The following is a 135,519-nucleotide window of genomic DNA, read 5'->3' as shown; positions in this document are numbered from 1 at the left end:
TCTATGAACGAGAGGCGCGGGGGGGGGGGGGGGGGGGTGAGGCACAGCCTAAGACACGCCAGCCCCCGCTCTCCCGAGGCCGGGCCGGGCTCTGCGGGACCGCGCCGCCGCCACTGAAGCGGTACCCGGACAGGGGGCAGGGTCTGGGTATCACCGCCCCACCCCGCCAGCACCCCACAGCGCCGGCACCGGGGCTACGCGCGGCCGCAGCGGCCAACTGCCATGAGGCAGTCCCCCTCCTCCTCCGGGCCGCACCCGGCCGGGCCGGGGCAGGTGCGGCGGGCGAGGCAGCTGCTGCGGCGGTTTGATCCCCGCCACAGGCGAGGGCTCCCCGGGTTGGGCTGCGCCGGCGGGGCCTGGCACGGCAGCGAGGGGAGAGGCGGGGGCGAGGAGAACCCCGGAGAGCCTCTGCCGGGCGCTGCGCTCTGCCTTGCCCTGCCCCACCCCCCGCCGCCAAGGAACGGCTGCCAACGCGACGCTGGCCCTTTAAATATCACGTCGCCTCCCTCCTCCCGTCGCCCCCTCTCCCTCCCCCTCCTCCTTCTCCTCCCCCCCCCCACCCCCGGCCGCCGTGTCCCCTCCGCGCGGCGCCGAGCAGCGGCCCGCGCTCCCTCTCGCCCCGTTTCCCCTCCCCGCGCGCGCGCGTGGCGCCTGCGCGCCCCCGCCGGCGCGCGCCCACAAGAGACAACGGTTACACGGCGGCCGTTCCAGAATTTTCCTCGCTCTCCCCCCTCCCCCCCCGCCCTCCCCTCCCCGCGCCTGCCCGCCACCGCCCCTAACCCCCCCTCTGGGCGAGTTGCGGAGTGCGGGTGCCCCCTTCCCGCTGTTCCGCGTGCAGGGTTCGCCGCTTCCCCCCTCCTTCCCCAACCACCCCCCCGGTCTGGTGGTACGCCTGGGCCCGGCCGGCGGCGGCGGCGGCGGGCGCGCCGTGATGGATGGCTGGCTGGCTGGCTGGGAGCGGGTTTGAGTGACAGCGCTTACCTGGGTGCCAATCTTCGTCACACTGACAAGCGGCTGCAGCAATCGGGACCCGCACCGCCGCGACACGCGTCACCGCGCACACACGCACCCGACCAATCGCCGGCCGCGCCGCCCGAGACGACACCACGCCGCGCATCACGCCTCATCAATATTCACCATGGGGGCGGGGCACGCCCCGGCGTAGGGAGGTGGCGCGCGGCCGCCCCGCCTCGCCGCCACAGCCGCCACAGCGGCGAGGCGGGGCGGCCGCGCGCCACCTCCCTACGCTTGGTGCCTCCCGGCTCGCGCTCATGAATATGGACGATGGGGGCGGGGAAACCCAAACGGACCCGGCTACGCCTCTCCCCCGGGTCGGAGATGGGGGAGGTGAAACCACTTCCTCGGGGGAGGGGGGGAGGAGGGAGATACCAAGTGGGGCGAGGGCGGCAGCCGTGAGGCGGAGGCCGGCCCGGGCCGCCTATTGGCGCTCCGCTTCAGGCGCGGCCGGTTGCTCTTCTTGGGGCGCCTCCTTGCCGCAGAGGGCTGCGGGTGCTGGCCCGCCTGGCACGTCCCGGGGAGGGAGGAGCTGAGGGTCGGGGGGGAGTCCGCTGCCCCGGCCGCCTGCCCCCGGCTGCGCATCGCCCCGCCTCGTCAGGTGCCCTCGGGGAAGCAGCCGGGGGGTCTCACTAAGAGGCCTCCGCGAAGGCGGTACAGGCTCGTGTCCCCGAAACTCGCGGGAACTTCTCCGCGCTGTGTGTGGTGCAACTGCCTGGCAAAACTGCTCGGCAGATCCTTTGCCTTGCTGTGACCCTTCCTCCCCAAACCTAACCCCGTCTTCCTCCAAACCCCGCTCCTACTGCAGCCTCCGAGTGAGGGGGCACCCTGCACTGCAACCAGAACGTCCCCAGGGCCTCAGGATCCCGCTCTCGGGTCCTGCCGTGATCCGAAATTAAGGTGCTGCGTACGGATGGCTTGCTTTTACTGAAACTCCGCTTCCTTTCTCCGCTGGGAAGAAAACAGCACTCTATCGCAGCTCTCCTCTCCTGTTTCACCATTGTTAAATATGCTCCGTTTTCCTAAACTGTTCTTAAGTAAGGAGCAGGAGAATCTGGGAAATGCAGTTTCTGACAGACGCGTGCCTTTGTGGCTTAGCCATTTTGCTGTTGGGACATCTAAATAGTTTTTTTCTCTTGTAGATTCTCTGTTGTGCAAAAGGGCTTGAATGTATGCCTTTCAATCAGGTCACTGAGGTATCTCTGATCTATACCTTGCTCATTTTTAAGACATCTGAAAGCTCAGCTGAGCAACCCCTCCCTCTTTGAGGGCAGAAGTTCTCAAAGCGAGGGAAAAAGCCGATACATAGAGAGCAAATCTCATCTTGGGAAGCTCAGCTCAAAACCAAAGCAGGTTTAGTTTCATGTTTTGTAGTCCCTTTGCAGAATAGCAGCTGGGAATCTACTTGATTATCCTGTAGCCCTGTAAACTGGGAATGCCCTACAGTTTTTCAAGGTTCATGCCACTCTTCCTGTTGGTTTAACAGTAGCGAGCCGCCTAGTTTGTTTTGTATCACACTTTCCTGGGCCAGGCCACTTAAAGCAGATCTGGCTGATAGACTGGCAATAGAAATGGCTACGTAAATGATCCTGCAAGCCAGGTCTGCCTTCAGTCCTCTGAGCATAATTGCTGTGTCAAGATCCTGCTCAGCCAACACAGTTGCTCTCGGTCTTCAGGAACCTAGTCACTCTGTGCACACTGCCACCATTTGTCCACTAACAAAACAGTCGTTTCATCCTCTCTAGACCGCCTGGAGCCTTTACAGGAGTTCATTTTTCAAGCCATTTTCCCCCGTACAGTCAGAACCACGTGGATGTGAACAGAGAAAGAACTTGTACACATAACAGTGAGAGTGGGAAAGAAAACGAACTATGCTAATCCAGAGTGCTCAGATGTGTGAATCAGATCTCAAAGTTCATGTGAATGACTTATCTAAACAAGATTTAAAAAAAAAAACAACTCTCAGTTTGTCTTACTCACAAGAGCCTCTTTCTCTATTTCTGCTCTTGTACCAGGTAACAAAATCTCTAATAGAGTTCCTGTGGCCAGGCTGGCTTCTTCTACCACAAGTTTCACCTCTCATTATCCCTGACACATTCATTAGTGACACATTCACTAAACAGTGCTTAAAGTTAACTGGTTCCCATGCCCAGACCTGCCTCTTCTTAAAATGTTACTCTCCCTGCCTTTGTTCTCCTTCTGCCTTTCCTGCACTTCTTTGGATAGGAGTTCACCGATTTCTTCTGAGAAAGTACAGATTAAATTCAAACTAATTTAGTTTCTGTTTAATCTCTTCTCCCAGTGATCTTCAAAGCCTTTCTTGATGCCTTTCCCAACTTGAATTTTCCTTTCTCCTCCGGCTTCCCTTTGCTTTTTTTTTTTTCCTTCAGGTTGCCCAGAGAGGTGGTAGATGCCCCATGCCTGGTAACATTCAAGGTCAGGTTGGTCGGGGGTCTGGGCAACCTTATCTAGTTGAAGATGTCCCTACTCATTGCAGGGGGGTTGGACTAGATGGCCTTTAAAGGTCTCTTCCAACCCAGACAATGCTATGGTTCTATGATTCTATGACTCTGATTCTACTCCATCTTTTACTCTCCTCAGCCTCTGATGCTTTTCATGATATCAATAAATGTTCTAACTCCCTTGATCTTAAAGCATGTGACTCCCCAAGCACCAGAATTGAGAAAGCCTGGTTCCCCACATGTTTGTGTGTCATGGTTTGTTAACTTTAGGATCTAAGGTGCAAGCTTTAACTAAAATCTCTTCCAAAGTTGTGGTGTACATAAGGTCTTTCTTTAGCCAGTGGAGGCTGTTGCCTAAAAGCTCCCTCTGCAGACTTTCCATCATTCAGGGAGTATAGGATACATCTCCCTGGCTCCACAACTTATTTTCATGAAAGTTACTGGAACTAAATTATTCTGACAGCTTTAATCCTATCTGGAGTAAGTCACTAGGTTCAAATGTTATTAAATGACATGGATACACACCCAAATATACCTGTACCTACATGACATGACTATATAAACCTCGTTCCCATAAGAAACTAACCAAAAAATTACACTTGATCTAACTTGTGCCTTCCAGCTGCCCATCTCTAAATTCCCTAAATGCACCATTCCCAACCACTGTCAAGAAGTCCCTGCTTTTCATTTCATCTTCAGTTCTCTCTGGTACAGACTCTGCAGGCTCAAAACCTAAGCTTAATTTTTAAAATATCACAGCTGAAGATTTAAGAGAAGCACTAGAGATTACAAGGCTTTTGAGAGAAGCCTGCAATGTTTGGAAAATAGAAGGAGCTGGGAGGAGAGGAGCAGCAGGGGAAAAGAATGAAGAAGTAACGGAGATGAGTGATTCAAAGGCAAACAAAACCAAAACCAAACAAAAAGGGAAAGGATAGGTACCCTTTTTGTTTTGGTTTCTAATTGTCCAAACAGACTGTGTTGTCCCCTGTCAGTTCTGCAAAAGGACGAGGGTCCAATCCGTAGAACGGAAGACAGCAGTGGAAATGAGGAAATTCTCCGTACTACACATTTTATAAGGATTATTACACAACTGATGTAGTTTTATTCTATGAACTTCCATTGGTATGGGTGCACTCACTTAAATGCAATGGTGAGAGTGCTGCTTTTTTCCTAAAAAGCAAAAGCTACATGCCAGGGTGAATGAAATGCCATTTTAATACTTCGTAATTGCAAATTACAAGTACGTAAAAATGAGGTTCTGTAATATTTAGGCTTACAACTGCAAATAACAGAATACTCAGATTTTAAAACTTCTGTTACTTCACATTGTATGTGTTAAATACACTCACTAAGTACAACTCATTACTTAAAGCATGTGCAGATATGTTTGTAGGGTCAGGACCTTACTTGGTTACTGAGAACAGTCCCGGATATATAAGAGCATTCCTCACAGTTGGACCAAATATTTGCAAACACTAAGCTATGAAGGTCCCGTCTTACCAAATGAGAAAAGCACTCTCCCGGACCTATTATCTGAAACACACTTTCAGTTGCAATTTAGTGATAGTAGGATTGTGTAAATGTATTGGAGGGCAAAACTAGATCCTACATCCAGTTGCTAGATGAATTGGGCTTATTCTGACATCCCTTAGTAATTTCCAAGTTCTAAATATTACAACCGTGTATATAACATTAATACACATTTAACCTATTCAGAAAAAGGAGACTTCTCATGGCATTGCTCTTGATTGTCTACTTTGCAACTCTTTCATAATTAAGCTTTCAAAGGAAACATTTACATAGAGGTGAAGGGATGGGCTTCCATGCAGGTGGCAGTAATCTGTACTCATAACTTATTGAATAAAGACTGTAATTGCAGTGGTAAGACTGGAATAATCTAAACAGAGCAGGCTTTTCCACAGATTTCCATAAAAATCAGGTGAGTTTTTACATGCTGATCTCTCAACAATGGGAGGCCTCTGCAGCAAACCAGTTTCTTCTTTCGTCACTCCAAGGGAAAAAAGGATGTAATAAGGCATGTCAACCACTTAGATGTCCTCTGGCTGTTTGGAGAGCGTTCCAAAAAGCAATCTCTGTGCGCCCTGTTTGCAGGCACAGCACATTTACATCTGCAGCCACAACTTTACGTGGTATAGGAGGAGCCTGGGAAAAATGTGTGACTTATTTTATAATGGATATTGCTTTTAAGATTTTAAAGTTGAAATTAATGAGTTAACTCAGTCTAAAGAAATGTCAAACTTTGCTTGAACTAGATCACGGAGATCTGTGTAACTCAGCTGGGAGCAGTCTCTCTGGAGAAATTGAGAGCTCCATGTCCCACAGCAGGACTTGGGCTCGAACCAAGAGCTGGCACTGCAGTGCAGTACTGCTGCAAGAAGTTTCTGTGTAGGGATCAAGATGCCATCCTTTTGATGAGCTATTATTGTCTTGTGTGTTTCTACCCTCTCTGTTCAGTAGAAAAGCCAACGTACTCAAAGCCTCCTTCAAAAAAGGAAAAATTATAAATGTCTTATTCAACATTTCTTTTCTTGTTTAATCAAATTTGAATTTCCAGAGCTGTACATTAGCTGAATCACTGGCTGCATACTACTCACTCCATCTGTTTATATGGTTGAGTCACTGCATTACCAATATCTTAACACATTACTTGGAAAGAATTTTAGGCAATCTGGAGGATAAAACCCCAAAGCTCTATAAGATAATGTTGCCTTCTGTATGTTCTGTAGTACCACACTCTACATCGCTCTCTTTCTGCTATCAGAGATGTTAATTTGAACAAACTGCTATTTTAGGAAAAAGAGCTTATCATAAAAGCACAGCTTCCACTTAAAAGCTGAAGACTGAGCTGTGATGTAGAAATCCACTGTCACCTCCCCACGTGCAGCGCCTTGCCCTGGGAATTGCGCGAGGACTTCCATGGTGATGGAACAAACATGTTTCACAACCCAACGTATCTTTTTTCCACTTGAGATACTATAAACAGATTACCTTCTGAGGGCAAACTGTCTGCTTTTAATGATGCCAAAAGTTGAGAGTATCTTGTTGTCTGACCGCAAAGTTTCTTCAAAAATGTGTTATACTTAAAAAGACATTTTCATTTACCCCATTGTGGAAGGAGGGGGGCAAAAAACAGGGCAGAGGGGCAGAAAAGCAGAGTTAGAAGGACAGAGGTGGAATTGCTAATACACACCTTGATTTTTATTTTATGAAAAACATAGAGAATATTTGGTATGAATCTCACCATGGAGAACTATGAATGAATTCATGTTATTCTGGGAGTTGGGAAGCAGAAAGTGAAACCAACTGAAATAAAAGAAAACCAGTGAGACTAGTTTCACCTTCCAGACCAGGGGCTAGATCCAACTCTCACAGAAGTCAGTGGAACAATTCCCACCAGCTTGAGCGGGATTTGGATTCAGCAAAGTGAAATGCAGAAAAAATAACCAGGAAGCATTAATGAGAGGTTCTCAAACACTGGTCTACAGAGCACTTTCTTCAGTCCATAGAGACGTGTCTTTCCTCTCCATTACTCATTTGCTTCCAGCTGCTTTTATGGGTTTCTGCATTTTGGAGCCTAGAAGAACTGAGAGGTGTTGGTAACAAGGAATGAGAACGGCCGGCCAGCCAGCCTGCTCCCGACACTGTTTTGCAAATGGAAGAGGAAAGAATTCAATTTCTGAGCAAATAGAGAAAAAATAAAGAAGGGACTATCTGAAGGAGTAGAAGGCCATTAAGCTGAGAGGATTAGGTGGCCTTCAGTGAGGATTAGTGCTTTGCTGCCTAAAGCAACTGTCTAGTCAGGCACCTGAGCTCCTAGCACAAAGCAAAAGAAAAGCTGAGCTCCACACAGATGTCTGCACTGAGCTAAAAGCAAATAGGAAAAGCCAAAGGCAGAAGTGTTCCACAAACATTCCCCTTCTCATCTCCGCCAAGTCGGGATTTGTGGAAACTACCATGCACACCCACCCCTGGGCTGAAAGTAGGCAAGCCCGTCTCTGATGGTCCACATTGCAGTACTTACACCATATCCTCCAGGCCCACATCCACATTGTTATTCCAGATGTGACACACATTCCTACCACCGCATCTAGCTGAAGGCCTTCCTCTTTGGAGCAGTCAGGCATCTGAACCAGGGTCTGGATCAGCTGATGCTTGATGTTTGGGGCAGCATTCCCATTAACGCTTTCAGGCTCTTCCTCAACATGAAGTGCTGTTGTCATCTGAGTATAAGGCTAACACATGCATGCATGACAGCCTGGATGGACGCAGCTGGCATCCAGTTCTTAAATACAGGGCAATCCTTTCTTCCACATGTACATGTAGGTCAAACTACCTTGAGTCCAACAGTGGCCAGTAGTAAGTGCTTGGTGAAAGAGTGTGAGAAACATGAAAACAACTGGGTCAGCCTTCCTCTGGTGTATCTGAAGAGCTCCTGGGGTCGATAGTTTAGCACCTTTCTGAATCAGAAGTTGCAATCAGACCATCATATTCAATGGCCACTGACAGACTTCTCCTCTGTTAATTCCTCTATTCCCTTTTTGAACCCATTTACAGATTGCAATTCTATAATGTCCTTTTGCCCGCCAGTATCTCCTGGAGTTGGACTACCTAAGTTAGCCCTTCCTTACAAGAAAGAAGAGATACAGGAGGCTTTCTGGACATTTTCTCTAAGATTTATTGATGGGAAAACATTCTAGGAAAGAAATGATATGTCAACAGCTTGCAGAGCAATAGGGTACAGAGATCCCTATACTGGTTCTGCATGAAATAGCTTGGGATCTAGAAGCAGTAGAAGTAGTAACAACCTCATGCTGTGCCCAGGTTAGTTGGTGGGCTGAGAGGCAAGGTGAATTTGCTTTAGACTGAACACTATGCTAGCGAGGCAATATTGCTTCTGGGATCCAAGCTTGTATCTCTGCTGAGGTCTGCTCCTTCCTCTGAGAGCGGCTGGCCCACTCAGACCTGCGTTGGGGATCTGGAGCACGGAGATGCATTGTGCCACGTCGGCACATCCCAAGACGCATGGTCCCAAATCTTTGCAATGCCTGAGGACACAGACCCACCTCCCCCATGGGCCATCTAACCTGGAAGCTGCAGGGCAGTGACTTTTCAGCTCTTTTCAGTTTGCAACGTCCTGTTTATTTCCCAGAGCGGGTGCAGATTCCCAGGGAGAGACTTAAGCCTCCTCTCATAGAAGGGGTGCATGAAATCCCACAGATCTGCAGACCACATGCCTCATACCATTGGTACAGGGCCTCCTGGGACAGGAGCTGCACCCATCCATTACAGAGATTCTTCCTTGTTGCATACAACATTTATTGACCAGCCCAGACAACGATGGAACGATGCTCTGTAGGATTATTAAGCACATCTGATCCAGAACCAGAGCAGAACTAAAATTTGCCCTGTACCATGCCCTGATTGCTTTCATCTCCCATGTCCAAGCCAAGTCACGTCCTGCATCCATCAGAAAGCCGCATACTTCACATCAAGCTCTTAGGAAGGAGCTGAAGTGCAGCCCCTGAGCCAGGGTGAATTGCTTGGTGTGCCCAGCAGCCCGCTGCTGTTACACACCGCTTCCCGCTGGTGGGGCCTTGGTAAAGTTCTCCAGCAGACCTTGGTCTGCAGACCAAGACTCATCCAGACTAAACAAGTAACCCGGGTCTAGTGAGCAGCACACTTACCAGGGAGAGGGGAGACCTAGATGCCAGCTCACAGCCCCTGGCTGGCTTTTTTTCTCTTACCCAAGGAATTTTGAGCCCCGGAGGAAAGAGCTGTTAGCAACTCATTCCCTTTTACTCATGTAAGGCGTAAGTCACATCAGTAAGGGTTGGAATTTTTGTTTTTTAAAATCTAATAAGTGAAGTTCATGTAGATTGCGTCTCTTTTCTAATAATATGTATATCTTGGTAGCTTTACTTCCATAAATATGGCATTGAACAGGGTCAGAAAGAACACACTGGAATCGGCAAAGGCCTTTCAAAAAGTGCCAGAAACAACACTGCTTATGGCTTTGTAACTGTTCATAGGAAGCAACAGTCAGCATTGCAGTCCATTTCATAACTAGCACATATACTCCATAAGTAGTTTAAAGCATCAGGAAAGGCAGCAACAAAATCCGCTCTTCACTGAGGGGTGACTCTTGTTATGCTCTCTCACCGGTTCAGAGATTTACAGTTCAGCTGTCTCTAGGGTTTGCTTCCCTCAGGCCTATTTTCTGAGTATTATCGCCAAAGCCTGCCAAAACTTTGCTTTTGTTTTGCACTGCCTTCTCCAATTCTCTTCTAAAAATGATCATGCCTCTGCTTTTCCAGTCGCAGAGGAATCAAAAAGCTGTATCAAACACAGCATGTTTATCTCAGTGTGGCATCCCACGTATAAAATGTGTGCCTATTTCAGATGTCAATCTTCATTATTTTCTTTACTTCAGTCAGACCTAGGAAAACAATCACAAAACATGCAGGGGATTTTTTTTTTCTTGCTCAGTACTATTTCAGAGTACTGTATGCATCCATAGGATGATGGCATTCCGTTGACTGCTAAGTAAGCATATTCCCCGACTGTACGGTCTCTAAAGGCAGAAAGTAGCCGAGCTCCCATGCTGCACAGTTTGTGCGACAGACTGCGTTTGCACAGTGAGATTCAATTCTATCTGCTTGTAGGGACTGCAGCTTGCTTTTTCTTTTTAAAACTTGGGAGCAAAGTTTTACATTATCAAAGATTTGGTGTTTTGTGTTTTTTGTCCCCAGTTAGCGTAACATAAGCTGCATGTAGCCAGAATCTCTGGTGACTCTAAATTCCAGCTGCTCCCCTAGTAGACCACGTAGTGGTAGGATGCTACCGATCTAATTAAACATCAAACAAACGAAAGCTTTCAGAACCCCCATTTTCCTGTCGCACCTAGACCCAGCCTTGCCCCTTTCTCATACTCCAGTTCGGTTTTGTATCACCACCTCCACTGCTGACAATACTTTTTTCAATGGGAATATCACAGCCGTAGCCACTGCCAGAATCTCTTGGCAAATGAGCTGCTTTCTGAGTCAGAGCCTAATGCCATTACAAGGTCTGCAACAGCTGCAGCAGTCATACATCTGCAAGTCATTTGAACATTTTATGATGAATAAAAACTATCCATTACATAGACCTATACATTATATATTAACCCTAATACTTATTCAGTTACACTAACAATAACCTTTTCCCTCTGCATGCTGTAAACTTCTTTGGCTACAGCATGTGTTAACAGAGATACTTAGAGCTGCGGTCCATGGTGGAGCAGTCCCCGTGTACATATTACCTAACTTATTCTACCTATTTAAACACAAAATGAGATGATGGAAAGAAAGAAAGAAAGAAAGAAAGTGAAGCTATAAAAATTCATACCATGCATAAGGAAACCATTTTTTTGTAATTGCATGAAACTGCATACACTCATACAAATAGGATACAAAACAATGAGAAATGCAGAGGAACAATGAAAACATGGACTCAAAATATTACTTAAGAGATTTGATTACGATCTGCACAGATCTCAAACCCATCCAGATGTCCCCAGCCAGCAACCTGATCCTCAACACCATAGCCAAGATTTGAAATCTAAAAAATCAGAATATTTTAGATGGGGTAGCAGGGCTTATGGAAAAAGAAACGGGAGTTGTGAGTAGTTAAAAACCTTTAAAATAATAATGATAATAAAGAAACATAAATGCGGTTTCATGAAGGAAATATATACACAGCCGCAAATTATGAAGTCAGCCCTTCAGGACATTACATTCCTCATGCAAGTTGCTGAGCCTGCTCAACATAAATAGGTGTAAAATACACTCACCAGCTTAGTGACTTCAAGGGTAGAGTCCCGTATGTGATTCCCTACCAGTGAGTCTTCTACATATGTATACTTTTACAACAGTAAATGCAAACTGGGCAAGACATACCTCCCTGTGAGTTTCACCATAAGAGTTTTAAAGAGACAAGGCGAAAGTCTGGCATGACAGAAATCCATAATTTTTCCATGAGATTCATCCAGAGCCAGAATTTTACTAGCAACCCATATGCATGTAAATACTATTTCATGATCGTTCATTATCTATCATTTGCAAACTCTTTTTGGATTCTCAGAAATACATCTCTATTGCTTCCCATTCACTTTTACTTTGTATTTCATGCAGCAGTTTAGTGCCCTTCATAATATCAGTATCGCTTTGGAAGCAGAATGTCAATTAACTTGCAATTCCACGCTGAGTTAAATGTGTGGATTAGTAAGCTACAAAATAGTGCTGGTTTTAAATAAGAAGCAGCTATTAGAATAGTCTTATGGTTAGAGAGGTGACTTTAGGAAATGCTTTCTTGACTTGATCTGCTTCCTCTGTGCAGTCAGAGGCCAAACTGTTTATTTTACTGGCAATCCATCTTTATTGCTTGTGCTGGCTTTAATATTTCCATTCAAACAACCCACGTATTGAAAACGAAACAGAAAATCCTAACAAGGTTACAAACAGTTCATTTAAAGGGGACTCGAGAGGCATCCAGCAGAGATTTTTTTTTTAAGGGTCAGAAAATGACTACGTTTGAGGGCTGAAATCCACCTTGCCACTGATGAACGGGACGCTTTACTCGACATGGCCGAATCCCCGTGGTCAATTTGTGCAGCACCTACCTCCCGCTTAAAAAAGGGGGAAAATCCTGGCCCTTCTGGTTGCAAAGATAACTTACCAAGCATAGCGTGACGCAATGATGTCTTTCTAAGTCAGCAGCCAGCCAGCTGTCTCTTTGCTGCTGCTCCTACTTTTCCCATGCTCCGGCAGAGCGGAGCTGAGCAGCCAGGCCAGTTGCACAGCCGCTATCGAGTCAAAGGGCAAGAGCGAAGCTTAGAATAAACACGTTGTTTTCACTCAGTTGCTTGAAGTGCTGCCAAATCTCTTAACATTAGTGCACATAAATCGGTGAGTATCGTGAAGCCCAAGGCCCGAGCAGCTGGAATCTTGTAGTTGTCACCTGAAATCTTAACATGCAAAAAAATAGCTTCCCCATTCCCCGAGGCTATGTGGAAAATCTCAAAAAACACAATCATAAAAGCACCACTAACATCAAGGAAAAGAACTCCCAATTATTTTTTTCTTTAGTTCTCTTTTTTTATAGTCTTCTCAAATTTGTGGGGGTGGGGGGAATGGTCTGTCTTTCCCAAGATTTTCAAACATGCTGGTTTCCCAGCACTGTGCCGAAGAAAGCACTCATTGATTCAAGAGGTAAATCCTAAAGTTATTCAGAGGGGAGGAAGACTATGAAGATAAGCAGCTCAGGGCCCAGCAGTAAACAACCATACAGCAGGAGCTAAGCAGCTGGAGGAAGGGTGGACTGGTCGATTTTTCTCTGCCCAACAACAACCTTCAGGAGGCAAGAGTCAGGTAGAGTAGTGATGTACCTTCCCCGGACAACAGCTTTGAAATGGTTCTTCAGCAAGGACTTGAGAGAAAAAGCTCCTTCTCCTCATCCAGCCGCCAAGAGAAAAGGAGTTGAAAAATACCGAATCCTTACGGCTAATGGGGAGGGTGATATAAAAGATGGAGGCCATTGACTGGTGTCCAGAGACAACAACCTGGTATGAATTCCAGCACCATTCCACTTCCCAGCAGCTGGATTTCTCACCAGGGTGGGTTGCTGGTTTTGGACACCTCCCCATTTTTTCCCGTCTGTTAACAGTCTTCCACTAGTAAGTATTTGGAACAGTTGTAAAGCTTTTTTTGTATCTAAACGGCCTTGCCATTGCTTGAATGCAATTTCAAAATCGCTGGCATTTCTGCGCAGACTATCTGAAGTGTATTTTTGTCATGCTGTTAATAAGCGTTGCGTCTCCTGGGGGAACCTCAGCTAGCTCAGAGTTTCTAAACAAAGTGCACACTCAACAGAGAACACATAAGAAAAATATCTTTCCCCTTTTTTACTAGTTTTTCTTCTGAGTTGCTCAGTAAATAGATGTGATGTACAAAGAGGAAGTTGGGACCACTTACTCCTCATCTATAAAGTGAGGATGAGAACCCAAGAAATTATGCAACTTGCCAACAGTTATGCAGAAAGCCAGAGGTCTCAAAAATTAATCCAGAGCCAGTCCAATACCTGAGTCATAAGCACCATCCTTGCTCTCAGTTCCTACATTATCCTTCTGCTTTCTATATTCTGAACTTCTTTCCAGCTCCCCTCACATTTCTCCCAGTCCTCAAACAATAGAATATAGCTCCCTTTTACGGATATCCCAGCAGAGTTTGGGAAACATCACTGCAGCTTAGATCTGGCATGATTTTAAACTAAATTAAGCATAGGAGATGCTTTTTGGAAAAGGAGTGCAGGAAAATAACACATGAAAGCGTGAAGGGGTGGTTCTTTCAAGTCCCTTTCCAAGCCTCCAGGGAAAAGCAGCTATTGCCCCCTTCTTTGATACAGGACCTGAACGTTTGCCTAGTACAAAGTGTGTTGTGGCTTGCTCCAGTGCTAGATAGATGCTGTCACAGATTTTAGGAATGAAGTGTTTCTCCAGTGTGCAAACAGCCAGACAGAATACCAAGAGCACCTCATAACCATGGGGAGACGTAGGACAGAAGCAGAAAATGAATCAAAACCTCAGCCAACAGAAAAAGAAAACATCAATAATCTTAAATAGCTCATTTTTTTTACATTACTGGATATTAACTGCTTTAGGAAATGTCTATCCAGACTTGATAAAACACTCAGATTTGAAAAGAGCTACTGCCATTTGAAGCACATGTCAGACTGGAGAAACAAAGACGACTGCTGCTAAGAATTTTAGGCATTAATGTTAACTAATGAATTAAGTAATTTTAACTAACATGGCGTAGGTTCTGTGAGTATTAGAAGTTAACACGCATAATGGCTGTATTCTGTGAGGCCACAGATTTATAGAACCATGTCCCTGTTAATCTATTTTGCAGTTAAAAATTTGTTGAGAGCACAGGGGACCCCAGAAGACATTTTGAGCACTAACCCACTGACTCCATACACTGACACAAAGTTTGTGGGATACTTTATTATCATAAACACACACATGCTTAAGCTTATGTCCCCAACTATGCATTAACACTATCTTTTCTATCCCAAAGCTGCCACATATCCTAAGATTTTCAGAGGTGAGTATGAATTTCCAAAAGTAATTGAATGTGTACAGGCAAAAAAAAAAAGGGGGGGAGATCAAAAATATGTGCAGATAGTATTGGGAGTGGTATCATCCTGTGATTAACAATAAGGATAATACGCAAGCACCAAAACCATAGAATCATAAAGACAAATAAGTATTTACAAAGCCATGAAATAGAACCACATGGGAGAATAACGATCTGGAAACTTGATGGGATATTTTGTTTAGAGTCTTAAGTTTAATTAAAATCATCCAGAGTTTGGAGGAGTTTCTGTCAAAGGATAAAACTAAAACAAATAAACAAACAAAACCACGGTGCAAGAACACCACGGTTGTAAAGTCAATCACTCAAACATTCAAAAGACCTGTACTAAAGTGCCTATGTTACCCTTACTGTGTTAGCTCCTTTGGTCTAACTCTGTATGCAAACAGCAGCATACAATATGGAATAGCATAGGAAGGTTGTAAATCACAGGCAGATAGCAAATACTTGGGCCAAGAATGCTTCCAAGATTTTTTTGTTTGTTTTTACAGCAGGACACAGTGGGGACCTGAACCTGCCCCGCACTACTGTCGCTGCGTAGCATCCTGAGGAACAGGCGTCTCCCAGTCCCATCCCATTCGCTGCGGAAGATTCCACACTAAAAATTAGGAAAATTAACATAAGCCCCCTTCTAACATGTTATTCCTTGAAGCGTAAGCTATGGGGAGGAAGACAGTCAGAGACCAGTTAGGCAACCTGCGTTGCTACAGAAGACAGAGGATGTGCCGAGGGTGCACAGTGACCACAAAATGGTGCAGATGGGCCTGGAGTATGTTGCACACGATGAACCTGAAGGAACGGCGGTTATCTGGTCTGAAGAAGACAGTATAGGGAACCTTATTACTACCTTCAACTACCTCCTTGGAGGGTATAGAAAAGACAAAGCCAGGCTTGTCAGAGGCGTGCAGTAAGGATCAGTGTCAGAAAATGAAAAATTAAATTAGATTATAGGTAAAGTTTTGCTTGCTGGGGTTTTTGTTTGTTTTTTTAAATCGTGAGGGTGTTAAAATGCTGGAGAAGGTGACCAGAGAGATTGTAGGATCTTCATCCTTGAAGATATTCAGAACTCAGCTGGACAAGGTCTGGGACAACCTGATCTAATTGCACCTGCTACAGAGCAGAGGACTGACCATCTCAAGACTTCCCTTCCAACCCTAGTTTGCATGATTCTGATGTTACAATGCTACAAGATACTGTGAGCATGCCTTCTACTCACTCACTGCACAACAGTCATTGATTAGATCTACCAGGAATTAAAACTGTTTGGAACAGACAAGCGGCTGCTCTCACCAGCTTCTCCTACTCTTCCTCCCAAATGCCACAAGATCACAAAATCTCACCAAAGCACTTTATGAGCTGTGGGATTCTGATCAGCATAAAGCTGCAAAGTCCTGCTCTTCTGCGGATCTTCTGCAGACTTGGGCAGTCTGGTCACTCTTCTTAGCTCATGTTCTCATTACCATGAGTAGCTGAAGAAAGAACTGCATACCATCCCAAGATAGCCTTAAAACTCCTCACCATTTTTTCATCACATGTTAAGAGCAGACTCAACATAATTGTACAAGTAGCTTAGATGATGGCATCTCTTGTGCTGGGAGAAAAGACTAAGGGCAGGTGTTTATGGCTTAGGAGTTTACAGGAAACCAGAGAGTGAGATGAACTGAATGTGTTTTGATCGTTGAAAGTTGGCGACATACTGTGGAAGATCTGTAAGTGCACCCAGTTAAAAGTCTCATTTCCCAAATCTAAAATAATTCTTGAAGACAGCCTTGTAGATTGCAGTGCTTATCATGACTGGATACCAAAGGAAGCACCAGGAGGACCAAAAAAATCCTGACCTTGTAATAACTGATCACCACAAACTCTGCTTCCATTACTACTTCTCGACCTTGGATTAGTTGGTTTTTGACTGCTGTCCAGAACCTTTCTGGGCTCGTAAGTTACTTTTGAAGGATCTAAGTGGCAGGAAATTATGAAAAGCAATTTTATTAGCAGTTTGCTACACTAAAAAAAATTTCAAAGTACCTAAAGTTTGAAAACCGCTCCCTTTGACAAGGAAAGTAGTTGCTTCATCTTTTCAATGAGAAGTTAGTGAATTCCACTTTCCAGATTTTTATGTACTCCCACAGTAACACACTATTTACATTGAAAATCCCACTTCTGAAGTTTGTGCTGGTTCTGAAGAGCTGGTTTTCACAAAAATTGAGTTTCTTTCACATTTGAGGTTTTCCAGGAATTATGTTAATATCCTGGACTATACATTCTTTAAAACAAGGTCCCTGACTGTATCTGACAAGTGCCTAGCACAGCAAGACAAAGTTGCTAACATTACAGAATTTGAGCATATTGTATTGCATCCTGCTTGAAATTTGAATGCTAGCATATGACTCAATCACAGTAACATCCGATAATAGCTAAGTACAAAAAAATGAAGCCTTGTTCACGAAGTCCAGGAAAACACAACAGTGGGAAAAAGGCTTGCTGCCCTTCCTCACATTATCTGCCCTTCCCGGAGCAGACTGGTTCACTGAACAGAACAAAAGTACGTTCCAGAAGAGTTATGAAGTTATTTGATTTCCAGCTTGATTTCAGAGGTGCAGAAAAGATCACCGGAAGACACTGAGACACAGGTAGGAAGGGCACGCACCATTAATTTTTGCTGTGATCGTGAAACAAAGGTAGCAGAATGCCTAGCCCAAACACAGATTAGAATCTCTTTAGCTAGAAATGCCGCTAAAGAGCGCGAAGGAGTTGACTGAAAGCAAGGCACACTTCTGTTTCAACCCACTCCTCCGTAGCTGATCAAGTCAGTGCTTATAACACCAACCCTCCTTAGAAATAAAAAGGGCATGAGGTGGACAAGTCTGACTCCAAACAGCTACGGTCACAGCTACCGTGGGAAGATTTAGTAACTACACAAGCGTATTAGCGGACTACATTTAACTTTTACTCTTTAGATTCTATCCGACAACTTGCAGCCTCCTTCCGTAGTCACAAAAACAAATAGTGAGGAAGGCAGCGTGGCACCAACGCAGGGCGAAGCTACAGGGTTCAGGTTACCACACGGAGTCTCAGTTAATAACACCACACAGCAGCTTTACTGGGGCCCTGGGGTGGGCCCTTAATAAAGGGAGAGCCTTTTTCCTTATTCTTTCATGTTTTTAATGTTAACGGCAAACTTCTTTGCCTTTTACAAGTACAGTGTACGTGGTACCACTGGTGTCTCTAAGTGACTTTCTGCTCTTTATGCCTAAGCATGTGGATTTATACATTTGCCAATTTTTAAATTTCATAGTTAGAGTCAGTAATACGCTTTTTAGTTTTTACAGGACAATAAAATTGCTTGCCAGAGGTTTCTGACTCAAAATTCTACACAGCAGATTGATGTAGGCCTCTTGATCCTTCTTACCACATTTTTGCCAAGTTAGAGTATAAAATATCTTTTCTGCTAATTGCACCCAGGGCTTTGCATCCAATATCCAGCTAGATTCCTAAAGCTGACTCTTGTTTTCCCTTTGATCTTGCGTATTCTGTTGCTTGAAAGAATACAGACAGGTGATGGAAAATGCTGGAGCTATTGCAAGTACAACTGCTCCAAGACCAATTAACTCCAAAAACCCCAAATGAACAAGAAGCCAAAATGGAACTAAACCCACAACAGCTGGTGGTCATCAAGGCACTTTTCCCAGAGGGTGGAAGACTGTTACTAATAGGATGGAAATACAAAATTTACTGAGACCAACTGTTAACTGCTGATAACATATATGGAGAAGTGCCTCATTTCTCACATTTTCTGCCAAGCAAAAGTAAAGCTGGACAGCAATCGTAACTTGGGGGGGGGGGGAGAGAAAGCAGGAACTGAAACATAGTCCCACAGAACAATTAGTACCAGGACCTGCTTTTACTATAAACCTATTTTTATCACATTTAAAAATAACATTCAAGTGATTCTACCCATAGAAATACATTACTTCTCAGAGTTTAATCAATGTAGTACAGTTCATTAGGAACTGCCCACCAAGATTCTCTTGCATTTTAAATTATTTCAATTACTGCAGAACATGGATGCTAGAACCCCCAACAGAAGAGTAAAGTTGTATGTTCTCCCTTTACAACAGCAGAGGTTTTGAGATGTTTCAATCACATTACATAAACTTACATTCCTCTACTAACACAAAACATACACTCTTGCCACAGGAGACATACTTCTTATGCTCTTTCCAGCCAATGATTTTAACTTCAAATCCAGAGTAAACATAACCTCTTCAGGGCTGGGAACATGTTTGTGTGCAAGGAGAACAGCTTGCTGCCATACAGCGATAACAACACCTATTAAAATTATGGCACATACTGAACAGGCACATGCACAAAGGGCCATTACGTTCTTTGACACAGTACTGATGGTCAGTTTCAAAAGTCTGGAGACACTGAAAAGTCAGGACTTTCTTTACATTATCAGTGAATAATGCATACTGAGAGGTAGAAAAGCTTTTTTATTCAGTGATGATTCATTTGCAGCTCATTCATAAAAGTCAAGAAGTGAAGCACTCCAAGAACCAAGAACTGTTCAAAAACACAAGCAGAAGTTATCATGCATTTATTTATTATTTACTATCTGATTTATAATACAGATGAAGCAACAGTGCTAAATAGAACAATTTATCATTCTGCCTGGGCATTTGTTTTAAATGTGGTTCTTTCAGTGCCTTGGTGATGGTCTTCCAGAAGATGGCTGAGGCTGCCTGAATTTTGAGAGAACCGCAACAGAATCAACAAAGGTATAAATGTTATATTCATGATGCTGAAGGTTCTTGTAGGTAGAATTATCGAATTCTTCTGGAGCAGGCTCAGCAGCTGCTGTGGTCTCTGTGAAAAAAAACCAGTAACTGGTGACTATAAGGATGCCACAGCAGAGGGCAATATTCTTAATTACAGAGCCAGCCTTCATATACTGTCAGATACCTCATCCAGTCAACATTAAAAAAAAAAAAAGTCAGCAACTATAACAAAAGGGTAAGTTTACTAAGTTCTGCTGGTACCTTGTCTGGTCCTAAAGCAGCACATTCGTATATAGTTGGGGAACAGGAATCAGTATAAATTATCTAATATGGTGCAGGTTTTAAAATCCAAACTACCACCTAATGCTGGGGATGGATAGGGCAGAACATTTAATTTACATTTTGCAGACATATGTCTGCATTTCCTGGCTTTTTCATAGTTGCCTTGATTTTCACCCCAGCCAGAACAGTAGGCGACATTCTTAGCAAGTCAGGAGAGGCAAAGCAGCAGTACAAATGATGTATCATGTCAGACCACGCGATACAGCTATTAGAACTACTTTACAGACTGGGGAGAAGTGACGGAATTATTGAGATCTCCACAGTTTAATTTCAAATGTGGTTAAACTGAACAGGAAAGTATCAAGAGCCCTTAATGTAAATTTCCGTTCTTCTAAATATAATCTTCTAGACTTTGTATCAGCTCTTCTTCCTAAAAGAATAACCTAATAAAAGTTATTCAGAACTTCTTGCTTCATGTTAAAGCCAACATTAATTTAAATTCTTACACTTCTTAAATATTATGCAAATTTAGGCAGTACCATTTGATTTTACAACCACAGAAATTACAAGAAATAAAACTTCACTTCCAGTATTAATTTATTCTCAAATACCCAGAGTTTTAACAACAGGAAAGACATAGCATAATCTAGTGAAAAGCTTCGTCAAATAGATTTGTATGTAGTGGTTTAGGTTAGACAGTATTACGCTTTGTTTTGTAATACAACTGTCTACAATAAAAATACAAGAACTCAAGCAACTGTACACCAGAATTTCCCTTTAATTATGACATAATTATTGCAGTGTAATACTATCAGTTGAAGAGCATGTAACTGTAACATTTAGCAAGACTTGCTTATAAAACTCCATGTATTAAGCCATGGTTTCAGCAAAACAACACACACAATCTATGAAAGGAAATACCCCTGTGCCTACTGCTCAATTCCTACTCAGACGGCTCATAGCAGACAACATTACAGATATAAAAGCCAGATGATATGGTCTTTGCTGCAAATAGCCCCAAGAACAGGGAAGCATAGGCAAGTGTACATTCAACCTGCAAGAGACAGTTGTTCCAAATTAAGAGACAGATGCTCAGGAAGAAAAGCAGATGGAGTCTCATTTTTCCTGCCCAAATACACTGTACTTGGCTCCTCAAAGGAAAAATTTATCCCTGAGTTCATCCTCCCCATACTTCAGACTTCGTCTACGCTTTTTCTCTTAAAGAGCAAGCATTTCACAGGATATTCTTCCAAAATGAATCAGAGGTATATTTCTGAGTTACCATGCTAGTATTTTGCTACTTACTTAGCAGTTAAAGTCGGCAATTTTTGCTGACTGCTTAGCACACCTGCTCTACGACGTGGATGACATCACCTTAACATCCGGGTTTGTAATAGGAAGAATTGCTTTTACACCTTCAGTATGCCTGCTGCAGAGTTTGCAGATGAACAAAAGAACACAGGAACAGGACAGAACAGATTACAGAAGATGTAATTTACTGTGAACGTTAAACATGGAAAAACAGTAGTTGTTCTCAAAGGAAGCCTCAAAAGGAAGAGAGAACAAGAGGCGCCTGGAGATACCAGTGATGCTGTTGACCACGGTGTAGCTAGGTTTGACTCTCTGTTACCCTCTGGCACCCAAAGACATCACAGCAGCAGCAAAGCGGTGCGAACTTGCTGTACTAACCCCCACCTCTCTTACAGCCACTGCAGCAGAGTCCTCTCTAGCACGTACCCAACAGAAACCTTCCTGTTGTCACAGCCTCCGATGAGCAAGAGAAACTCAACAGCAAAAGTGCTGTTTTCAGCAAATCGAGATCCTACCCAAAAGGGGTTTGCTGGTGTGGCTATGATGATGATGGGTCTGAGGCACAGTGGTACTACTGCCCCATCGATACAGATCTGCAGGAAAAGTTTGTAACATGGGCTTAACCTTATTCTGAGTTTACAGCATCAGAGTAGAGGAGGCTGTTTCATAAATCTTCAATGTGTCATAATCTTCACTTTGAATCATTAGCACATTTTAAGACCAAGTTCTCCCTCTTATACTTGAAGTTACCTCATTTTTTGGGTCTTCACATCAGCTTCAATGTGGGAAAAAAAATAATGCTTGAGCATCTAGAACTCCACCGTGGATCAACAGGGAGAAAAAGCATCATGTGTAGATAAGTACAAATAGACTTTCCCAATTTTCATTTTTTTTTTAAAAGAAAGCTTCTGCTGCTGACTGCAAGGAGGAACAAGTAAATGAAAATGTCACTTGCAAACAGTGCTGCATTTTACCATTTGAGCTGCAGTCAGGGAAGAAGGTAAGCTTAGCTGCCAACTCTTAAAACAGATCGAATTATGAGCCGACTAACCCTTTAAAACAGAAAGCAGGTCTTTTACTCAGCACTGTATCCTGACCACCAAGGTGCAAAAGCAATTATTTGTCACTCACCCTGGTTAAGATACTTCACAGAGTCACAGAATGACTGAGGTTGGAAGACACCTCTGAAGCTCATATGGTCCAACCCCTCTGCTCAAGCAGGGCCACCTACAGCCAACTGCCCAGGACCATATCCAGGCAGCTTTTGAATGTCTCCAAGCACGGAGACTCCACCACCTCTCTGGGCAACCTGTGCCAATGCTCACAGTAAAAAAAAAAAAAAAAAACCCACGCGTTTCTTGATGCTCAGGCAAAACCCTGTGTTTCAGGTTGTACCGACTGCCTCTTGTCCTGTCGCTGGGTACTACTGAAAAGAGTCTTAATTCTGTTGTCTTTTTACTCTCCCTTCAGGTATTTACATGCATTGATGATATCCCCCCTGAGCCTTCCCTTCTCCCAGCTCCTCACCCTTTCCTCACAGGAGAGATGCTCCAGTCGCTTCATCATCTTAGTGGCACTTCGCTGGACTCTCCCAGTAGCTCCACACCTCTCTTGTACTGGGGAGCCCAGAACTGAACACAGCACTCGAGATGCCTCTCACCAGGGAAGGAAGGATCACCTCCCTCAGCCTGCTCCCAACACACCTCCGAAAGCGGCCCAGGTGACCACTGGTGGTCTTTGCTGCAAGGTCACATTGCTGGCTCATGTTCAACTTGCTGTCGACCTGGACCCCCATGGCCTTTTTTTGCAAGGATATAACTTGAAGGATGATATCCAAGCAGCTTTACAATTATGCTGCTTTTACTTCCAAGTAGGTAAATAATTCAAAGCAGCAACCAAAGGGGTGCAGGGGATGTCTTAGAATGGTATGCTGCCTAAACTGAAAGGCAAGAATGGCAAGCCACCACAGAGGACAGAGGGGCATTTGGTATTGAAAAAACACAGAATGAGATCAGTAGTTAACAGGACTGGTACTAAATAAGAAGGGTAAGTTAGAGAGGGAAGTAGAGCTAAGGAGATGATTATATAATGCACGATGCTCTCTCCTAAAACTTATCACTGTCTCCTCCCCAACTCGCTACAAAAACTGGGCTGTAAGGTCAACTCTGTGCACTTCAACATGACTCACTTACAACCTACCAATCTCAGAATCAACATCTGTTTCTGGCATTACACTGATTTCTTGAAGTCTACTGAAATCTGAAACACTGCAAGGTTTTTAAAGAAAAAAAGAAAGAGAAAGACAGCAGGATTTAAGCAAAAATCAGAGGGCATCAAACTTGGCTCAGGAGAAAGGCGGCTACCCAATCCTTCCGAAAAAAGAAAAGAGGGAAAACAAGTTTTGTCATATAAAACTCATGATTTTGCTCACAGTGGAAACAAGCTTGTTTTCATTTTATAACTGGTTTATGAAACTATAAATACAGTGAAACAAAGACCACTTCCTTTCACAGCATAACTGGAAATTGAGTAGTACTGAGCACTTATAACAATTAGCAATGAATAAGAATTTATCTTCCAGAAAGTCACCGCTACACAGATAACTTCAGTATAAAGATCAGAGAATCATGAACAGAGAAGAATTGGAAACCCTTTAAAAAAAGTTAAACCCTAGCCCAGCTGAATCAATACAGTTCAAACAATTTAAAGTTGTACCCTCTATTGTGATTCTTTCTCCAGTCTGGACTCCTGCTTCCTGAATGGTCTCCTCCTTTGCTGTGGTGCCCATCACCAACCTTGTGCTTTCAAAAGTCCGTTCTTCTAGTTTAGGAGCAGTTACTTCTTCTGCTTCTAACTCCTGTGCCTCCTTCACCTTTTTTTCTTCTCCTCTGGATACCAGTTTTTGCTTTTTGTCTTCCTGAGTCACTGATGAAGCTTTCAGATGAATAGCTGCTACTTGGGTTCCAATGGACTTTTCCTCCAAATGATCAGATTTATAAGTGACATCAGTCAGGCTTTCAACCATGTGTTGTTCTAAGACCAGCTTCTGCTGATCTGCTTCTTTTGGAGTTGATTTTACTTTGGGGTCTTTTGCTTTGGATTTTGATGTTTCATGGCTGACTGATGTTTTAGAAAATAAGACCTGCTTGATAGGAGACACATCAGTTTCTGTTTTGCGTGGCTGCTTCTTAGCTACATATTCTTTGTGGGATTTCTGGGACAAGTTCTCTTTTGCTAGCATTGATGCCTTTACCGCTATGTTCTCAGAAAAGATGGAATCTTGTCTAGGAAACTCAACTTTGGTTTTAATGGCAACTTCTGAATCATCATCATTTTCTTCCTCAGAATCTGAGCTAGAATCTGAATCTGAGCTGGATGAAGATGAAGTTTCTTCCTCAGCTAACTCTTTCCTCAAGTCTCCTTCTGTTGCAGCTGTAGTGAGGTCTTCTTCCTCAAGGGAAGAAACAACTATCCGCTGAGGAAATGCGACCACAGTTTTTCTTGACATGAACATCCTCATGTCTTCAGCAGAAGGTTTTGAAGCTTCCTGGAGGTTAGTACTAGATATGCTCTCACCTTTGTTTGCAGATACTAGGAGAGAGCTAGAAGACAACATTTTAGGAAATTCAAATGGTGCTTTGATGGCTAGCAGCTTGGTGCTTCCCTGTGGTGCCACTACATCTAGGAAACGGCATAAAGAGGATTATCATCATTATATCCGACACTGGCGTTAATTAACGATCTTGGTCATACAATTTTAACTTTCTGAGATAATCTGGTACACAAAGCAAATTGAAAGAAGTCATTATGCTAAATACAGCCATTATGACGCAGAAAGTTTTAAGACATTTTAAGTTAAAGAAACCAGAGTTCTAGTTAGCACTTAACAGTTTTTGCTGCTGCGATGCTGAAACTCATGAGATAATGTCTTTTTGCCCCTGGCTTTGCCAGACTCCTCGCAAGAACTGTGCTTAAATTCTGCATCACTGAAAATGGTTTACAGAGACCTTCCTACCTCAGATGAACATTAAGATAGCTGGTTAGCTGAGCTCTTCAAACATGCTGCTACAGAGACACTATTTGTCTACAAACAAGCCAGCAAAGCAGAAGGCTTAGTAAACAGACATAGCAATAGCCAGCCTCGTGCAATAGTTATCATTAAAGCAGTAGGGAGGGATGACTCCCAAGAGACAAAGTAGCTGAATAAGAGATACCTGAGGCCATACATGAAAGTATTACTCATTCACATGTCTACGCGACCTATCAACTGAACTGTGTCTAACACAGTTTAACATTACTTCCCCAAGACCTTATCTCCTCCAGTCTTCACTGCCTCCACTTCCTATTTTTAATTTGAGACCTCTTTGTAAAAACAGTCTTAGAAGATCTCCTAATGCTTCGAGTTAGCCTGCCTTTATTTCTTCTCCCTCATGGATACTTTCATTAAGCTAAATTCTTCAGACAAGGAGCCAACAGTTGAAGAGAAACCAGTAACTTTCAGGCCCTTTCAGAAGGCACCAAATACCCCTTAGATGTTTGTGCCAATGATATCCTCAAGAGGCTGATCAACAGCAAATACCGTTGTGGTTACAGAAAACAGAAGGACAAAGAGGACTGGGAGGACATTAAGAAGATACACCACCACTGAAATTTGCTATAATGGCTTGCAACTCCATAATGGGTTCCAACCCTTCCACTTCCAACTAGCAGTGTAATTCAAATGATTTCCAGTCTATTGTGCAGATTTATCTGCACAGTTTGGAAACCCAGATCTACTTTACAAGACCATAAACTAGATGCAGTTTTCCCCCTTACTAGTATTTTACAGTAATACCTTGTATGATCCAAGGAGTTACTATAACTAGTGCTGAATAGAAGCACGTCTTAGCAATGTCCAAATGAAAACATCACAGAAGAGACAGACATATGAAATGAAAAGCAAAGTATTTAAGAAAGAAAAACAGAGTTCTTAACATAAGCATGAATGAAAAAATATATCAGTTTACTATGCAGGTAATACTTTTCAATAATTTCAGACACATACTTCTCTCTGCCAGATGGAAGGTGCAGGGCGGGAAGGGAGGGCAGGGGGAAGCAGGAGGATGGGCAGCCACCTTTGAAAGAAGCACAGACTGACACAGCCAAACAGCAGCCTGTAGAAACCAATACGTGAGGAAACATCACTCAGGATTGAAGAATTCTTCAAAGCAGTGTACAGGAAGGTCAAACTAACACAAGAAAGCCCAAAGGGATGACAGACAAGTGAAAGCTGAGCAAAAGTTGAAAAAGTATTAATGTTAAGACATCCTAGAAAACCAAGAATGCAAGTAAACATTCAACTTGACCATTAACAGTAGGTGCTAATGAGGAAAAAAAACCCCACAGTAATATTTGGATATGTGAAAAAGAGACATTTCAGCTTTTGATCATAAAGTCTAATACAACGGGTATAGACCCTTTAATTAGTGTACTTCAAACTTTGTCCTACCTCATCTGTATTTGCATCGCTTTGCGAAAAGAACAATACATAGGAGTCGCTAACAAGAATATTGTTGCCAGATGCATTCTTACTGATGCTTGTAACATCAGTATTATGATCGTAACGTGTTTAAAATATGTTTGCACTCAGAAAGGTCGCATGCAGAAATTACAGGTCTATTCCCCACCACTGACTTCTTAAGTAAACATGACCACTTTATCAAAGCAAAGAAAATTGGCACACCCTGCTCCAGCCACAATCTGAAAAAGACAGCTGCACCCTATAGACGTTAACTAACCTTAACCACTTTCAGGGGAAGCAGCTAGCTGAAAGAGGCGGCCTACAAGGCCTCCTGACACCTTCTGAAATCAGAGATGCAGGACAATGGATCTAGAAACTGATGCGAAAGCACATCTCAAATACGCTTAAAATAATGCAAAAAAAAAATTACAATAAAAAGCAGTTTGTTCAATCTGTGCAGCAAAGGCTGTCTTAATGGAATAACCAAGCTTTTATTTGCCTTGGCATTTAAGAAGCTAACACTAGAAGCCAGAAGACTGCATTCAACTATGCTTTCAGTGATCTTTTCAACAGCTGTCAACAAGTCTGATGGCTCCTATATATGGCCCCATGGACCTTTACTGTTTAAAGCACCTGAATCTCTAATTTGGGATGGGAATCCTACTCACTTAATCAGTAAGCCTCTATTTACAAACAGCATTTTGCACAGGATATCCATCTTTGAATTTTATATTCATGTTTTGACTTTAGTCAGGGACAGAAGGGGTTCAAATACTTCTGAATGTCGAATGCACTGCAGCATCCAAACCCAGGTCCATGTATTGGACATCAAGGCCACGGCAGTTTTCTGCAGCTTCCCGACACTGTTGCCTGGAGCAGATACTCAGATCTTGCAAGTCCTTCCTTCTGTAAAATGGGATGCTTTTTGACCCTCGTAATCCAAACATTTCAAAATACAAGGGGGAACATCTGAAGTTCAAAAATAGATTTTGCACCTCATTAAAAAAAAAAAAAGTAACTTGTTACACTCATTTCCATCAAATTTCAGGCAACTTGCAAAGCTTCTTTATATTAAGACAAATGTAACGACAGCTCTCCTTAAGTCTGGTCAAGCATCACAGCAGCTAACATATTAAGGCAAAGGTAAACGGGAAAAAAGTGTCAAGCTCACAGCACGGTCTATGAATATAAACATAGGCCATGCAGACCCATTCCTACCAGACCTTTACTTTTACTTGTCTTACTATGCAGTATGTTTGAAGAGAAATCCTTGTTTACATGGTGATGACCTTTCACTTTCTTGGCTTACGTAGCAGCTCTTCAGAGACATGGCCATCGAGCATTTCTGAGCTCTTCTTGTCTACTGAATGACAACCAGACGGACTTGAACTTCAGACAGGCAGAAAAAACTTTTCTGGTCTGGGCACCATCACAGGGCACAGAAACCTCCTGAGGCGGCAGGGGAAGGTGGCGCTCCGTCTGAGCGCCAGGAAAAGTGCTTGAACACACGTCAGCATCTACTTACACCCCACCACAGCTCAGGACGAAACAAGCATCTTACTCGTTAATGGCGGCGGAGGAGTCCCGGAGCCCACCGGCCTGGTGCAGAGCGCCGCGGAGGGAGCGGTCCCTCGCAGCCCCCGGGCCTCCAGCCGCAACACCTGCAAGGCACCGTATAATACAAATGAACGAAGCGAAGGACAAGAGGCTATCTCCAGGGTACAGAGCCCCGAGGGGGGGGACGAGACCGCGTACCAATCCCTGTCCGGACACCCGCCCCCGCCGCCATCACGGCGACGCCTACGGCGCATGCGCAACGTCCCCTTCCCCCGGGCCCGTCGCGCAGATGCCGGGAGGTGCTGAGGGGAGGTGACCAGGCCGGGTACGTGCCACCGAGAGAAGCCGAGCAACCGGCGGGAGTACGGGCTGCCCGAAGAACTCCTTCTTGCTTCTCAACCCCGCTGCCCGGCGCTCACTCTACCGCTTACCTTGCAGGTCGCCGCCCGGCCGCAACCTAGCAGCGAGGGAGCAGCCATCTCGACGTGGGCCCTGACGGTCGTTGCGCGAACGCGGGGGCGGTGCCGGACCCTCCCGGTGGGCGGGGCCTAAGCGATGAGGCTCCGCCCCCAGCGTGGTGGCAGTCGCCGCTACGGGGACGCAGTTGGGAGCGTCACTGGGGTTGGAAGTTAACGGTCTGGCCGGGACTTGTGAGTTACGACTTCAAACGCTTAGGGTACAAAAAACAAGTTGCTTTAAAACAGAATGCCTGTTTTTAAGTTAAAAGCGGTCATCTATATTGTCCGTTGTCTGCAGTTACACACCGAGTAATAATGCGCAGTGCAGCGCTGGATAACCTAGCCCCGGCGCGCACGGGACGGCGTGTGGCCCCCCGCAGCCCGGTACGCGCCCAAGGGAGGGCTGCACCGCCCATGCCCCTCGGCAGCCCTCCGGCCTCGGGGAAAGCCGCCGCCTCCGCACGGGCGCGCTGCGTGGGGAGAGAAGGAACCGTTCGGAGGCGGGTGGTGGTGGTGGTTGGAAGAGTCCCCGGCCGGTGACCCGCCTCAGGACTGACGCTCCCGCGCCGCGCAAGCGCGACACAGTTGCGCGTCATCGCCTCGTGCGGTGACGCGTGTAACCTGCACCCGCCGCGCCGCGCACGTGGCGGTGTTGACGCATGGAGGGGGATGGCGGCGGTGGCGGCAGCGGGGGGGGACGTAGCCCCGGTCCCGGGCCGGCGCTGGCGCTCCGCGGGGCGCTGATGGCCGCCGGCGGCGGCAGCCGGCTCCTGGCGGCGCGGTACAGGGAGCCCGGGTCAGTGCCGGTGGGGCGGTTGCGGGATGGGGCCTGCCCCGCCGGCGAGCCGGGCCTCGCCGGGCCGCGGATCCGAGGGGTGGAGGCCGCCCCGCCGCTCGCTGCCGGGGGCTGCCTCGCGGGCGTTCGCCGGGCTCGCCGCTTGTCCCCTGCGGCTTCCGCAGCGAGCGGCGGGGCCTGCCTGCCCGGGCTGCGCGGCTGGCGGCCGCGGGGAGGCGGTGGGAGCGTGGAGGAGGCTCTGCCTGTCGGAGGGCCCTGCAGAGCTGAGAGCGGACCTTTGGGGGTTCCTTGCGTGCCTTCTCAGTGACCGAAATACCACTTTAAAGCTTTTTCGTCTTGACGGTTTTCTGGCACGCTTATGCACCTCCAGATGCACGTCACTGGCATGTGAACAACGTGATAAATGCTAGTGACAAATATGTCAAGCCTGACAAAAGTCAAATATAACGGTTGCTTTGCCAACAGATGACAACTTCTTTTTTTGACATGTGTGTGCAGTCCAAGGTTGTGAGCTTCTGCCACATCTGTAGCATTTTAGGGAGCCCATTTCTCAGGGGTGGTTCCTTGAGATAAGGGGTTGGTTGTGCAAATAGCTGCGAAATAATACCGTGTTACAAAAGAGTGGATGCTCTTCATACTTAAGCTCATGGTTGTTCTAGTTCCTGTGTTTTCACTATGCTGGTTTTTATTTGCAGTGATGATAGTCTCTTCATGTATGATTGCATCAATGCGGAGAAGAAGACCTTGGGAAACAAAGGGTGAGAAAATCTGCTTAGGCAGTCTGCTGTTTTCTTAGATGGTGCATGCTCCTGAGGTTATGTGGCAGTGAAGATAATGAAGGAAAGTCATGGGATGACCCTGATGGATATATATGTATGATTTTTTTTTTTGTTTCTGTTTCATCCCAGAGGGAAGACTGTACACCTTTAATTTTTTAGAGAAACACTGATAGTATAATCAATGATTCTGTATGACTCTTCTCAGTCAAAACATTTATGGGAAAATGCTGCATTTTTGTTAGACCATCTAAGACAGCTGGAAAAAAACCACAAACCAGTTACATAACTCCTCTGTCAGGTCTGTTCTCTAAGTCATGAGATTTCAAAGTCTTTTTCTTAGTTTAAATTCAACCACTGGGCATTGTTTTACCTGTAGCCAATTTTACTGTTTTCCCCTAAATTTTTATTAAGATCTTCTAGCACAAACCCTAGTGGGTTTTTTTTCAGGCAGGTAATGATACAGGCTTAGAGCTTATATCAGTTTCCTTTTTCTTGGCTTTTTTCTTTGTATTAATGTTCAAGCTGGCTCAGCGTTTTAAACATAAATAACGCTCTTAGCGTTATACTTTGTTCTCCATGCTCCTTCTTGGTGGTGTGAAAACAACCTTCTCTTAAGGGTTTCAGTAACTCTCAGATTGTGAACTGTTGTTCCTCTTCTCTCTATTAGGCAGGATGGAAAACCGACAGGTAAAGGAAGTGATGACATCCTAGCTTTTGCCTTCTCCCCATCAGGAGATTATTTTGCCTTGACAGATGACAGCAAACGTCTGGTTCTGTTCCATACAAAGCCTTCCTGGGAATGTGTTAGCGTCAGGTAAGGGAGCAGGATGTTGCATGTCACTTTGTTATGGAGTTATGGCTGATTCATAAAATAGTTATAAAATAGTAGTACTTGGAATGCTGCTATTTGTTATCACTAAGCTTCCTCTTTCTTTTTTACCTTACACTTGCTCAAACAAATTTAATGTTCTTGGGAATTCAAAGATACTTGTCAAGAAGTGATGCGTGGTATGCCCCACACCAAGAATGGGAGTGCAGATGTTTATGTGATTGGCCAAGGAAAGCATAATCTCTTCTTATTTCAAAAGACAGTATTTGCATCTTTAAGAACTGAAACTTTACCCGCTCCTAGTGAACACTTAATGTTGGGCCTGTAAGAGCGATACTGAGCAGTTTAGTGAGTGCACTGTCCATTTCTGTTGATTTGGAGAAGGTGTGTTGGGGAGTTTGTGAACTCTCTTAAAAGCATATCTTTAGAAATGCTGCCAACTGTTTCCCTTCTGTAGTATGATCCTCCTGAGAAAACAGTCTGTAGCTGTCCACCAGAGGTCCTGCAGTTACAAGTTTTCTGCTGCTGCTTGTGACAATTATCTGTAAAAAAGAGACCCATGAAGGACTTCCTGAGAAAGTCCCCCAGCGTGTAATGGTCTCTGCTTCTGGTGGTCTGACAAATGTGAGGCCCAGGTTGTAAAACAAAATGGAGTCTCTGTCAGCTTGGCTGTGTGTGTAGGGTACATGATGAACCTTTGGTGGGTTAACCAATGTTGTAGTGAGTAAGTAATCGCTTCACAAAACCAGAAATGGCAAATCCTGTTCATTCTGCCTTCTGTCTTCCCTGCTGCCCTGCCATGTATGTCTTGCCCATACTATGCTGTTGGATAATTGTTTGATGTATCAGTTTTCTGCCAAAAGAAACCTGAACTAGGACCACAGCTGGATTTTCTGGGAACGTCACTACCTCCTATTAGGAAACTGAGAAAACAGACAAAAGGGTCTCATGACCCTTGCATGAAAAAAATTAAAGCCAAAGTTGAGCTATGTAACTTGTGTTGGTGTTTTGTGGCAAGCTGTATAAAAGGTTTCACATGGTGCTAGCTTTTGTAGTCAGCTCATTGCAGACAAAGGGAACTTTTTGACTCTTTGTGTTTAAGATCAAAGGCAGTACAATGAACTTGGAGCGAGACTTGTTCTTGTTGGCAAGGTAACCTATTTTGAAACTGCTGCTTGAGCCTGTAATGTATTGGTAGGCACTCTTGTCCTATATATTTTCCTATTGTTACGGTGTTCCCTTAAAGTCACTAAAAAGTACTTGAATTTCTGTCTTCCTACCTAAAGTACAGTATATTGTCCTTTTGTCTCCAGACGGTCACCAAAGTTCAGAGTAGGTGATGTTCCCTATGAACACCAGTGTCCACAGTCCTATGTTAACACACAGAACATGGAGGGGTTTGGAAAAGAGATGTTATGAAACCGTTGTTAAGATGCACAAACATTCTCCAGACTAAGTGATTTAAACCTTTTTTAAAACTTGTTTTCTGACATATATGGTCCTTACACTTATCTGAAAAGTTGTAAGAAAACTGTTACCTGCTGCACTGGCAACTGCAACTATAGGATACTGGCAAATAATAAGGGAAAGTCAGAGTTCAAGTTTAGGGCTTTGCCTGGACAAGGTACCGTGACACTGTGTGTCTCTGACTCTGGATGCAAGGAGGAAAAGCCCTTGAGGCTCATAAGGAAGGACTTCCTTTTACAATACAAAGTGGCAACTGGAAAAATAGTTTCAACACAGTTTGAGACATGTTGCTGCAAAGGACTTTTACTAGGAGAACTCTTACCTTGTCTTCTCTTTTCCATGTGTTTAACTTGTATTTTTATTATGGTGAGTGCAAGAAAGTCTACTACTTTAGAGTACTGGCAGGCTGCCTGGGCAAAATGCTCAGTTGAGAAAGTACCTGAGCAAAATGCTGGCATTTTGGTGTTTCTTTCTTTTTAATGGTCTCTCCTTTTTTCCTCCCACCTCCCCAGGTGCTTGCTATTACATAGGTTAGTCATTTAGCAGGTCTCAGAAGTGCTGTTTTGGCCCCATAGCCTCCCTTAACATTATTCTCATTGCTACCATTTCAGGAATGTTGCATCTGAGAGCTTTTTGTCCAGTCTCTTGGTCTGTTTAACTGGGTCTGAATTCAGACTTGCTGAAGCTGGCATCCAGAGCTGTTCAAACTGTGACATTTTTATTTCAGGTCTGTGAACAGGAGATGCCTTTCCCTGATTATTACAACTGCAGAGGATAAGATTCTGGTTGCAGATAAGTCTGGTGATGTCTATTCTTACTCAATAACAGAACCCCAAGCAGAAGGAAAACTTGAGCTGGGTCACTTGTCTCTGCTATTAGATGTGGTAAGTATGTGCCTCTGTATAGTTAGTGTACAAACTTGCATTCCTGCCTGTGTTTGAGTCTTTCACTGTTGCTCTTGTCCCACATTTGGGCATTCTTTTTTATATAAATGAAGTATGTGGTCTGGATTTCTTCCTGCTGAGTTTGTGTCTGCTGAGTTTGTGTCTGCAGAGTTTGGTGAGGAAATGAGTTTACCAAAGGGTTATCTATTCTGGGAGTGTGAGCGGTCACAAAGTCTTCATGTTACAGTCACAGAAGACTTGGAGATGGAACATATATGGGAATTCATCCAGTCTGTCATGTCAGTTGAGCTCTTCAATGTGATGTTTCTTTCTTTTTAAGGTGCAGTGGGACTTCTGTTGTACTGTTGGAGCTCAGCAGCTTTCACTGGACGCAGTAGTTGCTTGTCTTAATGAGCAGGAAAGTTACTGTCATAAAGATTTATGCTTCCATTATTGGTGGAAAAGCATGACTTAATGCTTGCACCTGCCAGTCAGAGTCAGGAGAAACAGATAGTTTACTGCTTATCTTTTTTTGATCCTGGTTAGGAAGAATTACATTAAAGGAAACATTGAAGTACTGGGCACTAAAACTCTCCCTTTACCAACAGGCACTGAGTCCTGATGACCAGTATATCCTAACTGCAGACAGAGATGAAAAGATCAGAGTCAGCTTGGCAAAGGCTCCTCATAATATTGTATCCTACTGTCTGGGACACAAAGAGTAAGTTTACCATGTGCAAAAGTCGTTGTGTGCAGCTCTTCACTGTGCCTTGATGGATGAACTGATTGTCTCCTCAAATCATGTTAAACAACACCTAGGTCTATGTTTAGAATCATAGAATCATGGAATGGTTTGGATTGGAAGGGACCTTTAAAATTCATCTAGTCCAACCCCCGTGCAATGAGCAGGGACACCTTCAGCTAGATCGGGTTGCTCAGAGCCTCATCTAACCTGACCTGGAATGTTTCCAGGGATGGGGCATCTACCACCTCTCTGGGCTATCCTTTCTTGTCCCATCCCGTCCCTCCTGAAGTGAAGGTTCTTCTGGTTACAGTGATCTGTAGAGTGGGAGGCAGCAGAGCAACCTGCCATCTATATTGATGTGATTTGGATATGCTCTGACTTAACAGAAGACCAGCAGTTCCTTTGGTATAGGGATGGGGGTTGTCTTCTAGGCAATTTATCAGGACTTCCTTTTTCAGCCTACGCGAGGGACTGTACTTTCCCTTTTCTCAGTAGTTCTTTGCCATGAAGAAGACTCAAACCACAAATAGACTTTTAAAAGACTTTTCCCTGTACATTTTGCTGCCTAAAATGTCTGCCAGTTGTGGTATTTTCAGAGTCTCTTGAGTTTGCCTCCCATCTTACATGGTTTTGTGGGCTTTTGAAGGTTTTTTGTTAGGATTTTTGAGTAGGGTAGGGGGGGTAGTTGTGCAAGTTTTTTTGTGTGACTGCTACATTTTTAAGTTCACAGTGACAAGGTAGCAGAAAAGGCATGACCCTGTGTAGGGCAGAGAACGCATGTAATTCTGCTTGCCTGGCCACTGAGTTGCTTGGGGGTAACAACACCCTTCCAGGCATGGTCTTCCATGAGATGATGCAACGTGGTGCAGTCAGCTCACTATATCAGAAAGAAAGACTGTGTGACTGGGGAACTTGAGATGTGGGTAGCAACTTCTCTAAACTTACCCACCAAGGTGTTTTAATAGAGCATTTAGGACACAGATTAATTTGGAGTGTCAGTCTGATTTTAATAACATAATTTGGTAGTCTAACCTGTGTAGAATTGGCATAGTATAAAAGCAAGAGACTACTCATGTTAAAGATCTAAGTAGTCTTTGATCAGGTCAGTTTCTGTAGCATATTTACAGACCCATGTCTGATGTTTCCACCTACTGTGTATACAGTTGTACTTTCTAATGAACAGAACTTGATGGTCAGAAAGACACTTAAATGGGGGCTGTTGTGACTGCACAAAGAGTTAATTAGTGGCTGCAGAGGGGAAAGCCACTTAGTGTAAATTGATTGAAATATATTTAAAAATTCAATATTTAAATTAGGAACGGATAAGCAAAGGATTACATAAAGCAGCTATAATTGTCTTGTTTCAGGCTCCTGGATTTTCTTCTTTCAGTGGCATGCATGGCGATTCTTGCTATTACGCCTGCATGCACCTGCCATTACTACTTTGTCATGAAAGTTTGCATTACAGTAACTAGATCTCTTCCTTCTATTTTTTTTTTCCAGTTTCTTTTTTTAATGGCCTTAAAATTATGCCCATTTTCAAAAGCAAGACTGTCCCACTCTGCTCAGGTCACTACATTTTAAGTTGCTGAGGTCTAAGATAATTACAAACTCCAAAAGTTCAGGTCCTCGTTACTCAGCAAAGACAAGTGATAGTAGACATAGCAGTATTAAATACTTCTGAAAAACAAGTTTTCTGGCTGAGTGTAGATATGGATGGTAAATTGCCACATGCTCGTTTTAAAATTTTGTAAAGATTGCTTTTGAATGATCTCCCAGCTGTGGTAGGCGAGATGTGGTACTCTGAAAGCTGAGTCATCACTATTGTTGTGGTTTAAAAGCATCTGTTGATCCATGTTTTTAATGTGCATCATGAATTGAAAAGCAGAACATGCTACCCGAGTAAGTCTGTCTCCGTTGGCGTTTTTTGGTCTGAATGGCAATGTTCTGTCAGGAGGAAGTCAGTAGAATTCCTTGAGTGCAGGTGGGGAAATTTTTTTTCTATTAAGTAGAAGGTCAGTACTTTGTGTAGTATATATATTATATTAAATATTGTAGGCATGTTTTTTCTTCCTCCTAATGGGCTTGATGTGGAGAATCTGTTTGTTTATTATAAGATTCTCTTTAAAATTAGTGTTTTCTCTTTGTGTGTTTAAAGACTGGAGTGTCATGCAAGAGAGTTCAAATTTTCACTACTTTCCCTTTAGGTTTGTAAGCAAAATACTTGTAATACCCAACTATCCTCATCTGCTTTTGTCAGCTTCTGGGGTATGTATTGCAATTTCTTCAAAAAAGTATTTTTCTTGAAAATTTAGACTTCAAAACCATTGTTTGCTTGTGTTTCCCCCAAGTTCCTTGGTATACTTGGAATAGTCTTATGGTTTCCGGCATGCCCCCTCTCTTCCTCCTTTCCCCTTTTCTCAGCTTTCTGTTCAGTGTTCAGCCATTCTATCACTAGATCATTTAAGAGCCATTTACTGTGTTTATAGCAAGGCTAGCTTGTTATTAAGATCTTTGGGATGGCGAAATCACGAAGTCCTCAGTATTTCTTCATCACTGAGTCTTGCTTTGGAGCACAGACAAACTTTAATCATTGGACTATTAAAAGAACTTTGAAGCAAGTGGATGTTAAGCCAGCCTGCCATGATGATTAGTGTCTTGACAATGAGTGGCCTTAGAATCACAGATTTTTTTAGAGCTTTTAACACGAGAAAATTGTCCCCTGTACACCCTTCCACTTGCTTTCCCCTGTGAGACTTGCTCTGAATTATGTCCTTGTCTGCATGTCCTTATAGTACGTCCCGTGCATGTTGTGTAGAGATTGCAGTGCAGTGCTACACAGTGCTTGGATGAGGACTGATGAAGTGTTCCCTCCTTTCCCTCCCGCTAGCCCTTTTCTTAAATCTCTGGCATCCTTCTGTTATGCCAGATCTGTACAGAGTGAGTAGATGGACTTGGTCTAAAAGAAGGGAAACAATATCCTTTGTTTCCCAGACTACCAAAACTGCATAGGAAACAAATAATGTTTTGAAGATCATAGTAATTATTAACATTTGGTTTCAGATCCTCTCGTGCTTCCCTAAGGCTCTCGTGTCTCTTGTGCCTCTAATTTTTAAGCAGCTCTACAGTTAGTGCTGCGTGCGGCTGTATTTCATTCTTAGCAAATGCTCTTTGATGACTCTCTTTTTCCAGAGAGGTGTTTAGCTTCTCTCCAGGTGGTTACTAAATCAAATGAGAATTCGGGTGATAACAAGAGTAGGGGCAACCTGGAAAGAATTGCCATTAAAATGCTGAGCACATGTATTACTGTGCTATTTGGGACAGACTTGAAATGCACTCCTCCAGCTACCCAATTTCCACTTCAAAAGGAGAATTAAAGTTAGCATGATTGAATAATTTAGAATTGAGGGGGAAATTATGTTAATTAAAATGCTTTATATGCAATTTGAGGTCTTAGCTAAATGACTGTTTAGCAGCTTCTGTGGGAAGCTCCTCAGGATTTAGCTGAAGGCCACAAGTGGCCTTTCTGCCTGAGGTGCTGTTAGTAATCGACTTGTGTCCACTTCCATCTCTCCAGGACTCGACTCTGAGACTTTGGGAGTACAAAAGCGGGGAAGAAGTGTACTGCTGTCATCTAAGCAGCATTTGTGAGTCTGAGAGAACCAGAACTGACCAGGTACACCTGTGTATATTAGTGCTTTTGTTATCTTCCTGATCCTTGTGACTCCTAAATGTGGTTGTTGCATTTTGTTAGGGGGTCCCTCCCTTCTGCTGGTGGGTTTGGAAGTTATGTGAGACCTAGAAACTGTTACAATAGCGTGGGATTTCAGGAAAGGAAGAAAGTCCCTGAAATCCATTCCTGTGTCTTGTGTGCATTTCTAAAAAGTGCCAGGCAGTGACCAAAAGAAGCTGTTTGTAATTCTTCCCAAATACAAGTTCTGCACAGTGGACAAAGCTTTCACATGAAATTTTTTCCAGCAACACAGGTGCTGTAGTCTCTTAACCAGAAAATAGTCTTGTAACACTGGAAAGATCTAAAAATTCACCCATTTATTAAAATACTAGGATTTTGAGTGTTAAAGTTGCAATTTATCTGAGCAAAAAGCAGCTTTGTAACATTAGTGACCAGTCACCTGCAATAGTACTGCCCTATGGAGTCAAAACACTGGGCTTGTTCCTTTGGGTTGTTCTGAAGTTGGGCAGTGTCCAAAATTAAAATGTGTGAGTCCTACCTGAAAACTGAATACCCCAGGAGCTCTCCTTAGCTTGCAGCCTGTACATGAGTGGTGTCATATGTATGTGTTTGGGGTGCTATGGTGATTTGGGATGCTAATCTGATGTGAGCAGTGGTTCTGGTAGTACTTGATCTCTGGTTTTCTTTCCTGTCACATGAATTGGCATACGACCAATTGTACATACATTGTACATACAGCACTTGTTCTTGTCCCTGCTGTGTACATCATATTAAGCCAGCTGATAATCTGTTGGGTCACTTAAGAGTTGTTCATCTTACAACCCATTCTGCTGGGTGTGTTTTTCATGTGAATCTCTAAAAATACTTATTTTTCTGAAGACCACAGCTGTCTGCCAGTTGTTAGGTGACTGGGAAGCTTGTAGCCATGCGTGGCTTTTGAGGCAAATCCACTGAAGAATTTGTATCCAGGCTGAAATTGAATTGGAAAGTTCTGTCTTTCTTCCCTTGTGTTTTGTTGTGGTTTTGATTAGTCAAAGGGTGTTGTGCTTGGCCTCTCCCAGCAGTCAGGAGCCATTCATGGGGATCACAGAGATTTTTTGCTGTCCATGTAGGTCTGATCTAATCTTGTTAGTGGGATTCACAGTTACTGAGCGGAGAACACAACCTGTGGAAGGACCAAGCTCCTAGGGACAGACCTGACAACTCAAGTTTTTTTTCTGTGCAGAAGACATCAGCAAGTTGTGTTGGAGTAGTAACGTGCAACTTCATGTCTGTACGTAAGCCCAGGAAGGCAGCCACATGCATCAACAGCATTCAAAGCTTAGATACTGGAAATCTTGGGTTTGGCCTAGAATTCCTGTTAGCAGGAATGCAGGGTAGTACCTACGTGGACAATTTAACCTGCTCCTGAACTTGAAATATACTTTAAAGCACACCTGAGCCAGAGACCTCTTGTACACATTCACAAGGACTCTGGCTCATTTCAGCTTGAGTCTAGTGCTTGAAATCTTTGAAGTAGCTATTGCTGGGGTTTTTTTCAAGCAAAAAAGGGATGTACCAAATTAGGTGACAAGCCCATCTAACTGGTATCCTCTTATAGTCTGGGTGAAGCAGGATTTGAGTGAGGAAGGGAGAATTAAGATTGAGGCAAACCTACACAATTACTTTACCACGTATAGCCTTCTGGAAATAAGTGACTCGGGGACTTGCAAAGCCAAAGTATTTATCTTTGTGTTCAAAAGTAGCTAATGGGAGCGCTTTGTTGAAACAACATGGTTTGATAGCCATTGAATCCATGTCTACAGTAATGTTGCAAGGCATTTCTTTTGGAAGGAAGAATGATTTTATCTTAGAATACTTTGCCTTCTAGCTTTATTGGGTCATTGAGGACTAGTAAGCAACTAGCTGTGAAGTGGGGAATCCTATTACTAATTTTAAAAATGCTACTTGTTGCTTACACTGGCTTAACATTTAGTAAGATAGCTTGCATGTAAATTAATGGTGCATGATCTCACACTGAATCCGAACTCCATTGCTTACAAACAAGTTTATAACAAATTATTAAACTATATAATCAAACTTGAATGCACTGGATAAACTAACAAATGTTAGAGGGAGAAAAACTTGTTGCTGCAAGCAGGAACTGATTCTAAAAAATAATCTCCAACTCTCTTAGAATGTTTTTAAAGGCTTTTGAATGTAGTTCAGTAATACTTGCCTTGTCTCCTAACACACCTGATAAAGTCCCTTCCATCTCCTCTTTGTGCTGCTGAAGTCTCTCAGTAGAAATTTGGGGTGCCTTTTGACTGTTTGAGGAGTCTCTGTTTAGCTGCTTTACCTCGGTGTGAGTAAGGAATGACAGAAAGAGAAAACCCACAAATTGTGGGTTGATAAATATAACACAGCAGTTAATAAACTGTATTCCTGCAGTGTTTTGCAGTTCTATCCACTGCTGTATCTGTCTCCTATGAGTGGTCTTGGAAGCCTCCGGCTGGTCTGTCCTTGAATCTGTGAAATTCTGATTACTGCCCACTCTTACAGGCATTTTAAAATCTGTCTCCAGTGACGCTAAATTTGCATGATATTTGAGGGGTGCAGAAGACTCAGTTGACTTCCAGAGTTAGTACATACTTGGAAACAGTGATGAGGCAGTGTCCCAGTGATTACAGACAGATAAATGACAGATTTAAACCGTAATGCGGTGCATTGCCACCTTTGTGCTGTATTGCTATGCAGCTGTCAATATGTACTTCTTTCAGACCAATTTCTGTCTCGATGGCTAGCAGGACCAAAGGGGAAAGGAGACTTGTGTTTTGCTGGCATCATAGTGCTAGAAATGCCAGAGATGATGTCTGGTGGTAGTATTTAGTTGTGCTGAGCATGCAGGTGTATCAAAAGATCATCTTCACAACCTACTGTGACATTTATAATCTGAATTTAAGGGAACAATCTCTTGAGTCAGCACTTTGTAGGTTGTAACTAGCATGCTCTCTGCAAATGACCGGCAACCAAAGATCACATGGGGATATAAGGTTTTTTTTCTTTCGCATTGCATTTCATTTTTACCATTGATAACCACTGTGAGTGCACTGAAGCTTGAAACACAACTTGAAGCATAATGATAATGGAATCATCAGTAATGGTGGGTCATGTGAGCACATAAATGTGGTCTTACTTTGCTTGGCAGATGATGACTACATGTCTGTTTTGGGAAGGCGGGAGTGTTTTTGAGCAGTGTAGCATTGGTTTCAGGTGATGGGTTGCAGATCCTCAGCTCATTTTCCCACTAGAATGGGAGTAACTCTCTAATTTCACAGTGCTATATAAATGTTTTTCCTGCTTCAGAGCTTTCACCTCATTTTATCCTCTTGACAGCAGAAGCTTGTTTAAAGTCCAGAGCATGAATTGCACAACTCTACCCCAGTGCTCCAGTACATTAATTTTTCATAGGGTCACCTCTTCTCACAAATGACATCAAAAGTTAATTTTAAGGTGTTGACAGGCTGATAGCAGTGTCATATAAATGCTGAATAAGTTCAAAGAGTATCAACTGAACATCTGTTTATCACAGACTGCTCTTGTAGCTCTTCCTTAAGTTAACTGATTTCATAGGCTTGTCCTTGAACAAGATAATACTCTGGGGCTTGCATTCACTTTCCTGATAGTTAATTTACCCACACATGGAAAGGAAAAAGCTTGCAAAGAAGATGCATTTTCTTGTATCTGTCCAGCTGTGAATAACATTTAGTTCAAATAAAAAAAGCTTCCTCCTCCTTCCCCCAGTGAGGGTTGGGGATAGGTGCTGCATACGTCAAGTTCACAGAACCCTTTGTCTTTCTGACAAAGCACTCAGCTGTGTAGGTGGGCACTTCCCATCGCTGCACTTGCCCTGCATGTGTGTCATGAGACAGGCAGAGAGGCAGAGCTTTGTTATTAGGAATAAATATCACCGGTTTGGATTTTTTTAATATACTATTTATCTTGGCTTGTTCCCTTAAATGTCTAAAGAACCTACTGGTAGTTTACAATAGGAGCTGTCAGTTGTACTCTAAAGCTGTGGTGTGAGTGGCTCCATACTGCAATAACTACATTTAGATGTATTGGCTACAGAGAACTTTTCTGATTCAGCATTTTTTATGTCCATGGTAAACAGGGGTCCTGGGTCCCAATGCTAAATATGGACTAACAACTTAGTATTTCTTCAGAGTAGAAAAAGATTAGTCCCATCTGTTCCCAAGAGCTCTGAAACATACTATCTTTTTGATAATGTTTTTTATAAAAGTGCTCCTTTTCTGTCCAAACAGGCAACTGAGTATGTGAGTGAAAAGTGTGTGCATGCTGTTGTTCTTGCTTCCCCACCATGAGATTTTATCACACAATCGATTTTATTTTATTTTTTTGTCATGTGCTGTAGATGCACTGTGTAACCCTGGTTTTCAGCTATATTTATACCATTAATTTTCCTTCCTGCAATTGGTTTATCTTTTAGTAGTTGCATCATACAATGTTGATAAAATAGTTAGTTTCTAGCATTAAACTTGCTGACTTGAATGCTTGGAAGCTGTACAGCTTGTTTTGCTTTCTTACATTCATTGCAAAATTCTGAAACAAGCATCCTGACAATGCCTATATGTCAGCTGGTTGCTCAAAGGGTAAAATACCGTGGTTAGTCCCAAATTCAGCTTAACCTGGTGAACAAGAGGTTCTGCCTTGTGACCAGTGTCAGGTTAAGGAAAGAAGTGAAGGCTGGAAAGGGTAAAAGGAAAGATGGCTTGAGGATGCATCTCAATTCTGCCAGCAGAGTGTCAAGAAGATGTATTTTCCCTGCCCTAAAGGGAATAACTCACTATTTCTCTAGTAGGAAGGTTTTATTAATCAGAGGTGCTAGTGTTATAGCTACTTATAAAATATACTTGAGAACAGCCTTTTGCCTTTGCACTGTCATCTTTCACATTATATAATAGATACTTTTGAGAAAGCACCGTAGGGCATCTTCTTGCAGTTTCTCTGCTCCTCCCAAGTTCTTTCTTCCAACTCAAGGAGCCCCAGATCAGTTGCTATATATTTCAAGTAGTATGGTTTGTGCAGCAAAAGTATTTCTCTGACTCTCTTCCAGGTAAAACAGTGTATCTTCTAAATTAGGAGTGCAGTGTGGGGTTTTTGGTTGTTGTTGGGAGTAGGATTTTGTTTGTTTGTTTTTAATGAGGAAAATGGCCTCAGGCAGTCTTGGCTCGTTCTTCAGAACATGTTTTCTGTTAAGCGGTATGGCTTCACCCAGACACAGGTTGAAAACGGAGCCAATGCAGCAAGGATATTAGCTATGCATCACTATCTCCTTTTTTTTTAACAAACATAACAGCAGCTAATATCTAAGCTGCTAGTGTGATATTCTGTCTGAACGCGCTTTATGTTGATATTTTTGCCATTAGCATTGCAAGAGAGAATGTTTGAAGGTGGTGTATTTTCCATGATCTGTTAGTTTGTCTGTTAAGAGTAGTTCACTAAAACCTTTACACTTGACCTCTGTTTGGATGGCTGTGAAGGGAGAAGTGTGGAAAACTTCATAAAACAGCAAACGCTGGTACAAAAATATACTTGACAGCAGTTTAAAGGTAATTATGTTGCTTAACTTGCTGTAAATTAAGACATTTGCTAAATTTTAAAGGCGTGAAATGGAGTGTGAATTTTCTGCCCATAAATGGTCTTAACTTACAAGGATGTTTCTTTTTCTTTTCCTAATAGAAATACCCTGTGTCAAGAATAACCTACTGCTGTCAAGGTGGTTATGTTGCCGTTCTGTGTGACTGGTAAGAATAAATGGAATAACGGCTAAAATCATCATAGCTCCTGCAAAGGCAAGAGCAGCTTTCCCTTCTTGGCTGTCCCAACTTTCCCCTAGCCTGAAATACTTGGTACTGTGTATCTCCAAGTGTCCCAGGCTCTCAAGGAGCCTCTGAGTCCTTATTGTACTTGGTCTGGGTGCAGAGGTGAGTGTGTGAGTGACCCAGCTTAGTCAAGTTTTACAGAATTTGTGATGCCTTTCCCTCACAGGAGGAAACACAAGGCTAGGGTGTGTGAGAGCTCTGCTCGATGCTCAGGATGTCTCCCTAACTGCTGCTCCTGACCCATGTACTTTGGGTCCCATTTTGCACAGGGTGCTGTGGCGACAGAGTGGCCAAACTTCTGTTACTGTATTCTGCTCCTGTTCAACTACTCTGTTTAAAACCACAGCAGTGCTTCAGTTTAAAACTGTGAAGAGGCGACTTTGACTTTTGGGTTCAAATGTATGTGTTTGCCTAAGGAGAGAGTACTTGGGGGCTGAAGGGCCCAGGCACTGAGGAACCTTACAGGTCTGACCAGCGGGAGAATGTCTTGCAGGGATGGGCAAGCCCTCTTCCCCTCTCTTTCCACAGCACCTTAAGCTTGCCAGGAATGCTGTTCTTCCTGACAAAAGCTTGCCAACAGGAAAGGGAGAAATTGCTAGAGCTGCCTGTATAGTGAAATGGGTAATCTGTTGCCTCCGTGGACTTGCTCTTCGCCAGACCGAGGAGCCTTAGCTGCTTCCCATCATACCTTCTGCATGGGCATCCAGACTGGCCCTGGAAGGGGAAGCCATATCAGCCAAGGGCTATGCCGGTGTCGCTTAGCCAAGGGGCTGCACTGTGCTCTGAGTCAGGCTTTTATTACCAGCTCCACAGCCCAGTGTTTCTGAACAGTGCTGTCATGTGGACCTGGTAGGCCTCTCAGGAGGGAGCTGGTGTGTCCTGCCTGGCACACTGGGGACCTGTACAAGGGAGGTTAGGAAGCTCTGCATGTAGAGGCTGTGGCTGTTAAAATGAGTGCTGATATGAGGGGTGGAAATGAGTGCAGTGCCAGAGTCCTGTTCTTCAGCCATGTCAGTGTGTCCTGTCCCTCTCATTCCCTCCTTCCCTCCCCAGCATGTAACTCCTTTCCTGTTTTATTTTGACTGGTGCTCAGCTACATATTCCTTCAGGTGAAGCCCTGTAGGCCAGTGTGCTATGATGTAACACTGCTTATATAAATCCTTACTAATACTTATGAAATTCCCTTTACTACCTTTCCTTTTAAAGAAAAGGCAGCACTGACTGCTTTTTCTTTCATATAACACTTGAAAAGCCATTTGATGTGTTAGGTATTTACAGCTTGTGCCTCAGATCATGTAAGAAAACTGCACTTGAAGTGCTAGGGTGTTTTTTGCAATTCCTAATGACTCTGCTTTGGCTCTGTTTGGAATTAGAGTGGGTGTTTGTAGCCTGCTGTACAAGTGATGGCTGTAGGTGGATTTGGTAATAATGTTAATTATGTTTTTCCTCTCAAAAGTATTCCCACAGTCTACGTCTTTCAGCTTGATGCCATTGCCCAGCAGCTAGTTTACAGACAGCAAATCTCTTTGAAACATAAAGGTTGGGACATTGCCTTTGAGGAAACGGGAGATCTATGGATTTTGCAGGAAGACAGTGAAGCTCCTCTTCAATCGTACAGACCATGTGATGGGCAGTGGAAGGTAGATACTTTTGATATGCTAACATCCTGAATGTTTTGTGTTTCCTTGAGGCCATAACAAAAATGGAGTAAACTGTGTTCCATGAAAGCTAAATTGCACACTTCTCTGTGTCTTGGGACTGAGTAAAAGTCAAGGATATGTATCTCATTCTACTTCTCTCCCCTGTGTATAACGCAGAGGTGCTGAGAGATTGTTATGAATACTGGTCTTTTCTCTGGTAAAGCTAACATTTGCATAGCAGGGTTGAGCAGAGTGATTGTCAGCCATTGCACTCAGTACTTTAAACAATTGCCTGTGCTTCCTGTATGCTATACTTAATTATTTAAAAAAAACCACAAAACCACAAAATCCCTTTGTGGTTTGCTCAGGAATGCTTTCCACACAGCCTTCCCTGTGCCCGCCTCTGAGGGATCCTTTGGGGACAAGACATTCTGGGAGCATTAGGGGGATTTTTTTTCACTGAGAACAGGGAGTCAAATTTGAGGGATGTGGTATCAAGTTATCTATAAGAGCCTGTTAAACAACTGGAAACTCGCTTGTTGTCCTTGTAAGTCCCCAGCTAATTACGGTATAGTTGTGAAGTGGTTTTAAATGAAACTTTGACATATGTTCTTTAACACTTACAAGTTCTGTGTTTCTATAGCAGTCCTGGAAAAAAGGAGCCTAAAAGAGATCATGGAGGACTTACACTCGCTCTCCTTTCACTGTACTTATCTGAGAGCTGGTGCATTTTTCAGTATGGTGTGAAACACAAGATTGTTTATTATTCCCAAAATATCATGCTGTGTTCCTTCTTTTCCCAGCCTGTAACCGATGACAAAGGATTACAGAAGATGTCAAAATATATTCAAGACAACTGGACAGTGTTTGAAGGTGAGAAATTTGGCCTAAAGTCCCTGGAATGCAATTTTTACAGCTGAAGCATAAGATTTAGGAGCAAGATCAGAGTTTAGATCAGTTCAGCTGGCTGTTGAAGTCACTTAATCTTTCAGTTTTCTCAGTTTCATTACTCCATCTGGTACAGCAGTGAGTGTAGCTCATGAAGTGTATTCAGGTTATTGTTATCACAGAATGATGTAGATTTGAGTTACAGCATTACAACTGTTTTACATAGACAACTTCTCACAGGGATGTATCTTAACACCCTATGACAGAGCTGCTAGAGTCTTTCTTAAACTGCTGTGACATCAAATACTGTGTAATCTTGTTTTTTACCTGGGTGTGGCACTTTATCAAAAGCAGTGGAGAACTGTGGAGACAGTAAGAATGGAATAGCCATGGGAGGAGCAGCTTCACTCTAGAGATGGGCCGTTCGGGTCCGTCTTGGCAAGGCAGATTATGTGGAGTTTGCTGTGGCTGGAGGGTGTGACCCTGGATGGTATCGTCAAATTGATGGTATTGGGGTTCGTTCATTTTGTTCTTGATTTCTGCCCCATCCGCAGTCTCTGGCAGAAAAATAATACATGGTTTACTAGTTCAGAGGCACCCTATGTTTCCCTTTTTTTTTGTATTTAAAAACCACACAACTTCATTTAGAAGCTGAAATTACGGAAGTGGTGGCTACAGGATAGAGAAGGGTTGTGGCATGTGCTCATGGATGTCTCATTATGTATTGAAAGTTGATTAATTGAAGTCTCTGTGCTGTAGTTTGCTGGGAGAATGGTAACCTTCTTCCTTAAAAATAGTGTTACAGTCCTCACCAGTCTCTCGGTCTGTTCTTGCTGGTCATATGTAAAGGTTGCAGGAATATGCAGTCTAATGTAAAGTCTCCTTAATATGTAGTATTAGATGGTTTAGGCTGTAGCTGTCATTAACTTGGTCATTAAGCTGTCATTAAGTTGGTACAGTCTTTGAAAACTAAAAGGAAGTCAGGTACCCCTTTGGAAGGGGGAGTGTTTGCATGTAGATGTCTCAGACTTGATAGTTACAGCCAGGCAGATAATTAGGAGTATGAGGTCTGAGTGAAAATGAGCAAGAGGGAAGAGGTTCTGAGCGTAATTAGCCAGCATAGCAAATCACTGTGATCCACAGTAGCTGGCTGCATCTGCAGCTGGGAAAGGAGGACTGCTCAGTTGTCAGGGTCTATTATTGTTAATTAGTAAGGGGAGGCTCACTTGATGAGCACTTATTCCAGTGCATAATTAGTGCTTGAAAAGGTAGTTACTCCTTTAAAAAAGGTCACCATTATGTTGTTTAAACCTAGTCTTAATGCCTGCATATCATCCTTTTATAAACTTGTTTCATCTGATTGATGATTCTGTAGGATTTTAGATGCGTAGGTCAGTCTTGAAGTACGCATTGAACAGTTTGACGTTGTGTTATAATTGATCTCAGAAAAAGAGAGAGCAAGATTTAGTGTAGACTGATCAAGTAGAGAGTAGCATGGGTATTCAGACTGACAGCACGCAATTTCTCCCAGGGCCGAAGGCCAATAAATTGGTTACTATGCGAGTGCAAGATCATTGAAACTACAGGCATGCACCTTACTGAGTACTAGTGAGGGAAAGTTGTTTTGTTTGTGTACCAAGAAACAAGGGGATGCTGTATGTACATTACTGTGGAGCAGCACACTAAATTCAGGACCAAACCCTAGCAAATATTGGACTTCCTTTAAGGTCAAGAATTTTTGGAAGTGGGAAAAGGTAGGAATACAAAAAGAACTAGAGGTAACAGGCTTTGTCAGGTATCACTCTAACAATTTTTAGAAATGTGGACCTAGCCAGCTAGTCTTGTTCTGTATCCTCTTCAGAAACAATCTGATTGGTTTTTTTTGAAGAGTAGTTTGTCCCCTGTTAAACTTGTCTGAACTTACAGTCTTGGACATGGTGTGATAAATATTATGCTGAATTCACAGCAGGTGTAACAGAACCATCAGAGTGAATATTTAGAAATGTGTATGTGCTGTAGGACATGACTGTTTGAATTCTACTTCTTTGAGCTTCTTTTAAGTTAATGCTCCAGAAGGCAAGTCAGCTAAGCACAGTTAGAGTAGCATATGCCCTTTGCAGTGCTTAGGTCTTGGGGAATAACTGCAGTGGGATGTCTAACAGTAAGTTGCAACAGCAGTCATTTGTGTCTGCAAGTGTCCAGCATGTAAAGAGAGCTGTGTGCCCTCTTTGCTTCAACATCAGGTAGTTGCCTCTGGAGGAATTTTTTAGTGTAAAAATGGAGGCTTGTGCTTGGCTGTGTGAATGTAGGACAGATGCTTACCAACACAGATCAGGCTTACAGAGTGTAAATGCTGATATTTAATTAAGTGAATAGGACCACAGTAAATGAATTGAAATGCCACTGTCTAGAATGACAGTACAGGAAGTAATTGATGAGACGGCTAAGGGAATTAACACTTGTCTTGTGTTCTTGCTTTGCCCAATTGCAGGTTTTGTTGGCACAGAGAGTCACTACAGCAGTCTTTACAAAGCTTCATTTGATAACATGGCCACCTACCTACAGAGGAAGGAGGAGAGGTTACAGCAGCAGAAAAAGAAAAGGCAGGATCTGCAGCGTGGTTCGAATGGACAAACAAAAAAGATGAAGACTGAAGAGTCATCCCTATGATACTGTTTTTAATTTGTAGCTCTTGCCTTGCTGAAAGGAACTGATATGATTGCGGGCTGTTTTTAAATGTAAAATGAATTATGGAAGAAGACTGGTTTAAACTTTTTTTCAGATTCAGGTTTTCAGGTAGACTTATATGAAAATATCCTGCTTGCGGCAGATAATGCTTTTATAATATGCCTAAGCTTCTAGCAACATAAAGTGTTAGCAGTTGAGTCCTAGGAATCTCTAATGCATGATATATGAATATTGGAGATGGTATTTTCCTTGAAACAGGATTTTCTTTTTGCCTACTGTGTTCAGGCTTGCTTCTTCAGGTGGGAGTGCATGGATTAAAGTTGATGTGATTTTTTGTTTGTTTGTTTCTTTTGGTTTGGTTTGGTTTTAAACTTTTTAAAAGTTCTGTTAGTTAATGTAACTAATTTAGTGTACCTGGCTATGGAAAGGGAACGTAGCAAAATTCTTCCTGTATGTGAAAGGTTTTAGCTGAGACTTCGCCATCTCTGTTTTTACCCTTTACCTTCAGTTTATTTGGTAGGGATTCTGCCTAGCTTCTAATCCATTGCTTCTTACTTGTGGCATATTTCTATAAGAATAAGTGCAAAAATAATTTTATATACTGGAAATTAAAATGTGTTTAGTCAACTTTGTGTTATTGGAAGGTCCTTCTGTTTCAGTATGATCCTAGTGTGTGTGAAAATTGAGAGGCCTATGAGCAAAACTTGGGAGTGTCTTCTGCTTCTTTTAATGAGAGCTCTTTCACGTTGCAGTTAGCCAAGAAGTACATCTTTTTTAAAAAGTTATCAGTAAGAGCTTTATGGGATCACTTGTTGCATCATCATGGGGCAGAAGACACACATTCATCTACCAGCTGGCAACATGTCTCTGTGGAATATAATGTATTTCATAAAACCAGTGTAGAAATCTGTACAATCCGTTAAAATTCTTCAGAATCAGCCTATAAACCTTAAATAGTTCTCTAGGTCTCTTTATATAGCTGTCCTCTTTGCCATATTTGGACACTTAAAAATTTTGCACTCAAATTTTAGTTACAATGATGCGTAAGACTTTGTTGAAATGTAGCTTGTTTTGAGAACAGTAGGTGTTCAGCAGTGAAGCAGAACTTGCTGCTTATGTCTGTTCAAAATTGCAGTCTGTCCTTACTATGTGTCCCAGAGGCCACGAAATCTTTTTCGTGCTGTAGGATATTACATGGATTTTCATATTCCTTCTGTTTGGAAGCGCCTCCTTAAGGATAGCGCATTGCATGCAATAGTACAGAGCCAGTCTTTTACCTCCAGGGTCTGATTTCTTTTGGTGATTACTTTTAAGTAATCCTTAAGTAAACCGTCTGCCTTGGCAAAGGTCTCTTTGGACAAAAACTGACGTGTCAAGAGTGGTATTGTCTGTTCCAGTTAAAAGCCTCAATTCTGTCAGGAGCTGCCTTGGTGCAACTAAAACATGAAGTAGTTTCTACTTACGTGTACAGTTACGTGATGTAAGAATGCAGTGCCATGCCTGCAAAGATTATGGCCTCATGTAGCAATTCAGCCCCTTCTGTCCAATATCCACATACCAGCTATCTGAGGCATCGCGTTTGGCCGTCACCGAATCAGTCGAGTGCTCCTGGATTATGCTGAGCCTTAGACAAGGGCGAAGGCGGTAAGTAGGTATGTTTGGACTTGACGAGGAGGTTTACCCCCTCAGATGCTGTAACCCTTTTTATTAGAGAGTCTGCTGAGCTAAACAGACCTGATTTCACATAATCTGGAGCAAACACTTTTGAGCTGATGTGTTTTTCTCTCTTTTGAGAGTGCCTGAACCACCAGGCTGGCCTGGTGGAGTGGCTCGCTGGCTCTCATGGCAAAGAGCTGGCCTGGCATGGAGGCCCACCCCTAGGGCAGGGTTACTGTCTGAGCACCCCAAGTGCCTGAAGGCTCTTGTGCTACATGGGGTCCTTGCTGTTTCTTACAAGCTGGCTTAGTTTCTGGATTTGTACTGTTCACTGGCGAGGATCATGTTCTCATACACACAATGCCCTCCCTGCTCTGGGAAGGTGGTGTCTTAGCTACGCTGTATTAGAAGTAATTATTTCTGCAGTGCATCATTGTATATGTGTACATATGCGACATCATGTAAATGGAGCAAATGCTTTCCTATATTTAGGTTGGGAAAGTGGTAAAAGGCTTAAACCTGGAGCTCAAATGCAGACACGAGGCCCAGCTCCTGGGTTTGCTGACAATTTGTAGCTTCGCTTTCTCCAGTGGAAGATTTTGAATACCAGTAATGGAACTCGACAACAGGCAGGCAAATTTCCTGGTAGTTTGCCTACATCCCACATCGATGAGAAACCAGGATTAAGAAACCCTGTAACTTCAGTCTTCTGAAGGACAGTTGCATGTGTGAGGTGAAAACCTTTGACTGTATCTGGAGCAGTAAATATGTTAGTACGACATTGGTGATGTGTATTTTGTTCCTCAAGAAAGGATGAGAAATTGCCGCTTGATATTGTGGGTAGGAATTGTGACTTGGAGACTGAGAATACCTGCTGTATGGTGGTGGCTATTAAAACTTTGCAGTTCTTGTATTCGTCTAATTTAAGAGGGGGTTCTAGGGAAAGCAGTTGGGGAAGCAATTAAGGAAACTCCAGCCCCAGGGTGTAGCTTTGTGATTGTTCAGGTGAGGAGCTTGGTCGTGCACAGATGCAGTAGTACGATCTTTCAAAAAATGGGCCAGTACTCGCACTGCGTGTGAACTGGACAGGACAGGAGGAAAAAATCGACTAGTTTTTTTTGCTGGCCATTGGTGAAGAAATGATTCTTTATCCAGCATGAAGCCTGCTGATACAAAGCAAATTGCAACAGAGGAAATGGCCTCAAGTTGTGCCAGGGGAGGTTTAGATTGGATATTGTGAAAAATTTCCTTACTGAGAGAGTGGTCAAACATTGCAACAGGCTGCCCAGGGAGGTGGTGGAGTCACCATCTCTGGAAGTGTTCAGAAAACGTGTGGACATGGCACTTCAGGACATGGTTTAGTGGGCTTGGTGGTGTTGGGTTGACAGTTGGACTTGATGATCTTAAAGGTCTTTTCCAACCTTGATGATTCTGTGATTTTTGAACAAATTTGAATCTGCAGCAGGAGTCTGTATTGGATCACTTCTGCATGTCACGAGAGAATGCTGTTTTTGAGGTGGTGATGTCAGCTAAAGGCAGGTCTTTTTTGTGTCATCAAACCATTATTTTAGCCAGGTCTTCTGAGATTGCAAGGGCTGGTCCCAAAAAATGATGCTCTTACCTGAGTGTGGGAGAACTGCAGGATGCTGGAGGCTGCTAGCACACGGAGAGGGCAGGTCACCTCACTCTGTGATGCCCCTGCTTACCAGAAACTTCTGCCGAACACTACCTTCACATTAGCAGCTTTGATGTTTAGTGCTATGAGTCCATGTGCTAGAGGAGGAAAATCTTTTGAGGAGGACACAGGTAATTGCTTTCAGTGAGTTGGTTGCAGATCCTACATGGGGTTTCAGCATGAACATCGATATTGTTGCACTTCTAAAGGATAAGAGACTGCCATGTCTGCAACCCCTATCCCCGAGGGATATTTTTCCTCAGCTGTGTTCTTAGTGCAGGATAGACCTTGACAGTGATCTTCGCTGGCTGTGGGGTGCTCTTGTGATCTTCACCCTGCCTGCTATCTGGAAGAAACCCAAAATTTTTTCCAACACTTGAACTCATGACAGATCGTGGTGTGTGGAAGTGACCTGAGATGTGATACCTGGTAGATGATTCAGATCTTTTCGTTCTTTTTCCTGCAAATTTCCCTTCCCTTCCCATCCCATCCCATCCCATCCCATCCCAGTCTGTGGACTGCCTTGAAGGGGTCTATGAAAAGTGATGGGAGGAAGGAAACTTGCTGGAAGGTCTAAATCCGCTGTAGTGTGCCTACACCTTGAATGGAAAACGGCTAGACACATGCAAATCATTAAAAAGGAGTGAATACCACTGCTACAAAGACACTCCTCTCCCTGGTATTTGAACTATTTATTTCTAGTGGTTAAACCTGATGTCGCTTGCTTGTGTTTATTTTCTGAACTTGGACCGAAGTGTGTATGTGTGCCTAGCAGAATGGGGATGTGTCAGCTAGAGTGTAGTTTTATAGCAGAACTGGGAACGATCAAACTGTTGTGAGGGGTATTTGTAGGTCATGTAAGTTCACCCCACCCTGTGCTAGACTTCTTTGTGGTGATTGTGTGACTCCCCTGCTTCTCTCCTGAGCACTGACAGTCCAAGGAGCTTTTAAAAATGCAGATAAGGAAAAAGTTGAAGCAAGACTGAGTTTCTTTTCCTCAGCATTTTAAACCAAAGCATATGCTTCCTACCTCTGTTGCTGGGGTTTCACTGAAGACCCTTCAGCAACACGTTGAACTGAGTGATCTTTTATCTGTCATAGCAGGAAAGCATCCTAATCAAACGCAGCCCAGTAGCATGCTTTAAAACAATCCTTACAATTTTACCAAAACTTCAAAAACAAATTTACTCTATAAACAAAAATGTCTGTAAACAAAAAATGTTCCTTTCTTTAAACAAACATGCAAAAATATCCAGATACAATACAGTTGCTTTACCCTCAGGCCAGCGAAAAGTTGCTGCCGATTTCGATACACTCTAAAGTCTGCTTCAGCTTTCTTTGCTCTTTGCTGAAATATTTTGTGTGAAGTGCTTTGATCTGAGAAGGAAAAGCCCTACCAACTTAACTCTTACTGGTTGTCCCTGCTGCCGTCGCTCCTGGTGGTGTGGTGTGGAGGAGGCCAGGATGACTCAGCTGAGTGTGGTAGCTCACAAATGAGAAAAAACAGCCTGGACATGATTTGTCAATGGTTGTAGATGCAGAGGCTGGAAAGAAAAATGGCTGGAGAATTGCATGGCTTTAAAGGCCAACAGAGCTGGATTCCCAATGTGTTCGCACAATTAACTGTGCACCTCAGAACGCCAGGGCTCTGGAAAATCCTGCAAGAACTAGAAGTAAAGGCTCTTCCACTCCTGAAGTGGGTCATTGCTTGATACCCCAGCTCAGCACTTTTTAAGGCAGTGACCATCTGCACATCCCCTTCACTCAGTCAGGTCAAGGTCGGAGTAGAAATTCTGTGAAAAAAAACGCTCTCAGGGACTAACGTGACTCTGGAAGGCAAAGGAGCAGCCGAGGGATAAACCGAGGGCTGCCAGGAGATGAAATGTCCCTGCAGAAGGCAGGGACCTGCACGTGAGGGCCGCAGCTGAGGGCACGCCGGTATGCCGGTGCGGGCAGCGAGTTCTCACAGGTCGGTGCCGAGGCGCTTTGAGCAGCGGAGCGGGGCGCAGCCCCGCAGCGGCCCCCGGTTGCACTGATCTCCACCCCTGCCACTCGAAACGAGAACGCTCAGGCTTTTTGCTCTGCGCTGTAATTGGGTTTGTCTTTGCTTTTCTCCCCAGCATCATCCTTCGCTTCAGGCTGTGCCACCCACCCCCGCAGGGGCTGCGGCAGTGGCGGTCCTTCTCCCAGGCACCTTCGAGCGCAAGCTGCGTTTTGGTGCAGAGGTCCCCGCGCCAGAGCGTTACAGCCTGCGGCCTGTGCCGGGGATGCCGTGCCCAGCGGGGACGTTGCCACGCCGGGGGCAAATGCGCCTCACCACCGCTGGTGATTGCGCAAGCCTCGTGTAGCGTGTGATGCTCGGCAAGCCTGTGGTGTAATGCCACCGCATCCTGCAGGGATCAGCAGCTGAAGTCCATCAGAGCTCATCTCCAAATTGAGCTCCCTTGGGTATGGGTGCCTCGGAGGCTGGACCGCAGCTGTGAGTAGCCATTACGCAGAAGGGGAATGTGTCGTGTGACCTGATGCTTTGTATTCAGGACAGCTCACAGCACCAGCAGCGTATTTCTTTTAATACTATATTTTTCCTCCGCTCCCTTTTCTGTTAATAGGGATAATGGATGTGTGTTTGTGCATGCATAAGACAGGTGTTCCTGGGTGTGTAACTTGAACATCTGGGAGCAGCTACCTGCCATTTTCTCACCAGTACTTACAGCCTCGAGTCTCAATGACTTTCGGTAAGAGTTTGTTAAAGTCAGCGGGACTGATGTTCATTGGATACGGAAGTTAGGTACTGTTGGTTGTTTAATTCAACTTTTAATTCAAACCGTACATGATAGCTGCACGGCAGTCCAGAGAATCAGCATGAAGCAAATACGGGTGGAAGCAAATGTGACACTAACGCAGTCATGGAGCCGTCATGGAGCCCCCCTGCTCCTATTAGCAGCAAGGCTCGAGCTCTCAATGGAAAAGCTTTGTGTGTTTGTTCACCCGTCTGAGATTGATCAGTTTTACATCTACAAGCATGATAGAATATTTCTGTATGTTGTCCATAGGGAAGCAAAGAAGAATTGAATAGTCTCTTCTGGAATGGAAACTCTAATTTTGGATTCCCAGACCTAGTTGTATATACAAATAGAGCAAATGAAGAATCCCAGCCACTATTAGGAGACCCAAAGTGCTTTCTAATGCAAAGTTAGGACACCCTACCTTGTATTGTACCTTGCTGTCATCCTTTGGCTTAAACTTACTTGTACTTGGGAAGAGAAAATACCCATTAAACAGCTTGTGCCCTCACACCTCTCGGTTGCGGTGGGAGGAGAAGGGGACAGCCTAAATCCTGCGCCATGGTCAGGGAGCAATATATGCTGGCACTGTTGAGTTTTCTATGCCTTGTGTTAAAGAAAAGAATACGGCAAGTAGCTGTTGGTGTTAATCCTTTCTGAGGTGGTTACTGGGGAAAGGCAGTTATGAAACACAGTACTCAATGTGAAAAACACTGATTAAAACATCCATTTCAGCATTCCATCTGTGCAGGTTTTTAGAGGCATAGCTTGATTAACTACCTTTACAGCTGTGTTGTAACCCACCAGAGTTTTGTGCTTTTAAGTAAGGACTGTGTTATTATATTTTCTCATCAGCATGTTGTCAAGATGGCAGCATCCAATATAAATTCTAGTTCGTTTTCAGCAATGCTGGGTGTCTTGGATTTCTCCATTGACTTTTCCTCTTTATAATTGCAGTATTTCACACTGCAGTGCTTCCTTTGCACTCTAGTATTCCCAAGCTCAACAAAGGTAGAATGAGACACAAATTTGGTCTGATTTTTTTCCTATTTCCTGGTCTATGCAAGTATTCATATTATCTATGTACCATTTAGATTTACCTCTCATAATAATTCATCATCATATCTAAGGCTGACAGTATTCAGCAAATAAACCAGCCATTAGAAAGCGAAGGGTTCTTATCTTCAAGGAAATAATAATTGTAATAATTAGTCACTGTCTTAAGATTTGCATGTACTACATTTTCAGAATATTTTACCAAGAAAATCTCTTTTGTAAACAAGGAAGAACTATTTTGTTTCAGGCAACTTCTAGGAAGAACAATAAAAATCAAACAGTAGTTCTCAGTTTTCCTAAAACTTCTTGAGAGTTTCTTTAGAGAGAACAGTTTCTACCTGCTTGTTTTAGTACAAAGACATAGGTACTTCTGTCATTGTGTCATAAGACTGAGTTTTCAGCCTTCTCCCACTCTTGCCAGTGCCCTCATTAAAAAACAAAAAACCCCTCCCAAACCCAAGAAGTAGAAACGGGGAAAAAACCCCAAACCAACCAACAAACCCATAGCCAAATTAGGACAAAAGAGCCCAATGATCCCCCTCTACTCAGTGCAAAACCAGCTATATGAGATTTCAAACTGCTTGTCAAAAATATATCAAATCAGGCTCTCTCCCTTCTCCATGGTAGAGCCAGGAGGAAGTTTCAGACATCGGTTTTGTTTGGTTTGGTTTTGTAACCCAGCACAGGTAGGATCCACATTAGATATAAAAAGAGACAAATCTTCCCGACTGTTCCACCTTTGCAGGTATAGAGAGACCTCTGCACAAAAGACCAATGGCTTAAAAATCAAAGCGCCCGTTGGTCAGATGCAGCAGCTTGGGCAAAAGAGTTGGGTGTAGCAGCTCTATTTGGATGTGTCAGGTACCAGCATGGAAAAGCTGCTGCTGCATTTTTGCTTCCTGTTAATATGCAATGTGTATATTTAGAAAGGGCACTGAAAATGGGTTGGATAAATCAAAAAGCAAGAGCCTTTTTCACCCTATCTGCTTTTTACATGCTTGCTGGGTAGCCCAACAGACTGCAGTGTTATCTAGACAGCATAGGGAAAATCAATGCATGAATTAGAAACAACTACTGTAATTCTTAGGAGGTTCCCAGTTCACTGATTTGGTTCACTTTACTGGCAGTGCTACCCCTGAGCTGGTTCACTCAGTTGGCAGCATGGTGCTACGTAAAGCTGCACAGCCACTACTCGCACTCAACTTAGGCTGGGCCGGCTCCTGCCTGCAGCCAACCACATAGGCTGAGCCCAAGTCTGGGTTCGTGGTTAGTCAAGTACACCCCCATTTACAGGAAAAGTCCTGGGGAGGGTAAAGGCAGCCTGGTTTTTACCCCAGTGTGCTTTGGTTTGTCTCGCTTCTGAGTTTAATGGGCTCATTGCACTTAACCGAGCTAAGCACGGTGTTCTCAGCTCAGCTCATTCACTTACAATAAAATTATATAATGTAGGAGGAAAACATATCTAAATTATTCTTATTTAAAAACAACAGATAAGCCAAATATGCAGGAGTAACGTGAGGCCCAGCAAGATCTAGGGGAGGAAGGGGAAGTCTCGCTCGATCCGAGCTTTCAGCCAAGCTCCTCTGAGAAGTGAACAGATCACTGCTATAGAGAGTTATCTAGCAGGTGTCGGTCCAAGTACAGAGGAGCTGCATCAGCCCCTGCGTGCTCTGCCATGGCTTGGGTTGGCGCAGTCAACGAATCTTTCCTGAACTACAGCAGAAGAAACATGCTGTGACCACCACAGCCGCAAGCCAAGCAAGAAACTTCAGCTGAAAAAAATGCAAATAGGTTTGCACTGGCAACTTCGTTTTGGAGAAATGTAATTAGCGTTTTACTGACTGAGTTCTGCATCCCTATGATTTTTCCCAACTTCTCTCTCAGATCTCTTGGTGACCAAAGATGGCACCAGCACTGTGTTCACACACAGAGGTTGATGAGTAGGACCTATATGAGGAATGAGGGTGGGAGGAGGAGTCTGCTGTTGCTGCAGAGCGTTCAGCATCATCAGAGCATTGCCATCATCTACTCACTCATCCTAGGGTGTGTATTGCACAAAGCTTTGTTCCTTCTTCTTACCATTTGAGTTCATTTACGTCCTGTTTCAGATTATGTGGTCAACTCCTTGAGATAGAAACCATGCTTCTCTTAACATTTGCAGACTGCCCAGCAATTCTGGGCTACCATGGTATGAAGTCTTCTTCCAGCAGAAAGTAATTATGTGGGATTAGAAGTGAAAAGAGAATTAATGACATCTACTTGAACGTCTCCTAGGAAAGGAAGATGCTTGTTTCCATTTTATCCTTACAGAGAGTCTGTTTCCTGGTGGAATATTGTTGTCCCTGGGGAAAGCTGGATGAGTTCTAAACTGAAAGGCTTCTAGTGAAATGTTACTGTTTTATATACCCATGTGGATAACCACTGTAGAAGTGCGCTTATTAAAGGTAGACCAAAGAAGCAGTGTTTAGATTTGGTAGATATAGTCTAAGATTTGAGGTCAGGGTTGCAACTGAGCCAAACATATCTGGGACAATTCCCATTGAAGATTCTCACTAGGATTTGTGATTACTGTAAAATTGCCAACTGATTAATCTCAACTTGATCTAGAGGAAGAAAATACTGGAAAAAATTCATGGTAGTCTCAGTGTTGAGCAGGTAAGCATTGGTAAACAGCTCTTTAACTGTTGTGATTTTCGTGGCCATGCAGCTGGCTTGTCTCTCCGGGGAACTGCGCATGTGGGGCCACTCAAAGCTGGAGCCTATGGGTGCCTTATGCGCATTTCTTATGGAATCATATTCCTGGCAGAGATGTTGAAGGGATCAGGGGCTTTGACAGATGTATGAGAGTTATAAAAGTTTATTGCCAGCACCAGGTAGTCACTGAGAATAGTGGCTATTATCCTCCCCACCCTGATAACTCCATAAGAATCAGAAAATGTAAAAATTTTGCCTAATTTTCTTCTCTGATCTTTTCTTGGCTGTTCTTTAACACAATGGTTGTGCAGTTGGGAGTGAGGAGACTGGTGTGGGTGTCATCCAAGGGATTTCAGTGTGCTTGGCAAAAGGATAATGAAATCGCCTGCTTGGTGCAGCGTGCTTCCAAAGATGGAGAGTCCTTTCAAATGATTAGCCCCCTTCACCTGTGAAAAGACAGACATTAATACTATTCTAGGACATTTTGAACAGTAAGTACTAGCATGGAAAGAAATGTCAGGGTCCTATATGTTTCCTTGTTATTATGTTGCTTTTACATACATGAGAATACATTTAGACGGGCTAAAAAGGGGTTCTTAATGGAGTAGATAATATAATTCTGAAAAAAAGACGAACTGGAGAAGATAAAAGGTTTCAGATTTGGACAATGTGGAAAATGGATGGAGCTGATGCAAGCTAATGAATCCATATTTGGGTAGAAGAGGGTATAATAATGTCCCTGCTCATTGCAAGGGGGTTGGACTAGATGACCTTAAAAGGTCCCTTCCAAACCAAAGATTCTATGTTTCTATGATAATCTTGTCTGATGTAAACGCTACAGCCATCATGTAGCACAAAATGGCACATCTGTTAGGCCTGCGCATCTGCCATTCTTGCATGCACCGAGCGCTTCATTGAAATTTTGTCTAATGAGGCCGGTATGCAAATGTGTATGCAAATCTAACTGCCAAACTTACTTTGTTAAATGCTATATTGCAACTTGAAAAAACCCCCAGCAGCATGACAGCATTTAACTCTTGTGTCCAAGTGACAAGTGCTTCTTATTTTCTGCGTTGATTACTTGGCAGTAGCGTCCGGCACTTCGTTCCTTAGGGCCAGCGCAGTCCTCAGTTTTATTCTTTACAGGCAAGGGCCGGGTAAGGGGTGCCAATGACCTCTCTGTCCAGCTTTGCAGTGCCAGCTCTTACCTCCACCGCCATGGGAGGTGTGTGTTGTGTGGACCACAGGCAACAGGAGGCCCTCAGCAGGGCCTCCACTGCCCTTGCCAGGCCTGATACCCCCTGAGGGTCTCAGCAGCACCAGCTTGAGCAGACATGTGCCACCTCAAATCTGGGACCTCTTCTCCCAGGAGTGAAGCTGGGGCCCTGTGATGGGGATTTTGAGGGTGCCAAGTTTGCTCCTCCTTTTGCTATAACTGCATCCCTGGTGCAGGGGCTAACCCTACCCTGGCAGCTGCCAGCTTCCCTGTGTGTTAGTGTTGACAGCGAGGTCACAGCCATGCTGTCATCCTTAGTGGTATCGTGCCTTGGTCATTGCCATGTCTACCACCCAAAAAAGGGTGAGCTGTGCTGCTGTGGTGCTTTAAGGGGGATGGCCTTGCTGGGAGCTCGGACTGGAACATGAGCTCTCCTTCTTGCAGACCCAATTCCTCCTTAGTGCTGCTCAATGAGGGAAACAGTAAAAGGGTTTGGTTGCTGATCACCCTCTAATGCCTACCATGATACCACCTCCTCCTCCTCCTCCTCTGGGCAAGGAAGGAACGGGGAACCCTACAGCACAGAGCACCCGGTGGTAAAAATACAGCAACAGTTAGGATAGTAGACTATGGGAAGCCTGTGCGCACACACCCAGGGCTAATCCAGGCACTTTTTTATCTGCTCTTGATTATCTGGCTTGTTTACAGAGAAGCTGATTTTCTAGGCAACTAGTTGGAGGCACCTGCCCACAGCTTCAGGAAGACTGCACTGTGTAAATGCACATTCAGAGAGTGAATTCTGATACAACTTACGGTGGTGAAGCTAACTTTTTACTGAGCTTTAAAGAAGGCAGGACTCAAAAAAGAAATTAAAAAAAATCAGGCAAATTCTATCTGGCAAACAGGCTTTGATTTTGACCCCAGTGTATGGAGAGCAAACCCTCCCACACAGTGCAGCGCAGGATTCACCTCTTTTTTGATAGAATGTCCCAGGGGTTGTTATTCTCTTTTACAGTCTGCAAACACCATGCTTACTCTGCAAACTTTGAGTTCCTCTTGTAAGTCACGCCATCGCATCCCCCTCCGTGTGCAGTGTCTTTCAAGACGATTATTGTCTCCCTAGTTAAATTTTAACAACTGGGATGAGAAAAGAACTTTGTCCTAGAGATAAATTCAGAGGTGTTATAAGGTTATTACACTGGAAATAATGGATTTAATCTCAGTTTTGAAAAAGGTAAGCCCACTGAGTTAGCCTGCATAACTCATGTTTGAAAGAGTTCTGCCGTATTAATTGGTGCAAACATTTTATATTAACTTTTTAATTTTAATTTTCTGTATTTTGATGCAAAAGACGCATGTTGAGCCTTGATTCTGTAGAACACTGAAATGAAGCTATATGAATGTCTGTAATTCATTGTATTTCAAAACTGTGGGTGCTACTATCTGAGCATTCACAATTTTCCCCTTAGTCAAAATAGCTAAATACATAAATAAAATAAGGTGTAGGCATAGGAATACATTTTTGCTGCTTTTTAAATGTACTTGCTGGCGGATGAAGCCGAATGACCTGTTACAGCCCAGACCCTCATGAATGTGCTTAGCACTGTGCAGCAATCAAGCAGCAGCTCATGCTTTCTGCATGGGTGGAAATGGCAACGTGAAGCATAGGTCAATAAATAAATCACCATACGGGATGAATAAATGAAATGTCTGGTAGGATAAAATGAAACACTTTATTTAAAGGGGAGATTCCTGTAGTTTTTGTCCACTGAAGTCCTAGAAGACAGGATCTCCCTAGATGCAGGCTGCCTTCCAGATGGAGACAAAACTCGCTGCCCTTCTCTTGCAGAGTGTGGCCAACCTCCACCAGCTCTGGATGGCACACCCGTGGCTCACCTTCCCTAAAATGAGTGGCACATCCTCTGCAAGCAAAGGAGCTAGGCCGAGTCACTGCAGCTGGAGAGCTGCCCTTGGCAACGCAGACAGTAGCCAGCATGACGAGAAGGATCGAAGTCTTGACTGAGGGGGGAAAAAAAAATGCAGCCTGGAAGAAATAAAATTGTCATTTATTACACGCACATCACCCCAGTGAACTTTCTGAAGTACACAGTGTTTTAGACTTGTTATCCTAGATAAGCTGCTATCTCCCTGCCGCCGAACCCCTACGGCCAGCCCCAGCGGCACCGTGCGAGTCCGGGTGCCCTGGACGGTGCTGTGAAGCAATGGGGGGATGGCTGCCGGTGGAGAAGGAGGCACCAAACTCCTGGTGCAAGTGGGGTTTGTGCCCACCAGTGCCCGTCCCAGGCTCCGGCTGGTGCCGGAGGAGGGATCCCAGCCACCGCCATGAGCCATCATGGCGTCGCCTGTGGGTTGAAGTCAAATGGGGCAGGTTGTTTCAAAGCAGGGCAAGGAAATGTGGTGGAAAACGTTTCTACTAGGGGTGTTGTGGGTTGGTTTGCTTCAAGGATAGTTTTGCCCAAAATTAATAACATTTTTTGGAAGGGAAATAGTAGCTCAAGAAAGAAGCAACACATAAGCATTGTTCCAAATGTTCAAATCCTTAGCTGAGGATTTTTAAGTAAAGAAAATGAAATTTCAAACTTTCAAGTTAGTGCAGAAATTTGGGGGAGGGAGGAATTTGCTCATCAAAGGGGAAAATCTGTTATTTCTCTAACTTTTACTCCCGAAGCTGTGAGGCTGTCAGAGGCTTTTCCCCACCGCTCCCCTCCTTCCCTTCGTTTACAAACCCATGGGGCAGACATGGCTGAGGGGTAAGGCTGGGGCCAGCAGCTGAGAAGCTCCCATGGTGGCCTAGAAGCACTCTGCTCCCTCTTCCCCCACCGCTTCCTCCCGTGGGGCTGCCGGGGTGCCCTGGTCCCCAGGGGGTTTGGTGCCGGTGGGGAGAGCCGTGCCGCCACCGCCCCCGCGCTGCCAGGGCTGCCCCTGAGCCGCCCTGCGTGGCGTGGGCACTGGCTCTGCCTCACCACGCCATTTTCAGAGCCACAGGCCCACGTGTAGGCTGCACTTGTAATTAAACTCCAAGAGGGGATTTCAGCCTCCAGCGCCATTTTATGTGGTCCCAAATGTAAAGGCTGGACAAGGTGGCTTTTGTGTGACAGAAAGTCTGACTGATCCCCAGGTGCTGACTGCAGCGGTACACAAACATGGCCGCTATGTTTGCAGCACATTGGTTGGAAAAGCAGACCAAGCACTGCAGGGCCAAATGGAAAAGTGCTTGAAAAACATGCATCCAGTTCCCCTTCAAAAAGCAACCCCCACCAGCTTCCCTGATATGAAGCTGGAAGGAGCAGAATGGCCTCAGAGCCAACGTCCTGTTCGTGCGGCCTCCACTTTGCCAGTCGTCTGCATTTATACTGAAGCCCTTGCAATGCTGGCTGCTGAGGGCAGGCATGGCTGGGCACAAGAGCCACAGTGTCCGTCACCAACCGTCCTTTGTGGGGGGGACATTTTCACCTCTCGGCTGTGGGGAGCAGGGGAGGTCAGGAAGCAGATGAACGGCCTGAGACACCATGCCAGGATCGAGCCATGCACAGCTAATCACTAAACCTAGCTGGGGAAGCCTGAACCGCCCCCCCCCCCCCATTATATCTGAGTCTGAAAAACTCTAAGGGGATGTTATGTCCCCATACCACGTGGTGACCTGCCTGCCCACCCCTCTTGACTCGGCATGCTCTCCTGTCTTAAGCCAGGCCAGGGAGAGGTCTGGATCTGCCTTTCCACTGAGCTGCATGTGTATCTTATGGCTTATAGCTTCGTTGTCCATACAGAAGCCCATTAGTTACGGGTGCTTTAGAAGATCCTTGTGTGCTCTGGGGTGGCTGCAGAGCCTGGCAGCTCTCCGGTGGCCACGAGCACTGTGGGACGAGCTGGAGAGGCACCTGGCTTGCAGGGGTTAACCAGGAGAGCTATTAACTCAACATGCTAGAAGGCTTGGCTTGGGCACACAGATTTGAGGAGGTTTTATACATTTTCGTATTGATTTTCCAGCCTGGAGTGCATCGCAGCTGTCCTGAGCCCAGAACGCCATCAGCAGGCTGAGAGCAAGCTCTTTTTGTTTAGAAAGATGTAGAGCTGCTCCAAGTCCCTGTCACCTTGGAGCTTCCTTTAGGGCAGAGGATCTGCCGGGTCTGTCAGCCAGGCAGTAAGTGTGTTTCCACACAGTTTGGAAAACAGAGATTTTTTTCCTCAGAGACATTATAGCAAATGTTGGCTGTGACAAGACTAGTCAAAGTGTACTTTCCAAACCCTCCTGGTTCTAAGTTTGTCTTGCAACAGAGCCAAGAGCAGTATTATAAAAATGTCTACAGATAGCCATTTTGTGAGTGTGCGTGTGCCTGAGTACACCTTAATTCCTGATTACACGCCAAAATAGTCAGAAAGCTTTTTTTGTGTGTGTGAGAGAGTGATAAGTATGGCTTCTCAATAGCAAAGAGCCAGATCTACTACAATGTGATCACGAAGAAAGAGATGTTTGACTTGTTGGTTACAGCTTCGTCATTTATGAGAACATCTAATAAGTTTTTTGGCTAGAAGTTTCTATGAAGTAGCATTTTCTGAAAATAGTAACTGTTGCTTCTTGCAGTAAGGAGCATTTTACATCTGAATACCACAAGGTGCTTTACGGAGGCGGGTCTCTCTTTGAAATGAGGGAAGCCCTGCCTTGGTGGCTTGCCACAGGTGGTATTTGAAGCCAGTGGCAGACTCAGGTTTATTACTAAGACTTGCTGGTTTCTTGTGTTATCATAGCACACACACACAGACCAGGACTCCATTGCACCAGTTTTTCAGAGTACAAACTTTCCCTCTGCCTAGGCACTCCCCTGGAGAGCTGAGAGGAAGAACAGATCACCCGCTGTACTGCCATGTTGCCTAGAAAAGCAGCATCCAAGCAGTTTTAAACACACTTTGTTTCACTTTTCCGGCACTGAACAGCCTTAATTGCAAGGGTGCTGCATGGCAGAGAGCTGTGCATACATACAGAGGGGTGGCTCAGGAGGGCAGGACCTGTCTGGTTACCTCTGGACTACAACCTGGCGCTGGGATGTGCCTAATTCCAGAGCAACCCCGTGGAAAGTAATTTTTTTGCACTGGGAATCTGCGCAGCAGCTGGATGGCCCTACATCAGAGCTGTCCTTTCATGTACATCCTTCCTGCAGGCTGGGGCTGAGTGCTCCTGCTCACTAACAGGCATGTTGCTGTGTTTTATACCTCGCCTTGCCCCAGGGAAATCAAGGAGATGGTAGTGTGGGAAAAGAGGTAAATATGGGGAGATTGTACCTTAGCAGGGTACTTGATTTGCACCACTGTGTCTGCTCTCTCACAGAAACCTTCAAGCAAAACAGAACAATATGCTAGGAGGATAAAAGGCAGTGCGTGTGTGCTTTTAGTACTGCAAACCAGACAGAAAGGTAAGACTTGTTCTTCTGATCTTTCCAGATAGAAGGGGCAGTTTGCAGTAAAGATCCACTGTTTAAACAGGAAAATTGAATGCTGCTTGACAGTGATTCTCCTGATGGGATCATAGTCTGCACCAGCACTCTGCATCGCTCACATATGGAACAGATGCTATTATTATAGCTGCTCAGAGGCAGGACTGAGATTAACAATTTCCATGTACAGATACTCCTCTGGCATTACATAACCCGTGTATTTAACATACACTAAATTTTCATTGCAAATTGGCTGCTGTGGGGGTATTCACATTTTTAAAAAGCTGTTTCCTTCCCAAGACATGCAGTTATACTATAGCCTTAGTTTGATCTGATTATGAAAGCCATACTAAAAAATGAAGTGAGTATGGGACTGTGGGATCTCACAGTTTTTAAAAAATAAGAATTAAAAACCCAGGGCTGATTGTTAGTTTTCCAAACTAAATGGCATGGAATAGTTATAACCTGTTTCACGTCCGTCTTTGATCACAAGTATAGGTGTAGCAATGTAAGGCTAGGGTGCATGTGGCACTGTCATGATGCTGAAAAGATGCATGCAACAGATCATAGAAAGTTCTTCGTAAGGCACATCCCGTAAGCTGAAATGGCAGCACTGAGATATAATATTCACTTTTATTCATTGGATTAGGGAGAGAAAAGATTAAATCACACTTGAGACATCTGTCTGGCTGCCTCAGAAAACTTGATTTTCATGCCAAGTGTAGTTTTAAAATGTCATCCTGAAAATGTGTGACATTTTAATGGGCTGATTGCCAAGATTCTCAACTCTGTTAATTTGCATATGAATCACAGCATCAAATATTATGAAAAAAGTATAAGAAACTAGAATTATGAGAGAGTGCCTTTCATTCCCCTTGGTTAAACATATGCTGGGAGGGACGATTGTCTCTTAGAAATCTAATATTACAAAGGCAAATGAGATTAAAAAATTCTGTGGTATTCCCATTTATATCAATAGCTGGTTGTGATTGCATGTGGTCTTTTTTCCAGCTGTCCATGAATAGCAGCCTGGATGTTGCCTGTTCTTTCAATAAGCTGCACAGCACGTTACAGCATCATGACAGTCACTAGTGCAGCCCTGAGGACGGGTTGCATTCCCTTCTCCACGTTTCTGTTGCAGCTCAAATAAAGTCAGCGGGATTTCACCAGCGTCTTCTGATCACCTCTCTCCAGGAAACCATTTTCAGGTTGCTCTTAAAAATGGTGGAGCCAAAACAAGCACCAAGGGCCATCAATTCTCAAAATCCCATGCACTTCAATTAGAGAAAGCGAAGGAGCCTGCACCGTGCAATTAGCTACTGTACGCCAGAGTCCATGACTAGGTTTGTGGGAGTTAAGTGCATGCATAAATACTTGTGGGATTAGGGTTTATGGTTAGAGAAAATCCTTCCAACTGAAACAAAACTTCCTATCAGGGTCTAACTCTTAAATGGTTTTAGTGGGAGGAGGGTGTAGTCAAGTTCCTCCAGCAGGTTTCCTCATCTAATGTAATGAGCTTGATGCAGGACTTGGCATACCCTAAGCGATTGTTTATAGCTCCTGCACAGCACATCTGCTTTGGGAGCCGATTTGTGACGGAAATCCGCTTGAACAGAGATGGTAAATTTGATTTACTTGTGAAAAAGAAGTGAAGAATTCCACAGCAGAACAATCTGGGTCACAATGTACTTTGGATTATAAGATTTAGTACAGAAAAAAGACCCAAACTACATAATTCAGATCCAACTTTCAATCATCAAAAGTTTGAGGTTAATCACAACTAGGTTTTAGTTCATCCATTCATGAAGATGTCTGTGTAGCCTGGAGCTGACCCTGTGTTTGGATCTTCTCATCTCCCTTGGGGTCTTCCAGGACTGTTCAAATCCAGGGATCAGATCCTTCTCCAGTTTACAGCAGAAAGCCCCAAACTACACACACTAAAAGCTGTTTAAAGGAGAAGGCAGCTTGGGCGGAAAGAGGCACCAGCAGAGAGAACTAGCTGTGGGTCTGCCATGGGTCTCTGGAAATGTGCAAGCAGGAACAGGGTAGAGGGATGGATGTTTCAAGGTAATATTGATCTCCCTGAGAGATTGGAGAGTAGCTGAAGTAATACAGTTTTGTGCAAAAGAGAGAGACGAAACATGGGAAATGGCACTGGAGGAGAAACAAGAGTTAAGCTCAGAATTAATGTGCAGAAACAACAGGAGAATAAATCTGAATTTCCAGAGCAGGATGCAGGGTTTGTTGTTCAGTGGTGAGCTTGGTACTAGACACCTGCCAGAGAGGCTGAGCTTCCCTAAGGAGTTTCCTGTGTCGTGGGGGAAAGATTGGCTTCCACCTGCTCATACCTTTTTGAAAAAAAAGCTAAGAAAATGCATGTGGCTTTGAACTTTGCAGAGGCATAGCACTTAGTGCTACCCCTGTTGCTAACACACCTAGCAAAGTTGATGGGGCAGCATCAGGAACTGATCCAAGGAGGACTGCAGTAACATGCATGATGCTTACGGCTGCCGGGGGGGGATGCCAGCGAGCCAGGGTGCATGCGAGTCACTAGTCTCAGCAGCCATGCCGGGACAGGAACTGGTCCTGTCCGCTGAAATCCCCAGGGAGGGCAACCTTTCCCCAGTAGGAGAAACCAGGAGTGGGTGAGCAGCGTGGCCGTGGCTCACCTCTCATGGGCACAAGGAAGGGGAATTTCAGCAAGGCGGTGCACAGGAGTTGATCACAGTATTGTCTGCTGTCTGTTTGCGTGACTGCCACTCCGGGCAGAGCTTGGCTCCCAGCCTTTACAAAGTCATCAAGGGAAGTGAAGCTCTTTTGGTATTGTGCTTATGAAGCAAGTATGCCACAAAAAATGTTTCTAAAGCTTCTCCTCTTAAGGAGAACCGACCCTCCCCTCTCCTTTACAGCCCCTTGCCTTGTATTCATTATGAAAGCATTTGTCTTTAGGAACAGAGACAGTTCTCACGTGAACGCATAGGCAAAAGCAAACAAATACAACACCCATTTCTGTAGAAGAATATATTATTTAGCAGATCAGTTTAAAAGTAAAAAAAAAAAAATCTGTACATCTTTGAAGGTTTTTCTTGTTGCTTTTTGCATCCACAAGGATAAAAATATGCCTGCACAGTGGTTTCAGCTTTGTGCTCCCTTCTTTGCTCGTGCTGAAGGATCCTGTGATGTCTAGCTCTACCAGGCCACAAAGCAAACCTGCAAACTCACTAAGTTTTCTTCTGATTTCTTCTAGTGCAGAAAACAAAAAAAAAAAGTATCCACTATGTTGGGCTTCTGAATGTACTGTGAATACTATGGAATTCAGAGAATAATACAGAGAAATGTGTCATTAGGGCCTACTTGGCAAACAAAAATATATGGCAGGACCCCTGTCAGAATATAAGCATCTGTTAAGCAATGCTGTAATTTGCACATTGCTGTACATGTATATATAGTATGTTGACTAAAACAACCTTTTCTTTTGTTTTCGAATGTCAGTGGATCATTTCCCAGAAAAGGCTCCTTAACTGAATTCCACTTTGTCTCTACAGACTGGTAGTAGTGGTCAGTGGGGTCACCAAGAAGGGAAATCTGCTGAAGATTTGAGCCATGCTGCAACCTGTGCAACGTCCGCAGGGGAAGACCTGCTGAGGAGGCTGCGGTGGGCATGCCGAAGTGAGGGCAGCCCTCGGTGCTCGACGGCGGCAGCGCCTGCATGAGCAGGCTGCAGGCTGTAGGCTAGGTGCCCGGGCAGGCAGGCAGGCAGGGCATCCGTGCCTGCCACCTCTCCGCATACATGGTCCCAGTTGGATTTTGACGGAGCCACCATGTCTGTTTGGCAAATACAGTATTTCTCAAAACCAAAATAACCTTAGGGCTTGTGTTTTGCTCAAAGTCTTTTTCATCTCACTTTTCGGTACTGCCGGTGGTCAAACTTTCATTTTTCTTTTTCTGCAACTGAAATGGAGAGCAAAGTGGGATTAATACCCCTGACTCACACAGGACTGCTTTCCACTGTTGCTGTGAGTCGAATGTTCATCTCTCTGCAAGGCATGTGCGACATTTCTCGGGAAATAATAGGCAGTGGTGTGGTATATCACAGGCACCGTTTAATCCAAACATGTCTGGATGTATGTCCTGAGTAAACAGCACTCGGTGTTTCTCGTCATCTGCCGTGCTAGGCTCTATTATTATTAACTATCTCCTCTTGTCTCAGGATATTTCTGAATTCAGGCAGCTCCTATTTTCCTAAGACCTCTTCTGCTAATACACCATAATTAAAGCTCCATCAGTTTGTATAAAATTTCTGTTTTGACAGCTTCTGTAAACCAGAAGTAAAACCTCGGCTCAGCTTGAAAGGTGAATAGGACTCGGAAAGTCTGGCAGTCATATTTGAGTCTTCTTCCCCCCTTTGAGAAGTGCTCCACTTTAAACTGAAGAATGCCTAAAAGACTTTCTTCTAATTTATAACTTGGTGCATCAAAGCATGTGCTTTTTGATTAACCATCTTTAGTGTTTGTGCTGCTGAGCGGCTTTTCCTCCAAAGCACTTGGAAGGAGGTGGGAGCGACACCAGAAAGCTGCTATTCCCCTCATCCAGCCAAGGATGATCAAGTGAATGAACCTTCATTTCCCACATATCAAACAATATCAGCACAACTAGTGCCCTAGGGCACTTCCCAATTTATTTTAATGACAGAGTGACTAATAGCACCCCGTCTACATGATAAATTTGCTTGTGTCAGAAAACCCCTACACTGTGATGCCATTTGGGGTGGCTCTGTCGTCTGCCTCGGCAGGAAAAGGAAGCACTCGAAGAGGCGTGCAAGGCAGGCGTGCAGGCCCGGTGCCACAGGTGGCAGGCGTGGCGGGAGCCGGGCCAGCACGCCGACTGCTGCACTGCAGTCATGGGGCAACTGCTCCCGGGGCCTGGCCTCGGTCTCTGCCCTGTCAGGCTCCTGTGGCAAGGCAGACATGGTCAGAGACAGCAAATGTGGTTATACGTACATCCTACCTCCCCTAAGCCTTACACGTCAAAATGAGAGATGCCCTGTAAATAGAGGTTCCCACTCAGCCTGGGCCATAAAATGACTTCACTGGTTGTGTGTTTAATCCTACTAGGTGCTGTGTATTAGAGAGTAATTCCTCATAAAATTTCAAGCACATCCTTGGGGATAGACACATGAGTGGAAGTTTCTTCCCAGAAAATAAACTTACACATTGGTGCTGCAGTGCCTTGAACTGCCCAACCCCAGGACGTTTTCCTCCAAATCTAGCCCAGGCTAACTCCTTCCCAGGGGAAGGCGGCTCCCTCCAGGAAGAGGTGTTTGCTAACACACTCCCTGCAGGTGGTTATCTCTGGGGTTTGTCTCGAGGTCCCTCTCTTGCAAGCAGGTCCCTTCCCACCGCCATACTCGTGTGGTCCCTGGTCAATTCTGCAAGGGCATGCTCTTGCGCAGACTTACTGCTCATGGTACACGCCTTTCTCTAGCCAGGTGTAATGAATGTGTTCCTCATGATTATGCCATAAGCATTCCTACTGTTTCAGAATTAAGCTGCTATTAAATTATCATGTTTGACTTATTCAATCATAGTGTTTTCTTTATCAAAGAGATATTTAGAGCTTACCTCTTTCATAGCATCATCTATCTGTTTTAATTCCTCATAGCGGTCCCTGGATTCCCAAAGGGGTTGGAGCATCACCTCCTCCACTTCTGGGAATAGCTAGGTGAAAACAAGAGAGACAATATCAACATTTCCTTTTGTATTCATTAACTTGTACGTGCTAGAAATGAGATGAAAGACAGGGTGTGAACTGTACATCCCTGTCTTTCTGGCTAACAAAACACCTGTCAGAGCAAACACTGATGCTCTGCACAACCCCACTTCTGCTTCTGGCCTTGGGTGACTTACTTTTGTTACTGTTTCGAACATGGGGATGAGAACAAACTTCAGGAAGCCGATCTGTGCTGTCGGCTTGGTCACTTTATCGCGGTCCATGAACGGTGCCACTGGAAGCCCCTCAGATTTTTCTCGGTCGCTCTGGAACAAATTCAGAGTTAACAAATATTAATCTTGGCTAGAAGCCTGTGGGGAGAGTAATGTACCACGCAGATCACCAGCTAAAAAGCAGTGGCCTTCAAATACAGATCTCAGTGGTGTCTGAAGATAGCACAGAATAGCAATATGCTTCCCTCTGGCCAATGTCTCCTGCTTTGTTGAGAGCAAGCCTCTGAATAAAGAGAACTTTGTCTGGTTACATCTGCACAGCACTGGCATGAAAGCATCCACCTCCAGGCTTACATGCCAATGAGGCCACCTGGTTCTCTTTGAGAACCCATGGGACTTGTGAGGTAAAATATTTCTGAGCATTCAGAAAGGTGGCGATGACTTTCGCTGCTCTGGAAGAGAAGGAATAGGTCTTTGATTTCCTCATCATTCTCCAGAGAGTGATTATTTTTGGGTATTCAACCAGAAATTATATATCCATCTTTACTAACGATTAAAACTAGTTCTGGCAAGCTGGGTCAATGGAGAACAGTTTCATTGACTCAATGAATTTACCAAGCTACCCACTTGACCATATAACTCACTGTTTCTATGTGGGTTCATATGCAAGGAACTCACAGACTGTGTGCACAAAAAAGATATCCTGTAGCAGACTTTATCTCTCAATTATTGATTCTTTTGGCACGTAGTGCTTTTGCTGGGTGGCCAAAACAGTAAGGCACACAGATACTGTAATTCTGAGCAAAAAGCTGCAGATGCAGTAGAGCGAGGAGTGTTTCTGACACATCATCTGAGGTCTCTGCCTCTTGTGAGAAGCCGTCCTCAGCAGGCAGTCTATCAAAGTATAGACAAAACACACAAGACAGCTCTGGCATCTCCTCTTCAGAGCACTGCAGCTGTGGGTCCCTTGAGATTCCACTGCACATACACACTGCTTGGGAGCCCATGTGCTGAAGGCAGCTGAGGGCTGTTCTTCCAGGGATCATTTTTTAAGCAATCAGAAACTGTGTCCAGCTGGGAATCCAGTGAGGAGCAGTGGTCTGGGGAGCTTAAAGTCTGACTTTGCACACCTCAGCAAATCGTCTGCCTTCTCTTTAGGCAATTGTTCACACACAGTGAAAATTAGCTAAACTAGTTCCTGTGTGGTATTTGATGTCATTTACTTGACAGCTTTCTCTTGCCACTGCTCTTGCCATTTTGGCTCAAAAATCATTTATATGTCAAACAAACTCACAAGGCAACCACTTTACAGAGAACAACCTTCAGTCTGCCAGTATTAGGATTTCTAGGTTGCTATTGTCTTTCATCTGCAAATTGCAGTCAATTGCATTCGCTTGCTTTCTGAACAGCTTTTCTTGCTGACATCCTTCTCCCGTTTTCTGTAAAAGAAGCCTTTCCATCCTAGAGCAAGCCTGGGCAGAGCAGAGCAGAGGTGGGCTTCAGGAAGGGCAGCAATTTGTGCAACTGCATCTCTCCTTCGTTCTTACCTGCATAAAGTATTCTTCTAGTAAGCAATCTACCCAGGGCTCTGCCACTTCCATTGGGCGGACTTCATTGGAGATATCACAGCATTTTATCAGTACCATCTTCAGCTGAAGGAGAATAATATGTTAATACTGCAGTCATCGCCAGCCCTTTTTCCCCTATCCAGAGCTTATGTCTTTACAATGCAGTGGGAGGCAATGTTTTCAAACACAAAGGACAGTTTCAGGATTAAATCCAAGGTCTCAAATGATCTGGATTCTTTTTCACTCTCTCAGTTACCCTGTGTAAATCACTTATCCCCTCTCTGCCTCGGTTTTCCCTGTCTGTAGCACTGGGATGTGTCACAGTGGGACATGCTCTTATCTGCTGCATGAAGAGATTCAGCCAAAATGACCATGAAGTTGTTTGTGGAGCACTCAGGGGCAGCTGGGGAGAGGCTTCCTTGGACATCAAAGACAAATGGATTAAGAAGTAGAGGAGACTGGAGTTTGTATTCTTGTGGATACTTTTTGCACCACAGTAATGAGCAATAAGAATTTGTGTCCTGAAAGATACAGAAAAAATTTACTCCTGAAAGAGTAAATATTTTTTTTTTCTTGATGAGACTCCAGGATTTCTAAAGCTGGAATAATCTATTTTATATAGAGCACTTCTGAATTTTAATTCTTTTTGGTGGGGCAGAGGATGTAGGAAGGATTTGGTTTTGATAATGTATATTGAATCTTGGTTTTTAAACAACTGAATGTTAATCTACAAACTTTCACATTATGCACAGAAAAATAATAATCTACAAAACCTCCTTACACAGGTCATATGTTCTTCATTTGAGTAATCAAAATTTTCCATTTTTTCCTTGAAAGAGTCCAGTATTTCTGCATGTCTCGCCATGTCTGTAGCCAGGATTAATGTAATTATCCCCTAGCAAAGAAAACATGTTCACATATTAACTTGACACTCTTTACAAAGTCTACTATTACAGAGCAAAGTAGGGTCTTTCTTACACACAAAAAGCTTCAGATGCATTACATTGTTAATACTGACAGGGGACGTTTCTGACTTGAAACGGCCAAGCAAACTTGAAGAGGGTTATAAAGAGTTCATGGTGTATGGAGATCATGGCTGGATTGATCTCTAACACTGGTGTGTTATTCCAGAGGCATTGAGGTTTTTCCTTTCTGATTGACCAATTGTGGAAAAACAAACTGTACAACAGCATGTTAAAAGCCACACTGTTTGCCAAGATCCACTTTTGGCTCCTTGGAAAGCACTATAGGTTTTGCTGCTGACTCTTAGTGGCCCTGAAAAGAGACAAAAATCAGTAGATGTGGATGTCCTCTGTGCTCATCCTCCTCGGATTAAGGGCTTTGAAATACCCAGAGGCAGCCAATGTGTAAGGAACTCTCTATCCTCCCACTAGTCAGCGCTTATGATGGGAAAACATGGTTAATTTAAAGTTGTGGGTTTTCATACAGATTATCCATTTTGGACCCATGCCTGCTTCTCATGCACTGACAGAATCAATAACTCCAACCAGATTGGTATCTGAGCCCTTACATTGGTCTGCTTTTTCATTTGGTGTGTAAGGAAGGTGTAACATGGAAACTAAGACTGCATTTTGTCCCTTAGTTCTCTAATGGGAATTGTAGTATTGTTCACTGTCTGAGATAACTGATGACTCCCGGTCCACCAGAGCCTCTTCCAACAGTACCAGTGCTCTGCTGTTGTAAATCTTTTCCCATTTTGAAGCCCCTCTTAAAATTAATACAATGTTCTCTTAAAGCATAAACTTCTGCCATGAGAGCTTAATCCTTTCCCAGTCAGAACTAATTGGCTCCTTCAATAATACAAACAGCTACCCCCAAAATGTCATAGGCTTTAATAGACAGGATGTACTCATTATTTCTCAGCAAGACATTCCAGGGAGTGCTGCTGTGGAAATTTTTGAAGAATCCCTCTTGGATCCTTCCAGTGTGAGGGGCTTTTTCAGTCCTACCCTCTAGTGAGAATGATTCACTCGCATTGTACAGCAGTGAAGCGTGTGCGTGCTTACATCTTCAGGAACAGTTTGTATGACACAGATGGGAGCAGCATTCATACCTGCCTTATCTGTTTGAATTGGTCCTGGTCAACATTGGAGAAAATGTTGTATTCTGGCTGGGAAATGATCTGGAAAGCCACAGCACAGTGGTGGTTCTCCAGTGGGGAGATGTCATTGTAGCGTACCGCAAGCTCAGTCCGTGCATTTATCTGATAGCTGATGTGAAGAAAAACAATGAGAACTCCTGCAGACACACACCAGCTGCTCTAAACCATGCTGCTTACTTTTATTTACATTCTTTTGTATACTTATTCAATTAGCTACAGTTTGTTTTTTGATTAATACTCAATCAGATTTTTAGAGAAGATAGATATTAATTTAATATCATCTCAGGCACTATTCTGCTGTATGGTTTGTTTGTTTTTTTAATTTTACCAAGTCTCTGTAGCTTAAAATGACATAGAACAAACACAGAAGGAAATGTTTGGGCTTCGTTCAACCCCCACGAGTGTTAACGGGCAGATTCTCACTGATCCCAGTCAGAATTGCGTTCTGCCCTTATTTAATGAATGGCTACAAATAAATTAGATTCTCTCTCTCTCTCTTTTTCACTCACACATACATGCACACAAAAGTGTCCATGGGTCAACAATTCTAATTTCCTCACATGATAATAAATGGAATAATATGCACTTCATTATTTATAATTATGAAATAAGGTGTAAGTTAAATCACCCTTTGCATTTTAGTGCAATTATTCCATTTCAGTCAACGGAGCTATAATCATTTATGCTCCTTCTCTCAGCTGTAGAACATTTTACCTTGTTTTCTCAGGAGTGGGGGAAAGCGTTGGAATAGAAATGTGAAAAAGCATTTTCCTTTTACAGAGCCAAGGACAGCTGGCAACCCCAACCAAGACCTCAGTTTTCTGCATGAAGCTCTGCCTTGGCCCCTGTGTGAGCGAACAGGAAGGCCTTGGGGGAAGGTCATGGCCAGCTCAAGCTGTGAGAAGGAAAATCTGACCTACCAAAAATGCCAGTTGGTATTATCTTCCCAATAAATTTTAAGGGAACAGAAAGCAAGAGACAGACTTACGTATTGTTATAGCCCGGATGGTCCAAGTCATGGCATACTGCTGCAGTCATGAGAATCAAGATGTCAATTTGGGAAAATTTCTCCTGCAAAATACAAAACAGTATAATGTATTATTACGATTTCTACTTGCCTTATCCCCATAAATGAAAAGTAGTAAAAAAACCACCCACATTTACTTTTTAGAGAAATGCAAAATGAATATCTGAGCAAAATGAAGTGTTTTTCCATAGATCAATTTACTTCAGTCAAGAAAAAGAATTCTGCCTTCCCTTCCAGTAAAAATGACTCAGATTTGCCTTTGTTGCATTAAATAACAGCAGCTCAGAGACGGCAATTTGCTTGAAACTTGCTTTTACTGCAGAGATCATATAAAAGCACTGAGATATTAGTACAGTCTCTTACAAGTCATTTGAGCATCCTGATTAGTTAAGGGAGGGCTGGAAGATAGCATAGTTGCCATTGCATTCTGCATCAACTAAAGTTATTAGAAGAGTGAGAAAAAAAGTGTTGCATTCCCACAGCTTCTCAATAGGATGAACTTCCGTTAGAGCAAGTTTTTCTTCATACTCTTATTGGCAAGAAAATAGACTTAGGCCATTAACTGAGATGTTTAACTATGAAGAAGAAAGGGATTTTTTAATGAAATAAAATCTGGTTTGTACAGAAAGGAAATTAATATATAAACACTGGTTATCCAGTCAATGAAAATAAATTATGCCTATAGTTTTGGACAAAGTACAGGACAAATGTAAATATTGCATACAGTACATGCAAGGCATTATTTGCAGTAGCTCACCTAGGTGCAAGCACACATTTGGAGAAAACCTGTTGTGGGAACATTTTGTGTCACAGATTAAGACTATATCCACAGACCATAATTTAGTAGGCTTTTGGATCTGCTTCATAGACGTTTCATGCTATCAAAGCATCAAAAGATCTTTACTGTACAAACTGGGGATATCCAGGAGGTGAAGGTAGCTTCCCAGCAGCCTCAGAAAGCTGTGTAGGTGCTTGGGGTCTGGGATGGGGTGGCTGAGTGGGCAGCCAGAGGTGGAAATGCAACACCGCTCCTCCTTTCTCCAGGAACTGAACAAGTGCAGCTTCTGCAAAGCTCCTCACTTGCCAGCAAGCTGGTGGCCTCTTTTGCAAGAAAAGTGGCACAGGTGTCGTGGTGCTCAGTGGATGAACATGTGCCTCATGGTGGAAATTGAGTGATACTATTGAGGTGGGGTCATACCTGGAGGCTGCAGAGCGAGATCATGCTGTACATCATCTGGGTCACGCAGAAGCAGTGCCGGAAATTATGAAAAGGATTGTTTCTGTAATTGTCATGAATACACAGCTGCAGAGAGAGGCAATGAAGCAGTCAGAGACAGGAGAGCTCTTTCTTTGTAAAAACATGATTACATACACTTCCGAGCCTCTCTGGAAGCACTGTATATCCCTACAGGAGCCCAGTATTATTTTCTGCTAGGACAGAGTGACAGCACAAGGTCCTCTGACACTCTCCGCCTTCCTGGGGGAGGGTGAGAGATTATTGCCTTTCGAGAATTTGTCAGCAGGTAAAGCTTATAGCAACTTCTCTCTCATACCAGCTAGCAATGGGTAAACATCCCAGCACAGCTGCAAGTGCATCTCAAGATTGAGATAGGACCCTGTGCTCTCGTCCTGAATTTGTATTTCAAACCATGCGGTGGTTAAACGATGACTGTGGGGTGTGTAAAGAACTCAAAGTACATCCCGCTGAATGCAAATTGCAGCTTTGAAATCTTCAGGGTTGAAATGTAGTTGTTATTTCGTTTGCAAATGCTCAGAGGTGGCACTTTGGGACGTGCTGCTTGGCAAAGTGAAGATGTGAATGCACATGCACTAGCATATCTGTGTGGATTTCCTATGCTAGGCAGCATGGAAGGGATTCAGCCATATAGGCACATGAGACTGATTTTTGTGTATTTTACCTTTCTACAGATCCTGGCTATGTGCCCTCATTACAAATGCAAGCTAAATCCTGTCTTTCCATGTGTCCTCGCTACTGTCAGCCGGGCTAGCTGAGTGAAGCTGGCACAGCTGGGTTAACACATCCCGCAGTCATTCCTCCAGTGCACTGGGTAGCCTTTGGTATCCTGCCCTGCACAGAACAGGCAAGCATCAGCAGCACTGCTGGACCCTTTCTGCTGATTCTTCCCTAGCCTGGACCCTAGAGAGCCCTTATGCATGTGTTTCAATTACTGAGCCTGAATGAATGACATGGACGGAATTCATGTCCCCTTCTCCAGCTAAATAGTGAATTTACTTCAAGATCCCTCAAGCCCCATCAGGATCAAACCCTTCAACCCGGGACCTGACTTCTAGGAACCCACAAAGCTCTGGATGAGGTCAAGAGAACTGTGGGTTTTCAGTGCTTACGCAATATTTAGGGACTTCATTGCAAAAGCTGTTCAGATTATTCTGCAGCAAGGACTTTACAAATATATTACATGGTTTTAAAATGAATATCTAATGGCACAATATGGTTGACAGCCAGGCTCACAGGTGGTGGGCAGTATTGCACAGCCTCCACATGGACGCCGTGGTCACGCCCAGGCACCATCCAGCACTGCACAGATGTAATGTATACATCCAGCAGTGGAGCCCAGAGCATCCCAGAGGACTCCTGACTCAGAGCACTGAAGGGCTGGAGTCACTGAGTTGTATTAGTCATCTTTTCCTCCCCTTTCTGGAACATTTCTGTAGCCAGTGGATGTGGGAGCAAGAAAGCAAGCATATGCATGAGGTGGCTTTTTCTCATCCACTTAAGTTCAAACTGGTGCTCATGCTGTGCCTGGGGGAGTATCATAGTTTGAAGCAGAGTCCTGGGGGCTTTTTAAAATCATCTTTCTTTCTGCAAAGCTAGTGTTTAAGAAAGGAAATCTCACTCTGTCTTACCTTTGTAAAAAATACATAATAAACTCCCCTCATTGTTCATAACAAGGCTGTCTTAAATGCTAGTGGTAACAAATTACTTGGAGATACAAGCTAACAGGAAGCTGCCTGCAGTAATGTGTGTGGGTGGCATGTTGATGTGTGTTGACATATCACCTTGTTTCCCATGTTTTCAGGCTGTGAGACAGGAGGAGGAAATTCTCTATTTATTTTTATAGTAGTTTTATCTACTCTGTGCTAGCCTTGATTGTATTGGGTTTCATCCCATCCCTTCTCTTCATCTGCTTTCTAAGGTCAACAATACTGAGCTTTTCATCCGCCTTCTTCAGGGAGAGATTTCCTAGGTCCGATCATTTCTTATATAGAATCACAGAATAATAGAATGATTTGGGTTGGAAGGGACCTTTAAAGGTCATCTAGTCCACCGCATGTGGACAGGGACATCTTCAACTAGATGTTCAATTGATCTGTTGAACAGCAGGGGCAGTGGACTAGATGGCCTTTAAAGGTCCCTTCCAACCCAAACCATTCTATGTTTCTATGATTCTATAACAGGTTGCTCAGAGCCTTGTCCAACCTGACCTTGAATGTTTCCAGAGATGGGGCATCTACCACCTCTCTGGGCTACCTGTGCCAGTGTTTCACCACCCTCATTGAGAAAAATTTCTTCCTTATATCTAGTCTAAATCTACCCTCTTTTAGTTCAACACCATTACCCCTTGTCCTGTTGCAACATCTCCTTTAAATATCTCCTTTAAATATCTCCTTTACTGTAGTCATACCATTTTTCTAAACGGACCTAACCAGTACTAGGTATAAATTCCAGGTAAGACTTATGCCTTCTATGGAGACATGGTAACATCAGTCCGTTTTATCCCTTATTCCAGTGTTTGATCAGCATAACACCTTGGTGGCTTCAGCCAGCAGCAGCACACCAAGCAGGGGCAGTCACTGCCCTGCGTACGCTGGTCCCCAGGTGCTTTTTGCCCTTGCTGTACTTTGTGATATGATGAATCCAGTGTTTTGCTTTGTGTTTTCTAGCTGCCTTCTGAACTTGTGGAATTTGTCAATGCCTTTCTGGGAGTCTGCATCAATCGTGTAAAACAGTTCCTTCTATTCTGCCCATACTCTTCAGGTAATCAGAAACGATTAGTGAGATACAATCCTTTGCTACAAGAATCATGTGAAACATCTGTATAATGAACTTCACATCATGATGTTTTTTAATTATCATTTCAATCAGTTTGTTGGGTAGAGATGTAAGTTTTACTAACCATAATTATTCAGGGTATCCCTAGATATTTTTTAAACAAATATTTACTGTTCTACAGTTCTCTAGGAACATGATGTTTTTTTTCTGAGAAAGCCAATATATTCTTCAGCTTTTTACCAAATTCTTTCTTATGCTCTCCCTTGGACCTGATAACTTATTGATTTTTAAATACTCCAGTGTTTCTTCTTTAGACATCTTAGTTTTGGTATGATCTCATCTTTATTATGTCTTGCATCTCTGCAATGTTCTCAACATTGAAGATGAAGGCAAAGAAAGTTATTTAACTCCTCAGCAACTCCTTTTCCTTCCTGCCTTGCTCTTTTACTCACTGTGATTTAGGACATCTAATGATTATTGCACATACTGTCTTTTTTTTGCCATATCTAAAGACACTCATCTCCATTTACAGTAGGTACCAAGAGCATTCACCAGAAATGAAATGCTTTCAGTAATAAAAGCTCAGCAAACAAATGTAAAACATCAAAAAAAAGTCATCTGTTACCACAAGAATGCAAACATTTGCTGAAGTACTTAAATTTTAAGAATTTGTATAGATTGACTGCTTTCAGTGGGATTACTCATGTAAATCAAGTTAATTCCATGACTCAATGTTTTGTTTATTGATTTTTGAATTTGAAAAATTGCAAATGTCATGAATTTGAAATACTTACCAACCACCTCTTTAACGTGATAGGATTGATGTTGAAGTCTTTTACCAAGCCAAGATCATGGTACATATGTTCCAAACAACTCAGCATCTGCAGCCAGGAACAGAGGTTATTGGCTTGGTAAATATTACTTTATTTTATGATACATTGCAGAATGAATTTCCTCCTTGCAAGCATCGAATAATTGTAGAGCCCTCTTGTTAAGATGAAAGAAAGATGTTCAAAGATTGCTTGATTAAAGAGAGTGCAAGAGGGGAGACAGAGAGGTTCTGAAAGCTTTTTGAAGTAGACAGATTGCTGTTGACTTCATAGGTTCTGCGCAAGGCTTTGAATCACACCAGCTCTCTTCAGTAATTCTGGTTCATGTGTATCATAGCAATTCCTTCTCACCAAAAAGTATTCCCATTTTTCAAATTCAGCTGGGATGTGTTCTAATGCTCAATGAAATCAGTGGGAGTTTTTCCACTGACTCCAAAGGCCCTAGCTGTTCAGAAATAGTTCAGGTCCTAGCTGTATAGAAAATGACAGCAGAAAATAAGAGATACTTAAAAAAACGTTTATTCTAGGTAAGTGTTAATATCTTCTTTCTTTGTGACGTCTCGTGAGTTCCTAACTCCACTAACTCAGATTTTTTGTTTAGCAAAAGCTCTCCAGTTACAACCCTACAAAATTGCAGCATGTTTGTGACCATCCACTCCCGTAAACTGTAACTATGAATCCCAATATCTGAATGCAAAGGCAGGCTGGTCTTTTGAGACAACATCTGCTCTGTGGTAGGAAGGGGGATGCAGATAGTTTAGTACTACCACTCTCAGCAAACCTTCTGGATTTGAAAATATTGCAAAAGAAAGGTATTGATAATCTGATGTGTCTGGGCACTTAACAGCTGCCACCAGTCAGAAATGAACAGACTTCCAGGCCTTCAGGAGTTTAGGCATCTGCATTCCCATTTCTGAAGGCAAAATCCACAGGGGATGAAATGTAGCCATTACATTAGCAGACACAGTTTTTAGACTTGTAGACTGATCCAGGGGTTTTAACATGATGAGTGTAATGTCACAAATATGGCCTTGGAGACATTTTTAATTAGGGTTCTGTTATTTAGGCTCTTAAAAATTCTCCTGAAAAAATGATTTAATCTAATGAAACTTTATATTTATCCAGGGAATATACATAGTTCATGCAGTAACAAGGGGGCTGGTTTTGAGTCAGCTGAACAGGAAGAAAGAGACTTTCCTGCAAGACTTGAGGGACAATGTCACGAGCTGAATTGTGCTCAGATCACATGGACAGCATTTTGCTGCAGGCCACCTTGTCTTGTTCTTAGTCCCTGAGGTAGAATATATGTTTTGCAATAGTTTCAGAAAAGACTTTCCGAGACAATAAACTTGATCCAGAAGGGCTGAATTACTCTCAGAAATGTCTGTCTCCCTCCAGGTGTTGCCAAGAGAGCTTTGGGTGAGTGGCACGGTGACTCTGGGTGCCAACGCTCCTGCTCCTGAACACATGAGAATCTCAGTTTTCATTTTTAGCTTTCTTGGTCAACAGCAAAAGCTTGAATATTGGACTTTTCTAAGGCTTGAAAGTGAGTGGGCATTTGAGAAAGAGAACGCAAGCTTGCTGCATAGCTCTGTTTACTGAGATACTGCAGAGCACATTATTAATTTGCTTACAGGAGACTATGGTTTATAACCTGCCTGCCCCACATTAAGCATGTGGGCAAATGCTCATTGCTAAACAAGCATTGACAGAATTGAAATATTCTCTGTAAACGTAAACCAGAGCTGAAAGGTTAGATAAACCCATATAGTGCTCGGCTCACTAGAGCTTGTATCTTATTTCTGAGCAGCACTCCTTCTTGCAGGGCATGTCTAATCTCCACACCCTCTTGTTAGCCTTGTTCATGCCACCATATAGTGTTTCCTGGTACTCTGAATGAGTTACTGTGCTAAAACACTATGCCTCAGCACACAAGAATCCGTGGATATTGGGTTTTGTCTCTCCCTATTCTTTCTTAATAGTCAGAACAACAATGAGCCAACAGTGTTATGGTCCACCTGGCAGGTCATAATTCTCTCCTGCTAATTCATCTCCCTCGTAAAGACCTGACAGGCATCCAAAAAGCTGGGGGCGAGCCATTGTGCCTGAGCAGTTGTATGGCCGTGGTACAGAGGAAAAGGGCTGGAGAGGGAGCAGTAACTGCAGAGCACCAGCCTCAGCTTGGCATGGACCGCCCAAGGGAAGCTCTGCCAGCCTCTGCGAATGGGAGATGGACCTAAAGCCCCCAGAGAGTCCTTCTGTTACTCTATGATGAAATATCCTGAAGGAAATATGCTGTTACTGTGGGTGGGGTATGCAGTATTTCCTTGTCATGTTGATCTACAGGTGCTGAGACAGAATGACTCTTGTATGCACAATATCTGACTGAGAAGGTAATTAAGGTGATTGCTGCTGGGGGTGCTGCTAGACCCACCCAATCCTTCCCCTGGGAAAAATCTGACACTAAAATCCTGGTTTAGTCTTGTTCTCCCTTACATTTTTCCTAGGTGAGATTTGCTTGTATTTGCTGAATCTAGTGTTACATTATATTATAAGCAGGCCATTATAGAAACATCCTTCTCCTTCGTGTTTCTACAGAGGTTTACACATGGGCCTTCCAAAACCTTCTGCAATACAATTGATGAACAATGAATAATGTTCATTTTGAGGGGAGACCTTATCGCTCTCTACAACTACCTGAAAGGGGGTTGTGGCGATGAGGGTGTTGGTCTCTTCTCCCAAGTAACTAGTGATAGGACAAGAGGAAATGGCCTCAAGTTGCGCCAGGGGCGGTTTAGATTGGATATTAGGAAAAATTTCTTCACTGAGAGGGTGGTCAGGCATTGGAACAGGCTGCCCAGGGAGGTGGTGGAGTCGCCATCCCTGGAAGTGTTCAAAAAACGTGTGGATGTGGCGCTTCAGGACATGGTTTAGGGGACATGGTAGTTCTGGATTAATGGTTGGACTTGATGATCTTAAAGGTCCTTTCCAACCTAGTGATTCTGTGATTCTGTGATTCTGTGATTCTGTGAATATTAATAGCAGTAAGAAAAATAAGAAAATGAAGCAATAATACTAATAGGCTGTGCATGCCGCTTTGCAACATCTTCAGAATACACTGCAGAAAACCCCTCACCTAAAAGGGTGTGAATCAATGCATGCACCTCTGCCTGGCTTCACACAGCAGCACGCTGCTTTATTGATTTGAGTGGAATTATTGATGATGTGCTTAAGCATACACTTTGCTAGGGATCAATTTGTTCAGATAAAACTCATGTGGCACTAATGATAGTGCACTGGTTGTTACAGGACATTACTAGAAGAGATTAAACAAAAAATAAAGAGGAGTCAGGGTATGATAATCAGCATCATCTATCTGGCATCTGTTAGGAAAAAGTACTGTATTCTGGTGTGATATGAAAATAGTTAAGTATAGAGAGCAAGGGGCAGAAAAGGGGAAAAACCCTGCAGACCATCTCAAAGGGCTCTTCTGGCCTTGTCGTCTCTCAGAGAGAGTGCTAACTGAGCTAACGTGGCATCCTTACCTCGTTGGGCTCCCACAGCCAGACGTCAAAGGTTGGTTTCCGAAGTGCTTCAATGGTCTCCTGGGACAGCATATACTGCAGACAAAAAGGCAGTTGGCGTAAGTAAGGCTCCCCGCCCCGGCATGGGATTTGCTATTGGCATGTCCTTGGGACTCCCGGGGTTCCATTCACATGGGGTTCAGCCATATTTCCCAAGGAGACAGCACCTGATGTCTCCCACTGCCTGCCCAACCCTCCTCACCCTTCCCACCGGCTGCTCATGGTCACACCAGGTGCCCACGGCATCAGCTGGCAGGCCACTGATCAGTGGAAATGCTTGTGGAGCAGGGAGGTGGAGGGTCTGGGAGAAAAGGGAGGAGAGCAGAGCTCTTATGGATGGGGTTGTGGGTAAATCCAGCACGCAGATATAAAGGGCACAGGGCACAGATCCATCCCTGGATGCACTGGTTCTGCTGTCTGCAGGGCATCAACAACATTCGATGCAGCCATTCATGGCTGGATGGTGTGAAGTGTCTACGCTTACAGTGTTAAATTAGCTGGTGGGTATGATATATTTACTTTCAGATGATTTATGCTCTCATTTTGAGTATTTTTTTCAAGAACGCCCACATTTTCAAATTGTTTGTCAGCCTGCAAAATTCAAGTGATTTTTTATCATTCCACTCAGAGGCTTAAAATAAAATCAAGTTCAGCAGCCAGTTACAGTTTGTATACAAAATGAAAAAAAGGAATGTGGAGGGTTAAAAGACCAGGGGAGATCTGGACTCTACCTATTCGTCTTTTCAAGACTCTATTGATCAGAGCCTTTCTGGGACACAAAAACCTTGTAGCTTCAATTGGCCCATTCACCATGGCTGTCTCTAATTAGTTTGGGCTTACTGTACTGAACAGGTGAACGAAATTTGCTGAGCTATCAAATTGTTGATACTTAATCCAAGGACGAATAATTTTCCTTCTTCAGAAGGCAATGATTTTTGCATTTGCATATATAATGTATATTTAATACGATGCTCTGCAAGAAAACTGGGAATTAGCAGTACAGATTTGTTGTTTGATAATAGTGTTGTAATGACATTTTCTTTCGGTTATACTCACCACTTCCTAGCCTCACTGACATTGGACAAATCTAGCACCTGACAACTGATAACAAATTTCACAAATCTGTCAAACAGAATACAAACTCCTAAAACCAAAAGTCCTTTGAGCTTTGGTCTAGAGATAATACAGAAATACAGAGTAACACTTTACTCTGCAGTCAGTCAGTACAACTCTTCGTAGCACTTGCTAATTCAAGATCCTAATATCATGGCAGTACATCCAAGTTTGGTCTGACATACATACTTATCAAGGGAAAAAATCTGGTTTAGAACTGAGATGTTTTGAGAAGACATGCATTAGTGTCAGGACCACAAGCCTCTTTGGCAAAAGTTAATTAAAAGACATGTAAGTCTCATGATGTCTGCTTCAGAGACCTAGAGATCACTTTTGCTAGGCAGAGCAGAATAAACAGCGGAACGTATAATTTGTTGCTCTGTAAGGGCTCTAAAGACAAAAATGCAAGGATGCACATCCATATCATACACCTGCATCACAGGGGACCACGTGAATTTCAAAGTGGCTGAGCCAGCACTGACATGTGCAAGCAAATGCCCACTGTCAAACTATGATTTGCACATGTGTGAGCTGGTGTTTTGTGAAGGTGTGAGCCGGGCACTGAGCAGACGTAACCTGGTAGCTTTGAATAATTCCTGTGGGCAAAGACTGCCGGTGCTAGGACCAAAGCTCCTGTGTGCTTCATGGTTTCAGCCTCATACATCACTGTGGATTTGTACTTGTACTTGCCCAGTAAACATTTTTCTTCAAGCATTACTGTTTTCTCTAGCAAATACACTAACTCATTTTCACAGGGACAATGAATCATTCTGGAGAGAATCCAATGTTGCTTTTTCTGTTTGTTTCCCTAGGTGAAGCATCCCGTAAATTACTTTTTAAATTAAAAAATAATCCATTAGGAGAAAACAGGCAGCAGCGCTATTTTCAATTAGAGTACAACATTATAGGCTATTTTTGATTGTTTGCTATGAGCATGGAGAATAAACAAATATAACTAGACAAAAGAGTGTTAAATGTTGATGAATGCAAAATGTTCATTAACATTTCAAACACTAATGAGTTTTCAAGTATTAAAGACTACTGAGGATCCAACTTTAAGTCACCGCCGGCAACGACAGCTTTTTCCATTGGCTTCAGGGATTTTTGGAACAGGCCCTGGATTTAGAATAACTAGGAGGTAGATGGCTAGGGAGTCAGGCATTGTAAACCAGCACTTGTGAGGATGGCAAGCATGTGGTAGGATTCCGGGAAGAGCAAGCATTGCATGGTACCTTTGGGTAGGATGGTACATCACGGCGGGGAGTCAGCCTCTTGTTTTCGTCCAAAAAGCTGTACTTGCAGGGACAGTTAATCCTGAAATGAAATATTCAGCTCTTAACATTGTAGGAACAGAACCACAGTGCCTCAAAAAATGCCAGAAGTACTCTGGTCTCTCACTAGGTATTGCTCGGAGAACTACCCCACTCCCCAATCTCTCTCTTTCTAATGTGGTGTTGCTCAAATGCTTTAAAAGTGTGATCCTCTAGGATTTTCTCCCCTTGTGCAACACCCCAGTCGCCCCTTCTCCATCTATGTGAATACACGTGAGGAGCATCTGTCTTCAGGCATGTATCCATGGATACACAATCACTTCTGTCTAAACCAAGCAACTTTCCTTTCAGTGAGCAGCTTGCTGTCCGTGGCGGCACAGTTGTCCAAGGATGGCAGAGCCCTGCCAGGGGCCACGCTGAGCATGGACACTGGCACGCCTGTGCTCATTTACTAGCCTAGGCACCCACTGAGGCCATGGCTTATCGCAGACCAGATCCAGGCCTCGTAAAAGCTTGGGTAAGACCGTACATTTTGATGGCATGAACGTCTTGCTTTCTGCCCTTCAGGTGGGACAACAGCAGTGAGGCACAGGCTCGGCAGACACAGTCTGCTTGGCTCCCCGGCCCTGGAGGAAAGGAGCCGGTGCCAGCAATTACAAGTAATTAATACTTGCCTGGTTATTAACACAGCACCAACTGCCAGTTATCCACTCTTCCTTCCTCTATAATGTGGAAGAGCCAAGCTGATGCTATCCCATGCAAGCAGAGGACCATGACAGTGGGAGGTGCACACCAGCCTTACAGCCTTTGCAGAACATCTAGGTGGCTGCACTGCTGTGTGAGAGCAGTTTCTTGACTTACAGCCACGGGGGTTACAATAAAACTAAGTGCTCTGTGGTATCACCCATGGCAATCGTGGTGCTTTAACTCAAGACGTGTTTCCCAGGTCTTTGGTCACATGAACTTTAATAACTCTCATGTGAGGTTGATCTGCTTGCATTTTGCATATATCCCTGTAGTCCTAACATTTGGATTATCCTTTCTCACTTTTCAAGCCTCCTGCCAAATGAGGCTATATGAAACCCCCCAAAAGAAGTCAACCAAAGTATTCCATTAACTTTATTTGTCCCTTTTTTCCATTATTTTGCATACTCTATATTGCATGACTTCCTAGGCCTTCTCTGTTGGAAATCGGTCTGGGTCTCTTTTCTTTTCTCCTCTTAACGTTGATGTCTGCTATCATTTCTGATGGTGTTGTCTGAATCCTGCGGAAGTTATGTCATCTTACAGTTCATAGTGGTCAGCTGGCTTCATTCAGCTGTCTTTTCCTGCTCTGTTTAAGGAGATTCTCCGTTGGTGAAAAGCTGTCTTAATCGTTTCTAAAGCTGTTTCCTCAAAACTCCACTGTGAGGGCTATTAGTAGGGTAAGAATAGCGAGATTGGGGCATTCCTTGCCCTAATTGGAGCTGGCTGCCAGGGTTAGCTGAGGGTCAGCCAACTACCTCTAGTTCCCAGTAAGACATCGAAGCCTTCATCCTGCCACACCGGGGAACACACCAGAGCCAGGATGCATCAGACCTTTACAAATGTAAAACTGTATCTGAACATGATCATGATTTTAAACGACAGCATAATGTTGTTAGCATCTGCCAGTGGTGAGCGCAAAAAGTAAACTAGCAAAAAAAGCAATTTGAGGGTATATAAGTGGGGCTGCTTTGCTTTTCTGACTAGGAGAGATGCACAATCCACTGTGCATGATGACTTCTACAAACCTAGCTGTTCACCCTTACTCTATTGTTTGGTAACAGCAAATGTAAGAGTATGTAAACACACAAGAATACAGCTATGTACACTGTGATATGATTGAAGGAATATATGCACTCACACATACTTATGTACATTAACTAAATTTAGGTGTGATCCCTAATTGCAACTGTAATGCATTATCTAGCAAATGGCATTGCACAAGGGATGACAAGTCTAAATAGGGGCAAAACCATTTCCACTTGCTCTGGGATGCCCTGTTCCCCCCACAGCATGCACGTATCTCAAGCCAATGGGAAAGAGCTTGCTCAGCTGCTCGGGGGTGAAGTACCCCGAAGCTGGGGTCACCATGGGCTAGTGGCACGTCTTCTGCAGAGCCGTGGTCGCTCAGGAATAGGGAACCTCAGCAGCTCCTGATGAGGTCCCACCTCATGGCCAGCCACCAAGGAGCATCCTCTCCTCACTCTTACAGCAAAAAGAGGTGACTCGTAGCCACCCCTGGTTATACACTGAACCTAGCCACACCTAGCTGCTGCTATGACACCCAAGCCCTTATGGTACAGATAATCAAGGGCAAAATTTTGTGCAAGGAGGAGGAGATTTTGTGCAGCCAAAAGGAGGAAGACGCAGCTCAAGGCAATCAAGAAGAGGTATGACAAGTAGCTGCCACATCGATAGGGCACAAAGTGATACTGAGCAGAGCGAGTTAAGCTCCTGCTTCAGTGAGAGCAGCTATGCAGTGTGAGCTCAGAGCACACTAGCTTGGGCATCTGTGCCCACAGCACTACCTGTTGCTGAGCATGGCACCGGTTTTTACCACAACTTTCCAGCATCACGCTCCATGCTGGTCTCTGGCTTTTGGTGGCTGTCATATCTTACTAGAAGCCCTCGGTGAAGACTACATCTCAACTGGAGCCATCTGCACTAGGCAGACATAGCACTCCCCATTCTTGTTTTTCTTGTTAACAGATGGCTGTTTATACTACAAAATACAGATTATAAGGTGACAAGGTCTGGGACAGGAATGAGTCATGGCTGCTGCTGGGACAGTCTCAAACTTCCTGATGCGTGTGGCGGCAACTGGGCAAACGTGAGGTTGCCATAACTTCTTTTTTTGGTTTTAATTCCCTATCTGCCTGTGCATCACTGTGCTTGTAAACGCAGCTCTCCCAGCTCCCTAAAACAGTTGAGGAAAAGTAAAGACAGATGCACAGACACACACGTTATTCACATCACACCCAGCACAAATCAGTGTACATGGTTTTGCATTTGCTGCCAATCTGAGCTCTGATTTTTCTAATGAGATTTCCTCACACACCTGAACAAGAAATGATGCAAATCATAGGGCAAACTGCAAACTATCCTATTGGTATAAATCTGGAGCAGATCTGAGGTTAATAATGTTACTCTGCATTTATGCAAGTATGACAGCTGAATTTGGCCTTAGACTTAATAGGAATGTATTAACACTGTGCCTCCTGACGTATCTGGATAGCAAAATTTATAAAAGCGAGTGATTATAAAGCCTAATTCTTTTAGCAAATCTCCCATTGCCCTCAATAAGAAAAAGCTTTGATTAAAGGTCAGAGAATTTGACCCCAAATGATGAAAAAGAGAGAGGCTGTCAAGGCAGCATAGTTACATTTGCTGAGAAAAATCCCCTTCACCCATACTTTGAGCAACGCGGTATATCCCTCTTCAGCAACCTTCCCAGAAGCATTCATAATCTCACAGCGATGATTTGTTTGTCCTAATGGGGTATTTCAGTGACACAGGGGCAGACTTTCCAACCGAGGCCGCATACTGTACAAAAGGCAATTTTTTCTGCTGCTTTCTAATTACAGCGAAACCAAGCTTCATAATCACAGTGAGCCCTTGAATTAGAAAATAAATTCCCAATTTCTTGTTGAATTTGAAATGGATGTTTTATAATAGCATGAGATCATAATTAGAAGAGCTGCTACATATTTATTTGATATTTTCCCAGAATATATTGGACCTGATTCGAGTGTTAGCTGGTTCCCAACCAAACACCACACTTCGCAGAAGTTCTTTTCCCATTCCCTCTCTCCCAGTGAATCTGGATGACGAACTCCCATTCTGTATGGTGAAAAATAACTCTCTGTTGCAAGACCTTTTTCTCTACTTCCATGGTCCGAGCTATTTTAATTGATGAGTGGCCATAGATCTTCCAATGTTAAATTAAAGCCACTGTCCTTAATGTCCTTTACTGCTAAGCCCAGAAGGTAACTCAACTCTGCAGAAATGCTGCATTAGGGTTTGAAACCAGATGCTTATTTCTTTGGTTAGGTCTGAAGCAGAACTTACCTGCTGCTTCTTGCTGCCATTTCCTCCCTCATCTTTTTAATGTCGCTTTTGCATTTCTCAATCTCCACTACTTTCAGGCCTTCCACTGTCAACAAAGGAAAACAACAGGGGTGTTACCATGGCGAAAGTCAAAGGATCTCATTTCACAATTGTGCAAAATTTCAAAGGGCTTTAACGGTGGGGTTATTCAGTGAGCCAGCAAGCTTTTACAGTCTGCCCTGGTTCTCACAGATGCAGGTGCTGCCAAAGTGATATATCTTGAAAACCCATAGGAATTCTCTGCTGCCAATTTTAGATAATAGCTGCAGTATTTTAATTCACAGAACATCTATAACATCTCAGCTTTTCCACGATTGTTAGCAGCAGTCAGCTGTTCTGGTGCCTTCACTTCTCTGCTTTGATTCCATGAATCAAAGGAAATCCTGAGAAAAAAAACCCTCCCGTGATGGGATGGTAAGTGCAGCTAGGCAAACACATCCCGGTAGGATTAGAATTCCCATTAAGATAAAAGGTCTTAATTTGAAAGTTCGCGCAGAGCATTAAGGAGCTCTGAGAGGCATTGCTAGATTCAGAGAAACCAAAGTGAGAATGCAGGAGAGAGGGAGAGAAATGTTGAAAAATTTTGCTCTAACGATTGATTTCTTTTTTTTTTTCTTTTAGGTATTGAAGATCTGTCACTTCTTTTTGCCAATCAGTTTTGTAATCAAAGGTTATTTCTGCATGCGGCACAAAAAAATCCTATATTCCCCTTCTGCATGTAATTATGAGAGCCACAAGGCAAAAAGTTTGATTGCCTGTTTATGCAGCAATGCACTTCATTCCACTTAGCCATGAGAACCTAACGCAGTGCAAGGATGAGAATATTTTCCCTTTTCTTTCCCTCTCGTTGAACTATCAGCATGCTCAAGGACATAATACAGCACCATTTATTAAGTACATGTCATTCACATGCAATCATTTCACAGCTCATTTGTTTACTGAACTCATTGTTTGCGCGGACAAGCTGTGGTTCAGGGAACTCGAGGGAATGTGCAATCGTACAATCAGTATTCAGTCACTTTCTTAGAAAATAATAGTCAAAGTCACACTTATCTGGAGGGTAGCATGTAAGTGATAAAAAACTGCCTTGGAAGGGCGCAACTCTGCAGATAAGCAGAGACCTCAGTTTTGTTTTCTTTATGCTAGTAACAACAAAGGTTGCTCTTGGAACTGGGAAAGGGGGGAAAACCTGAGGGGTATATGAACCGAGTCCAGAATGCCGCATATTAGGAGAGGAAAGGGAAAGGGTTTTGATTTATGCTTGATTACAGGGATACCCTCCACTTACTTAAAAATCCCATTTCCAAGCTGATGTTTTTTTGTCTAGCATTGTTACAAGGAATTTCTCTGGGTGATCACAATGTGATGATACAGGCAAGACGCTGTCCTGCTTATTCAGTATCTTCGTTCTGGATATCTGGCTGCACTTTTTTGGGTATTCATTCAAAGGCCAATGCTCAGCTGCAGCTGACCTGCAGGCCCTGCGCTGCTATGTACCACCCTGCTGCATTCATCCAGGAGAAATTCATGGGTAGCCTATTTGCCAAACTGTCTAAATGGTGGCCGGTGCCTATTTGAAGCAGTGAGAGCAAAGCAGAGTTATCAGACCGACAGGGTAGTGGGGCAGACAACTGCAGAGACAAAAGGAGTTATGGTGCAAAATGGCAGCCCTGAGCATTTTTTCTTATTGCATCTCTTTAGTTTTCTTCCAAAACCTCTCCAGGGGAGCAGAGAATTTACATAATTATTTTCTTAAGGTAGATGTGAGATGCTTACAAATTGTAAAAGGTTTTTGCCAGCTTACTTACTCCTGAGTGGGCTGCGGTGTGAACACTGGAGCAGAATAAGTCAAGCCACAGGACTAAACACTCCCAGTGCTTGCCTGGCGTGGACGCGTTTTCCAAGGGGAAGTCACAAGCTTTAGATGGGACTTAAAAATCAGTTAAAAAATTCGGCTCCTTAAAAACACATCTCTGTGATGTGGTCTCTAGGCAGTAACAGGAAGGAAGCTGAGAACTTTTTACGTGAGGTGCAGATGTAGCGCTGTCATGAGCGCTTACCCCCACACACATATCCCCTCTGGGGAAGGAATCCTGGAGATCACACGTGGAAGTGGTGGAAAAGGGATCTCTCAAGGAGGTGGGAGAAAAGGCAAAACAAAAGCACAATTCTTTTCACATTTGGTTCACAAATGATAAATGGCCTTGTCATGTGCACTGATTAAGGGCCCATTATATCATTCTGCAGCAAGAAATACCTTCTGAAAAGACCCTGTGCTGTCTAAAGAAATCCTTGGGCTGAATCCAGCACTGAAACACGTCTCTTAAAGCAACCTCTGGGAGTCCGGCTCAAGTAGGGAGGTTGGACACTCCCTTCCCCTCAGAGTTTTGCTTTTTAAACATGAAAGCCTGGGATTATTTCAAAATTATGCGTATTTGGCTCTGTTGCAAATTCTGGAAGTCCAATTTCAAGCAGATGGGTGCACTTGTAGACAGACAACCCAGGGAGCTCCTTCCCACAGGCTGAGGCTGCTAGAGACGGGATTGCAAGCGCTCGGGCAGAATGGCAGCAAATTGCTACATCTGCTGCTATTTCCATCAGCGGCGAGACCCACTTACAGTAGGAAGCCTTGTCTGGGGACCAGTGAATTCAGCTCACCTGCATGGCACGGCAGCGCTGGGTATGCTACCTTCCCTACAACCGCAATAAAGTGCTGGAGAGTGCAAACGCACAACTCTTCCCTGCCGGCCGCGGCAGGCGGATCTTGTTATCTCCCTCGGCTGCCGTGGCTGCCAGTGCTGAAAGGCAGCATGTGTGCAGGGTGCAGCCGGGGGTCCCAGGAGGTCACTGCCGAAAGCAGCCCCTAGCTGTCTGGTTGCTTGCCTGGGCTGCCAAGGGGACAGGAAGACGCACAGGACATTTGCTCTAGTCCATGGCACTTAGCTCTGAGGACTGGAGTCGGTCAGAAGTTTCATAGAAAATGCAGAGTGATTGGGCTAATTTTTCTCCCCCCCCCCCCTTTTTTTTTTCTTTTGGACACAAGAATGAATCAATGGAGCCTCGAGTAAACTGCAGCCAAGCAGACTGGGAGGGATTGCCACCCCGGGCTCCCTGCAGAGGTCTGTGCTGGGGGTAGGCATGCTGCGGGGTGCTCCCCTCCACGGACTTCGCCGGAGGGCTCCCATCGCGCCGGGAGCCTGTGGCTGGGCTGGCCTCTGGGCAAAGCTCCCCTGCAGCTGCTCTTTGAATACGGACATTTTTCCTCTCCCCGCTGACAAAGGCATCCGTCCCACTGAGCAGCTGCAGGGTCAAGGTAGCTTCTGGTCAGGGGAAATTTCAAGAAAACAACTTCTTCCATGAACCAGAAACTTTTTTTTTTTCCCCAGACAGCTCTAGTGAGAAAGTGCTTGCTGCAGCTGCCGTGCCGGGGAAGGCTCTGCCCGCTCCTGGCTTAAATGTTGTGTATCGGCGAGGATGTGGCCTTTGGTGTCAAAACGGTGCTGTGCGACAGTGCCTGCTTCATACCCCTTCCCTGCCTTTCTGGGGTCTGTGTTCTGCATAACATACTGAAAAACAAGAAGTCAGATGCTGCATGGGGGAGGAAAAAAAAAACCTGAAAAAAACCAGAAAAGGAGCTCTTTGATCAGATGAAGTTAACTTGGTTCTTGCACAGTAACTGAATATGGTTCTGTTGCGGTTAACACACCGAACAAGCGAGGAAGCTGATGCTGCTTAGTAGTCTGCCAGGCAATATGGCCAGCGAGGGGTGAACCCCCGTGTTTGCAGCCCAGAAATTACTGCCTCGTCAGACGACGAGAGGTACCCTCCGGCTGTTCATGGAGGCTTCGGCGTGCAGGCGGTGTTTGTGCTGCACGTGTAGCGTGCACGCACGCTGCGGGGAGCGGCCTCGCCCCGCTTCGGGCCCTTTCCCCTCTGCAGAGGGGGACGTGCAACATGACACTGAGCGGAAAATGCAGCCAGGCCTCAGTCAGCGGTGAGGAGTGGGCCTGACTGCTTAACGGGCGGTAAACGCATTTCTGAAAGGAGAAAGTCTCTCTGCGAGACAACACGTTTGACCCGTGCGAATATCTGACTTAAAGGAGAAGGCAGGCAGCTGCGGTGCCCTCCTTTAATTAACGGCAAAATGCAGCAGGGAGGGCAAGAGCCCAGGGAGTGCAGAAGCGTGGGGGGTCACCGTTGGGTGCGGGGGGAGGCGACGGGGCTGGGGCATGGGGGGCTGCAGGAGGGCAGGATGGGGGGCTTGGAGGCGTGGGATGGGGAGGTGGGTGGCGGAGACCCTCTGCCACGGGGACATGGCAGCAGGAGAACATGGCCCCGGGCCCAAGCCTTGATGGGAGGCTTGATGGCCCCTCGAAAGGGAGCCCGTCGGGGCTGTGCGGGTGCCTGCGAAGCCAGGCGTCCCTCCCCAGACCGCCCCCGCCAGTCGGTGCCACCACGGGCTCCCGCTTTCCCCACGCCTCGGCCCGTGCTGGCCTGCGGCCTTTCGGGCTCAGGGCTGGCCGGATTCCGAGCGACCAGAGAAAGTGGAGGGGCTATGAGGAGCGGGATGGCGTGGGGGTGCAATGGGGGCAGCGAGGTGGGGGGGGGAGTTCTGAGGCACCGGTTCCCACTGTGATATGAATAAAGGGACACTCACATTCAACCTTTTTCTCCAGCATTGCCAAGTGATTAGCTACTTCCGTTTTCAGCTCATTGATTTTAAAAACCCTGAAAAGAAAACCCTTATGTATTACTGTTATACATTTAGTGCCATATCTACCCTAGGTGCACAGGACTTTTGCTAGAAATGTGTACATTTTTCAGAGGACTGATCAGTCCAGCGGCAGTTGCCATAAGGAAAAAAAAAATTTCCATGGAAATGCTAAAATTTGGGCAGAAAATACACCCGAATTTAATTTTAAGAAAAATTAACAACAAATGATTTTTTTATGGGCCTGGGAATGTACTGTGGCTCTGCAATACTTCATCACCCCCTCTCTCCGCAGTGGCTTGTTATTGTACCCCCTAGGGAAGCGAAGTTAAACTGATAATGCTTCGCCTCGCAGCAGCATCTTGGTGTTTGCATACTCTGAAGCCCTCCTCCTTTTGAGTTACGCTGGTGATTTGCTGAGCTGTGGTGGGATTGACCTGTCTTATTGAAAACAGCTGGAATAAATTAAACAGCTATACAGATGTTCAGAAATCCTCTCGGAGAAGAGTCATATTTGGGTGATAAAGGGGAAAATGAAATAAATCAGGTGATTTGACTGTTCAGTGAAGAATCATTTCTTTTGCTTCCTAAAAGGGCAGAAGCACAATAAGAACATTTATATTTAATACTTGATCTCCTTTTTAGATCAAAGAGAGTCACCAAAATAATTTTTTGTTTAAGATACCATATTGCTGTCAGCAGGAAATAACATGTGCACCAGGCCTGAATTTGGCAGGAAGAGTAGGATTTGAAAGAGATTTTAAATGCCCCTCTGCCTCTTGTGAAAATTTCACCTCAAGCTGATAAAAGAAGTAGCATTTTAAATTAATCATGATGTTCAGCTTCTTACCTCGAGAACTGCTCGGCAATCTGTCCCAATAAATTCTGGAACAACTCTTCTTTCTCTGAAAAAAATAGGAGGGAGACATAACAGAAAACGACAGAGGAAAGAAGACACCCTCACACCCCCTGCAAAGTGGCATCCCCAGACTTCCAGCTCTGATGATGACGTGTTTAGCCAAAAAGTCATTCTGGTGCTTTGAACAGTGACAGCGTTGGGGAATGACTTCTTGTCTCACCTGCCTTCCTCTGCCTGCAGATTACAGTCAAGGTTTCTCAGAAGTGTTTTTTTTGGGGTGCTGGGTCTCTGAGAGGTGGCTTGTTTAAAGGTAGCACTCTCTGGAAAGGAGACCCCTTTTGCATTTCTTGGGTGGGACACCCAGAATCGCCATCCCCTTTTGAAAGGTCTGGCTCACAAGGACTGCCTCTACACCATTAGCACACTGTGCCAGAGTGCCCACCAACAACGCAACAGCTTATGAACACAAGAAAACCCAGCTTGCCTTTCAGATTTACACTGGTACATTATCCTGGAGACCAATTTTTGGTGCAAATTCATAACGATCATATTGCTATGCATAAACTTCAAGAAAATGTGAGATGTCAAAGTGTTTATCCTTGCAAAACGAGGTCCACTTTTCCCAGTTTGTGGGATGGATGCAGCAGGGCACAGGTTTCCCAACCCCTTCTCCCCTGAGAACGTATTTTGGACAGAGCTGCTGTGGGGTAGCACTGGTGGGGATCCCATCGCTGCCAGAGCTGCAGCAGCTACGCTGGGAGAGCTCCCACTGGTAGCTCCCTGCTTCCCGCTGCCAACTCCAGTGCTCCAGTGCTTCAGCCAGCTCGGGAAAGTCAGCCTGGTGAAGCCCTAGCCCCTTCTTGAGACCATGACAGGATTGCAATCACTAATGCAGGGAAAAGCGAGTGAGTCTGTAAAAAAAGACCCTAGATTTCGAGGGACAGTGTGCTTTAGGAAGGAAGAAAGAAGTACAATAGCAATGTTTTCCTGTCTTTTGGTCTGTCCACTCTGTATTCATACAGAGAGGGGAAGCATGAATCACCTTTGCTGAGTTGTGAGCTGCTGTTTCGAGATTCCTCCCACTTCCCCCCACCAGCTAATTTACACTGCACTGTGCTGCAGTCGTTCCGGTGCCTGCAATGTGGTTGTACTCTTGGTTTCTCATGCTCAAGGAGTGGAAACATTGCATGCTCTCACATACTCGCCACAGATTACAGAACACCCATTTATATGCTACGTAGAAATACCCCGATGGCATTTCTGAAGCTACTTCTTGCACTTGCCTGAGGGAGCACAATGCCTCATGAGTGCAATCACCCAGGCAAAACATGTCAGACAGAAATATAGCCCAGCATTTACAACGTATTTCTAAATAATAGCTCTTGTACCTGTTGAAAGCATTTGCAATTCCTCAGGTATCAGAGATGTCAGAAATAGTTGTCAAGAGCATTCACTTTCCTGGTCAAAACCATTTGGCTGTTACCCCCATGTTTCTAAACTGAAGCAAGCACTCTGTGCTCTGAAAGTCTCAGATCTAATTCCCTCTTTCTTTTTTTTTTTTTTTTTGGCTGCGATCCGACTCCCAGCAGAGTGGCTAGCAGAGCAAATGAAGAGATTAGTTCTTTTCAGAGAGACCCATTTTTCAGTTTTCTTACAAAACCCATTTGAGAACCCAAGCACTGAAACAAAGCAAACACTGCGTCTTACTTAAGACAGGAGGAAAGCTTACCGTGTGCAGCACCTGGGCTGGTACCCGAGTCCAACAGTAAGAATAAGCAGAGAAACCCGTGTCCTCTCACTTCGGTGCTGCTCAGCTCTCTGACAGTGGCTGTAGCATGCCAGAGACCGACAAGTTCCCTATAAACACTGTTCCAGTAAAAAAAAAACCACCAATCTTACTTTCACTCCCTCCCCCTGTCAAAACTCACTTGGAGTACTAGGACATTCTCATCCAGGGAACAGTCAGCTGCAATCTGATGTTTATGGATGTAATAAAAGACTTTCAAAATGAAGATGTATGTTTTTATAACCCTAGGGTGCAGTAAAGATATATGACTAAGAGTGGCAGTTTGTCTCATCTTAAAGAGACAAAGATCCATTTCTTTGCCCTGTTCTCTTCTGAGGGGAAGACCTCTGTTAACCCCTGATTCCGAAGAAAATGAGACATCGCACCAGCATCATTTAGTCTCACTTGTCCACTCCTTTGTAAAACAGGAAGGCTAAGTGTCCTTTTACTCCCTTCATCACCCTGTCTTCCCTTTTTTTATACCCCTGGGTAGGGCTGATACCCCAGGTGTACGCAGCTACCTTTTCCCTCAGTGGCTTCATTTGTTTTGCTGTGATTCCCTCTGGGAAACAAAAACCCTACTGCATGTAGCATGGGCAGCTGCAATCTGTGCATCATGCCGAGGGTTGCCCGCTCCAGCCTGCTGTAACCCAAAAGCCAACAGCACAACCCTCTTCTCAGCTCACCCCCTGCCGGCACTGTGAATGTGCAAAGTTTGCAAGTGCAGGTGCTCAGCAAGGCAGATTTTTGCACAATACTTTTTTGCAGGGAGTTTCAGGGCAGACGAATGAAAATTAGAACCCTCCCCTCCAGAAGATGCTGCAATAGCGTAATTCTGGGCAGGGGACAGGCCAGCTCAGGCCTCCCTGGGCTTCCCATGGCTCATTCCCATGCTCGCTGCGGGCACAGGGACTTCGGTTCCTTGCCTGCTGGCCCCTGCCGAGCTCAGCAGGCAGCTTGGCCAGGGCACCACAGGGCAAGGACCTGTTTTTCCCTCCATCCCGGCAGCCCTGTCTCCAGCAGGTCTGGGCAGAAAGCAGGTGCGGGGGAATATGGCAGCACTGCTTTTCCTGCAGCTCCCGATTGGAGGGCTGGCAGGGAGCACACACCCTCCCTGCCAGACTGGGACTAGGTACACGCCGGGGCAGCTCAGGTTACGCGTGCACTGACACAGATGGTTTATAACCCACCGGCATTGCACCCTCTGCTTCTTGCCGCCCTGCTTGGCAGTGATTCTTCCACTCCTGTCTTACATGCTGGGATTGCGGCTGGGGAGCCACCTCCATCCTCCTGCTCCCCCCGGCTCCCCTCGCCATCCTGCCAGCCTCAACAAGGTGCAAGTGGGGACGGCATAGGGCTGTGGGGGTGGGTGGGCTTCCCCTCTGTCTTTTCTGCTGTGGTCAAGCAAGGCTGCAAGGTCGTGGGCGTCTGCTTTTCCCTGCCAGCATCAGGCTGACGAATTCCTGCCACACGGTCTCTTTCTCACGTGTGCCTGTACCTCTGGCTTGGGCTCCTGTCTGTATTTCCCTCTCTGTGGTTTGTTTGGATCTGAGCACTCAGAGGGATTTAAAAAACAAACAGCCAGGTGGAAAAAAGCCTCAGGAAGGGGTGTGCTTCAAATCTAAGCCCACATCCGTGATTCATGTTGTATTGGGCGCCAAATTCGCTTGACAGCTCAGGTTAATTTGGGCTACCGCATGCCAGTCCCTGCTTATGTGAGTAATCCTGAAGCAGTTGAGCAGTTGCCCCCATCCTGATGCACGCATCCACGTGGGATGCATGTAAGGAGCAGTAAGCAGGAAGGGTTTTTTTCTCTCACAGTCTCTGCCTTTTTCCTCTTGCCTGAGCTGCGAGCGTGAATATGCCTCCAAAAGGAGAAAAGAGAAATCCCAGAATAAGAAGATTTAGACACCGTGACAAGCTTCTGTCACTTTACCAACAGCGAGCTGCACGAGAGCTTGTGTATTTAATAATTTAGGGGAAAAAAGCAGTCCCCAGAGACCTCTGGTGCAGCTGTACACGTCGTTGGTGGGCTCAGCAGCGGGCAAGGCAGGGCTAGCGTGGATTCAGACATGGGCCTTCTAGCCGGCAGCTATGCAGCTCTTGGCTGAGCTAGCTCTCCCACTGCAAGCCGATATCCCTGGGGAGGGACCGCAGGTTTTCCTCTGTGCAAGTGTTAGATAGCTTGTTAGTTGAAAAGGCAAATAACCGAACGGCAAAGGAAGCGGGAGGCGAGGACGCTGCCTACAGCCTCAGCCTGGCCAAGTGGCTCTGACGCATGCTGGCGGGCTTCCCCAGCGCTGAGGCTGCTGAGCAAGGAGTGGCAGGTGGCAAGCTCTCCCTGCATGCTGCTGGCCTCCGTACCGATCGGGCATGGCTCCCTCTGGGTTTCCTCGCCCGTTTCCTCAGGGATGAGGGGATGCTTGTGTTGAAGGACCCACTAGAGCAAGCTGGAGACAGGGGTGCAGAGAGAGCTGGGGCTAAGCTCGGCTCATCTTACGCTCTTTCAGGTCACATCCCTGGTGAGATCTTTAAGGGCTTATTCAGCCGCCTGCATGCTTTGCTGCCCGAACTTTGGAGTGGTAGGAAAGCCCCTGCGCATGTTCCCCCCCTGTTTAGGACCACAGTGGACCAGGCTCGCTTGAGCTCCACAAATAGCTCCTTTCTCTGCACTATCAGAAATGCAACAGACTTCAATTTTATTTCTCAGGAGTGTGCTGCTAGCAGGATTTGTTCATTTAATTGGCATCTCCAGCAATATTGCAGAGTGCCTGAACCCTACTAATTACAGCCACAACACAGCCATCGCTTTGTGAGTTTTGAGCCTGCTCCAGTGCGAGGATGCAGACCAGCACCTTTCCACTGTCGGGAGAGAGAAGGTGCCCGTTTGACGGGCTTGGGAGTTTAAACACCCCAGAGAGAAGGGAGGGTTTGGTACCGGGGGGTTGATGCTCTGCTCAAATAGCCGCCCGCCTTCTGGTCCGGGGCCATGGGAGGAGGGACGGCACATTATGCAATGGCCCCACAGGCTCAGAGCCGGCCAGCTGGGCCCCCGCCTTTGCCTTGCAGACAGCTGACACCGCAGTGATACGGCGATAGCCACTGCACCCAATGGATGCTCACTAGAATCATAATTTTTTAAATTCCAACCCTCTCCCATGACTATGGCCAGGAAATGAAGAATGGTTTCTTAGCAGGGCTCCGGTGGGTATCTCCTCTGCTGGATAAAAGCCACTGCTTGTGTTTTCCTCCCAAAGGATCGTATTTTCCAGGCCCACCTTTTACAGTCTTTGTTGCGCTGAAGCATACGTCACTCTTTTCCAACTGCCTGGGAGACTGCTGAAAAGAGGTGCATTACCTCCCACTGCTGTGAAAATCGGGTTGACCCCCTTCTTGGCATGTATTTGGACAAGTTGCTTTGGGAAGCAGAATCACGCAGACAGAGTTGTTTAAGAAGTGAAGGCTAGAACAGAGATGGTTTTTTTCTTTTAATGAAGAGGAACAATTTCCCACTTTGTTTATTCTTCCTACTCTCAGCAAAATGTCAGGAATGCGTAAGATTAATGACAACCCATGTGAAAGAGAAACAGATACCAGGGAACATTAGTTCCGTCACACTCAGTTCAGCTTTCCTTCTCTTTCCATAGCAGACTCTGTCCTATGCTTTGGCAACATACTGCCAGAATTTTTCTTGCCCTTTTCAGCTTAGATCTTTGAGAATCCTTGTTTTATAAAATGCAGGGAGGGAAAAGAGACCTTGCTGACACAGTAAGCTGTGCTCTGCACAAAGCAGAACCATGTGCTGTCAGCTGGGATGAAAAATGAGGGCCCTGGGAGAGAGCGAAAAGTCATACATGGTCTTATAAAAATATACGGTTAGCTTCATGTTAGGGAAAAAAACAAGGCAGATTTTCTAGAAAGCCCTTCAATCGGCTTCGCAGCTGGTATAACACAGTGGCATTCCTGGGTGGAGGGAATGTGTCCCTCAGCTTTGACTACCTCCTTCTGGCAACAGCGGCAATCACTGACATGGGACCTGTTTGTGGCTTGTAACAAATCTTACTGCGGTAAAGTTCTGCCCTGTTTCCTAGCGTCTTTGTTCTTTTTGCTCCCTGTTCGTTTTTGCTCTCCGCATGCACAGGCTCCCCGCTGTTGCCTCTCCAGCCCCGCAGCACACCCTCCTGCATTGCCTTGCTATGCCCAAAAGATGGGGATGCCTACAGATGTTTCTGCCACAGCAGACGCGCGTACCTCAGAGGGTGGCTTCAGTTCCCTGTGCTTCCCCATCTAAAAAAAGACAGTGCTGTGTGAGACACTATGTTTTCTTGCATATCACAGGAGCCTAAGCAAGAAGAAGAGGCGGGACCTGCAATTAGCACTAGCCAGAAGATGAGATGGGACCAGCAAAACTGCCTTGCCCCTACCCCAAGAGCCTCACCCATTCCTGCAAAGTACTTTTTCCAGTCTCAGACTTTCTGGCTCCCTCCTCTTCTTTCTTGTGCACTCTGCATTTCCAAGATAATCGTAACCTCTTGCTCCTTGTCTTTCCTGTCTTCCCATTTGACTGCTCCAAACTGCGTCCCCAGCTGACATCTCCAACCTTCCTGAAGCCCCTGCCTCAGCGGCCTTTCCCTATAGCTCCACAGCATACAGGTTAGGGCTCTTGCTCAGGCTGCCTTGGAGCAAGTGGCAGGAGATACTGCAGCTGCACAGATGAGAGAGACTGTGAGCCAGGTGCTCTACAGGAATTGCCCCAAGCAAATGCTCGGCTTCTGTGTCTTGAGCGCTACTGGCCTGAGCATGACACTGGCAGGCAAAGAGAAATGGTAGAAGTGCCACTTCAGACCTGCCTGTGGAGTACAATGGAGCTGTGCGCTTGGGAATGTGTTCCAGATGTGTTCTTTCATCCAGGCCTTCTTTAATCTTGTGAGGTGTATTTAAATATTTATTACACTTAGAGCTACCATGCCCACAACAGAAATTATGCTCTCTCCTCAGCCATTTGGAAATAACATGGGGTTCAAATGTTGTGCTCAACTTTCAGCAGATCCGTGCTGGGAGATGAACAAGTTTAACAAAACACTGCAGGACAGTCTTTCAAACACGGTCTGTGTTGCCTGAAAAAACATACTGCTCCATGTGAGACTTTCCCCAGGAGATCAGTGGTGCTGAGTCAGACCAGAGCTAAGCACTGTGAAAGTCCCCTGGACCCCAGCCATTCCACCTCACCCTCAAAGACTTTGAAACTTGGGGACATTTTTTTTAGCTTTCTTCCATAACACTCTCATCAGGCACTTTTTATTCTGTCGTAGCTACGACCGTGACATCGTCATCTTTCTTTCTTGCATCACAGCCACGTAACTTCCAGGTGCAAATGTTTGCAAATTCAGCTTTAGTAAATTCAGTAAATTTACCTGAGAGCTGGCCAGTGGCAACAGGTATCACTTTGTATGGAGACCTGGAAGAGTCAGAGAGTTGACGTCAGCAACACTCAGAAAGCAGTTTGTATTTCACATCTGTATTCCCTAAGAAGTAGGAAGAAGTACCTGAACATATTCTAAACATTCTTAAAAGCTGTCAGCTTCAGTGTGCAATTGGCACTTTTTATGAACACACGACCTTCCTATTTACTACTAACTAGAGACAAAGAGATCTTTCTTGTGCTGTACGGTCACGCAACAAACACGGGGTAAAAAAGCTTGCATACTGTGATGGTGAGGAAAATTTGTAGGTCAGAAGGCAGCTCCGGTGTTGGGGCCATCTTTTTGCTCTGTGTTCGCACATCGTCTTGTGCCGTAGATCCCTCTGAACTGTTGGGGCTCCGCCACATGGTGCCAGTGAGAGTAATACCAGTGATAAGTAACGATGAAATATGCAATGAACTAACTAACAGCAGAAGGAGTAACTGCGAGCAGTCAGAGTGAAACTAAAAGTGTCAGGCTAAGCAAGCAACAGGAAGCCAAGGAGAAAAAGAGAAAGGGATTTGGAGGAGGGAAGGGCCAAAGCCAGCATGGAAGATACCTAACCGCATCAAAGACTTCGACTTCGCTTTGCAAATAGTGTCACGGTTGTGTCCTAGCAGATCAGTAAAGGAGTGGGGGGACAAAGGAGCTGGGAGCTTTGACAGCAAACAGGATGGGATGGGAACAGATGTTCTGCATTAAATACTTACTTAAAACCAGTATTTTTTCCTCAGACAATTACTCCTACTTTATTAACAAGTAAAAATCTCCAAAATCATCAGGCATTAGTGTTATAAGCCAGCATGCAATTCTTACTGTCATCTCCCTCTCTCCATGGAGTCGCTCACCTCCCGCTGCACACAAAAGGCATCTGCAGGCAACCACCACCTCTTCCCTTGGGCTTGACCCCATTTTGAAGAGCAGGTTGCAGAAAGGCTTACCTCTCTGTGTTTGCAGGCATTGTCGGATCAATGGATACCATACAATTGTCTGCCGTCAAAAGGGAGATTGTGGTGTTCCTGAAAAGCACGTTTCAGAGAGTTTTATTTGACCTAGAAATGATGGCTGAAATTCTGTGCTGCTGCATATGGTGCATAGCCATCTTCTCTCCTGCAGCACTCCTGGCCATGGCCTCGGTCCCATTTTAACTTGGTGCAGAAAGGGTGAAAGCACAGGACAGGGTAGGCTTGATGCTTCACCCACTTCAATTACCAGAGACGTTTCTAGCAAAATGTTAAGCATAATCATCTTTGATCTCAGAGCGGACTTTGCTCCCTGCTAACTCATGTATTCTGTTGACTCAACAACTAATAATTTCTATTAAAAAGCTATGTTTTGTGATACATTGACTAGGCAGCCATGTATTGACTCACACTATACAAATGACTACTGGTGCTATGAATGTCTTGAAGTTGTCTAGTTACTCCTTTACCAAAACAAATAAAACAAATGAATTGCTGAATATAGGGCCTTCTTTTTAACACTGTGCTAGGTGCGATTTCGTAGGTTCAGATGTAAACATTGGAGGTTTACTCTGGCTTCAGGAGCCTGGTTGAAATGTACCATTCTTTGGAAGTCCTCTGATAAAAATAAAATACAAACATGCAGTGAGCACCCTGATCATGAATAACTAAAACTGCTAAACAAAGTTTCCTGGGTGATGGAGTGGAAGTATTTGACATCATAGGCAAATGAGAGTTATGAACCTCTCTAATGTCACATGGGAGAAAATAGGAAGGATAAACAGCAAAGGGCTTTAATTCTGTCCAGCTGTTTATGCAAACTCTGAGTCAATATAGACAAAGTTATCTTTCAATCCCCGGAGCTGGAGCCATGCAATAAGCCCCTGATTAAAGGATTGGCTTATTTTTTCCTGTGTTTTTTCTGTATTATAAACCTGTATGTACAAAGGTAAAGACTGTGGCTTATTGCATGCTGCTGTGCATCTGGCCTGTGCTGCTCAAGGCCCAAATGCAGACAGGAGATGCCCCCTTCTAGATCTGGCGAAGGGGCTGCCCTACCCCTTCACCACTGCTGTGGACAGACATACAGAAGTGGCTGGGTGCTACACCATTCCACCCTCCACCACGTGCCGGCCTCTCCCACCTCAACACACATTGACACCCAACCTTGGGTCCCTCACAACACAGAGATTTAAGTTGGATACTGCTGTCTAGGTAGAAGGTAAGAGAAAGAAACCCTATAAGAAATTACAACAGGAGAGATGCATGGACTTTGCAGGACAACATAAATTAGGAGATATTTGTCCTGGGCAATGGACTTGCAGATATTATGTTCTATAAAACGGTTCGACTAGGGTACTTTGTGTTTGAATTTGGGATTCAATCTAAATAACAGATTGTACTGTATCTAAATACAGAGCTGATTACCTAGTGACAATGCTTCTCACTGGCCCCAACGTTTTTCCCTAAAAACCAGGTTCTAAACATATGGTTGTGTTGCACTTGATATGGGCAAAAATGTAGTGCTAAGGGATAACTGTGGGCTCAGGGCTGGGCTTTGGCACTTCCTTTTATTCTTTTAGACTATATCTCTTCTGTTCTACTCTATCCTACGCTGTTCCTCAGGCACAGCCAGCACCGAGGCGGCTAAGTGCCCGCCAGAGCTTTGTGCACTTTTCCAGCTGGTGCTCTCTGGGTTGCCCCAATTTCTTCTTCCAGCAGACTGGAATGAGAGAGGAGCCTGAATAGCAGGTAACTGGATCATCTGGGGCCTGCCTTTAAACTGTCCCCAGAAGTAAAGGAATAAAAGTGAAGTGAATGTCACAAACAAAAGGAGAGACCTACCTTGGTAACCCTGTTGCAATACAGAAGAGGTCCATTATATCTTTGGAGTTGCAGTATTTACTAAAGATCACCTTCCAAGCCGAACAGCAGCAGGGGAAAAGAAAATAAAGACAAAGAGAAAGGACAGTTAGTTCCCAGTGAGATATGAACTCTATTCAGGTGTGAACTGTGCTAATTTTAAGGCTCGTCCCACCATTTCAATTATCTGATTTGACTTGTGAGCTGGAATATTTCTCTACTCCCGTTTAGTACCTGTGCTTTTTTTCGATAAAGCAAGCAAGCTCTGGAGACCTAATTGCGCTGTTCAGAAGTAGAGCAATAATGTATGTGAACTGAGAGCAAAAGGTATCTCATAATGCAGTATTGCTGCAGGATGATAACAACTGCAGATTTAAGGGCATAAGAGCCCAGATTTAGGAAGAAAACAGCCCAGATTTGGGGAGGTACTTGGATGGTATAAAAGGGCGCTGGTTTTTGGACTGCACCAGCTTAAGCTAGCTTTAAACAGAACAGAGGTTTTTTCTCCCTGCCGGTTGTGCCAAATTTCCTACAGGCAATCAGGCTGTATCATTCCTACTGTTAGGTCAGAGCTCAGACCTTGAATTACAAAATTTGCCACCGTTACCTTCCCACGCCCCCCAAACACCTCTTCATCCCCCTGCCCTTCCATGCATGCCAGGCAGCCCCTCTGCGGAAAAGGCTCTTCGAGCGGTGGGTCTGGGAGCGCAATGACCCCTGTTGCAATGGGGCCTTCAATGGCGCAATCCCGTGCCATGATTTTCCCCAAGACTCCCACATCCATCAGGGCACATGGGTGATGGTGATCCCTGGCTGAGAAGCTCTTCTGCAGCTGGGATGGGGGGGCAGAAAGCCTCTCTGTGTGCCTTTCATTGTCTATGGTGGAGGCTTCGAAACCACGATGTAAATAAAATGCCTCATTGCAGACGGTCCCGGCTCATCTTCTCAAAGCCAGGAACAACAGCGAGCGGCATGGCTGATTTGTCTGGGGGCTGATGGAGCCGACGAGGCGGCTGCAGGCTGCAAGGTCCAGCTTGCTGTGGGGATCAGGGGGAGGCGGTGGTGTGGAGAGGGGCGGCTTCCCTGGCCAGCGCTGGAGCTCAGCATCCCTGGAGAAGAAATAGCCACAGAGCCTCTGGGTTCAGGACGCAGCAGCTCAAAGGGACTTGTGAAGATCTAATGGCAAAACTCAGGAGGAGCAGGAAAGTGATATTTCACAGATTCGGTCTGAGGCACAGGGAGATCAAGGTCAAAAGTCTCCTCTCCTTGTGGCTGCCTGGCTGGAAACGCTATTTTCCACCCCTCACGACCACCCGTAGCATCTCGTATTCTCAGGCACAGTTCCCATTGCTGTCCACCGCGGGCAAAGGGGATGTGCATGCCCACAGATCAGCCTCGAGGCTGGTGGCCCAGAAAATGAGGACCACGTCACCCAGCACGGCCTTCCAAGGGCTTGTTTTCGCTGCCTTGCCTCACGCTGCCGGGAGGAGGCAGGGGCTGCGGACAGGGTGGCTGCGGGCAGTCGGGGCTGCGGGCAGCGGGGTCTGCGGGCAGGGGCGGCTGCGGGCAGGGGCGGCTGCTGGCAGGGTGGCTGCGGGCAGCAGGGGCTGCGGGCAGCGGGGGTTGCCACTGCCCTCCCCAGAGCTGGCTGGTTGAGCAGGCCCCGTGTGTTCTGCAAGGTGAGGACCATGCTGGAAAAATAGCGTGTCATCGTCTAATTAAAGACTCTTCGGAAAGTGTAGGTGCCAGGAGTTAATTAAGCCTGCAGCCTCACTCCAGCAGTCTTGGCCTTTGAATGCTTTAATTCCTAAATCGTAACCGCGCTGCAATAACACGGTTCCCATGTGGCTTTTCTAAGGTGCCTTTTGGACTCCAGGGGAAATCTCTCACCCGGAGGTGCCGCTGGCAATGGCGAAGCCATGGGCGAGGCCGTGGGGTGCTCTGCCAGCGGGGAGCTGCTAATGCCTGCTCCCAGCCTGGGACATCGCCAGCCGGACGTATTGGAAGGGTCAGGACAGAACGGCAAGATCTTGGCCAGCCTGGCTGGGTCCTGTTGTGCTTGGGGTGTGCTGCACCCACACTCGAGTTGAGGCTGAAGCACGGCTTCAGACCTCCATTTTCCCTGGTGGTGAGGAGCCCTCTTGCTCTTGAGGGAAGCGCCAGGGGTTTTGTGGTAGAGAAGAGGGTGATATTGGTCACCTCAAGAGGTGGCCGTGACAGATATGCGCGTGCACACCCACCTTCCCCGTTCCGACCCAGGTGAGATCACGCACCAGGCAATAGGTTTACTTTATAAAACATCAAGGCACTTGATTGCTTGAGGTAGGTAGTAACTGCTGCCGGGGAAATGGGTGGGATTAATGCCTGGGTGTGTTTTAAAAAGCCTGCTTTGCCCAGACATTGACCCTTGGTTATTAAAATACAGCAGCAATCAAAGCAATAAAACATAGCCAGTCGAGTTCAGATAGGGCTGAAACCCCACTCCTAGCAGAACACAGCATCCTGCCGGAGCGATAACTGCTAGAACTGGCTGGCAGAGTACTGGAGGGTACAACAACTGGTACACGCAGTAACTAACTGAGGAGATGATGTTAACTGTGGCTGAACAGAGGGTAAAGGCTTGTGACGTGCCGGGAGTGCTATTTCAGGTATTGAGGTTTCTTATTCTGGAAATCAATTATTATTGACCGGGACAAAGATGAGAGGAAAAGATTAAAAAAATAATTAAAAAACATTAAAGGTAAGAAAGCCGACCTGACTCACAGAAAGCAGCAGGAGCTTTCAATGCACTGAGGGTGAATTTTAATGCTTCCTTTACTCCATGTAATAGTCAAAAAGTGAGAAGCAAAAAAAAAGACTGTAGATAGTATTTTTAGATTATGAGCTATCTCCATACATGCTTCTTAGATTTCCACACTTGGCATTTTTACTTAAGTTTGCTAAAAGTGGATTTGTGACTCACTCCCTGCACTTTGATGCTCATCTTGGGATGGTTGTCCTCAGCTAGTTGGTTCTTTTTTAATCAAAGAGCATATGCTACTAAAGTTTTCTTCTATTGCAACCTGCTGAGTTTTTCTGACCAACTTCCTTCTGTTCTAAAACAAAGCAGCCAGCCTCAGATGTTTCCCAGCAATATGCAATTGTCTCTGGTATTGCCTGCAGGTTTAAGTTCCAAATAAAGTTGATGTCAGTTGTGCTGATGGAATACAATTGGAATGTATTTTGGAGAGACAGGAGGACAGTACTGTGTATTATTGATGGCTCCAGCACAGTATAGGAATCCTATTTTCCTCAAGTCCATTATCATTGCAGGGACATTAGCAACATGAAGGCAATACAGTGACATTTGGCTTGCAGCCATACTTCAGCCAGATGGGCTACATGGTTTCTCTCGTGACCAGGGAAGATAGTTGACCTGCAGCTTTGAGGACAGGCAGCCCTGTTGGCACCGGGTGGAGAAGTGAGTATCTTAGCCAGTCCTGTGAAGATGTCCTTACTTGGGCAGATGTCCTGAAGCCATTGCTCTTCAGCCTAGGTCTCCATGATGATACTTTTCTGGCACTGTTTGTAGGTCTGATCCAGACCCACAATCATCAGTGAGGGAGTTCATCTCCCTTCAAACCTGTCTCAGCTATCTCTGACCCACAGTTATCGTCTTGCTTAGGTTCCTGTTCCTATCCCTGGGTAGCAAGCCACTGCTGCAACATGTCTCACAGCACCTCACTCTTTGCATTAATGCGCAGCGATGGGAGAAATCACTGCTTAGGGCAGGACTGAGACCTTGCTGTGGAGCCTAACAGAAGCCAAAAGCAGGAGAACACAGCAGTTTCTACAGCTGTGGTAGTGGGCTAAGATCATGCATGTGTAGGGCACAGACAGGCTTCCCCATAATACACGTCAAAAAAGTGCATAGTCACGCAGGTCAGCACAGCCCAAAAAAGCCAGGGATGCAGCTCCTGTCGCACCTCCTACCAGAAAGAGTGGACACGGGGAGTCCAATACTGCCTGGTAGTATGAAAGTCTCCTGCAAGACCAGACAACACAAGATACTCGTTTGCCAGTGTCATTTCTGAAAGCAAAGGCAGAGCCAAAATCATGTAAGCGGAGTCACAGAGGCAATACACTGCATGGGAAAGGGAAACAGAGGCCTCTGCTTCAGCCTGCAGATTGATGACTAAATGCCGTGGAGAAAATCAGCCACGTATAAACCCTGTTAATTGCATCTCCCTTGGATTTGTGCCAGGAGGAAAAAAAAATGTATTCCTCGAAACTGATGCAGCATCTGCAAACAATTAATTTCCCCCATTTGAGAGTTAACATTATTTCATATTTCTGTCCTTGTTACTGTTAGCAAAACTTCTACCATGTCTAGAAAAACAATGACAGGAAGATTAGTCTTTCCTAAATACTCAGATGGATCATTCCAATAATTCTCCATCAAGACCAAGAAATAGCCATTTGATTTAAGTGGGGATGCTGTCTGCCTGCTTTGCCAAGTAACGTGAAGCAAAGAGAGGAAAAGCAGAATATATAATAACTGAGGCTTTTTGGAGTGGAAGTAATATTTTGATGAAGTATGCAGTGACTGCAAAGTAGGACAGCGTGACGCGATGGGGATGCCTGGTTCCTGGCCCAGAGCTTACTTCTGTGGGACCGGTTTCTTTCCTGGAGACAGTTCTGCACTTTTTGAAACGTTTTCCTTTGAAATAAGGGGCGGTTGTCTCTTAATCCATAGTATCCACCTCTGGTTGAGGACAAGGATTTTAAAAGCCCTTTCAGAAAGAGTAGGGATTAAGAGCCCTGCTACTCTGGCTGGCTTTCCCACTCAGAGGAGCAGTTCAATATTAAGGATTGTGATGGAGATATTACTAAGGGACCGTAGTGCATATACTTGCAACCTACCAGATTACAACTAATCACATTATATATTTTGCTTTCAGACAGGGTGGGTAAAAACACATCCTACAAATTCAATTTCTGTTCTATATTTGATCCTCAGAACAGTTAATCCTCCCTGTAAACTGTAAACCCTGTCCAGAGTGTTATCCTGTTCTGATCTGTTGTTGGCAACTGGGTTTTCTTCCAAGAATTTAACTCATGTTTTGTTTTTTTTTATCCGAGAAAAATTCCTAAATAAATAATGCAGACATATTTTCAAAGCCAGCCTATCCTCAGTTTCCAGTCCTACTTCCTTTTGCTGGTCTCAGCCTGCTGCATTCAAGACTTCTAGCGCTTGGTGATGTCTTTCATTCAGCTCAGTGAGCAATGTTCAGAGCCGGGGCTGAAAGTGCAGAGTTGAAACAATCTAAAATGATAATCTTCCACTAATGAGATTGGGGGAGCGTGTGTCAGAAAAGACTCTGGTAAAATTCAATTAGGTATCTTGCAGGGACTGTAAAAATTGTTGCTGCTTCTGTAACAGCAGCTTTCAGGGAGGTTTTCTGAATTGCTAAGGCAGATGGCTGACGTGAAATTTTTCATTGTGGTTTTCCCTGTCTCACCAGCAGTCTTTGTTGTCCACATCAAAATGAAGCAGGATAGATATACTCTGTAGAAATCACTGAAAGGAACACATATTTCTAAATGTGTAAGCAAATAGGTCTTCCTAAAATAATGGTGATAAATGACCTTATCAGTCATGGTTCCCAATACCCAACGGAAGCCTTACCTAAACCCCCACATCCCAGGTTTCTCATTCTTTGAGTTCAGGTACAGGCATAGCATGAGCCCAGCTATATCCAAAATACCTGTTTTTTATTTCTCGCACTAATGAACAGTTGATATTCGGAAAACCACTCCATTTATCTGAGCTTCAAATGTTAGGCAGTATTAAAAATAGCATGCCAGATTCGCCATCTGTTTGATGCAGTAGGAGCTTCTCTGAGAGAGGGACAGAGAGTAAGTGTGTGTGTGTGTCGGGAAGAAAGCGCGAGAGCCCTCAGCTGAGAGTATGAGCAAAGATGACAGCTCCCCCGAGCTCTTCAGACACCACTTCTGTTAGCGGATGTGCAGCGTGGTAGATGTTTTACTTCCAGCAGCCAGAGCTCTGCAGTCCTGCAGATTCACACTTACCTTCGGGCAGTGACGTGGCTTGACAACATTCATTTCAACGGGACACCTCAGTGAAATGTATGGGTGGGCCTCCTATGATGTAACTTCAAACACCTGCAAGTTTGGCATCTCACGCATGTTGCTCTGCTAGACCCCCTCTCTTGCTGGTGGAGAAGGAGGATGACTTCCAAAGGGTAAATTTGCCCACACGTCCCCAAAACCCAGTTTAGGATGGGGTGAATCATCCTCTGGAGGTACCACCCACCTCCCCAGTGACTACGGGGGAACCTGTGTGACTAGCTTGGAGCAGCTATCACTTAGATGGCTACAGTTGATGGTTAAGTGGGGTGAATCCCATTAGTTTCCTAATTATATACATTACCTTAAAATGAGAAACAGGAGCTGCCAGACAGAGATGATGTATCAAGATCCCACGGCTCATAGCTATATGGCAAGTCGCAATTCCCATCCTTATAACATCCCTGAACAGAGCGCTATGGGAAAAGAGATTTTTCTCTTTTCAGAAAAGAGACAATGTCTATGATACACTCATACGTGTGACCCCCAGGGCACTCTTGGACATCCATTGAGAGGGACATCATGGCAGGGGTTGACTCGGTCACTATGAGCAAGGAAGAATCTCATTACTTTTTAGAGTTGCCGGAGCTCATAGAGGAAGGCAGGTTACATTAAAGAGACCCTTGTGCAACCTGCTGACTATACTAAGGGACATATTGCTACTCTTCAGTCTTTCAGTACTGATGATTAATAGCAGAATGTAACCAGGAACCAGCAAGGCTGGTTGTGAGAGGCTGAGCTGAAAGTTTCTTATTTTCTGCAGCAGACATAGCAGGATTTCAACCTTTGACAAATAACAGAAATATCTATACTCTGGCTTTACTTAACATAAAAAGGGGACACGGTTGCTGCTAATGGAGTACTAAGTGCAATTAACCCTGTAGCACATTAATGCATTAAGCTTGAAATGTTTCGTAAACTGGATAATAAGGATGCTTTAGCACCAAATGTCCTCACTAAATGTGAGTGAAGCCAGGCTGCTTGTTTCAAAACTACTCATGCAATTAATGTCTGACATTACAACACACTTGGTAATATAGGACTGTCAGAAGGGTAATGTTAGTTAACAGAGTAAGGAAAAGCAGGTATCGTGAGAGGCCAGTGAAAGGCCAATTTTCAGCTGTAGGAGTAAGTTCACTAGAAAGGTGATGGAAACAAAATGGTTTTGTCTTGTTTATATTAAGCCAAAAGAGTTTGTATGTGAGCAGTATAAGTTGCTACGGTTGGCTCGTCTGAATCCATAGGTAAAGGTGAGAATGTTAACTCGTGAACAGGAGAATGTTAGACTTACATTTTGTCTTGGCTATCATGAGCGTAATAACTTAATAGACTGCATGTGACTTCAGAAAGATAAACAGCAGTAAACAAGCCTTTCTGGGTGATGGGTACAGAAGAATTATGGTGCTATGCTGGAATTATGGAGCTGTGCTAGGATTATGGTTTGGCGCTCTGAATGCTCTAAGGAGCCCTTGCTGGGGAGGAAAGAGAAGGGGGAGTAGGAGAGAGAGACCTCAAGTATGACATTTTCTCTCACTCTTTTAAAAGTCTGGTTTTAAGCCATTTTTACTCTTTAAAATGTTTATGTGATGGAGTTTTAGGAACCCGCTGTTCATTTCTTGCTGCTTTACAATGAGAGCATCTAACAGCCGCCTTGAATTCACTGGGGCCAGCTAAAATCTGAGCGCCAAGGTGAGCCAAGACCACTGGCCAGATGCAGGCTGTGCTACCTTGCACCTTCCCTCACCCACAGAGATCTGCCAGCACTAAGAAAATGGCCTTGATCCCACAAAAACATACTTATGACTCACCATGCTAAAGCGGGTTTTGGCATCAGCTTGTCCTTGTGCTGGAGGAACCTGCAAACACCGGCCAGGCAGAGCAACCCCCGGAGGTGTCCACGTCCTAACTGCCTGCGACCCCCCGCTCCGTGCACCGCTCCTATGGTCAGCAACTGAAAGGGCATTGCCCTAAATCCCTGGTCCAAATAGACAGGGAATTGGGTCCATGGGCACTGCAGAGCACGCTTGCCCTGCTCTGCCAAAAGAGTCATGGGGATGCAAAAATATTTAATCGCCTTGAACTGATCATCATGCCATTATTTTTCTGCTGTGCTTTGTTTTATAAACTGATTCCAGTTTGGCATGTTAAAAATAGCACGGCAAGCTTTGGAAAAATCTGTTGGTTTTGCTAGAGACTAGGCATTTATACCACAGTTGCTGTTGCTCTAATTAAAAAGAAAAGCTCACATGACAGAAATTATTCCTATGCGCTGACATTTCAGTGCAATAACCACAACACCAAAATGCAGTCTTAGCTTTGTTCTGTTCATCATGGACCTCGGGCCAAGAGGAACAATGGCTGTGGGTGTATCAATGTCCTGCTCCACAGGTCACTACAGTAGACACCCAGAAATTCTGAACTCAATACATTGCTTTGAGGAAAAAAAAAAGATAATTTCTCTGTTTGGCATCCAGAATGACTCAGTCAACCAGCAAAATGGCTTCAAAATTCTTTACTTGCTTTCTGAAGAGGAAGAAAATACCACCCTGAGAGATTTCCTTGAATCCTTGACAAAGGCGGCGGTCCTTTTCTTTTTTCCAGTTAGCTCAGGCTCTGTAGCCCTCTGACTTTCCATCCTTGTTACAAATGCAGTGCTGATCAAGACACTGGAAACAGAAATCCTCTTGAATTAAGCATTTTTCTCAGAGGAACTTCTTACAACTCTGTGAGCAAAGCCACTACCTGTGACATTTGAAAACGAGAGCCATGAAGCCACCCATCTGGGAATATGGCCACTGGCTGGTTTGGCTCTGCTACCATTTAAATCTCAAAGGTCAAAAGAAAATGTTCCCCAGTAGTTTCTTAATGGAAAAAATTTGGGCATGGGCTGGGGAACATTTTCTTCCTGGTGGATTTTTAATTTGAAACAGACTCAGTAGGAATTTTTCTTAAAAACGCAGCCAAAGGGTTAATAATGTTATGGAAAATAAGACTCCAGATCCGGCTTAGGTTTGGCAGAGCAAAGCTCACTTCTCCGCTGGCAGGTTGGGGATTTGGGTGCTTGACCCCATCTAATGGCACTCCAGGAAGAACGAGAAATCCCCATCCACAGTGGTACAGCAAGATCACCGTATCCTATGATGTGAGACATGTGAGACATGTGAGACATGGCCACGGCTTCCCCCTGTCCCTCCATCTTCTCTGTTGCCTGACAGCAGACCAGGCTGTGGCAGGGGTGGGACACGGACATATTTCACGGGTGTGCTAAGCCTCAGGCATGTGTGTGAAGCACAGAGGGAGGTGTGTGTCTGGGCAAGCGGGTGAAGAACTGCTGGGTGTCTCTGGACAAGAGGATCCTTTAAAAATAAGTAAGCCAAGCAGCGCTTGTTCCCCAGGCGTGCATCCCCCTTATGCCGGCACTGGATAGGTAGTGATGCTGCAACTTCATTTTTCAGCTGGCTTCCAGAACGAGTGACCTCCTTGAAGCTGGTTTGCATAGAGGAGCCCCGGTCCAGCACGTGGCTCTAAGGCTGCAAAAACTTTGACCGTCGCTCTCCAGCAGCCCCAGCACGGCTGTCCCCTCCACCTCCTGCTTTGTGTTTGGCTCTACCTCCACCAGGTCGGCAGGCAGCTGCCCCACAGGAGACCACCATCCCCTGCCCCATGGCTGGGACTCGGCTACCAGCAGCCTGAAGCCTTCTGCTGGTGGACACAGAAGCCACCTGAGATCAGATGGAATCCTGAGCTCAGGTGCTTGTGGGGGGTTCCAGGGTTGGTGTCTGCTGGGCCAGGGTGGGTCATCTCATGTCCCTCCCAAAGCAGAGCCCTTGCTGCCCCATCATGGGGAGATGCTCAGTCAACTCTGTCCACTGGAGGAGAGCCCATCCCTGCGGCCAGCTTTGGTGAAGACCATTTTGTACCTGCCCATGGCTCTGTGACAAACGACCGGGAGTCTGTGGGTGGTGGTGGGCCGGGGCCGAGGGGAGAGGGCAGGAGCCAAGGACGTTACTGAGGCGAGGGCTAGGCTGCCGCAGCGTGATGTAGGAGTGATGCACAGCAGCTCTGGCCTGGGCTCCCCTCTGCTCTCAGCCTCCCACCGCCCTGCCGCAGGAGGCTCCCGGCTGTTGGTGGCACTGGCCTTGCAAGTATGGACCTCAGCCCTTCCCCGGGGACGTGCCGGCCTCAGGCGCGGTCCTGCATTCCACCCCTGCTGATGGTGCGAGCTTTACTTCAACTTTACTTGAGAGGGGTTTCAAAGCCAGCAAACTCTCCTCCAACGATCACCGCGTCCCTTTGCCCTCCCCGCTGTGCCCCTCTGGACCTGCCGACACACCAACCCGCTCCCACCCATTCAACGCTCCCGTCGCGAGCGCTTCCAAGCACTGGTCTGCGACGCGCAGGGCCCTGGGGGAGGCGGCGTGCGGCTCGCTGAGCCTGGTCCGTCCCTCCATTTACCCTAATGCCGAGGCGGAACAACTTCTCCCCAAAGTCAGTGGCATGCCCTGTGGCCGCACTGGTGGAAATTCAAAATGAGGCTGTGGAAGGACAGAATTACCTGTAAAAAATTGCCGTCGCAGCTGGCACTACGGTAGGAAGCCCAGTTCTGCTGCGTGGCTCTGCAGTGTCCAGCAAGCCAGTTGCAAGGTGGAGCTGAGCCCTTTCAAACTCAACAAGTGTTGCTACAATGAAGCTCGTACCTCATTACTGGGTTGACAAGTAGTTTAGCATTGGTTTAATGAGTTCCCTCTAGAAGCCTCCAATACTGCATTCCTTGGAAGATTAAAGGTTGCTTTTTTTTTTCTTTTCCCTTTCTAATGATGTTACTGAGGAGGCATGAGAATCTGAGATATGCCCTGCTTACCCCTGGGTGAACCCCATTTACATGGCATTTTTACTGCAGGAATCCTTCCAAGCACTGCACAGATGGAATTTCACATCTGACAACAGCAACAGATAACGTTTATCAAGCAAAAAAACCCTTCATGCCGCCTGAGTTTGCATTCGCTTGCTCGTGTGATTGTGCCTCTTCTGCGTTTTTAGTGTCAAAATTGCTCTCCAGAGGCTGGTTCTGAGAAATGCAGTTTTTAAAAAAAAAACACAGTAGACGACAGACGAGGTGCTTTACCAACATATACGGAAATACTCGCCACCCTTTCAAAACATTTTCGTACTGAACAGTTAAAGGTGCCAGGGAGCTCCGCACAAGCCTCGCTCTGGGGGCTGCCAAGCGACCAAGTCATTAAGCCCCGGCAAAAGAGAAGCGGCGCCTTCGGTTCAGCAGAGCCGGTATGGAGGAGCCCACGGCAGCAGAGGGACCACTGTCATGTCTAAGCCCTGAGGTGGATGAAGAGGAGCAGCCTGCTGTGGGGGACCTGGCGCAGATTTGGATTCTCCAAGGTCTTGTTCCTGAGGACGGGACTCTGGCAGCCGTGGTGGGTCTCCAGGGCAGTGGCAGAGGGGACCCCAGGCACCGGGGCCGTGCGTGGTGGGACGGGACTGTGAGTATCGGCTCTCCCTTTACCTCGTTTCTGTGGTCACTCATACAGCAAAGGGGAGGGGAGGGAAAGGGCGTCTTTGCTGTTCCTTTTTAAAGGAGAAACAAAAGGCGGGGGTGGGTGAAATGAAGATTTAGAGCAGGAAGGTGGGAGAGAGAGATGTGAATTTTGCAAGTCAGAGTTTACTTGCTCTTGAGCCTCGCAGCTGCTTTTACACTACTATGAAAAAGGCACTTGGTTTGTGGCCAAAGAATTGCTGACAACAAGAAGAAAAAGAAGACAGACTTAGAAAAACGCGGCGGCATTGTTTCTATTCAAAAGCAGCGGGCTGTCAGCCTGGCAGCGTGCGAGCTCTCCCTTTTCGCCAGAATACGCTTCTCCCGCAGTTTCCCCTGTGCTGCGAGCCGTGGCTAAGCGAACAAGGCAGGCTAATGGAGGCGAAAGTTTTCATTAACGTCTATCGCCATTTACGAACAACCTGGCGAAGGCGGCGGGGACCCCGCAGCCCCCCGGCGACGCGGCGGCGCACCCCATCGCACAGCAGCCGGGCACCTGCCGGCCGCTCAGCCTGGCCGCGGGAAAATGCCCATCCTTAACCCCCTCCCCGCCCCGGCAGGCGATCTCCAAATAACTCGGCACCCCGTGCTTTCCGGCTCCCACTGCTTGGGTGAAAACCCCTCCGCAGGCGAAACTTCGTAAACGCGTCGCGACGCTACTCGGGGAGAAGAAACCTTCACGGCTGCTAAACCAAGGATCCCCACACGGGCAGCGAGAGCTGGCAGCGCCCAGCCCTCCCCTGCTGCCAGCCCCCCCTTCCCCTTTAAATAAACATCCCTGTACAAAGCAGAAGCCACTCGAGATTCCCCCCCCACCTCCACCGCCCCTTGAAAAGAGATTTGAAGCCCGCCGCGGCGCTGAACGCAAACACGCGTCTAACGCGCTACAGAAGTGGGTCGTGCAGCAGCGGCAGCCCGCAGCCGCCCCTGCGTCCGGAGACGCTACTTTGTGAAAAACGGCAAAAAGTACCTTTTGAATTCTTCCATCAATATCCAAATAAATACACTTGGGCCGGTAAGTTGAGGAGGCAGATCCCATCTTGTTCCAGTTGGGCTTTCACTGGACCTTCTTCCGGCGCCAGACAGAGCAGAACAGAAGGTTTATCCTGCCACGCCGAGCCACCGCTGCCTGACAGTTTGGTGTCCCCGCGCTTCTGTGTCCCACTGTACTCTCATTCTGGGAAGGTCCCTCCTCTAACATGCATGCATTTTGCTGTGCCTCTGTCTCTCTCTGCCACCTCCTTTTAGTTTTGCTTCCCTCCAAATCCAGCTGCCTCGGACAGGGAAAGACAGAGGCTCCAGCGACTGTCTGCAAGTGCCCTCTCGATCCCGGTAGAAACAACCCCTCTTGGCTTTAGGGCTGCTGGGCGCCCGCAGCGTAGCTCTGACCCTGGGGCTGAGCGGCTCCCGTTACACACAAGTGGCACTTACCCCCCGGGAGGGGTTGGGGAGGGGGGACGAAATTCCTTCGTCAGGGTGGGGAGAGATGTCATTCGTTTTTATGCTGAAATAGGACCGTAATTATTAATTAGCGCTGGCCGTTCTGGGGAGCTGCCCGCATCCCGCAAGCGGTGCGACGGGCTCCCGGCTGTGCCCGGCGTGGTAAGCGCCCTTCCAAGTACCCGCTGCAGCCAGGGCTTGGACCGTCTCAGCCCAAACTCGGGCAGCTTAATTTCCACATCCCTCCTGTCATCATTACAAGGAAGGAAAGAAAAAGCAGCAGCAGCTTTTTTTCCCTCTGTAAGCTCCAGAAGCACAAAGAAAGCATAAAGCCCTTGCTCTCGCCCAACGTCATCCGCGCCAGCCCCGGAGCGAAGGAGTTTTTTATTTAAGGGAATGTGAAGTATCCTGGCAAAGGCACCTTCCGTGGGAAGGCGCAGCCGAAAACCAGGAGGGAGCAAAGTACCCGACAGTCGATTCTCTGAGCGGATGCCAAATGCCATCTGCTGCGCGTCTGTGCTGCGCTGCAGTGCCTGCGCCCGTGGGGAGCTGAAGCGGCTGCGGGTGAGGCTTGGTCACGGCGGGGAGAGGGCTTTGGAGGCAGCGGCTCCCCCGCCCTCGCCGGGGAGAGGCTGCCTGACGGGCTGCAAGCACGCACAGCGGCTGGAAACAGCTCGTCCCGCCAGCGTTAGTCCTTGGTGTTTTCTGAGGCTTCTGATGGAGGAGCTGCAAAAACGTTCCCCGGTCTCTTTTGCGCTGCAGTCCGGGAGAGGGGGGCTTGCGGCAGCGGGGTCGGTGCCACCTTCCCTACCCACCCCCAGGCCCTTGCTGCCACTTGAGCGAGACACGCGGGTCCCGCAGAGGAGGCCGCCGTGGCCGTGAGGTGCAGCCTCAGCTGCCCCCTGCAACACGCAGCAGGGCTGGTCCGCGGTGCCACGGGGCTTCGCAAGGGCCGGCAGCGCTGAGCGGGTCCCGGAGCAGCCCGGGAGCCAGAGCCAGGCTGGCCTTTCGGGCCGAAGCCAGCAGGATTCCTAATGCCCTCAGAGCCAGCAGCACGGTGACTCTTTTGGGAGATGCAAGCCTTTGCTTCGCATCCTTCCTCTGCCGGCTCGGAGCAGGCACTTGACATCTGACAGGAGAGAGCCCTTGCCCTGGCAGGGCTGTCCGGCCGGCTACCCTGCAAGCTATCCTGGAGGCTAATCCCCATGGCTATCCCCACGGCTATTCTGAGGTGGGCACAGCCTCTCTCCCACTGCAACAGCCCTTCCACGTCAACCCCATTGCTTCTGTACATCATCGGGACTTCTGTGACCGATCATTTCATACCCTGCTCTGCTGAGCATTGCCTTAACCCCATTTTACCATGGTTCGCTCCTGAATGACTTGACTGACCTTGGGAACATGGCCATGATGACAAAAATGCAGCTATTTAGGAAGAGGCAGCAAGAGCTGCTCACACTGGGACATGCACATGGGGCGTTTAGTCTTGTAGAGGAGGAGGCTGAGATCTCCCCCCACGATGAGCCACTCCAAGAGTGGTCAGACAAGGTCACTGGTCCATTGCAGGATTTGATCGCACATTGTTGAGACATCTAATGATCAGCATCTCACACCAGTGAGCATCCACTTTTTGATTTATATTTAAAAAAGCAACCAGCTTCTCGAGCCAGCAAAAAGACAAGCTCCAAAATCCAGGTGACGATCGTGTTTCTGCCTCTCCATCCTCCTTGTCATATCTATTGTCCCTGTGCATTTAAATTGTGTTTCTTAATCTCCAGCGCACACCTCCCACCCCCCCTAGTTACATTAATACTTGTTGGAAAAATTGCTTTGCTGTAAAATTGCTGACTACTGCACTTTTCAGGAACTTTTCATGTAGAAGTGAATCTACAAAAGCTGAGGTCTCAGAAATAGTGGTAAAAGCCTGATGCAAAAGATGGTATTCATTAAAGAGGGTGAGAGATCGCTGCTTTCCTTTAGCTGGTTTAACCCTCCCGAATGGCCTTATTTCGTTATACACTGGGCGGCGTGGGGCAAAAGTGACTGGGAAGAATTATCCAGTCTTATCGAACCCTTCAGCAGTTCATGAGCTGGGCCAAATCCTGGGAATACAGCACCAGGTGATGTTTCTCCATCGTTTGCCTTAAAGGAGCAGCACTTACTTAGGCTATTGTCCCCCAGACCACAGGCAGGACATCAAGTGTTGCCCAGCTCTGCTTTGCCTTCTCTGCTAAATTATTTGCTGCGGCCAACACGCACCACTTTGTACACGCAACCCTTAAAAGTAGACGTGCCTTTTGGAGAGCTGCGGGGCTTGAGCCTCTGGCCCGACGATCTGGCAGTGCCCCAGCCAGACGTCACTTACCCCGGCGGGTGCTCCCAAGGAGTAAAAAAGGTGCCTCTGTCTCCCGGACCCGGCGTCTGCTCCACGTACGCGGTTCAGAGGCGGCTTTATTAGGGTTTCCAAGGTGTAACTGGAGGATACTCAGATCATGGTTTGCAGTTGGACTCGCTGCTGTTGAGGCACAAAAAACCATCCATGCTGTCTTTACACGGGTAGAGATCCCCCCCTGCTGCAAACCCTGCTTAAAGGGTGAATTAAAAGCTTTAGGGGGGGAAAGAGCTGCCCAGGCCACTCCCCATGAAGGCCTGGCGAGGGGTGGTGGGGCACCATCCCTGTCCCCTCCATCCCCCTGCCTGTGGCTGGGGCTACGCAGAAGGGACCGAGGCGGCGAGCCATCGAGGACAAGGTGGGGATGGCACGGCAGACTGCCAGCCCGCGTGGTCCCTCCAAGGACCTGCCCCTCTCAGACGTGTCTCGAGGTAGCAATGTCCTTTTGCAGTAGTCTCCCCAAATCCGTACTTTCTCCGAAGCATCCCCATCGATGCCGGTCGCCTACTTACAGCCATGGGATGGTCTTTCCAGGGCTCGCTTCACCTGTCCTGAAGTCGCTGTGCCCACGCGGTGGCACCCACCGCGGAGCACGGCCCCCAGCCTCTCTAAAACCTAGTTTTCCTGCAGCACTCAAGAAATTAGGTGCCCCTTGCAACCTGCTGTGAGCAGCCACACATCCAAACCGGGGGAGTGCGAGGCGGTAATCTTCAAAGGGATATAGATGGGGGGAAAAAAAAAGCCAGATAAGTTAAACCCTTCAGTGAAAGATCTCCAGTTTTCCCCAGAGAAACGCATTTCCATGTGTCGCTGCCGAACGCTCTTTTCTCGCTCCCCGCTGCGCTTCAGCTCTCCTCGCCCTCCGTGACGGAGCGAGAGCTCTGGGTGCCCTGCCCGTGCCCCTGGGGAGGCTGCGCGGGGCTGAGCTCAGCACCAAGTAGCTCACCCCACCTGAAGGGCGAGGAGAGGTGCCTGTGGGCCAGGCCAGGGAGGGAAAACCCTGGGTTTTGTGCAAAGCACAGAAAGTACCTGGGTGCCCTTGGAGGGGGCTGATGAGGTTATAAGGTTGTATTTGGAAAAGCCTCCTGGGCCACTGGGACTGGGAAGGTGCAGCCTAGCCTGAGAAGGTGGTGGGCAGCTGGAGCACGACTCAAGCCAACTCTTTTAAGGAAGGTGATATATTTTGAACGAAGTTTGCCTAGAAGAAGAAGTGGAGAATAATAATTTAAATAAATCAACTTTTTTCCTTACCTACTCCATATCTAAGCCTCTCTCAGCTGCTTCCTCTGTCCAATAATTCCTTCTCTTGTAGGTCCCCTCCTTCAGCTGAAGGTCTCTTGCATGTGTCTGTCTCCACATTCCCACAGGGCCCTGTCTTACTGCTTCACCTGTCCACGCCATTTCATTCAAACCTACCAAAACGCCTGATTGCCCCTGGAGCTGGGAAGGTTTCCCCTTTTCTGCCCAGCTCCTCTTCCCCTTCCTACTTGACTCAGTCTTCTCTCCCTCCTTTCACCGTCTTTGGTGTTTCACCACTCTTGCTTCTAGACTTTTCATCCCCAGAAACAACGTAAGTCAGGGTCGAGCCACTTTCCATGGTGGTTACGCTGTTAATAGCTGAACTGGCGGTTCCTCCATCACGCCTGTTGCGGAGCATGACTGGCCTTTTCAGTCCAGCTCTAACTCCTTTCCATAAGCCTATGGAGAGCGTACGGCTTACTGTATACAGAAATTTTAGCTCGTTTCTTTGCACATCGCTTTTATATGCTGCCAGGTTTTCACAGGACCAGTCCAGGAAATGATCACATTTAATGCTAATTACAAAAAGACTGATTATTGATACCAAGACCTTTGTATGATTTGTCTATATGGGCCCTGAAAGCCCATGTTTGGCCCTTCACCACGCAGCGCTCCCCCTTGCTCTTGCTCCAGCCCCATTTCTGGGTCCGTGGCTCCCCTCAGCCTCATCCCCAATGCATGTGGTGAAGCCGTAATCGCCCGCATCCCGATTCCCATGGCAAACCCCCAGGCACATGGGCTAGAAGGAAGCTGTGGCATCTCCCAGCGTGGCTGGTCTGGGGCACCAGGGTGCAGATACACGGCCCTGTGGGCTGGAGACGTAGTCTTCACTTGGGAACCAACCTTGCTCTTTTTACTCCAACGATGCTGGCCAGCTCGGTGATAACACTGCCTTTATTCTGTTCACAGTTGTTAAAATTCTGGTACCAGTGGTTCTTGCTTGTGTGTCAACACTCACACATGCCCGTTAATAGGCTCAAATTTTGGGAAAGTGAAAATAGCAAACCCTGTTAGCTCACAGATACTTGTCCATGTGTGCAGTACTGGCTTGGAGAAGAACAGCTGCAGTCCCAAGCCATGGGTGATCCTTCCACTTTATGAAGCCATGTGTCCGTTACTGCATCTGGCATTTCTTGACTTTCCTTTTTTGTCTATGGAGGAAAAAGAAAAAACTTCTTTCTTCAACTCTAAGTTAGCAATTTTTTTAGTAAACCTTTTTCTTAAAGCACTTGCGATACCTGGCAGGTCCCCAGGCTGATCTCCTGAAGGTCTCCCGGCAGTGCAGACCCATTGCCTTTCCCTGCTCCCTGCTGGGTGTGGAGGAAGCTCAGCCTCCACGAGCGTTTCGTTTCATCGCGGCGCTAGCGTCGGGTCCTTGACGCAGGCCTTGCAACGCAGTGGCAGAGGCAACCTTATGCCCTGATTTCGCTAAAAGCACTTTGCGTCACCTCCCCTGGTGACCTCCCTGCCGGCAGCGAGCAGGACCTCGGGCATCGCCATGCCCCGTGCCACGGCGCAGCATGCTGCCAGCTGCCTACAGAGAGGCTTGGCCGCATCCTCTCGCATCGCGGTAATCCCCGCAACCCCTCTCCTTGATTTTCAGGCTCTCTTCCATCTCTGCTTTCCATTTTCCACCTCTTCCCTTCGTTTCTCACTCCCCTCCCATCTCCGCAATCGAGCTATCTGCTCCTAGCCCTTCCTTTAAAGTATTGACATGGAGCCAAGAGTACCCGAGTGCCTTGCAATCTTGCCCTAGGCACTGCTGTATACGGTACGAAGCGTGCGATACATACATACACACGTGGCCCCTAACTAGCTGCTAACGACGCACAGAGTCAGCGTGCAGGATCCCTGGTATAGAGCTTACGGGAAAACCCAGCTATAAAAGCTGTGTTTTCATGAGGCCATGGAAGAAATTAGCAGACCCAACTGGAAATTTCAAGAACTGATGAGGAAAAAAAATAAATGAAATTAACTGTGTCTGGAGTCACCCGCTAGATCATTCAGAGGGATGGTAGCCAAGAAGTGGAGAAGACGGTTCCCTCTGCTGGAGGAGGCCGGCTCGTGCCCTTGGCAGGACAGCCTGCGCGGGGGCTGCGGCCCGTGCTCCCGGACGGAAGCGATACATGGCTCGACTTGGGGAAAACTGCCTGGCATTTCATGTGGTGCTGGAAAGCGAAGTTACTTCAGATGCCTGCTTTGGGAGGCTGCCATCTGAGCAGCTCAGTGACTCACTGTACATCAGCTATTTCCATCTTCCTGACGAGCAGTCCTCAGACACCCGAAAGTCTTGGCAACCTGAAGATTAATGAGGGGCTGCTAATAGCGGTGCCAGCCTGGCGTAACGTATTCCACACGTTCACGAGGTGTGGGGCCTGGGGGACGAGGGCATCCGTGCACTTTTGTGTCTGGGCTAGAGACCCGACGTGGGCAGAGCAGGAGGCAATCGTTGCTGCCTCCCTGACTCGTCCCTGGGTGCCTCCTCATCTGCACGCCGCTGCTTACCCCCGCTTTACAACACTGGCCCACCGTCACACCAGCAGGAACGGCTACGAAATGCTTCACTGCCTGGGGCTTGCTGTTCAGCAAGCTAGGTGTACTGGCGAAGCTCGGACCCGGGGTGGGAAATTGTTCCTCAACTGCCTCGCACCTGCGTGCCATAAAAATCAGAGCTAGCCACCTGAATTCCTGGGGGGGTCAGCATAAAGGGACTTGGCGTAGTTCTTTGCAGTACGTAAAAAATCAGGCTTTCGACTTCAGCATGGTTTTAAAAATACAGACCTTCACAGATAGCTAAATAATATCTCAAATATATAACATTTTTCTATAACGTACGTATTTTCTCATGTTTGTTCTGCCTGCACACATCATTCAGTTCTGTTTCCGTTAATGGGCAGAAGCACATTTTCTCAATAAAGAGATAAAAGAGTCTCACCTTTTAGGGTGGGAGGCCAGAACAGAGCCACAGATACTGTGTGAAAAGGACGACAAAAGCCTCAGGTAGCACTGAAAGTGCCTGATCCGCTCCACCAGAATACTGAACGCTGCATCAAATGCGGAAACTTTTAGCTATTCTTGCAGTTTCCAACATTACATTGAGTTCAGTGACGCTTTTCACCAGGAGCATTACCCAGACAATCGCCCATCACACGTCTCTCTCTCAGCATTGTCACCATTTCGGAAAAACCATAGGTCACAGCCAAAGAAATGCAAAAGATTGGATGAGAAATCATTAGCGTCTGCTTTCACATAACACAGTTGTGCTTTTTCTTTTTACTCATCTCCTATCTTTTGAACCTGACTGTTCATCCAGGTCACGTACATGAGCTTTCTCTACAACTTTGAAAGCCAGAAACTTTCACCAAGGAACAAAATTGAAACGAGAATTTAATGCAGTAATAAGACTTCATTTCCTGAGGAAAACAGTAAATATCATAAATTAATGGCATGGCCAGGAGTAAGGGCAGCACCGAAGTATTACAGAAAATGAAATGGAAGTAGCTTATAGGGGGAGGGAGTGCCTCACACAAAAACTGAATTATTCTTTTTTTTTGGTAAACATTTTTCACTACCCTTTCTCCATCCACCATTGGATTTTGCCCTGCGCAGCCCAAGTTTTCACCACGGTGCTGGGTCTCAGCCCACACCTCCCCCTCCTGCACCCTCCCTTTCTTAGAGGTGGCCCCAGGCGAACCCCGAGACCACTAACATCGGTTTTGAGATGTGAACATTCAAGTCTGAGGTATTGCAAGAGGTAAAGAAAAGAAGCTCAAGGCAGCGCTTCCCTTCCCGGCTCCTGCACAGGGAAGGACCCAGCATCTCCACCCCGAGGCTCGCTCTACAGTAGGTATTTAGCCTCAAAACTGAGGAGAGCAGCTCAGGGGCCATCACCAGGGACAGCCCTCGCAGCCGTCCCTGAGGGCTCCCGGCGTGACAGCTGCTGGCTTTTTATGGAAAGCTTCTTCCAGAGGGGCTTTCCTCTCTCGTCACGCTCAACACAGCTGAAGCCATGTCTCCTTCCTAGTCTTTCATCCTCCTCTTCCTCCTTTCTTTCTTCTTTTTAAAGACATCTTTGAATGGATTTCACGGAATTCACCCTGATTTTTTTTTTTTTTTTTAAATCTTTATCCTCCCACCTTCAGCTGCTTCCATACCACCTAGACACTGGATGCGAAGGTTTTCCCCTCGTTGGATCTCTCCCTCTGCCCAAGTGTTTAATGAAAACGCACTATTGGCTCTTAGCAACTGTCTAAAAACTTCCCGTAGGCAGCAAACAAGTTTTTGGACTGAGAAGATCAAGAATATACGGAAGTAAACACACAGAAATAAAGTAAAAACCCAGCAGCCCTCCGCTAAAAAGGGCACAATGGTGTGCCCAGCTCTTCTCTCCAACCCCACACCTTTCCCCTGCACTTTTACTCTTCTTTTTGGTTTTGTTTCTCTTACTGCTCTTCCACCATCACACCCCCTGACCAGAACTCTGCCCCCCACTATCTGCCCCGGTGTCTTCACCCACCGCGGCTGGGGCTGCTCCACACTCTTCCCCCTGCCCCGTTTCAGCCACGGGGCACAGTCTCCCGGCCGTTTGCCACCCGGCTCTCCTGCCAGCAGTGCAGCCAGCTCCGCGCCGTCCCTCTGCCCAAGAAAACGGTGCCCACGAGCAGCAGAAAAGCCGCAGAGCCAGAGTCGCTTACCGACAAAACCCGATTCCTGCAGGGACGCCCCGCTTGCTTTGGAGCGTATGAGTGCTCGACCCTCGCGCTAGCTAGGGAGAAGGCCAAAGGCAACACGACGCTTTGTTTCCCGTAATAAAATGGTGCTTTTGGTCTCTTTGCCTCTTACATATCCCTCTCCCCTCCTCCAGCCCCATCACACCATGTGCCCAGAGGGAGCGACCCAGACCAGAGTTTTATTCGAAGAACTGTGCCTGGGGCTGCAGAGCTGCCGTCTGGAGGCGCGCCCGGTTCGTGTCCACACGTCTCTGTGCACATACGTGTCTGCGTGAGCCTCGAGAAATCTCTAAGGTACGGCATGCGTTATGAACACCCCTTGCCCCCCCAAAACACACACACGCACCTCTGGGACGTGTGGTGGCTACCATGAATTAAATGTTGCTAGCGTGCTGTAGCATCGTATTGCAATACGCAAAACATCACCATGGCTAGCTGTTTCTGCATTGCTCAGTATTATTTGTAGGAATTTTCAAGGAGTCCTCCACAAGGATATCCAAGCTTCCTACAAGATCAAGACATCCCACCACTACCTGAGAGGAGCTGCACGCTCTTCTCGTGCCTTTGGAGTCCCACTTCTCCCCAGTGCTGCCGCTGCTGCTCACGGGAGCATCTGCTCCGTGTTTCTTTTGATGCGATCTGGCCAGCTGCAATGACCGGCTCTGCTTCCCATTCTAAAGGGGAGGAGGTTTAAGCTCGGCCGAGTCCCCCCTGAGACACAAAACCCACCACCGCGGATCACTTTGTGAAAGCATCCTGTCCTTGGCATCCCGGCCCAGCACCCTCCCAGGGAGCATTAGCTGCCGCAGAGAGCCTGGATGCCTGCCCCGGCAGAGCCCGGCAAAGGCTGCACGCTCCGAAACGATCCAGGATTTGATTCTGGGTGAATTGATCTGTAATTCACAAAGTAATTGCGTGAGTAAACTTGCTTGAAAATAGACTTATGCCACAGAATATTAAACTTGCTGGAAAGTCATGCAAGCACCCAACTGCTTACTAGATCCATTTTTTTGCCTAAAAAATAAGACTAGCAAGATAGTTTACCACAGGGTTTTTTGTTGTTGTTCTTGGCAGTACACGTTTACATGGACAATTTCAACTTGTGCTTGAAAAACAGAGGCAGCAAAAAGAACTTAGCAGGCAGTTCCTGACACTTACAGAGATGCATAAGATGAAAATACTGGAGCTGCTAAGCATCCAGTTTTGACTGCTTTCACGGGTCCGGGAAGGCTGAAAAAAACTGTGTATAGGAGCTGGTGTGTGCTTAGTAATAACATAGAATCATAGAACACTTTGGGTTGGAAGGGACCTTTAAAGGCCATCTAGTCCAACCCCCCTGCAATGAGCAGGGACATCTTCAACCAGATCAGGTTGCTCAGAGCCCCATCCAACCTGACCCTGAAAGTTTCCAGGGATGGGGCATCTACCACCTCTCTGGGAAACCTGTGCCCGTGTTTCACCACCCTCGTTGTGAAACATTTCTTCCTATATCCGGTCTAAATATCCCTTTTTTTAGTTTAAAACCATTACCCTTTGTCCTATCACTACAGGCCCGGCTAAAAAATCTATCCCCATCTTTCTTACAAGCCCCCTTTAAGTACTGGAAGGCTGCAATAAGGTCCCCCTGGAGCCTTCTCTTCTCCAGGCTGGACAACCCCAACTCTCTCAGCCTGTCCTCGCAGGAGAGGTGTTCCATCCTTCTGATCATTTTGGTGGCCCTCCTCTGGACCTGCTGCAACAGGTCCATGTCTTTCCTGTGCTGAGGGCTCCAGAGCTGGATGCAGCACTCCAGGTGGGGTCTCACCAGAGCGGAGCAGAGGGGCAGAATCACCTCCCTCGACCCTCTGGCCACTCTGCTTTGGATACAGCCCAGGATAGGGTTGCCTGCCTGGGCTGTGAGCGCACATTGCCGGCTCATGTCCAGCTTTTCATCCACCAATACCCTCAAGTAAGTCCTTCTCGGCAGGGCTGCTCTCAATCCCTTCATCCCCCAGCCTGTATTGATACTGGGGGTTGCCCTTTCTCATGACACACAGAAATGACATTTAGATGCTGCTTCAACAGATGCATTATTTTATTAGAAGATTTCAAGCAGGCAAATACAGGAGCTTTGTTTTCCCTGTTATGTATGACTTACATCATCTGTAACCTTTCTACCAAGAGGTGTCATTTCAAATGACGGTGAAAATTGTCTAGATGTGTTAGTTCTACTTCAGATTGTCAGGGGATTTCGTCCATTCACCATTTCTAGGTGCTTTGCTGGCAAGGGATTTCATCCTCCTCAAAAAATTATTTGCTGAAATCTGGGGTAAGTTCAGAGTCTCATGCTTTGCCTGACAGTGAAGAGTATGAGAAGTTGCCTGTCTAACATAGCTCTAATATAGGTATCATCAGTCCTAAAAACACCCATTCTCAGGCTTCTCTGCCTGCACTCTGGATTTGTCAGTCAGCCCAGTTCTGCCTTTCCAGGCTGGTGAGCCCTATTTTGAGAACTGCCACTGTAAATAATCAGAGCAAGGAAGCCAGAAGGTTTCTCGCGATTTCTCTCCGCTTTCAGCGGCGGCACCATGTTGCAAGCAGACACGCAGACCAGCTGTGGTAGTGGATTCCCCTCGGTGCCAAGCAAGCGAGCAAACTTTCTCACTTCCAAACCCCTGACCCAGCCAAGAGGAAAGTGAAGAGCTGGCGCCGAGCTGAACACATGCACGCTTTGGTGGGGTGATGGTCACCCCAGCACAGGTGACCCTGCACGCCCTTTCAGCTTTCTTCTATCTGGGAGAAAGAATGTGCTTTTGGTACATTTTTGTGACCTTTTCTATTCTTTTATTAACGTGCTTTCTTCCTTTCACGTAACTGGAAAGCTGCAGCCAAAGGAAAAGGGGGAGGAAGCTTTATAAAGACTTCTAACAGGGATGGCGAAATAGAATCCCACTCTTACACCCATCGGTATAAAACCAAACCTGCAGATTCTGCCACAGAACGACACAATGTTCAGCTGTTTCCCACCAGAAGATCAGAGCGATTTAAGAATAGATGCAGAACCAGCTGCACTTATTAAGGTGAAGTCTCACGAGGCCTGTGGCAAAATTGGATGACTCGGACCCAGATACAATGCTCCATCCTCTGCAGCAGAAATACCATCGCTGCGTTTGGCAGAAGGTTCAGAAGAAATCCGCTCCTTCCACAAGTTTTGCCTGTACGTCACCCGGCCACAATGGGCCTGCCTATACCGACTACTCTTCGTATCACAAAAATGAGAAGGTGGGAATTCAGGAGTTACCGATCATTTTGTCACTTCTCTTTTGAGCTAGACTCCCTGTACCTATCAGGCAGTGAAATACAGCTCTTTCAGCTTGTTCCCAACTTGTGTTGCAGCTCACAACTGTGTATATTTATACACACACACACACACAAGCGCATCTGTATCCCTCTTAATTTAGCATATGAACTCAGGCTGCTGCTTTGAGTGTTGACCTCAGTGCGAGGAGCTGCTACTGGTTTCTGAGTAACCTAAGAAATTCAGGCCACCTGTTAAGGATTTGGGTATCAGATATACTAAAAAAACCCGCAGTGCCCAACATGGCAAGAACTTAAAGTTTTTGGATTCTCCAAATGCTTGTTCCCGAGCTACACGAGCGACAGGGCAATCAGTTCCTAGGCGTAAAGGCTGGAAGGGATTTACATCTTCGCTGCAGCCCGTGAGTACAATTGCAGAAGTACTCACAGCTGGGAAAGGTCAAGCAATTTCCCTCACCCCGCTCTGCCCCAGTTCATCTATCCAGCTCACCGAGGTTTTGCCTTCTATGAATCTTTATGTGAAGCAAACAAACAAACAAAAATTAACTCAGTCATAGATGGCAGGCCACGAAAAACCATTTTTCTAACAGATACGAAATCTGCATCCTGCAGTATTGGGAGAAGCCTTACAAGCTCAAGGCCAGGTTTATGCAAGAAAGTGACCTCTAGGGATGAGGAAAAATGAGAGGTAAGTTTTAGTTTTTCTGCTGTTATTTTTAAAAGAACACTATAAACATGATTAGAGCAGGAGAATCGATTAGTATGATGGTAAATAAATGTATGCAAATATCACAGTAATTCAGGTTTTAAGATGTTTATTTTTGAAACACTACCTCTAGCCTCAAGCCCAGATTCAAGTAGCTGCGGTAACCTGAAGATGATGGAAGAATTTCAAACCGGGCTCCACAGGGACCGGCCTGCACCTTGCCAGGAAATTACATCCAAAATTTCAGGCCTCAGGTTTTCTACTAGCTGTTCATCCAAGGCTGTGCCCAACCTGCCATCGCACGAGCAAAAGGAACGTGCCGATGCCAAAAAGAGAAAGAACAGCCGAACGCTACTGGATGCAAGTCCTGTGAGGGATCCACAGGGACCTTCAGAAAAAAAAAAAAAAAGACACATGTGAGCACAAAAATGCAAAACTTCAAATGAATCCTCGGGCAACTGTAAAGTCAGATGCTTTGGCCTGAGCAACCTTCTATCTTGCACGTTACGTATGCCTAAATAATATGGGAGAGAGGACCCGGCAGCTGACCAGCTCTACATCCAGCCATGGCAGCCCTTCTCCCTCGGGAGTCGGGGCTCCCAAGCCCTCCCAAGGCCAAGCCCGGTGCCCGCCAGAGGCAGACGGGGAGAGCAGCCCCCTCGTTCCTGCCTGCAAACGCTGCTCCGCACGCAGGACATTTGGGGTGAGGTGGCTCTTGCCCCCTCCCCCCCCCCCAATTTTAATCTCAACACCAGATTTTCACCTCTCTGTAGTTTCCCAGTCAACTCAAGTCCTTTGCGCTTTGCCGTCTTTGCATTTTTGCCATTACTCTACCCCACATTCATGTTTCTGTGGCACCCCCGTTACACCCTGCATCTTAATTATGCGTTATCACTTGATGTCCTTCTCTTTAATTTCCAAAATTGAACACCTTTCTCTCTTTGTGCTTCCTTTCTTTATCTGTAGCCAATTTTTCATACAAAAAGGCCCTTGCTCTTTTTCAGATGAAATCCATTCAAGCTCTTGACTGCAGCCTTCAGCTGACTTATGTGAATGGGTACCTCCCTTTGCCTTTTTTTTTTTTTTTTTTTTTTTCTTTTTTCTTGTTTGAAAACCTCACTGACATGCACATATGACTCTCAGGGGTGGGGGGGAGGAAAGGAAAAAAAAAAGTCTCATTTGTATTTATTTACATTTGGTTAGTTATTTAACAGCCACGAGCAAGTATATTCTGTGGATGTGTGTGCATGTACCTTTATCGTATGGCTCAGAATACATGTATCAACTCTCAAGTAGAAAGGCAGTCCCTTATGATGTGAAGTCGCAGCGTAAATCATTCATGAAAAGAGTGCTTGGACGTCGTCCATGTCTGAATGGCTGGGAAAGCTTGGCGTGAAGACTGCAACCAACCACCAGGAAGGAAATGTTTTTGCAATCCCATCTAAGTCAGACACATTACCTGGCGCATCAGCCTTTTAACAGCGTTTCAGTGTTGCTACTTACATGGTGAAGTCAGTTTAGTGTCCTCCTCTGCCTGAAACAAACAACGGGACCAAAGGGAGCGCTGTGGAAGGGTGGCTAAATATTTGTCAGCTGCTTTTATAAGGAGGGAGAGAAACCCTACCCCCAGTGTCATCACGAGGTAAAGAAACCTCTAGTTAAGTACAGCATCAAAAGAGACGTTCAACACATTTTTGACAGCTAATCTCCTGATGCAGGAGATTACCCCGAAAGATGCCTAAAGGAAGTTTGGCTCTTGTATTCACAACTTAGAGCTGTGGAAGTTTCCCTGTAGCAGAAGGGTAACTGGTATACTACGTCAAGAGAGAAATACAGGGGAAAAAATAAAAATAAACCCCAAGCATCAGCTGGTGATGTTAACTAATTCTCTCCTTATTCCAAACTGTAAACTAACCAAAAGAAAGGAAAAGGTAAAAAACAAGGTATATAAAAGGTAAAAAAAACCATTTCATAGCAACGGAGTTTAATAGACTCTGAGGCAGCGTGACACATAACACAATGTTAAGGTCACTGGACGCGAGGCTGAAGCATACCAGCTCTCCTTCCCCCTCCCCGGCTTGGGATGACAGGATGACAGGATGACAGTCAGATTTTCTACTTGGCATGGCAGAAAATGTAGTTCAGGGTTACCAAAGCCCCAGAGCACGCAGATGCAGACCTCCAGGCGAACTGCCTGCAGTCCCTCCACAGGCTGTAGAGGAGGGCAGGAGGAAGAGTCCCTACCACCGCATGGCTAGTTTAGCGGAGAGCAAAATCAAAAATCAAAACAGACTTGCTGTAAGGTGAAAGGGATGTAGTTCAGCAATCAGAACGTCGTATCAGATAAACTCTGAGGTCGGGACAAATCATGAAACAATTTTATCTAGCCTCCTATACAATATGCAGGCCATAAAATTTCATTTAGGCCAGAGAACACCGCTTTTACCAATTCTGAGCCTCATCATTTGATGGGGTCTTCCTCAAATTAATTCCATATGAAGAACAGTCGCCTCCACCAGCTCTAAACATCCTCCAATTTAATTTGTACCATCTTACATCTACGTAATTTTGAACAGCACCTCTCATATAAACAACCCCACACATCAGTCACTGCAGAAACCTGCCAGCAGCAACCAAACAGATATCCAAGCGTAAACGTGACGAGGTCAGCCAAAGTCTGAGGCAGCATGGCATTGGCACAGACAGACATGGCGGATTGCCATTGTTATTCTAAGGATGTTACACCAGGAACACATGCAATAACCTCCCGAAGCAGATGGCAGAATCCCTTCTGGAATTTCCCAACTGGCAAAACATGCAGGAGTAGGTGTATCGGTGCATGGAGCAGGTCAGCAGTTAGAGGCAGAAGTCTCACAGTGACCTGTGAATAAACCACCACCTTCCCTGATACCTATTCGTCTTTTTTCCACCCTATAACCCTTCCTACACGCAACGGAGACAAACCTCCACTGTGGCATTTCCGGCAACAGCCAGGGTGCTCAGGAGGGTATAAGTACTCCGCTGGAGGCTCCTTCCGAATCAGGCAGAACAGAAAATTGGGTCCAAGTCTCCCTTCTTTTATAAGATGCTCCAGCTACTGTTTGCCTATTCCTGGGACGCACTTCGTGTGTATTTCTATAAGAAATTCTGTCCAAGACCCTCAGACACCTTCTTCCAACCAGAAATTGTTCGGGGTTTTTTTTTCCTTTCAAAGTAGTTCTTCCACAGTCCATCTGTCATTTTGGACATTGTATTCTCTGGTAGAGGCACACAAACCTCATCAAACATAACAATAAACAATAAATGTTCAAGAT

At 45.6% G+C, this 135,519-nt stretch overlaps 3 protein-coding genes across 4 annotated transcripts; 1 reads left to right on the top strand and 2 right to left on the bottom strand.

The window, feature by feature from the left end:
* Positions 1–19,235: 19,235 nt before the first annotated feature.
* Positions 19,236–28,593, bottom strand: NDUFV3 (NADH:ubiquinone oxidoreductase subunit V3; the record flags this gene model as incomplete). Of its 2 annotated transcripts, XM_082005546.1 has the most annotated exons (4): positions 19,236–19,552; positions 23,773–24,738; positions 28,119–28,218; positions 28,546–28,593. In XM_082005546.1, the coding sequence occupies 4 exons, from the start codon at positions 28,591–28,593 to the stop codon at positions 19,386–19,388; spliced, it is 1,281 nt and encodes a 426-aa protein (XP_081861672.1). In that variant the 3' UTR covers positions 19,236–19,385. The 2 variants fall into 2 exon arrangements, with proteins under 2 accessions (XP_081861672.1, XP_081861673.1); XM_082005547.1 differs by lacking the exon at positions 23,773–24,738.
* A 638-nt stretch (positions 28,594–29,231) lies between these two features.
* WDR4 (WDR4 tRNA N7-guanosine methyltransferase non-catalytic subunit) lies at positions 29,232–48,849 on the top strand (the record flags this gene model as incomplete). Its single annotated transcript, XM_082014077.1, has 11 exons — positions 29,232–29,368; positions 30,064–30,126; positions 30,815–30,961; positions 33,171–33,327; positions 33,936–34,048; positions 36,280–36,340; positions 37,650–37,748; positions 43,509–43,573; positions 45,108–45,291; positions 46,095–46,164; positions 48,671–48,849. 11 exons carry the CDS (start codon positions 29,232–29,234, stop codon positions 48,847–48,849), a joined length of 1,275 nt encoding a protein of 424 aa, XP_081870203.1.
* A 20,448-nt stretch (positions 48,850–69,297) lies between these two features.
* On the bottom strand, positions 69,298–119,380 carry PDE9A (phosphodiesterase 9A; the record flags this gene model as incomplete). Its single annotated transcript, XM_082009770.1, has 18 exons — positions 69,298–69,348; positions 71,019–71,114; positions 71,304–71,432; positions 72,887–72,991; positions 73,689–73,802; positions 74,982–75,138; positions 76,018–76,100; positions 77,255–77,359; positions 80,884–80,970; positions 84,465–84,539; positions 86,849–86,930; positions 90,980–91,064; positions 95,676–95,746; positions 96,580–96,634; positions 103,789–103,832; positions 104,778–104,855; positions 106,644–106,714; positions 119,312–119,380. 18 exons carry the CDS (start codon positions 119,378–119,380, stop codon positions 69,298–69,300), a joined length of 1,557 nt encoding a protein of 518 aa, XP_081865896.1.
* Positions 119,381–135,519: the final 16,139 nt, after the last annotated feature.

Source organism: Phaethon aethereus, assembly GCF_964289735.1.
Source record: "Phaethon aethereus genome assembly, chromosome: 1".
NCBI classification, from domain to species: domain Eukaryota; kingdom Metazoa; phylum Chordata; class Aves; order Phaethontiformes; family Phaethontidae; genus Phaethon; species Phaethon aethereus.
The sequence above is the reverse complement of the archived record's forward strand: the minus strand, read 5'-3'. Positions and strand labels throughout refer to the sequence as shown.